The sequence below is a fragment of the Staurois parvus genome, unplaced genomic scaffold (genome assembly GCF_062004578.1).
Source record: "Staurois parvus isolate SC_StPar_1 unplaced genomic scaffold, SC_StPar_1.0 ptg000162l, whole genome shotgun sequence".
Lineage (NCBI taxonomy): Eukaryota > Metazoa > Chordata > Amphibia > Anura > Ranidae > Staurois > Staurois parvus.
Genome location: NW_028317958.1, coordinates 3,128 through 109,679, shown reverse-complemented (window position 1 = coordinate 109,679; position 106,552 = coordinate 3,128). Strand labels below are relative to the sequence as shown.

Here is a 106,552-nt window from a genome sequence, read left to right as displayed (position 1 = left end):
GTAAACTTAGAGATAGGGCGGGCTGCACCTCCCCTTACAGGAACACCCATAAATTGGGCTTCAGACTGGGGTGTAGATAATGCCAGTAAAAGGTGCTTTTAATCTGCAATGGAATCATTGATTACAACAGGGCCAACCATTTGGTCCCATAGGGGATGAAATAAAAGTTTAAAGTTTTTTTGCAGGTTCTTCTTTAAATGGCAGCTTTGTCATAAAGAATAAGCCGGTATATGGTTCTTTTATTAGGTAATCTCTTTTTCTGTTCTCCAACAATGAACTGTCAAACAGATGGTTGGCAGGTCTAAGTGTTTCCAGAACAAAGCTGGCTGGCACTGGTGGGTATTAATGAACAGGGAGGATTACCTTCTCACATCTTCTCCTTTAATTTGCCATCTGACAGTGTCATTACGCGGATAATTGAGAAGCATTACTAGATGTTTAAACTGTACATTTTCCATCCTTGCTTCAGCAGAACGCTAAATTACATGCTATTTTAGAGACAAGACAAACACGTACATATTACTGGTGTCCATCAGAAGGAAGACCTTAATTACTGATGAAACAAAGCATTGTTATTTTCTTAAGCACTCATCTGACAGGACAAAATAGATCCTTTTCTTTTTGGTTAAAAATATTTACTGTGTCTGTTTCACATCCAGCCTGTAGAGTGGTCAGGATAATGCCACAGATAGGCAAGATGGAAAATAGTTGGTGCTATTGGGTTTATGGGCTAAATTAGCTCAGAGTTTAGGGAAATCATAAGGCAAGGTGCAGTTTTTGGTTCAGGTGGATCCTTAGAGGGCCTTCTTCACACAATGTGCTCAATTTACCTCGATCTCTCAGATGTACCATGTTCTGACTGTATTGACAGTTTGTAAGTAACACAAAACTGTCAACATTCGAAAATAATGAACTGTAAAATGTTTCTGTGAGGTTAGTGTAACCTAATACATACCATATAGTCTTTGAGGACCATGGAAGGCTACATAAGAAATTATGTCTTTCTTAAAGTAGAACTTCACCCAAAAGGTGCTATTGTCTACTCTGATATCTACTGTAAGTATGTGAACCCCTTGGGATTACGTGGAGTTTTGCATGAATTGGGCATAAAATGTGCTCTGAACGTCATCTAAGTCACAACAATAGAAGAACACAGTCTGCTGAACATAATACTACACAAACATTAGATGTTGCCATGGTTTAATTGCACATAACATGTAAACATTCACAGTGCAGGGAGGAAAAAGTATGTGAGGCCCTAGCTTAATGACTTCTCCCAGAGCTAATTGGAGCCAGGAGTGAGCCAACCTTGACTCCAATCAGTGTGATGATATTGGATGTGTTGCTGACAGCTGTCCTGCCCTTAAAAAACACACACCTGTTTTGGGTTTACTGGTTTCAAGAAGCACTGTCTGATGTGAACCATGCCTCGCAGAAAAGAGCTCTCAGAAGACCTACGATCAAGAACTGTTGACTTGCATGAAGCTGGAAAGGGTTACAAAAGTATCTCCAAAAGCCTTAATGTTCATGTGTCCACGGTAAGACAGACTGTCTACAAATGGAGAAAGTTTAGCACTGTTGCTACTCTCCCTAGGCGTGGTCGTCCTGTAAAAATGACTGCAAGAGCACAGCGCAGAATGCTGCATGAGGTAAAGGAGAATCCCAGAGTGTCAGCTAAAGACCTACAGAAATCTCTGGCACATGCTAACATTTTTGTTGACACATCTACAATAAGGAAAACATTAAACAAGAATGGAGTACATGGGAGGACACCACGGAGGAAGCCATTGCTGTCCAAAAAGAATATTGCAGCACGTTTGAAGTTTGCAAAAGAGCACCTGGATGTTCCACAGCACTACTGGCAAAATATACTGCGGACAGATGAAACCAAGATTGAGTTGTTTGGGAAGAACACAACACTATGTGTGGAGAAAAAAAGGCACAGTACACCAACATCAAAACCTCATCCCCACTGTAAAACATGGCGGAGGAAGCATCATGGTTTGGGGCTGCTTTGCTGCCTCAGGGCCTGGACGGATTGTTGTCATTGATGGGAAAATGAATTCCAGAGTTTATCAAGACATTTGGCAGGAAAACCATCTGTCCGCCAACTGAAGCTCCGCAGAGGATGGGTGATGCAACAGGCCAATGACCCAAAGCATACAAGTAATTCAACAAAACAATGGCTGCAACAGCACAGAATACGCCTTCTGGAGTGGCCCAGTCAGAGTCCTGACCTCAACCTGATTGAAATGCTGTGGCATGACCTTAAGAGAGCGATTCACACCAGACATCCCAAGACTATTGCTACACTGAAACAGTTTTGTGAAGAGGAGTGGTCCAAAATTACTCCAGATCGTTGTGCAGGTCTGATCTGCAACTATAGGAAACGTTTGGTTGAGGTTATTGCTGCCAAAGGAGGGTCAACCAGTTATTAAGTCCAAAGGTTCACATACTTTTCCCTCCCTGCACTGTGAATGTTTACATGTTATGTGCAATTAAACCATGGCAACATCCAATGTTTGTGTAGTATTATGTTCATCAGACTGTGTTATTCTATTGTTGTGACTTAGATGACGTTCAGAGCACATTTTATGCCCAATTCATGCAAAACTCCACGTAATCCCAAGGGGTTCACATACTTTTTCTTGCAACTGTAATATTAGAGTCATGCCAGAGCTTACTGATCTTCAAAGATGGCATATACAGTTTCTGGGAAAATGTCGTCTGATAAGCATAAGCACGGTCGACATGGTCAACTGACCTAAAGAGACAAAAGGACATTGCTCAGGATTGTGACTCAGAATAAGAGAACAACTGTTGCAAAAGTGACTACAGAGCTCAATCTCAATCTTCACGGAACTTGTATATCTGAACCTGTAGCTCTCCTACAACTCATGTCTTTTTGCCCCACATTGGCTCTATATCCATTGAGGTATGCTGTAAACAAGTAAGTATTTTGCAGAGTACTGTAGGGTCTGGCCAGACAGGGATTACGTTGACATAGTTAGACAGCTTAAACATGTTTTGCAGTGTAGGGAAATAAAAATTCCTGTTATTGCACAAAGTTTGTTAGAAAGGGTGTATAGCAGCCTGCAGAGGGTTCATTCAGAAATTTTAGTGTTAACATGTGATCACACCCCTATAGCAACTGATGGGTATATATACAGTATGTATAAGCTATTTAGATTTGAACACAGGTATATCTTAATTCTACTTAATATATAGGGTACCAAAGTTTGTCACCATTTCACAGGCACACACAATTTTAAGGCTTGACATGTTGGGTATTCATTTATCATCACAAAGGGTGATTTATTGAATGTGTGTGCCCTGAAATTAACTTGAATTTATTAACTTTAGTTATTAACTGAAATTTTGCATTTCTTAAACAGTTGCACTAATATTGTGTGACATATCACCATTTTTTTCTAAAGTGTGTCTACTCTAAGAAAATATATTATATTCATAACAGTGTGTGTGTGTGTGTGGGGTGGGGGTTAAGTAATTTTCAGGTTTTTATTCAATTCTCAACTAAAAAATATGGTGTGGCTGAAAAACTCCCAGAGCTGGCATTCTCCCATCCTGCCTTGTTGCTAGGATGTTGCTAGGTAATCCCTGGCGTTACTGATTTTTTCCACCATAACAGAAGTGAAGTCTGTCTGATTCAAATTTCTGCACATTTGCACTCCCTCTTCCCTGTCACCTTAGCTCTGACCTCAGTGCTCCTGTGATTGAGGAGACAGCAAATCATGTATACACAGGGATAATCTTAGCAACATCCTAGCAATGAGGCAGGATCTGCCAGGCTTCAAGAGGTTTGTAAATGGCCTACATCAAGGGCATTATTCAACTTTAATCACTGTACACAGTTGGTTAGGTTTATAGGTGCCCCTCACCTACCGTACATAGGTAGATTTTGGGAAAAGTGAACTAACCCGTTAAAGTATAACTAAACATAATTTGTTTTCAGTTTTGGATAGAGTGGAGAAGGATTATAACACCTGTCAGGGTTTTATTACCATCTGTGCCCCTTGTTAGGGAGATTCACCCTCTCTCTTTATTTGACCTGATGACCTTTATCACTGACAGTAAAAGAAAATCTCCATGTTTAAGTTGTCATAAGAACAGGAATAGAGGGGAAATCTTCCACTGGGGACTCTAGTTTTGGTGACAATCAGAGATTTTCGCACTTTGGAGGGATTTCCTCTCATTTCCTGTTTTGGCTGTGAGGCAGGAAACAACGGGAAATCTCCACAATAGGACACAGAGGGCAAAAATCCTGAAAGAGATTATAACCCTCACTAAAGTCTAGACTTCTAAACTGCCGTACCTCATATGGAAGGCAAATGATCTTGCCTTAAGCAATATTTGCTAGCCAGCAGCCTTTATTTACTGTAAGGTTAAACTGATGTTTTTGGGATGTAGGATTTTTTACGTTTACAAGGACTTTTTTACGTTTGGGGTGCTCAAAACAGAGCTGACCATCCATTCTTGGAGCAGCTTTTTGTTTGCAGCATGCCACTGTATCACTTGAAAAAAAAAATAATAATCACAATAATCCCTCCCTATTCCCATAGATAAAATAAAAGTTAGACACATACCAGTTAGGTCTACTATCCTTAACTAAATTGTCCTAATGTTGGCCAGTTTTACACTGCTGTATCTCCTGCAGAATTTAGAACCTCTATAAGGTTTTTATTGCTGTCTGTGGCCCTGCTGTGGAGAGTTACCTTAACTTATTGATCTTTGTTGCCATTGTCTCAGAGTATGAAGATTTGTTTAAAAACTAATTTTAATTAATTAATTTTGATTAATATGAAATGTTTTAATTATTACAGCAATAGGAGGAGAAGGAGTGAAGGGACTGTTCCAATAGAACAGTAAATACATAACTTTGAAAAGATCTCTTATTTCCTGCTTTGTCTCTGAAAGAGAAACTTAAGTAAAATCTCCTTAAAGCAGCAAATAAGGATTAAAAAAGCTGACAAAGATCTTTCTCTATTCAAAACTATTTAAACATTTTTGGCTTAGTCAGTGCAGACAGCACTGCTCTGCGGATTTGTTTGGAACCATCAAGGTAATCCGGGAAGCTCTACATTTGCATTGTGTAATTTTTGCAGATATACTGTACACCTGATTTCTATGGTAATGGACTAGAGGTCTTTAGTTGTGTGGGACCATAATTAATGATCTGTGGTGGGTGCATGCAGTACTACCATTGCTATGGAGCCATTGTGATCTTCCATGTGATCCCTAGAGTTATATTTTATGACATCTAGTTTGATTTTGTCTCTGGGACCATGCTTATTGAGCTATTTGGGTGTATACAGTACTGGGATTGGTACATATTTATTGTGACCATTTGTGTGATCCCTAAAGTTATAATTCATCACACTCCAATTCTGGCTTGTTGTCTCTATCTTCTATGCCAATTGACTGGGTCTATCCTCTTTGTACTTCCCCTGACTCCACTGAAGGCCTGCTATACAGGACATGCATCTTTCTATGTGTTTGTTAACTCTCTTTTTGTTCCATTTTTCTTTTTCCTGATGAAGGCTTGTTAAGAGCTGAAATTCAATGAGGTTCAAGGTCTCTAAGTCCTTCTGAAGACATTTTTCCCGATGGAACATAATTGACCTATCCATGAAGCTGTAATTTAGTACAGATTGGTCTATTATGATTGTTATGTATAATTTTTAATTTTGTTTAGTAAAAATTTGTACTTTTTTTTATCTTAATGGTGTTGTTGTTTGGTACCTAGAGAGTTCCACCCTTCTCCTCTTTTCCTTTTCTCAAATAATAAAATTTTCTTCATCCCATTTAACCCCCCCTTCCCTTTTTCTCCAACCCACTTCTCTCCTGTATTCCCTTCTTCTTCATCCCCATCACAATCAAATCATACTACCTTCCCATACAACAATTGTAGTCTTCCCCCTAGGCCACTTGTATAGAAAAGGGCATCTAATGACATTGTGACACATGATGGTGAAGCTCTTTGGCCCACCCTTTCATTTTGTACTACCTGGATGTCAAAAGCACTTGTAGATACTATTGCTGTTATGTGCATATCATATTCCTTACAGAATTGCATCCATATCAGCTCAATACAGTTCACAGTAACCACAGGCAGTGCATGATGGTAAATATAAAGAAAGTTCAACCCTTCCTATATAACATTATTGAAACTTGCCAGAAGCTAAAATGATGAAAGAGTTCTTTTTTAAATAAGGTATATCAAATTTAAATTGTATTTTATTACTTACTTAGCTGTAAAAGTGGAGCTCCACTTGTAAGATTTTCTATGTCATAGGGAACCTCTAGAAATGGTAATTGTATTCTGAAATATATACCTTTTGCATGAAATTCCTCATGACAAATAGCAGTGCGCTTCATGTGTGTAGATCCTTCTGTGTTTTCCGTCTTATAGCTGTATATGTGCATTGTTAAAACTGCTAGTGTCATGAAGTTTACAGTGAGGTTTGGTTGATGTCATTACTGTGTTGCTCACTGTTCTCCTTGCTGGAGGGGAAGCTGTACCTGAGGACCTGCATTTTGTGGATCTGTGCTTTTCACACCTATCCTGCTTCTTCTTGAATATTACCCCACCAGTCAGTGGGGTTCAGACCTAACATGAAGAATCAAAGGCACCTCCACACAGAGGCACAGTACAGAACAAGATATGGTAAGTCAATAATGGTAAGGAGATCAGCTGTACAGAGACCATAGAGAATAAAGGTGTCTAGGAGCTTTTCCCACTGCGTGTCTTTTTATGAGCAGAGCTTCCACAGCCTAGGTCTTCTTAAATAAACAGACCAAGCAAACCTTTTGTGTACATTTTATGCAACAACTTTATTTGGGTCAAAATGCAATTACAATATAGATTGTCCACTTAGATCAATACATTGTTTACATAATATGCATTTAATAGTAACTACACCATTTGTGCTTGGATTCAGTCAAAAGTACAGCAAAATGTACAACAAATCAATGGACTAGGCAGATCACATCATCTATGATGCCCTGGGTTAGTATTAAGGACTAGTAGTTTCATTACCTATTTATAAATTCTTCATTATTGATATGTTTTCATTTTTGTTTAAAAAGATCAAAAACCAGAAACATGGACCACCAGATCATTGGCAGCCAGTTGCCATAAGGCCAGATTAAAAACCATATTGTTGATGAAAATATAACAGAACCTCTTTATTTCTGTATAAATACCTCACGTGGTCTCTGGACATGGCAAATTCATTATTCGGTGATCTAGACACTAAAAAACTGAGATGCGGCAATAAGGTTGTCTTGCACTAGCTTACAGTAAAAAAGACAGCTAATGTTTAATGAGAGCACAGTTCAAAAGATGAAGAAGCTAAACCAGCGGAGACAGCCATTTTGGAAGCTGGCTATAAAGTTGTGAGAATGCAGCCTATTAATTATATTAGGTGCAGCTGCAAGAACATACCTCCTAACCTTCTCAGAAGGGTTAGAGGTACATAACTTTTAGTTCAAATTACATGTAGGCAAAGCACACTCCACTACTACAACCCTAGTTAATGAGAATTCATATGCAGAAAAAGATTGTTTTAAAGCCCAAATCCATGTTTACTAAGCCCCTCACCCTCCCATCTCCTTTAGGGATTTTCCACACATGTTTTTTTAAATCTCATTTTATGCATACCTTAAATCCTGCAGTCTTTTGGTGATGTTGCGGGTTCCTCTAATGGTGGTTGGGTGGTCTTTACTCCTGGACAGTGTGGCTCTCGTATAATGATGTGAGAACTGTGCTGTCCTGAAGTGCTTTGAACCCAGGCCAGGGTAATGTCCATGACGGGTTTGGTCCACAGGATGGGTTGAATCATGCTGGGTGTTAATACATCATGAAATGTAGTTTTTAAAGAAAGGAGAGTAAGTACCTGAAATAGACTTGGTTTCAGTTTCTTGCACTTCCCTGTACACAGAGAGAAGACGCAGCACAAGGAACTGGTCAGCTGTGCTTCAGTATTAATTATTATCATTATACCGGATTTATGTATCACCAACAGTTAGCACGGCACTTTCTCAACGTGCTAACAAGGAACATGCTGCTAGGTGGAAAGAGCAGAGTGAAAAAGATGAGCTCATCAGTCTGCTGCTTCTCTTTTAGTGGCCAGTCACAGGCTGGGGTAAGGACAAGACCTTACAGTGTTACTTATCTGCTGCAGAGAAAAATCAGGTCTGTGCTGTGTGGAAGAGCTGTGTAAATCACAAGAAATACAAATTAAAACAGCTTCCATGTATGTATTTATCTCCATTTAGCTGTTTGCCTGGGGTTCAGCTCCAAACCCACTGATTATTTATTTCACCTATACTGATGTTTATATGAGATCCAATAGAGCAACCATTCTCAATGAAGGTTCCATGGAACTCTAGGCTTCCTCCAGAGGTTGCTAGGGATTCCTTGAGCAGAGGTCCATCTGATGGTGCCGGCATAGTTCCTGAGTCAGTGCCACTTAGCAGAGCCAAAAGCATGAGCTTTTTAACTGCCTGTACGGGTGGCATTCTGACCATTACTGTATGGGGCATTTTCCCCACTGACTTCCAATAAATTGTCCTTTTTTAAGGGTTTCCAGAGGCCTTAAAAATATTTCAAAAGTTCCTCTGGGGTAAAAACGTGAGAAAAGCTGTATTAGAGGGACATTAGAGAAGAAAGGGATGCAGGGATTTGGTACCAAAGCAGGGACATTTGGAAGCCATAGGACAATCCTTTTCAGTTGAAATTGTAACCACAGGGAATAAAGAAGGGTTCAATTGTCCAATGGGCTATGAGATATTGGGCCTGAGTGTAAGTGGGATGGCCATTTATTACCCGGTTGTTAATTAGTATCCTAATATTAATATTAATATGTTGGGGCTTGTCAGGTGATATGGGATAAGACTTAATGAAGTGAACCTGGGTCTGATTTACCACAGTGTGGAGGACAAGTGTACCTGTTTGCACTCAAACATCTAATCGTGTGCAGAGGAATATAAAAATTGAGCTTCTTTTTCACAAGATGTTTGAAGTGCGCATAGGTTTAGTCCACCTCACACCAAATTTAACCATTCTTGTTCTGTGTATAATAAATCAGCCTATCACTATCTCACAATAGCTGCCAATAAGGACACTTAATGTTCAAGCTCATTGGGCATGTTACACTTTTTGCTGAGTTTTCAATAAAGGAAAAATACATGGACAATAAATCACATCATTTAATGTAGGCCAACACATTTAATGGGCTTGTAAATGCCCCCTTCATCAGGACTAAAACAACAATCCATATTACCAGTAAATGAAACAATCATTTTTTAGCCCTTATTGTTGTTCTAGCCCTGATGAAAGGGGCATTTGCCTGGAGTTTGCATGTTTTCCAAGTGCCTGTGTGGGTTTCCTCCAGGTACTCTGGTTTCCTCCCACACTCCAAAGACATGCTGGGAGGTTAATTGGCTCCTGTCTAAATTGGCCCTAGTATGTATATGTATGAATGTAAGTTAGGGACCTTAGACTGTACACCCCTTGAGGGTTAGGGACTGATGTGAATGTACAATATATGTATGTAAAGCGCTGCGTAAATTGACAGCGCCATATAAGTACCTGAAATAAATTTGAAGGCTCTTGAAGCACCTTGACAGTCATATAGGGAAATAAATGTCTTGTTTTGTACTTAGAACAAACACTCTGACCTACAGCTCTGTGGCCTTTTTTCTTGCTTTCGGTGCTGTTTTGCTTCCTTTCATAGACATTCACTAATAAAAAGGAACCTAACATAGCACATGCCATCTTCAGGTCCACAATTATTGTAAATACAGGCCTTGGTAAGAATGCCCTGTGTTAAGTTCTAGGTCTTTGGAAGGGTCATGTAGGTTATGGCTTTGGTAATCAGATGAAGACTCTCCCCTATAGTATTACATTTTGCCCCTGACTCTTTCACAACTAAAGGTCAGTGATGCCTAGCGGCCCTGGCCAAATTCTGCAGTGTCAGCATGCCTTGGTTAAGTTGAAAATAACTTTATGACACACTTATATACCTCAATAATTTTATATATATTTTGAAGGCAATATGTAGCCTCTATCTGGTACACTGTTTTATTAAACAGGAAATCGTGCATCCTTCTTATCAGTGCTGCACAGTATTGTGCCTTTCTGATCCCCTGCAAGTCTATTTCTCTTACCTATGCAAGTCTATCAGAATAGGTCTGTCGGGCTGAACACAATAGACCATTTGACATGAAACATCTAACCAGAGTAACCAGAGACCATTTGATATCTACCTTGACTTTATTTGAATTGTGTGAGCTCTGGAACAGCAGTTTTTCTACTCATGTACAAAAGAAATTTATCTATTTAGTATATTAATTTAATTGTTATTTGGTAATGTTGATATGTGGCTTCCAGATTCATGTTTAATGTCAGTTTTAAGAAAAGGCCAGCTTTAACATATCATAGTGTACAGATGCCAGCAGTGGCACTCATAGCTGTCAAAGGCCCCCTGTGAATAAAGAATTTTTTTTGGGACTCCCATTCAATTATTGCTCAAGTGCAAACACTTATTTATTCTGTTTAGATAGATACACACATGCAGGCAAAGAGCATCCTTTTTGATTCCCCGAACTCTCATGATCTAACATGCAGCTGGGATCAGACAGAGCACCACTCAGAACCCAGCACCCACCTGGCCCACATCTGTTATAAATGGACCCCTATCTCCTAGGGTTTCCTCACGCAGATGCAGTTTGCACCAATGGTATGTCCTCCTTAGGTAACAGTAATATACCTGGGCCTGTCCACAGCCACAAATATCAAAATCCCTAATTCCAAGGGCCTATTTAATATCTGAATCCTAGCCCTCAAAAATAGGCCGCACACTCTGCCAAGAACATTGTGCTGCCAAACAAGCTGCTGATAAGGTCTGTGCTTGTAATTCACGCTGGAAAAAATATAATTGTAGGTCCAGTCCACTTCTGGTTTGTTCACATTGTTGCCAGTCAAGCCCTGATGAAGGGGGTGCTTGGACCCTTGAAACACGTTGACTACGTTTTTGGATTGCACCCCTTACTTTCAATGGAATAAAGTTGTATCTGAACCTCGTAGCAGTGGTGTGGTGTTTCAATTTCAATTCTTGTTACAAGAACATTGGCTTGTCTTCTTCCTCCTCTGCTTAGCACTTTTTTGTGCTTTAGTTTAACACATAAATATTTTTTGTGCTCTTAACGTATACATATATTAATATATATATATTTATATTCCCTGGAGATTAGCTACAGTATACCATAGACTGTAAACATATACCACAGTAACTTGGTCCTCGATTCACACATACAGTGGAAATCACAACTCATCAGATATACATTGGGCGATGCTGATGTCTGCTTCTGAAAGATTGGTAAAAGTACAAAGACTTCACAAGTGTTCCTAACCTACCAGAAAAAGATCCATATTGACATGGGTGTTATTGGGTTCACATGCACAAATTTCAATGCGGTGGACTAAAATTTGAGTCTGGAAAGGCTCTTAATGTCCCAAGGTAAGTAGTTCCATATACACAGGTCCCCATTTACGCTGGGTGAAAAACATTGTGAGTTTCGCATATAGAAATACCCAAAACTACAACGAATAGTTCAACTCTGCACAATGATACGGCATATATGGTTACAGTACAGCATCTGTTTCATGTAACTGTTAAAAAGTTATAGTATGGAGCAATAGTAACAGTGTCCAATCATACTGTACAGAATCATGCAAAAAAAAAATGCAGGCAAAAGAGGAGTAACATCAAACACGCAACTTCTGAGAATAATGTAGCATGCAGGAGTCCAGGGAAACGGTACTAATAATAGCACAATAAAATTAGCATTTTTTGTCACATATTAGGGTGTCTAGGTAAAACACAATGAACTGGTATTTTCTACATTAATGATCTTCACCGTTTCCTATACGTACTAGAATACCATGATCCACCATCTGTACTGTGGCAGGTTCAAGAAACCGCACTGAATTTGAAAAACACTGTATCATTCCTCCCGGAATTAGACCTTGTCAAGGTGTCTGTGGTCAGCATAGAGGAACACATTAAATCTGGTTGGCAAAAGATGTTGGGCCGGTTTGGTTATACCGTGACTGGTTATAGTTTTGTTGTCCAAGTCCACCGGGCTGTCCAAAGTTTGGCTGCTGGCCAAAGCCTCCTTGTGGTTGATTGAATGGTGGAGTTGGTCCATAGGGGTCTTGATTGTATCCACCCTGGTTTAAAGATTGGCTACCAGACTGTTTCTCAACTGGTTCTTGGGGATATCTATTCCCAGAAGCATGCCAGCCTGTCTCCTTGAAGACAAACCATATGTTTCCAGCCCACAGAATAAAATTCAGGAATCCAAACACCTGAAAGTAAAAAAATGAAACTGTATAAGGCAATGTATACACATGTAAGGGAAGACAATGTATACACATATAAGGGTGATTTAAACTAGAAATTCAGAACCATGATTAATATTTCAAAGCATCTCATACTTTTTGAAAACATTGCCTGTATTTTTTTACTATTGTAAAGAAATAAAAGATACAATGAGGTTTGTTGAAAATCTTCCTAATGACAAGCTGATGTCCCCTAGTGAATTTTTTGCAAGTTTTGTGGAATGTATATTGGTTGTTATGCCAGGGGATGCCCGGGCAATTCATTTAGTCAGCTAAAAGTGCCTCCAAATATAAAAATAATTTAACTGACCTAATTAATTATTTTTAAAAACATAAACACGATCTGTATCAGTATGGACTGGGCTATCGGAAATAAATTAATATTTACTATAATATGTCACATACAAGCACACATAGAAATAAAGTTTTTCCTGTCCACAATCCCATGTTTGTGATTTATGAAGTTCTCATAAACCTAGACCAGGGGTTTTATTTAACTTTTTATCCTTACACTCTATGTATCTTGCCATAGGATATTGGCCTGTGTTTACTAGGTTTCAAGTTTGTCAAACAGATACCATTTGGAAAACAATAAGAAAAGATTCTTTTACACTTCAGGTATGTAGATAACAGCAACACCATTGTCCATAGGATTTGTTCTGCAAGCAAGCTTGTTTACAGACCCTCAGCAGTTTCAGTTGAGAAAAAAAGAGAGTCTCTGATGGGAAAGTTAACCTAAAATGAAGGCATTTCTCTGATATGTTTGAAATCTATCTCATACAGTCCAAAAATAAAAAAATGATAACATTTCTGACAGGGTATTGTTATATCTTATGAATCACAGTAATACTAGATTCACTCTGCAGCTCTATACATGTGAACAATTATATAATCCATGAATACAACTTCAATAAATCTAATATCTAAAAAAATACTCAGTGCAAAAATAATGCAATTCATACATAAATCCAATTAAAGTGCTCTGTGCAAGTGTAAAGTACTCCAATTCATAACTAAAAAATAAGTCTAAGAAAGTCCAATTCACAAAGTGCTCCATGCGCTTTGCATTTTTTTTCTTCTTTATCCAAATATGTGATCACTCCACCATGACTTACTCCCAATTGAAATTTGGGAATGTATTTATACTGGCATTGTATATTATTTTCTATTTACTGTCAGGAGTACAAAAAAGAACATTTTTAGAAAGATAAATAAGAAAACAACAGCAGTGAGCGCTAATCCTGATAGCGGCTGAGCACTCTAAGCAACCGATAAAACTTAAAAGCAATAACATAAAATAGTGCAGCGCTGAAATAGTGACAATATGACAAAAAATTGTCCACTAAAAGTCTTGTTCATATGAACGTATCCAGTGTCAGATGTGAATTCAGAATTGGTGATCCGTGTGGAAATGGCTGGAAAACGCACTCACCAGAAGTAAGACACATAAACGCAGTGTGCATTTAAAGCTCATGGGTCATCAATCCAGAGGGAAGTAAAGCTGGTCCGGTTACAGGAATGGTGGGTCCCTCCTCCGCAAATGCAGCAACAGATCTTCCTTCTCACGATTAGAAGTAGAATTCCAAGATCCAGGTTCTGCAAGCAAAAGCTGATGGAGGTGAGTATTCCCAGCTGTTACATGTCCATTCAGAAGATCTCAGCAATGTCAGGATAAAGATACTGACCCAACACATATTCACACTGTCCTAAAACCAGAATCTTTCAACCAGCCTTCTCCAAAAATGTGCTTCTTCTCTTCAACATGCCCCAGTACAAGACAGGCAGCTTGTCATTTGGAAGACACCCTCTTCCAAATGACAAGCTGCCTGTCTTGTACTGGGGCATGTTGAAGAGAAGAAGCACATTTTTGGAGAAGGCTGGTTGAAAGATTCTGGTTTTAGGACAGTGTGAATATGTGTTGGGTCAGTATCTTTATCCTGACATTGCTGAGATCTTCTGAATGGACATGTAACAGCTGGGAATACTCACCTCCATCAGCTTTTGCTTGCAGAACCTGGATCTTGGAATTCTACTTCTAATCGTGAGAAGGAAGATCTGTTGCTGCATTTGCGGAGGAGGGACCCACCATTCCTGTAACCGGACCAGCTTTACTTCCCTCTGGATTGATGACCCATGAGCTTTAAATGCACACTGCGTTTATGTGTCTTACTTCTGGTGAGTGCGTTTTCCAGCCATTTCCACACGGATCACCAATTCTGAATTCACATCTGACACTGGATACGTTCATATGAACAAGACTTTTAGTGGACAATTTTTTGTCATATTGTCACTATTTCAGCGCTGCACTATTTTATGTTATTTTTAGAAAGATGTTTTCTTTTATTTTTAGCCCAGTAATTATGATATATTACATATTAATATTTAGCATTCTGCTTTTTTCACTAGCAGGTAGAGCTAGGTAGCCTGCGTAACACATTTTCCAGTCTCTCTTTTGCTTCTTTGATGTGAAGCATGTTGCTTAAGCTGGTCACATCCTCAGGTAGAAGACTCACTGAAAAGTATATTAAATGGGTCAGTCTGCAACTTAACTTACACAGCCAAAGTCTCAAATCAGGTAGCTTCTGCTATACTGCCACCTTATCTAACCCACAGTACCCTTGCAACCTATTTTTTTTTATGTATGAAAGGGCACATGACAGATTCCTTTTAAAGTAAACCTCTATTGGACAGCAAAAGTAGTGACTGATAGACTGTATGGGCAGGTGTTTGTGGACACCTGACCATCGTAACTTACATGAGCTTTTTAAACATCTCATTCCAAAACCATGGCCTATGTGGTTATAACAGCACCCACTTTTCTGGGGTGGTTTTCAGCAACATTTTTTTCCAATTCATTCCATAGGTGTTCCTCCTCCTCCTCACCAAACTGTGTCCTTATGGGGCTGATTTGGTACACCGCGGCACAGTCATGCTGAAACAGAAAAGGGCCTTCCCCAAACTGTTGTCACAAAGTCAAAATCATACAATTGTATGTTGTAGCATTACCTCTACCATTCACTGGAAACCCCGGAACTCAATAAATTAGAGGAATGTCTACATACTTTTGGTCATATAGTATGTGTGATGATCAAGTTTCCACAAACCTTTGGCCATAGAGTAGAAACCATAATGTGCTATACCTTACATCTGAAACACAATAGGGGGAGATTTACTAAAACTGGAAAGTGCAAAATTTGGTGCAGCTGTGCATGGTAGCCAATCAGCTTCTAAATTCAGCTTGTTGAATTAAGCTTTCACAAAAAAAAAAACTGGGGGCTGATTGGTTTCAGTGCAGAGCTGCACCAGATTTTACACTCTCCAGTTTTAGTAAATCAACCCTAATGTCTCTAGCACACGACCTAAATTCGACTGATGTTTTATATGTAGGACCTTGCTTGCAGAAAGATCCTGAGTAAAAAACACAAGTTATGTTCAGTGAAGACCTTACACCTGATATGTACAGGCATGTAAGCGTGCATATGGACATACGTAAAATATCTATTCATCCTCTTCTAGCTGCCAGCATTACAATTTATGTGTATCTGCCTGTATATACTTGTGTATACATGCATATGTGTGTAAATTATTTCACTCAAATGTAAAAACATATATTTTTTTACAGATCTGAATGCATCGGTGCATTATAGATTTTTACGCAGCTGTGTGCATTGTCATATATACAACAATGCAGCCGTGTCAGATCCGTATATAATAAAAAACTACTAAGTGCCCCATTTTTTCATGCCGTGTGCAGGGGGCCTAATCCTGCAGTTTATATTAAGGCTTCGTTCACACATTGGCAAACTGTTGCAGCAGGGTCCCAGCAACTTCAATTGACACGCTTGGAAAGCAACACCAGCTGCCAGATGCACCGTGTTGTATAAAATTTACTGCACTGCAATGCAGCTGTGACAATGTGTGTAAACCTGAGCATGCTCAGACCATGCAAGATTGTAGGTAGGTGGTCAGAAAAAATGGATAAACCACCTGTTATTACTGCCCGTTTGCTGCCCATGTCAGCAAGGCCCTAAAGAATATGTCAACCCAACATTTCAAGTTCCTGATATGTGCCCAGTGGTGTATTTAGCTCTTGTATTGCCCTAGGCAACACTAAAATTGGGCACCCCCTACCACCACCAGCACCTCTGGCTCCCACCACCACTAAAATTGGGCTCCACCATCACCATCAGCACAACCCCCACCCCACCCCTTGGTCCCCGCCACTAAAATTGGGCACCCCCCACCATCACCAGCACCCTCAACCCCCCCCTTCCCTGAACTTGCCACCACCACTCTCTGCCAAACAAACCCTCTCCCCTGGCCCCCGCCCGCAGAGAGAGTTAGTCAAGCACTAACCATAACCTCTCTGGAGCTAAGCCCAGTGTCTTCCTTCCTTGTGCGGGAAGCTTACACCCTCCAGTAGCGAGCAGCCTCCTCGGATTCTATGGAAAAGCCTCACAGCCTCACCAGGTCCCCGGGCCATCAGGCGGACCCGCCCCCCCGTTGCTGAAAATTGCCACCCTGGGCAAACGCCTTGTTAGCCTTACAGTAAATAAGCCGTTGTATGTGCCTGCTGTACCATGTACTTGTAGGAAAAGGTATCCCGTTCTCTTTGTATTGTTTCCTTTGTGTGAAATATCTGGTGTTCCTATCAGTCCTTCAGCTTTCCTATTAAAAACTGACCACAGTAGACATTAGAGCATACCATAGTTAGTTTGCTGGCAGTGCTGTGAACTTAGCCTGCTCTCCTCCAATGATTAGATTTCTGCTGACACGCCCCTTTCCTGCACAGCCATTCACTGGGAAGACAAGTATGCTGCTGTTTCTCCTCCCCCACCTCTCTATGCAGCTGAGAACAGAGTGTATGTAATCACTTATAAAAAAGGGGAAAAAAGGTATGTATATTTTTTTTTTATTTCTATACACAAATGTTTTGCCTTTCATTTCTATTTACAAAGTGAGGGTTCACATATACCTTAAAGGTAACCTCTGCTCATCAAATGTTGGGCTTGGTTTGTGGCAGAGATCCTTTAAATTGGACTGGAATCCTTTCTTTTACAACTAACAGTATTTCCAGCTTTAATTAGAAGAATGCATCAGCTCACTAATGGGAATTATTCTGACTGCTGTTGACGGAGTTAAGGAACATTTTTCCCTCTGGGAGGATAAACTGTCAGCAGTAATGTAGTTTTTTTTATTTTGCTTTTTTTCTGGATCAACAATATCCAACTAAGAATTGTAACAACTTAAGGAACCTTCAATTTCTGTCAACTATTTTATCATATTATAAATTAATATAGTACAATATACTGTATATGTACAACATTATATTACATTATAAAGAACCAGCTGACCTTTTTCTGTCCGTTCTAAATCATTGAACAGCTTTATAAAAATGGTACATTTGGTGACTTTTTTTTTGTATGGCTCTTTGAGAAAAAAAATGGAATCTGATTGGTTGACAATAAAGGCAATTCATTCTTCCACTAATGATTTTAAGCTCAGAGGAGATGTTCCTAATGACCCTTCAATAAATAATAATAATAATCTTACACAGAGAATACCTGGGATCGGCACTCCTATGGAGAGAGAATGTTTTATCTCCGCCAGAGAACACCCCAATAAAATAAAGCGTTTAACGGCTTTGTGCCGTCCTGCGGAGATGGTGTATAGTGTCACCTTTCAAGTTCAAATTGAATTTGGTGATGAATGAAGATGTGAGTGACTCCCTCATCTATTATTCATCTCCCTGGTACATCTGTCACATGCCTGGCATTTATATTCAAATTATTGAGTGTCACAGGAAAATGTAATCTTAAATGCTTTTTAGATTAAATTTCTAGACTGTATGTGTTCTAGGGGGGATTATAATTAGTTAACCTTGACACCGCCTGATTTATTGTGCCTAACCCAATTCAGCATCTCCAGAAGTGTAAAATGTTCCTATATCTGGGTAAAATATTAGCACCTTGTTTAAAGGTGCTGAAATATTTGTGTAGTAACCAGGGGTGGACTGACCATTTGGAAACTCGGACACTGCCCGAGGGCCCGGGGTCAGTAGGGGGCCCCATGAGATGCCCCTGGTACCTTTTTCATAGGATTTTTTGAGTTTGGGCAAAGACAAAGGGGCCCCATGATCCCCTATTGCCCAGGGGCCCCATGAGTTGTCAGTCCGCCCCTGGTAGTAATGATGTTCGGGACTCAGTAAATAAACTGACCATATAGAGAGGGCTCCCCTCTCCCAGCCGGACCGTATAAGATAGAAATAAGGAGCGACCCCAGCCTATGCTTCTCCACAAACCATGCCTCTGAAGGATTTCACTCTGACCATCAGGACGAAACACGTCAGGAGGGCATGGTTTGTGGAGAAGCATAGGCTGAAGCAGCTCCTTAATTCTGCCTTATACAGACTGGCATTGTTCTCTGTATGATACGCTTGCAATTCTTGTAGGCGTGCATCTGGACGCTGGCACCCCCATTCCTAATGACCAAGGGAGAAATCTCCTCTCTAACTTAGAATGGCACTCCAAGTTCTTCTTTCTCAGTAAATAAATTCCTGGCAAACATCTAAAAAGTTTTTGTGAGCAGTCAACCCTAGGCTAGGTTCACATCTGTGCGGGCCGCACCACCTGCACAGAGAAATGCGGATCTGTGGGCAGGTGCCATTAGTTCTAATGGCACGCCGCCCGCACTGGAAAATCCGTACTGGGAACCGAGGCTGCGTGTCACGGGGCACTGGAGTCCATCCAAATGAATGGGCTCTCGTGCCCGCGCAAAACGCGGCCTGCATGGCCGCATATATGTGAACCAGGGCTTATGCCTGTCAAAGTCTATGGCAGGCTGAAATATGTTGCGACTGGACCAAGTGGTACCTAGATTTAGGGTAATATGCATTCAGAGATGTATACCGGGAACACAGGTGATGTGCATTCGAGGCATGTCCTGGCACATGTAGGACCCTAAGGGCCCATTCTCACCAGAATACAATGCGAGAAACCAGCATTCTGTGCATGTTTCCTGCACCGCGTTCAAAATGCACTGCAGTTCCGATCTGCAGTGCATGTCTATGTCAATGTTAAGTTAGAGACATCCCTAATACTGGTTGAAAATACAGTGTGTTTGCCTGCAATGGATAGCATGGTACAGAAATACCAGTGTTGGTGTAATAAAGCAGCACTAAAAAGCACTAAACTCTTTCAATTAGCTATTTTTATTCCTTATGCTGCTAGTATTAGTAAATAGATAGGAAGGTATATTATTCTTACTTGCTTAACCCCTTCATGCCTAAGGGTAAAACAAATCTTAACGCCTAAGCACAATTTTGCAACTTTGACATGTGTTAGCAAAACCGCACATACAGTATCATCACATCTACTTTGTACATCCAGGTGAATTATACCTTGTTTTTTTTCAGGACAAATTGGGCTTTCATTTGGTGGTAAATGGTAATGGATATCTTCTAATTTTTTTTTTATTAGAAAAGGAAAACTGGCCCAAAAATAGTAAGTAGTTGTTGTTTGTACCCATACTACGGCCCAGAAACAATAGCACACATTTTGCTTTTTTTTATTCCTGACACTGATACTAATTTAAATATTAAAAAAAAATACTGACCCTGACCCTAGACCCTGACCTTGACCCAAGCACAAGCCCTGGCAGTGATCTACATCAAACTTTGATCTAGGTATTTTTTTAATACCAGAGGACAGAGAGAGATACAATGTTTCTCTCTCCTCCATTTAGAGAGAGAAAACACGGAGGCAGGCTTCACAGTGACTGATCACTGTGATAACCAATCAGAGGCTATACAGCAAGTAGATGACCTGAAATCGGGGGTTCCGGGTCCCGATCGTCAGTACAGGACCCAGGACTCTCAGTGAGACAGCGGTCTCTGTGCTGGAAGCTGCAGCACAAAGACAGGTACGCAAATGAGCAGCCCTACGGCATAAAGCCCAGTGCAGGGGTTAAACTTTTCTATACATTTCTTCAATTGCTTCCTAGTTTCTGTCCTACACCATATATCCTTGGAGTCTTCACAGACGTTTTTTTTCTTGCATTTGGAAGAGAGACTTTCTGAGCCTTCTTGTCTGCATGCCTGAGCTAATGGCAGATGGATTCACTACTTGAATCATCTGCCCTTACTCAAGATGGCCATGGCTAGAAATGCTAGGGGAATGTTTTCCAGCATAATTTCTCATTCCAGTAAATCATGGAGACACAGATGAATGGGTGAGTTTGGTTTGGATATTAAAAATGGATTAAACAGTGTTTTCAGTTTAGGGTGCTTAGATTCAGTTTATTTCCACCTTAAAGACAAGAGAAGAGAAATTCAGCAGCAAATGCTAGCCAGAGCTCATGGAATGGGGAAAGAAAGCCAATATACTTTCTACCAATGTAATATTTATCTCATGTCAATTGCAATATTCATCTTCTGTGCATGTCTAACATTTAGACGCTTGCTGCTGCTGTAGTCATCTGTGCGATCAAAAAACACAGACAGATCAGTATAAAATGATAGGTTGGGAGTTGTATGTATTGTGCGGTATAAACGTGCAGCACTACTGTATTTACTCTGTGCTTCCAACTAAACATATAATATTTTGTATTTGAACCTGAATTTGACCTGGCAACAGCCTCTTGCAGCCCCTGTGCAGCAGGGCTACAGTGTGAGAGGGAGAAGCAGCACAAGGAGCCAATCAGTTCATATACTGACAAAATGCATGCTTATAGTCAGAGAAAGCAGAGAGATGAGCTCATCACTGTGCTGCTTCCACTGGGCTTTATAGGTAGGTCTCAAAGTTGCTCAATGGTGGGGTTTAAGGGGGTTTTTGCACAACATTCTTAATGGTAGTCCCAGCGTGGCTTACAGAGGATTTTTCTTCTTCCTTCTAACTAATCCTTGTTTTGCCAAGACCAGAACATAAGAGTGTAATATTTACCTACTAGTTGGCCAATATGATTAAAGTCATGACCATGAGCATAGGCAGCCCTGAAGATTTTCGCTCTGCTTTTGTGTGCTTGTTACCAACCCTTTTTCACAGGTTTGTCTAAGGCTTGGAAGTTGAAAGGCAACTTACAGATACTCCAGTTATAGGAGGGTCAGGAACTCAGGTTGTGTTTGCAGCACACTACTTCCCAGTTCCATTCTGTTAGGGGAACCCCTTATCTTGAGAGGCTCCTCTATTCTTTAGCTCCAGGCACTGTACAACCACCCAAATCTACACCGAAACCAGTGGGAAGCTGGAGATTTGAGTGGTCAGTTTCAGTTAATGGGAAACCAAGCACTTAGCTCCGACACGGTGCCCACCTTGTACAGGCCAACTACCCATTCCCCATATTACCCTTCAACACCTTCTTCACCCAGGTAATGGCTATATCATTGCCTTCTTATAAATAATGGGAAACTAGTCCAGCATACTTGGCTGCAGCGAATGTTTCCTTTCCAACTTGCTGATTGTGTACATCTGCAATGGCTTCTCATAGCAGCCATGTATACAACATCATTAACTACACTGGGCACAACAATTCCAATAGCAAAGTTCAGGGAACATCAGATTTATCTTACTCCTCAGAGAGCATTGTCAGTAGCAGTAGGTGAGTCACAATACCCATATGTAGCTCATAAGGCATCCATTCCCAACTTGGGTAATTTTGACCTTTCTACCAGGGAAGAAAGCAATTCAGCAATAGTAGTAGTTTTGCAGTAGTAGTGCATGAGCTACCGTGTTTCCCCGAAAATAAGACATCCTCCGAAAATAAGACCTACTTACAGGTTTCCTTCTGGGTGAAATATAAGGCATCCCCCCGAAAATAAGGCCCCCCTATAGCTCTGTCTCGTAATGAAAATTAATTTACCGTAAACTGGTTGCTAGGGCCGCCCCGACTGGTGTCTAGCAACCAGTGATGTCACTGCAGTGTGGAGGCGGAGCAGAGGTCGGAGTGAGCGGGAGAGAGATGCGTGTAGAAGAACAGGAGGATCAGAGCGGACGGGACGCGGTGAAGGTGGTGAGTGCTGGTCTGTCTCTGGTGACACCGCCCTCATGATGACTGAAGGTTCTCAGTCAGTGGCAGACCCTGCTCCAGCCCAGGTCCAGGCCCCAGCCAGCCCAGTGACAGTCCCCAGGCAGGCCCCAGGGGGGAAATGTCTGATAAAGGGGTGGGGGGGATGTCTGGTGAAGTTGTTCAGTGGCACAGGGGTGGGGGGAGGGGGATCACTTAAAATGACACAGGAGGATCAGAGGGGGCAATCAGAATTACACAGGAGGATCAGAGGGGGCAATCAAAATGACACAGGAGGATCAGAGGGGGCAATCAAAATGACACAGGAGGATCAGAGGGGGCAATCAAAATGACACATGAGGATCAGAGGGGACAATCAAAATGACACAGGAGGATCAAAAGGGGTTACTAAAATGGTAATTTCCTTTATTTTCATTTAACAATAAATGTGTACCGTATTCTTCTTCATGGAAAAACAAGACATCCCCTGAAAATAAGACCTAGCGCATCTTTGGGAGCAAAAATTGTCTTATTTTCGGGGAAACAGGGTAGTCATCTTTCCCAAGAACATGGGCCTTTTATGTTTTTGACAGTAGTTCTCTTCCTGACCCCTCTCAGAAAAAACTTTATACCCCCCCCCCCCAGTGAGCATGGGTAATTGACAGGAGGGTACCCTAGCACCCCTAAGTGGGACTACACCATAAAGGGTACTTACATCCTATTACACGCTACATGCCGGAGCAGCCAATTATCAAGCCTCAACATTATGGAATGAAAGGGAGTGAGTCATGTGCTCATTTAAAAGTAAACCCATTGCTCTGCCTTGCATGGGCATACCATAGATACACCATAAATGAAACCCCCTACCCCTAACACCAATTTAACCTAATTCTTAACACAAGATTAGCCCACAGCAATACTTACCTTGTTCTATGCTTGAAGAAGCAGTTCTACAAGCAACCAGGCTTATGCCAGACACAACACTAAGATGACAGCACTAAAAACCACTGATCTACTTTGTCTTCCTTTTGCAATGCTTAAAGACCAACTCCAACCAAGCGTATGATGATATATTTGGTCACCACATGACCTCCTTTATTTTCCATTTCTAACAGTTATGGCAGGGGAGTTCCTACTTCCCATACATGGGTTCATTAATTGCAATCAAAGTCCAAAGCAATGTCACTTGCCCCATAACTGGCAGATAAATAGGGTCTTAAAGCAGAGGTCCATCTTTAATTCAAAGTTGGCAAAACCTACTCCAAAGGATGTATGCCTCCAGCAGTGTCAGTATAACATTTCCTGGTAGCCAAGATGAGGGTGCCACTTTTCCAATGAAATCTGTAGGACTAGGATGTCAGTCTGGCTGCTCAGTGCTACAAATTCACGAGGCAGTCAGGGTAATGCAGAAACTGCTGCAACCCCCTGGAAGAGAGCACCCAGGGGTGCAAATCTGTGATTTTTTACAGCTGTCAGTAAATGTATGTTAGAAAAATTGTATGTCAGTAAAAGCCAGTCCTTTTTGTCAGGCAGGTCAGTGTTGGCATGGCAAGTGTAAGAAAGAACCCCTTGACATCTTGATGCAGAACCACTTACTAAGGCAGAGTTTGTTGGCATTATTTTTAAATAGAAGCAGGCTGGAGCAGGTGGCGGAAGTAGCATGCGACCACATATGCTAGTCCTGCTCCTCTAGTTCCAGGTGGGGAGTAATCTCAACTGTGCTCTGCCTGCCACCTCTCTGCATAGATTGGTATTTGGAATCCAGTATGAAGCACACCCCTAAAACCTGCACTTTGCATGTAGCACACACTTGAACACTGCACTCTGTATGCAGTACACACCTGAACCCTGCACTCTGTACGTAGCACACACCTGAACCCTGATCTCTGTACGTAGCACACACCTGAACCCTGCACTTTGTACATAGTACACACTTGAATACTGCACTCTGTATGCAGTACACACCTGAACCCTGCACTCTGTACGTAGCACACACCTCAACCCTGCACTCTGTACGTAGCACACACCTGAACCCTGCACTCTGTACGTAGCACACACCTGAACCCTGCACTCTGTACGTAGCACACACCTGAACCCTGCACTTTGTACATAGCACACACCTGAACCCTGCACTCTGTATGTAGCACATACCTGAACCCTGCACTCTGTACGTAGCACACATTTGAACCCTGCACTTTGTATGTAGCACATACCTGAACCCTGCACTTTGTACGTAGCACACACCTGAACCCTGCACTCTGTATGTAGCACACCCCTGAACCCTGCTCTCCATTGCTAGTGTAGGAGGTGATACTGCTGCCTCTTGAATGTGTTTTTCATTCCAGCCAAATGGTAATTTTGCATTTAAATACTGTGTCATAACCACAAGCCAAGCAGTTGACAGGTGGCTTTGCCTGTGAAACGTCACATGTTGCGTGAAAATGAACGCACTATGTAGCTAAGCACTGAGGCCATGGCAATATGTACTCACCTAAGCAGGTACTTTGTTCATTTAGAGGTAGGTGGTCAGGGAGCTGTTCTGTTTAATCATCCTCTTTTAGTTTTTCAACTATATCCCAGCAGGGTGGCTGATAATTTGTCATGCTGTGTTGACTTTTTACATGTAAACCAGGCCATTTACCTGTTGGGGGCATTATCAGTGTTTACAGATTTAGTTTATACTGTTTAAATATGTTTTAGTTTCTAATAGGAGTTCTGCAATTGATTCAGGCTGTCTGTAAAAATTGTGCTCTGTCAGTAACTTTTCCATGTTCTGTCAGTAAAAAATTTGCGGGCCATTGTCAACCCTGAAAGAACCCAAGTGGAAGCATCTTCTGCCTTCTCTCAGTCTGGGTCTACAGGCTCTAGTTGAGTAAAATTAACCCACTTAGCTATCGAGAAAGAAATGAAATGCCAAATTATTTCATTCTTTGGTATAAAAAACAAAACATTTGTTTTTCCTACTGACTTCTACTTAGTTCTGGTTCTCTTATGCAAAACCTAATCTTTGCAGATAACTTTGGGATGTGCTTCCCCGTGGCCCTCCATGTGTGGTGTGGTGGGGGTATCCGGTGCGGTGTGGCGTGGCGTGTTCTGTTTCCTTCTGACAGGGGACGCCTATATAGATCTAGTAGGTGCAGACCTACTGCGGTGTCATGCATGCATGCCATATTAAGGCAACATTTTTCAGGTGATTACTAGTTTCATTGGCCAATTAGTCTGCCATTTCATTTGGCTTTTCAAATATATGGGAATATCTGGGATTCTGGTTGGGGTGAGATTATATATGTGATCAGGTCACTACTTTACTCTTGCCGGTCAGATATGCAGGCCCAGCGAAATAAAAACGAGAAGCGCACAAACCTTGCGCATTACCTCAGTAAACAGAAATTTATTAAAAATCAGAGCTCTGATGAAGAAGGTCTGGCCTTCGAAACGCGTCAGCTGAACTGAGTGCTTACCCCCACGATGGGACTCGCGCTGGCCCTCTATCTCTGAAGTCCCTGTGAGGACTTACATGCCTGATTTTATTCGCTGTTTGTGAGTACCTTTCTTTTTAATAAATTTCTGTTTACTGAGGTAATGCGCAAGGTTTGTGCGCTTCTCGTTTTTATTTCGCTTTGCAGTGTTGGTTGGGTTTCCCCAGCCTTGTTTGGAGCTGTACAACCTTTGAAGCACTGGTGGCCGCTGTTTTTTTAGTTCTGGTTCCATCTATTTGCCACCTGCCTGGGTCCTAGAGCGCAGAAGAATTCGTGTTTAGATATGCAGGCCCACCAGTGTCCTAGCCATCCGCTTTCCTCCTTATGTTCTTGTGGAGATAAGCTTGCTCTGTCTGTACTGGAAACCAAAAATCTATATATTTTCTGGATGGCTCGCCTCCAGCCCTGGTCCCCTATGTCCGCCCTCCAGACATCTATGCCATTGACTTACTGTCTCCACTAGCATTACTCTCCCTCATATTCAAACTACAGTCCTGAAGAAGCCAAATGCACAGGAGAAATGTGTTGACCGTATTTTGAAATATATGTATGTTGTCACTATGTTCTGAGTGGTTATCCTTTACTATACAGTGGGGCAAAAAAGTATTTAGTCATCCACCAATTGTGCAAGTTCTCCCACTTAAAAAGATGAGAGAGGCCTGTAATTGGCATCATAGGTAGAACTCAACTATGAGAGACAAAATGAGAAAAAAGAGAAAATGAGAAAAAAGAGAAAAAATGAGATTTGGAAAGAATTTATTTGCAAATTATGGTGGAAAATAAGTATTTGGTCACCAACAAACAAGCAAGATTTCTGGCTCTCACAGACCTGTACCTTCTTCTTTAAGAGGCTCCTCTGTCCTGCACTCATTACCTGTATCAATGGCACCTGTTTGAACTTGTTATCAGTATAAAAGACACCTGTCCACAGCCTCAAACAGTCACACTCCAAACTCCACTATGGTGAAGACCAAAAAGCTGTCGAAGGACACCAGAAACAAAATTGTAGACCTGCACCAGGCTGGGAAGATTGAATCTGCAATAGGCAAGCAGCTTGGTGTGAACAAATCAACTGTGGGAGCAATAATTAGAAAATGACCACTGATAATCTCCCTCGATCTGGGGTTCCACGCAAGATCTCACCCCGTGGGGTCAAAATGATCACAAGAACGGTGAGCAAAAATCCCAGGACCACACGAGGGGACCTAGTGAATGACCTGCAGAGAGCTGGGACCAACGTAACAAAGGCTACCATCAGTAACACACTACAAGGACTCAGATCCTGCAGTGCCAGACGTGTCCCCCTGCTTAAGCCAGTACATGTTCAGGCCCATCTGAAGTTTGCTAGAGAGCATTTGGATGATCCAGAAGAGGATTGGGAGAATGTCATATGGTCAGATGAAACCAAAATAGAACTGTTTGGTAGAAACACAACTCGTCGTGTTAGGAGGAGAGAGAATGCTGAGTTGCATCCAAAGAACACCACACCTACTGTGAAGCATGGGGGTGGCAACATCATGCTTTGGGGCTGTTTCTCCGTAAAGGGACCAGGACGACTGATCCATGTACAGGACAGAATTAATGGGGCCATGTATCGTGAGATTTTGAGTGCAAACCTCCTTCCATCAGCAAGGGGATTGAAGATGAAACGTGGCTGGGTCTTCCAACATGACAATGATCCCAAACATACCGTCCGGGCAACGAAGGAGTGGCTTCGTAAGAAGCATTTCAAGGTCCTGGAGTGGCCTAGCCAGTCTCCAGATCTCAACCCCATAGAAAACCTTTGGAGGGAGTTGAAAGTCCGTGTTGCCCAGTTCCAGCGCCAAAACATCACTGCTCTAGAGGAGATCTGCATGGAGGAATGGGCCAACATACCAGCAACAGTGTGTGCCAACCTTGTGAAGACTTACAGGAAACGTTTGACCTTTGTCATTGCCAACAAAGGATATATAACAAAGTATTGAACAAAGTTGAACTTTTGATATTGACCAAATACTTATTTTCCACCATAATTTGCAAATAAATTCTTTCCAAATCAGCCAATGTGATTGTCTGGATTTTTTCCCCATTTTTTCTCTCATAGTTGAGGTCTACCTATGATGCCAATTACAGGCCTCTCTCATCTTTTTAAGTGGGAGAACTTGCACAATTGGTGGCTGACTAAATACTTTTTTGCCCCACTGTACATGAGGGGCGCATTGTGCTCAACTTGATGTGCTTTGTTCTTATTTTCTCTTTTGAAGAGTATCTTTTGTAATACGGGTCCTATTATGGATATATGATTCTTTTATGTCAATAAATGGCTATATATATTTTACTGTGTCGTCTCTTACTGTGCCCAAAGAATCCAATGCCTTACCATACTTCAGTTATTTTTCATTTCAATATCTACAGGATTTGGCACTAGGAAGCTTGTTTTGATCATTTTTATATTTGTCTATATTTCATTATGAGTTAACTTGACCTTTAACCACCTCCCCCCCATATAAGGAAATGACGGGTGCAAGGCAGTTCTCTTGTTCTGGGTGGACGTCACATGATGTCCTTCCACTCTAACCGCGTGTGCGCAGCTCTGGGGGTGCACAGCACGGCAATTGGTGGTGCGCTGTGTCCCTTGGACACAGCGGATCACCGATCAATGGAAAGAGCCAAAAACATCAACTCTGTCATGTGATCCGCTGTGTCCAATCACAGCTGACCGCATGTAAATAAGGAAATGCCGGTTATCGGCATTTCTCTCCTCACGAGCTGTCACGCTGACAGAGGAGAGGAGAGCCGGTAATCGGCATTCCTCAGAGGGGACATGTACACTTATCATCTGGGCACTGATGATCAGTGTAGCCCCATCAGTACCACTTGTCAGTGTCCATCAATGCCAGCTGTCAGTGCTCATCAATGCCACCTGCCAGTGCCCATCAGTGCCACATCAATGCCACATATCAGTGCTTACCAGTGCACATCAATGCCACATATCAGTACCCATCTGCTCTGCCTTTCAGTGCCACCTATCAGTGCCAGTCAGTGCCACCTATCAATGCCCGTCAGTACCACCTATCAGTGCTGCCAATCAGTGCCACCAATCAGTGCGAGTCAGTGCCGCCTATCAGTGTCAGTCAGTGCCACCTATCAGTGCGCATCAGTGCCGCCTATCAGTGCCCGTCAGTGCTGCCTATCAGTGTCACCTAACAGTGCCAGTCAGTGCCACCTAACAGTGCTAGTCAGTGCCGCCTATCAGCGTCAGTCAGTGCCGCCTATCAGTGCCGCCTATCAGTGCCATATATGAGTGCTGCCTTACAGTGCCCATCAGTGATGCCTGTCAATGCCCATCGGTGCCACTTACCAGTGCCTCCTCATCAGTTTCATCAGTGCTGCCTATCAGTGCCCATCACAGCAGCCTCATTAGCACACATCAGTGAAGGAGAAAAATCACTTGTTTGTAAAATTTTATAACAGAAACTAAGAAAAACTTTTTTTTTTCAAAATTTTCAGTAGTTTTTGGTTTGTTTAGCAAAAAATAAAAAACCCAGAGGTGATTAAATACCACCAAAAGAAAGCTCTATCTGTCTCAAAAAAATTATAAAAATTTCATATGGGTACAGTGTTGCATGACCGCGCAATTGTCATTCAAAGTCCGACAGCGCTGAAAGCTGAAAATTGGCCTGGGCAGGACGGAGGTATAAGTTCCCTGTAGGCTAGTGGTTAAAGTCATAAAAGCCATTTCTATGATCCATGGCATGACAAGGTGGTAATACAATGCTTACAGTTTCCCCCCTCACCCTCCTGTCATCTGAAACCAACTTACCACTGAAGTATTCAGGCTTGACATGACAGGACTCCGCACTGACGTACACTTGTTTGATGGCTGTTTACAAGCTGATATCAATAACAGAACCTCATCGGGATCTGTGGCCACTTTTACATCAGAAAGTCCTTTAGCCCAGGCCGACGAGCTCACCAGCCACATGAAGGAGAAGACCACAGTTACGATAAAATCCTAGGACAACATAAGCATGTTAGGTTTATTCCAATATACAACAGTAAGCTCATAGTACCCCATATAATTGATAAAAAGACACAACAAAACAACAAGTTTCTAGAACTTGCAGTGAGAAAGTATTATGGTGCACAAGCCATTTGATGTTTGCATATATCCTTTGTTCTATATTAGAAAAAAAGATAGAAGTATTCTGCTTGGTTATTAGATCCCAATTAAAGAAGAATTCCAGGCATTGGTATTTTATGCATAGTTACATTGGTCCAGTTTGTGATGTCCTGAATAAGCGCTAGCAGCAGGAAACACGTTGACTGTGCTTCCTTGCTCCCATGGTGTCCATGTTTGCTGTATATGTCATTTCGAAGAATATTAATAAAAAGGATGCAGTTTTTGAGTGTGCAGCCCTTTGAATCCTATTGCACTTTTTCCATGTGGCTGAATGAGCAGTGCCTGCACCTGAATACATAGGAGGTGAAAGGGACTGTGTGGCAGAACCTGCAGCAGCATCATACATATTTTACCGTTTGCTATTTATTATTGTTTATTTGCTCCAAAGTCTTTTATTACTACAAGTTTCAAAAAGAAATCAAGCCCCAGAAGACGTCATCTATGACGAAATGTGTCGGAAGAGCTTGCTGTGACGTCATCACGCAAACCAGAAGTCAACCATTTTCTGTGTCCCATGTGGAATTTGATGCAGCGATGCATTACTATTTTACATTTGTAAGTGCACTATTAGTGACATCTGAGGAGCACCGGTGGCCCATATGGATTATGATTAGATGTGCATTCTGACTCTTATGTTTTTGAAAGTCATTAAAGTCTGGTAAGCAGATTTTAAGTCTCAGCTTGGTGATGGAGCACTGTGAAGAGGTGTTATTTTTTGAAAAATTTCACAAGAGACTTTATGCCTTTCTGAATATTGTATTTTTTGATCTGCACAAAATTTTGTTCTATTTTTTTTTCTGCTATACACTTTTTATTCATTTGTAATAGCACAGCACATTTCATTTGGGGCTGTGAAGAATATCTCAAAGCGTCGTAGAAGCTTCTTTATTCACTTTGGTTTTTTCCCACTTTATTGGACACTTAGGATCCATGTACACAGGACACTTCGGAACGATGGAAACTGACTGCTGGAAAACGAAGGTTAAAAAATGTCTATTTAGCCGCGTTTGCATACCGCATTTATGCGCGTTTATGAGTGTTTACGTTTAGAAGCATTTTTTAAAGATAACCTCAGGTGACCTTCCAAAATGCCCAGAATGCACTGAAAAATAGTAAAAAATTAACTATTTCAGACATTTGGAGAGAAACAGAGAGAGCAGAAGCAGAGAGAGCAGAAGCAGAGAGAGCAGTATTTGTTGAGATTAGCTGTCTTTTTTTTTTGTGGTGTTTGGATGTGTTCCAGCTCATTTCTGTGGAGAAATTATTGCAACGGTGTCTAGCATATTTTCTTTCATGTGAAACCTCAAAGTATGGTGTACCAGGTCCATTTGAGTACTGAGAAAACGCTTTGCATGCATTTTTCATGATGAAAAAAGGCTCTGGACAGCATCTGGAAATGGAAGAGTTAAAAAAATGTACAAACGCAAACGCTTATAAACACGGTTAGCCGCGTTTACACGCATTTACAAGTGTTTGGCATTTGAAACGCTGATAAAATCTACTCCTGAATGCAAGTTTGGTGCGTTCAAAAAAACGACTGTAAACTCAACTGCCTGTAAATGACATAGTGTACATGGACACATAGGAAAACATTAGGGAGAGTTCAGGGGCTGCTGAAAAAAATTCAGAAAAGCTCCTAAACGTGGGTTTATCAGCTGCAGTGTACATGGAGCCTTATAGGAAAACAGGAAATGCCAGCCAACACGTTTCACTGCCACAAATCCTTCTTCCTCAGGGCTACAAAAAGTACAAAGTGTGCAATACTAAACATAAGAAACAATACTTTTTTCCTATGTTTCCTATATTTATTATTACAGTTTACTATTTCTTCTCCCTGTTGAATTGACTTTGTGACGTCACAGAAAAAAATGTAACTTTCTGAAGTGACATCTGCAGGCTGCATCAGAGATTTCCTGCTTGCTTTGATCTATAGTGTGGTGCAAAGCAAGTACATAAGTCAAGTCATGATAGCAGAAAATAGCAATGAAAAAAAGGTATTTAGCAAAAATATTTTTATCTGACCTATAGACTATTGCTTTGAGTGTTGTTACCAGGCAGGGGCGGACTGACAACTCATGGGGCCCCTGGGCAACAGGGGATCATAGGGCCCCTGTGTCCTTGCCCAAACTCAAAAAAGCCTATGAAAAAGGTACCAGGGGCATCTCATGGGGCCCCCTACTGACCTCGGGCCCTCGGGCAGTGCCCGAGTTTCCAAATGGTCAGTCCGCCCCTGTTACCAGGTGAACAGTATGAAATAGTTTAAACACGTTTATTGATGCTTTAAGAAAAAAAAAGATGAGAATAGAATCAACATAATCAGTTGCTATGTATAATGTGTGTGCTTTCTTCTAATTTTGTACAAAATCAAGCTTAAGGGTTTATTTATAAATGATCACAAGATCCATAAGGACCTTTTCTTAGGATTTGCACATTTTTCCAATGGAATCCATTTACAGTTGTGACCAAAATTATTCAACCCCCAATGCTGTAAAGGGGTTTAGGGACTATAGTGTACATTTGGAATTGTATTCAGAATCAAATCCTACAAGGACGTTGTAACTACCCAAATGCAACTAAAATGACATCAATTGTTTATGTAATACAGTAGTAAATGGTTCTTATGTGGTTTCTTCATTGCCACAATTATTCAACCCCTTAAAGACTACCACTCTGAAGAACAGAGGTTCATACAGGTGCTTTCCATCAGGTATTGAAAACACCTGTGGATGTCACCGAGCAGCAATCAAGCATAATAAGCACCAATTAGGCAGCTTTAAAATGACTGTGATACTCAGCTCCTTCTAGACATTTACTGGTGTGGTTACAAACATGGTGAAGGCAAGAGAATGGTCCAGGAAGACAAGAGAAGAGGTGATTTCTCTTCACAGGAAGGGCAATGGCTATAAGAAGATTGCAAAGATGTTAAACATACCAAGAGACACCTTAGGAAGCATCATTCGCAAATTCAAGGCAAAGGGCACTGTTGAAACGCTACCTGGTCGTGGCAGAAAGAAGATGCTGACTTCGACTGCTGTGCGCTACCTGAAGCGTAGAGTGGAGAGAAGTCCCCGTGTGACTGCTGAGGAACTGAGAAAAGATTTGTCAGATGTGGGTACAGAAGTTTCAGCCCAGACAATAAGACGCACACTGCGTAATGAAGGCCTCCGTGCCAGAACTCCCAGGCGTACCCCCTTGCTGTCTCCAAAGAATAAGAAGAGTCGACTGCAGTATGCCAAAAGCCATGTGGACAAACCACAAAAGTTGTGGGATAGTGTTCTGTGGACTGATGAAACAAAATTAGAACTGTTTGGGCCCATGGATCAACGCTATGTTTGGAGGAGGAAGAACAAGGCCTATGATGAAAAGAACACCTTGCCTACTGTGAAGCATGGTGGAGGGTCAATCATGCTTTGGGGCTGTTTTGCTTCTGCAGGTACAGGGAAGCTTCAGCGTGTGCAAGGTACCATGAATTCTCTTCAGTACCAGGAGATATTGGATGGAAACGTGATGCAGTCCGTCACACACCTGAGGCTTGGGAGACGTTGGACCTTTCAACAGGACAATGATCCCAAGCATACCTCCAAGTCCACTAGAGCATGGTTGCAGAGGAAAGGCTGGAACATTTTGGAGTGGCCATCGCAGTCACCAGACTTAAATCCGATTGAGAACCTCTGGTGGGACTTAAAGAAAGCAGTTGCAGTGCGCAAGCCTAAGAATGTGACTGAACTGGAGGCCTTTGCCCATGAAGAATGGGCGAAGATACCCGTAGATCGCTGCAAGACACTTGTGTCAAGCTATGCTTCACGTTTAAAAGCTGTTATAACTGTAAAAGGATGCTGTACTAAGTACTAAGATTGAATGTCACTTGGGGGTTGAATAAAACTGATAATGCTGTGAGCACAGAAAAGACATTTGTGGTTATTTCATTATAACTGTTATGTTATATTTGTCTGACCTACAAGTGCCTCTTTAATGTAAATGTAAGCAAGATGACTGAATGATCAAAAGCAATGTCAAACTGGCCAAAACACTCAATTTCAGTGGGGGTTGAATAATTTTGGTCACAACTGTAAAAAAAATGTGTGAATCTTGTGTGAAAACATATATAAGTAGATCCCTTAGTGTTTATATTCTCAGCATTCCCTACCAGTGATGACAACCAGTCATCTGTGCTGCACAGAGTGCCAGATGAACACATGCAAAGCCACTTGGCGTAATGATGTTGTGCAAAGCCTCCAGCACTTTGCAAGCTTCACTGATAGATGTCTTGCGCTGTCTTCTTGCCGTGTCTGATGTTCGTTATCTGTGCTGGGGGGCTCCCATTTACCTTCCTGGCACAGCTGGGCAGCGGTGAAAATCCGAAGACATGACTATTTTTAGGTTTGCAGATGTCACTATAGAAATACAGGTATGGCAATTCGAATCTCAAAAGTTCCAAACACTAGAAGGAAAAGCAATATATAATTCTGGCTTTTCTGTAATGCTGTTACATTTATTAATATGGTCACCTGCAGATTTCTTCTGAATTCATTACGGAGTATTTATAACTAGCATTAAAAATAGTGGTGTTGTGATGCCAAACAGTTAAGGATGTATTTTTAAAAAAATCACAGTGATTCGCATAGTGAAAGTGCATGTACATCCTGTGCAAATAGGGAAAAAGAATAATAATGATGAATGATAAATAAATGGTATTAGTCTATTTCTTGTGCTGGACGAATGTTTTTAATTGAAAATGTAAATATACAGCAATCAGCCATTAGATGGCACTAAGTATCACAGGAATATACCGCATTTGACCACTTGATTCTGCTATATTAGGTGCCATCTAATGGCCAAATGTGGTATTTTCACTTTTAAATCAATGAAAAACATTTGACCAGCACAGGAAATAGTCTAACGCTGTTTTTTGCCCCTTTCACACAGAACAAATGTACACGCACTGGGTGCATTGCAATGAAAATCTTATTTATTTATAACAGGCACATTCAATTTACGCATTCATGTGTAATATTGTACATTCGCATCACTCCCTGTCCTCAAGGAGCTTACAATCTAAGGCCCTAACTCACATTCATACAGTATATACAATATATATATATATACTAGGACTAGTTTATACAGGAGCCAATTAACCTACCATTGTGTCTTTGGAGTGTGGGAGGAAACCCACGCAGGCACAGGGAGAACATGCAAACACCATGCAGGTATTGCCGTGATTGGGATTCGAACCGACGACCCTAGTTCTGCTAGGCAGAGGTGCTAACCACTTAGCCTCTAAACATTTGTTTTTGTTCCTTTTTTTAGTCAAATCATTTCACCTTGTTTTATCTCTTGTACTCAGAGCTACTAGTCCATGCCAGATTCATAGCAGCCACTTCCTATCTAAACGGTAGCTCCCCAAATACTTTGGTCCCTTCTTCCTTCTTTGTTGTCCTCTTTTTTGGTCTGGTGTATAAACCTCTATACTTGTACTATTTAGCCACCAACAGTTTCCATCTAACCTCTAAATTATTGCATTAATTTTTTTAAAAAGACAGTAAAAAAAACAAAACAAAATTCAAATTGATGGTTTAATCTATTGTTTTATTGATTGGGTAATGTTAAAGTTGAATTCCAGTTACATTGGTCTAGCTTGGATCAATGTACTGTAAGCAGGGGCGTGCTGACCATTTGGAAAGTAGGGCACTGCCCGGGGGGCCCGGGGTCAGTAGGGGGCCCCATGAGATGTCCCTGGTACCTTTTTCATAGGCTTTTTTGAGTTTGGGCAAGAACACAGGGGCCCCATGATCCCCAATTGCCCGGAGGCCCCATGAGTTGTCAGTCCACCCCTGACTGTAAGTATGCATATTCCATACCTGGCCAATCCCTATGGAAGAGGAAAATCATTGTAGTAGCAGTTGCTACTATAGTGATCCTTGCTGTCTTCTAGGTTCTATGCCGTGGGCTGCCCTGCTGCATAGGAACCACGCGGGGTCAAAATGGTTTTTCAATGACCTTTGTTTTAATGGATGAGCAGGTGAGGCAGAACAGTGATATCAGAGAACACCTTTTTTTTTTGCTATTAAAGCTGAACTCCAGAAATTATCTGTATTGCATGCTTACATTGGTTCAGCTTGCATCATTGTATGCATTTTATATACCTGATGGGCTGCATATCACAGATCTGATGGGCTGCTGGCAAAGTTGAAAATCATTGTAATAGTGGGTGCGACCTTCTGGGTCCTGCTGGGGTTCGGTGTGAGCAGTTTCCCGACGGTGGGGGGTTATTTGTTTGGCTTTGCTTCCATTCATACAATGCCTTGTGAATAAAATGCATTCTCTTATTGGAATCATAACAAAAAATTGACTTGGGGAATCCCCAAAAAGTGATCCAGTGAATCCACTTCTGACAAATCTTCCTGACACCAATAGAAAAATGGTGACGGGGAGGGACCTCCAGCCGATTGACAGCCTTAGCTCTGTTGCTGTGAGCAGTATGAAGGGGTGTGTCTCTTCCCTCCAATCAGCTCTCAGAGCTCTCCTCACTGAGCTCTGCAGAGTGTAATACGGCTCTCCCCCCTTTTTCGGAACTCTCAGACAAACTTTATAATTTCAGCACTTTGAATGTCTGTAGAGAAGAAAAGACTGCAGATAAAAAGGGACAACTTATGTAGGAGGATTTGTTTAATCTCTGTGTTTCACCTGAGGATAGTCACTTCACTGGGTATATATAAGGGTTTACAACCACTTTAAGGTCACCTAGACCTTTATTAGAAAAATACAAAAGACCATTAAATAACAACACAATTAGCTCTTGACTACAAATATCTTTGTAGTCAAGGGCTAATTGTGTTATTATGTAATAGTCTTTTGTATTTTCTAATAAAATTCTAGCTAGCCTAAAGTTGGTGTCATTGTTCACAAATTTCTTATATAATATTCTCTGATAGGACCGATGTGGAGAGAAGAAGCTGTGATGTCGCAAAAAAAAACATTATTTATATGTATAGTTTGGAATGGAGGAGGAGGCCACATTTGCACATTACATAGTTCCTGCCAAGCGATGGAACCCTGGATGACCAACTGGCTAACGCGTTTCGAGGACACAACCTCTTCCTCAGAGCCAACCAAGCGGTTGTGTCCTCGAAACGCGTTAGCCAGTTGGTCATCCAGGGTTCCATCGTATGGACTCAGATGTTGTTTGGATCATACATCATGTTCAGTTTGACATGCCTGTGTTATTATGTCCATTGTGAGTATGATACCTATTTTTGTTTCTTTAATAAATTATTTTAAACGATAATGCACTACGTCGGTGCGCCCTTTTTTCTGTTTCTCCATTTGTATCCAGTGTATTCGGACCACCCCGGTCTGTTGAGGGCAGCAAGCAGTGCATATTCCAGAACATTCCTATTGGGTCTACTGAGTCCTTTCCTAGCGCAGGAGTAAAGTGTTTGTTGTGTTGGATAGTTCCTGCCCTCATAGGTCAACTGTCCTTAGAGGTCTATGGATATATGACATTACTTTAATTTAAAGGCCACTTATTTTACTTATATATAGAGTTAGCCCCAAGCTTCTTATATGTGAAGTCTCCGTTTCTCCTTATCTGTGTATTTCTTTGTTTGTAGTGTTTTTATATAGGAGAGTCCACCTAATATTTGGGTTTTGTATTCTGATGCAAGGTGCATTTAAATTACCTGGAGACACAAGGAAAATTGTTGCTCGATCCAGCTAACTACATTTGAATTGGGAAACTACTGAATATCTCTGGGCATTCTGTCCTATTTGGAGAGAGTATTTTTTTATACATCAAGATTTATAATTAAGTCATAGAACTGAATATACTGATGGGAGCATCCAAAGCCTGACGCTTCCTCCGCCACCTAAAAGCGTGCAACATAAGACTGTTCAATTATCCAATAACGGTATCACTTTAGTTCTTGTATTCTTCCTCTCCCGTTATTAGCATAGATGTTTAGCTCCTCCACTTCCCTATCAGTCCCTTAACCTGATAAAACAAATTAAATATTTATTCACGTGTGCAAGCATTCGCTGTTGTTCACACCACCGACGGAGGACTTTAATTACGATGCTGGGCTTATTCCAATCCTCTGACATCAGAATGAAATCAGACTCTTTGGAGTGCCGCGTGAGGCTACCATTAATGAATTAATGAATTCTGTACTGCAGCTCTGCTGAGACCGAGATAAGATATGAAATACAGCTTAATACTTAAAGATACTCTACTGATTATTTCATCATAACCTTTTTGCAGCGTGGGCTCTGGTGCAAAACAACAGCCTTTTGAGTAAATTGTGTTGTGTACTTTTAGTCTGCATTGTTTTTTTCTTCTTGGCATTCCATTTTTTAATGTAGATGTTTCCCAACTATGAAGTGACGGAGGAAAATGTCAGCTGAATTTTAAGTTGTGGAATTTTTGTTGGCTTGGGCTATTTCCAGAAGTAAATCTAAACCCCAACTAGATGACTTTTAGATTGTTAAAACCCCATGTCTATACTATTTTCACTTTTTTATATCCTTTTATACATCTAGGTACTGCTGATATCTGTCAGTCTCTTTCAGTCAATCCCTGTTGAAACCACTCACTTCAGCATTGGCTGCACCTCATTGCTCGGGACTGGCTTCTTTCTAGCGGTAGACAATACCCATAAAATATGTCTCACCGCCATGGCCATCTCTTGTAGTCAGTGGTGCAGGAGCACAACTCAGAGATAGTTGTTCTCCAATAATAGGAAGGGTCTTAAGAAGGACCCTCATTACAACATCAATAGGTAGTTTTCTAATCTGTCTGGAGTGTGTCTTTAAAGAGAGCATGTCGGGTCTCCAAAGGTTTTACGCAAAGCAGTTCACTAGAAAGCAGCAAATACTACCAAACAACCAGTTTCTTGCAGCTCTCCTCCATTCCAGCACTGCAGCCTTGAAAAGACATTTTAACATTCTACTCTTCCAGTAGTGTTGAGTGCCGCTGACCCCCCTTCCTTTGCTGGTTCCTTCCTCTGACCCTCATTTTACTGCTGAGTCCTGGGCAGGGGCGGACTGACCATTTGGAAACTCGGGCACTGCCCGAGGGCCCGGGGTCAGTAGGGGGCCCCATGAGATGCCCCTGGTACCTTTTTCATAGACTTTTTGGAGTTTGGGCAAGGACACAGGGGTCCCATGATCCCCTATTGTCCGGGGACCCCATGAGTTGTCAGTCCGCCCCTGGTCCTGGGTTTCCAAAGAAGGAACCATCATGCAGTGGGGTACACAGGCATCCAACATTTCCAGAAGTGTCAAATGCAGGGCCAGTGCTAGACTATTTTGTGCCCTAGGCAAGACCAGCTACCTTGGCAAGACTTGCACACCTTCCTCCCAAAAAATAAAACTTCATCTGTAGTTCTACTTCACCCCTCCTAGCACACATCCTCTTTCCCCTCAAATTTTCCACCCTAGCACAAATCCTCTCCCCTAAATCCCCCCTCCTAGCACAACCCCCTTCAAATTACCCTTCCCAGCACAAATAGCCCCCATCCCCCCTCCTGCACAAACCTCTCTTCTCAGCAAAAATGATGGTTACCCCTCCCCCCCTTTAAATCTGTACAGTTCCCCCGACCTGTAACCCCAACCACCAAACTTACAGGTGGGAAACGAGGTAGAGGTGTGGGTTGTGCTGTGCTCTCACTCCTGTCAGTGGAGTGATCCTCCATACAGCAGATGACACAGGATCGCTCTTGGATCGGGCTTTGTACAGTTTGATTACCTCACCCCCTATCTCTAATGACCGCTTATCTCTTGGCAGCAAGAAGCCAGGGAATGAATCAAACACTGAACATGCCAATGTATGACTGATCCTGAGTTATCTGCTTTACGGAGGATCGCTTTACTGACAGGAGAGCACAGACCACAGCTCCTGGCTCACTCCTGTCATTCTTGATTTGCAGGCTTCACTGCTCCAGGTTGCTCTCCCCTTGTCCCAGCCGTAAATGAGGGGATGGGGGAAAGCACTCAGCGACCAGGCACACCGTTCATGGAAAGGCCAGCCTGGGGGAGCACAACTGAATTCTGGGGGAGGCGTAGCCCACCCTATCACCCCCCTAGATCTAGCCATGGTGGAGAGTAGGGGAACCAGTGGCTGTGACTGCACCCTAAGACGGCAGTGCGCCCTAGGCGGCTGCCTAGTTTGCCTAGTGGTAGCACCAGCCCTGGTGAAATGCCAATGAGGCTTTTTCGAGGCTGCAGCTTTGGAATGGAGGAGAAGTAGGAAAAATGGGCCACTGGGTAGGTGAATGTAACTTGTCTTCATATGCAGGGACCTTCTGGCTTAAAACATTTAGGGCCCATTTACACTAAAATGATTAATGCACATTATGGCATGATTTAACATGTGTTGCATTAAGGCAGCCTATTATTTATGAATGGGCTTGCAATGAACCATAATCGATGAAAATAATATGCATAACTCTTTTTTTTCTTCAAAATACAGCACACTACAATGTAGGTTGTGTATTGCACTCTACTTTAGAGTGTGTTGGGGTGCCAGTTACAATGAACACGCACATACAGCAGGTACAGTATGTAGCCACAAGGCACAGGTGCGATCGGGATCTTAGACACCTGACATGGTTTCTTTAAAGCCTGTATCAAGAAGGAACATTTCATTGCAAGCTCAAGGTTGACCCTGAGACTTTAACCTTGGTCCTCCATTCCCCCAGCCCATGGCCAGTACTCTTAATAGGTATGAGACACAAGAAACATACCCTTGTATTTTCCTCAAAATTCAATGCCAATCAGATCTGTCATATGGGGGTTGTACCCAGCCCAATACAAAAGGCTGGGTTTGAATAAGTCATGACTTGCATAGTTCAGGGGACGTCAGCCGTGGACTGTGGTAGTTAACTTCAATACACCCTCACTCTCATTTTGCAATTTTCCTCCTTAACACAAGTTAAATTTCAGTACAAACTGGAAATTATACATTGTGGCTACAGAGCAGTATCCTGCAATGACACATGATAGCCCATTAATAAAACGCTATAACATCTGCAGCACAAGAAATATGATTGCAGTTAGCATCTGCGTCTGCAAGTATCAGACAACAGAGAACAACGCTGAAGACAAACCAGTTATTCCAGGACGTCTCACTGGTAATTAAAGGCTGTGTTTCTAAATGCTAAAATAGAACTTCCCTTTGAACATTTAATATATCCTTAGCACTGTTTTTTTTGCTTGAATAAGGACATTCTGCTTGCATGTTACTAGATAATAGAGAGCGATAATTACAGTTTAGGCAACCAGATGAGTGCATGCATGACTGTCACACTGCAGAAGGCCATTAAATAGCAAACAAAGCAGAAACTTTGGTCCTGAAGAAAAGTATAGATACCACTCAAACTGATATTTTAAAACTCCAATCAAAAGTTTTTAGTTTTAGATTTGTACAGAAGAGTTTGAACCTCTTTCATCTTTTTTATTGCCACCTGTGTCTTCATAGAATCAATTTCTCTTCACTTCCTGTTGTTCCAGAGATGAATTGAGGGGAAGTCTTCCTTATGGGAACACAGACAGCAATTAAATCCAGACAGGAGTCCGAAACCTCCCTAGAGAATACTCTAGAGCAGCAATGGGCAAACTACGGCCCGCGGGCCGTATATGGCCCGGCGGACCTTTTAATCCGGCCCGCGGAGCTAGGCTCCCGCTAGGCTCCTCTCACAGTCCGCCCTGAAGACAGGTGTAGCATGAAAATCTGTCTCCTATGAGGATCTGTCCCCCTCGACGTATGTGCGCATGTGCCGGAGATCGCCGATCGGCTGCTAATGCCTGAAACTGACACATGCGCAGATACGTCGAGGGGGACAGATCCTCATAGGAGACAGATTTTCATGCTACACCGGAACGGCGAGAGGAACGCGCGGAGCAAAGGTAAGTGAATTGACACAGGGGGGACTTAATATGGGGGATGAATTAATATGGGGAATGAATTACTATAGGGGGGATGAATTTCTATAGGGGGGATGAATTACTATATGGGGGATGAATTACTATGGGGGATGAATTACTATATGGGGGATGAATTACTATGGGGGATGAATTACTATGGGGGATGAATTACTATAGGGGTGATGAATTACTATGGGGGATGAATTACTATATGGGGGATGAATTACTATATGGGGGATTAATTACTATGGGGGATGAATTAATATGGGGAATGAATTACTATAGGGGGGATGAATTACTATGGGGGATGAATTACTATGGGGGATGAATTACTATATGGGGGATGAATTACTATGGGGGATGAACTACTATATGGGGGATGAATTACTATATGGGGGATGAATTACTATGGGGAATGAATTACTATAGGGGTGATGAATTACTATATGGGGGATGAATTACTATATGGGGGATGAATTACTATGGGGGATGAATTACTATATGGGGGATGAATTACTATGGGGGATGAATTACTATGGGGGATGAATTACTATATGGGGGATGAATTACTATGGGGGATGAATTACTATATGGGGGATGAATTACTATGGGGGATGAATTACTATATGGGGGATGAATTACTATGGGGGATTAATTACTATGGGGGATGAATTACTATATGGGGGATGAATTACTATATGGGGGATGAATTACTATGGGGGATGAATTACTATATGGGGGATGAATTAGTATATGGGGGATTAATTACTATGGGGGATTAATTACTATATGGGGGATGAATTACTATATGGCGGATGAATTACTATGGGGGATGAATTACTATGGGGGATGAATTACTATATGGGGGATGAATTACTATGGGGGATGAATTACTATGGGGGATGAATTACTATATGGGGGATGAATTACTATTGGGGGATGAATTACTATGGGGGATGAATTACTATATGGGGGATGAATTACTATGGGGGATGAATTACTATATGGGGGATTAATTACTATGCTTACTATGGGGGAATATTACTATACTTACTATGGATGACACATACACATCATTCATCTACTCTTGGTCCCGCCCCCGGGTCCAATATATGAACCCATTTCGGCCCTCAAGTCAAAAAGTTTGCCCACCCCTGCTCTAGAGACTACTAGTGAAGGAAATTAATTTGCTTTAATAGACAGGAAGTGGGGAAATTTAGCCTCACTCTCCTTTCTGTCTGACACCATCAAATAGCCAGGAAGTCTCCCAAATAGAGACATAGGCAGCAATAACTGCTATCCCACTCTATCCAAAAGTAACAAAACAGCAAAATGTGGACTTTGGATGTTTAGGCCTTTAGAAAAAAAGTGCACCCAAAGTAATTAATAAAAAAAGTGTGCATTTATTATTTTTTTTGAAAAAAGGGGAGAGCAAAAAAAAGATAAATCTCACGTGTAATGGTTGCATATATTTTTTTGTTCCATGTAGAGCAGCTATATATCTCATTCCATAAGAAGGCTGTGCTTCTTGCACAATAGTGCTACAAAGCGATAGTACACATCTATCAATCTGTAGCCATGCTGTTGTCTGAGCTGAGGTGTCTTGTAAATTTAGCTTTCCTGGGTAGTAATTTGCCTAGGCCACAATGTAATTATTATCAATTGGTTAGTCCCCAAGGTTGAGGTTTACTGTTGGTCCCTACTGCTGCTACTTGGCTTCACTGGCACTCAGGACAATTGTTATGGTGGTGGTGAAAATCATGTGGTATTCAGTATTTATGTGCCTTCTGGCAACCACTAGGTGGTTCATGACCAGTGGGGCATGTTGGGAAGGCTATAAATCAGCCTTCACAAAATGGCAGACCAAAGTCTGGATCCGGACCTATTGAAAGCCCACTCCGGACCATCAGCTCACCATTCTGCTCTGCTGGATCCTCACTAAGCAGCAGCCATTGGTTGTTAGGATTGCTGGCATCATAGCAACCAATGATGTCATGTATTTGTCTGGCCCCCTGCAGCACGGTTCTCCTTGCAGCTCCCACCCCTGCTGAGCTCTAATGGATCTATGGTGAGACTCTGATGGAGGAAACTGATGTATGAGGGCACTCTGGTGGGGACACCTGATGTAAGGGGGCACTGTGATTTTGACAGCTGATATATGAGAGCACTATGGTGGGGGAATTTGATATATGGGGGCATGCTGATGGGGACACCTGATGTCAGAGGGCACCCTAATGGGGACACCTAATATGAGGGTACACTGATGGGGGAACCTCATATATAGTGACACCTGATGTAAGGGGGCACTCTGATGGGGACATCTGATTTAAAGGGGTAGTCTAATGGGAGCAACTGAACTAAGAGGTACTCTGATGTGGATACTTTATGGAAGGTGGTTCTATTTTTCTTTTACTTGAATGGAGAGATTCAGGCCTCGGCTGGAAGAAAATTTTAGTGATCAGACCTCCTTGAATTTAATTAATTACCCCTGCTTTAAATGTTTGGGGTGTGGCTTGGTGAGCTCTCTTCTCCCTGGGCTGCAGCTTTGGGAGGTATGTGCAGAAGAGCTGGTGCTGAGTAGGCTTGAGACATTCCTCAAGCTGCCCTGTCTAGTTGAGAAGGATACCGTTTCCAAGGTGGAAAAGTTAGAGGATTGAAGTTCTGCTAGAGAGAAATTGGTGTGTGCCCTCAGAGGATCCTGGCACTCCTTTGGGCAGAGGTCTGGCGGAGTCTGGAGCCCTGTTGCTAATGGAGACCTATACCCTAACCGTCTCTCCCTGTGAGTTGGAGCAATAAAACTGAGAAAAAGGACTAAACTTACTAGAGCCCTTCTTTGTCATGTTTATCTTCACTGTGGCTATGGATCGAGCCTGGGGTAATTGTGAGCCCTCTCCCTATGCTGGAGGCAAATCATCCTCAGGTGAGGTGCCACAAATCTATTTATAGAGATTAAAAACATTGGGGTTGATTTACTAAAAGATTTTAAGTTGTTCACTTAGCAAAGTGGAATTTCACCTTGCAAGGGAATTTTCATTTAGCTTCGTGAATACGGTGTAAATTCACTTTGCAAAGCATACCCAATCATATGCAAAGAAATTGAAAAAAACAGACATTTTACTTGCACAGGGCTAGATGAATGAAGACAGCAGAACTTCATCTCATTCACTAAGCTAAGTGTAAATTCCTTTGCAAAGTGAATTTTTACTTTGCAATGTGAACAGCCTATATTTTCCATTATTTGGTGTTTCATTTCTCCATCATTCCACAGGAACATGCAGGGAGCCACTAGTTGGAAAATGTACAAACCTCAACATAAAAATACTTCATAAAACTTAGAGCAAGCATGAAATTCTAATAAAAATTACCTTTTAGGTAAACTTTACAATATTTCAATTATACAACAGTTTCCTCTTTGGCTAAGATGGTACCTTGAGATTTATTTTATTTATTTATTTCAGGTACTTAGTGCTGTCAGTTTACGCAGCGCTTTACATATATATATATTGTACATTTACATCAGTCCCTAACCCTCAAGGGGTGTACAATCTAAGGTTCCTAACTCACATTCATACATACACATACTAGGGCCAATTTAGACAGGAGCTAATTAACCTACCTGTATGTCTTTGGAGTGTGGGAGGAAACTGGAGTACCTGGAGGAAACCCATGAAGGCACAGGGAGAACATGCAAACTCCAAGGAGGGGGTGCCATGGTTGGGATTCAAACCAATGACCCTAGTACTGCCAGGCGGAAGTGCTAACCACTTAGTCATTGAGCTGCTATATTGCAGGCAGCAGTGATGTACTATATTTTAATTAAAGTAGAACTTCACTCTCTTAATCATCATTGACTATTTTAATCCTTATGCTGCTAGCATTAGTAAATTGATAGGAAAGTATATCACATTTACTTGTTTGAAACTTTTTTACATTTCTTCAGCTACTTTCTGGTTTCCATGCCTAGGCAAATGATGTCATACATCCCAGGAGTCTTCGGAAGGGGAGGGAGGGTTCTCAGCTCAGCCAGTGCCTGAGCTAAGGGCACACGGATTCCAAAAAGTAAGTTTGCATGAATCATCTGCCCTTACTCAAGATGGCCACTGCCAGAAATGCTAGGGGGTGTTTTTCAAAATGATTTCTCAGCAAAATAAAGAATGGAGGAGGTTGCTTTGAATCTTAACAATGAATTAAAGAGCATTTTTGGTTTGTGGAACTCAACTTCAACCACATTATAAACATTAAACAAAATTGTCTACTAGGACAGATGTAACCAATGAAAAATGCTTTTTATGGTTGAAGTATATTATTGGACAATACTCCCCTAAAGTAGTTTTTATAGTTGTGCCCTCTGAAATTGTTATTCCCAAGAAATCATTAATAATCCAGTAGATTTATACTTGATCTTCACTACTGACCATTCCATATGTTGCACTTTCTAAACTAAGACTATTTGAAATTAATAACCCAGCAGGGTTTTCTAATCCTTTCCCACTCCATCCAACGCAAAGAAAAAGTTTTAGTTAGGCATACACTTTAACGTCCACATCTATTTTGTGTCTCCTTTGCCTGGCCTTTCTCAGAAAATGACTTCTATCATCTCCTTTTTGTTGTGTTCTACGATTAAAGATAGAGCGCAGGAAAAGGTATGTTTGAAAAGGTTACTTCTGATGAGGACATTTTTCCAAAATGCTTCTTCAGCTAACTGTTTCCTTGGAAACTTGCTTTCTGCCTTGCCCAAAGGCTCCTCCTGTCCAAACCTTTTAATCCTGTCCATAATCCTTGTCACCGACTGTTCGGAGAAGTGCTCTTTGAGCTGAACTTGACGAACATCAAATATTAAGTGATCATCGCACAGGCAAGCTTGAAACATAATGACATTTCTACTCTCTGCTGGTGGCTCTTACATGGTCGCCTCAATAAAAGAGGAGAAGTTTGAATTGTAGGATTATTTCTGTATGGATGTGTCTGCAACCCTACCCATCTTTAAAGTGTAGCTGTACAAAATGATGGAAAACCCTACTTCAGCCTTAGACAGCCCTGGGCTGCCTTGTAGCAGCTAGATGAAAAGTGCACCTTGACACTGGCCATTATTCGGATCATTGACAGGCTCCCTCTACTTTGCTCTTATTAATTTATTGCCGGTATTTATATCATGTTACAAACAGGGGTGGACTGACAACTCATGGGGCCCCTGGGCAATAGGGAATCATGGGGCCCCTGTGTCCTTGCCCAAACTCAAAAAAGCCTATGAAAAAGGTACCAGGGGCATCTCATGGGGCCCCTACTGACCCCGGGCCCTCGGGCAGTCCCCGAGTTTCCAAATGGTCAGTCAGCCCCTGGTTACAAATTATGCAGTACTTTACATAATAAGCATTGACACCAGTCCCTGGCCTCATGGAGCTTACCATGTATGGTCCCTATCTCACATATACTATGGCCAATTCAGATAGGAATCAACCTACCAGCATGTCTTTGAGCATGGGAGGAAACTGGAGTACCCAGAGGAAACCCACTCAAGGACAGGGAGAACATGCATACACCATGCAGATGGTGTCCTGGTTGGGATTTAAATTGAGTACTCTAGTGCTGCAAGGCAGGAATACTAATACCTAAGCTAAAGTGCTGAGCAGTACAAAACCATATTTGCATACTGCAGACAAGCGAGTGGGGTTTGCCTTGCGGAACTATTACTCTCTATGAACACACAGTTTGGGCTCTTCTAGCCAGGTTCACCCTATCCCTTTATGAGCACCCCTTCAAATGATGTTTCCAGCAAAGGGTACAATTAACGCTTCAACATACAAAGATATTTAAGTCAACTGTGCACTTCCAACTTTGCAGCAACTGTTTTAAGAAGGGTATTTTCTGTTCCAGCATGACTGTGCCCTATGGACAAATCCAGCTCCATGATACTCTAACATTTTGGAAGATCTTACCAAAAGAATAGAGGTTGTTAAAGGTGAAAGGGGTGGGGGGCAACTACATAAAATTTCCCATGGTTTTGGAATGGTATGTCCAGCTTTCAAGATCTTCTAGACAAAATGTTGTAACTGAGCCCCTTCCAAGTGCTTGCATTTTTTTAAATGTTGGTGAGTGAGCTTCCCAAGCAGAGCAGCCTAGTCTCTCATTTTTTTTTGCTGTCATTTAGCAGTGGAAACACTGTAATTATTATGGAGGGAGAAGAAAAGACACCGCTCTCACCTCCCATACAATCCCATGTGTAGAGGATCGCCTCAGCCGTCCCGCCAGCCACGCCCGCTGACGCGTTTCGCCCCGACCACCGGGACTTGATCACAGAGGAGTGCAGCACAACAGGTGCTCTGACCTTTTATGTGCATCATAAATAAGAACAGGTGTATGGTATAGGGGTGTGATAATGGAAATGGAAAGAGAGAGAAAAAACAGATGAAAAAGAAAAACGAAAAGAAAAAAGGGGAAAAAAAGAAAAGGAAACAAATAAAATAAATAATAAAGAAAAAAATTAGGAAAAAAGGAAATAAATAAAAAATATGAAGATAATACAAAAAGTAGTATATCTAAAGGGAAAAACTAAAACATGAAAAAGCAAGAAAAGACAATAACATGATTTATGGAGAAAAGCAAAAATAAGGAAAAAAGAGAAGAAAAAAGAAGAAATAGGGATAAAATGAAACTTTATTAAATCCATATAAAAAAGAAAAAGAGAAAAAAAGGGGGAAAAATTAAAAAGATGAAAAAAATAATAATAAAATAAAAGTACCGTATATGTGAAAGTGTGAAAGTATTTAAAATATGTGAAACGCGAATGCTTGCAAATGTGAAAAAATACTAATGTAAAAAAGTGAGAAAAAAATAAAAAATGGAAAGTAAAAAATGAAAAGTGAAATTATTATGGTTAGTGATAAATTTGAGTCCACCAAACATGGAACCTGGGAATAAGTAAGCCAATCAGCTGCAGACATTCCCTACCCTACAGCTGCATGTACACGAAGGGGTGGGGATGCTTATGACATGCTTAACCCAATATAGCCACATGGCCTTATTAGGTTGAAGATGTCACAAACATCCTAGGCCCCTTGTTTACACACATCTGTGAGGCAGGGAACATCCCAGTCACAGGTGTTTGTCCCAGGATTGACAATTTGTTTCTGGGATTGGCCAAACCAAAGTTCATCACTAATCGTAAGGTTATGTCCAAACTACCAATAATTCCAGACACAACTGGCAATAGCCTTTTTTCATGGTACCAACAGTAAGCATCTGAGAACATATTTTTTTTCCCTTTAAAATCAGCTGGCCAGGCTAACTCTACAAAGAAAAGTATAGATGTTTATGTAAAAAAAGTCTTTTGTAAGAAATGAATTAAACCCATAATTAAGAGCAGGTCAGGGTCAGGTATAAATGTAAAAAAAAAATTAGGAATGTAATACATTTGTATCATGTTGCATCTCACTGATCCTGTTTAGTATTGATTTTCCATGGGACATAATTGATAATTATCCCCTAGTATGACTTTTTGAAGAAGGTATGGGTGCAGGTATGAAAAAGGCAAAGTGCAATTAACCAAATACTATGTATGTTTATTGGTATGATGTATCCTAGTGATCTTCTCATTTTATGGGAAATTCAAACTTTGCTTGTATAAATTGAAATGCTTTTGATCAAATCTGATTACAAGTTCTTTTCTGCTTCTGCTCTGTAGATACTGAAAAAGGCCTAATATCTCAAACTGAAGTGGGAGCATCCCAAGAACCCCTGTCAATATATGGTTATATTATGACCAGTGATGATCGTTCTGCTGTAAACCTTGGCACAGTGTAAGGGATGTCTGAAATTTTACCTCAAGCTCTTTGTACACTTTTAGGAAAGCAAGAAGCCAATCATGAAATCAGGAAATGAGAAGTCTGTCTGTACAGAAACTTTGCACAGAATTCCCCCATTACTGTCATGGTTCAGTGGAACAAAACTCAGAATTCACAGAATTTTAGGTTACAGCTATGGGAAGATTGACATGGAAATATCATATATGTTTTTTTTGAGGTTGTGGAACTGCTATAAACAGATTTCCATGGCATTGTGTTACTATTTCGGGAACAATAGAGTGGCATTTGCACACACATTATACTCTGTTAATAACCAATAAAGTGACTGCAAGACTTACAATTAGGGGCCCCCTGTTGTTCTCCCGATACTTGTTCTGGAAGAAGATGTAGACTACTGTGGCGGCCAGAGAGTAGAGGAAGGCAAACACAGCAATTGTGACAAAGAACTCAGCAGAAGATGAAAAGTCTCCACTCAGCGAGAGATTTTCCCTTCGTTTCCCCTCACATGTGGGTGCATCAAAATTCACCTGATACAACCTAGAATAAACACACAAAATATAACATGTGAGGAAAACAAACTGGTCTCATGAAATTTATGGCTTTTTTAATCAGACTTTAATGTACCCAACTGTCAGGTTGTGGCAAAATCTTGTTTCACATACAGAATATGTTGCGGTAGAAGTAATGGGTTTTCTTTTTGTAGACAGCTCTTAAAAAGTAAAGACCAAGGAACGGAACTAGTCCCGCGTGGATTGGTGTTTCAATAGAAAAGCACCAGGCATGTTTGTGTAGTCCAGAACGTAATGTTATTAAATGTTGAGCTTAAAGAGCCAACAAGTTTGAGGCATTTTAAAGGTCCACCTTTATCAGGGCTTAACTTAGGCAGAAAGCAGAAGCAGGATTTTGTAACAGTGAAGTAATTCCAAGGAAGAGTTCAAAGTCTACTAGAAGTGGTGGTGCTCCAAACTCTACTGCTCCTCCATCCCTTCACAGCCCCATTCTCCAGACGCAGGTGCCGATCCCACTCTGGGCTGTATCACCTACCGATAGTGGTCAAAATAATGATGTCAGGCTGCATGCCAATTACCTTCTATATTCACATAGCTTTAATAAAACATGTAGCAGAGACACTAAATCCTGCTCTTAAATTTTGAGTCGTAGAGTGAGTGGTGTGTGACCTCACATGATTACTTTGACTAGTCTAGCCAGGGGTGGACTGACCATTTGGAAACTCGGACACTGCCCGAGGGCCCGGGGTCAGCAGGGGGCTCCATGAGATGCCCCTGTTACCTTTTTCATAGGCTTTTTTGAGTTTGGGCAAGGACACAGGGGCCCCATGATCCCCTATTGCCCGGGGAGCCATGAGTTGCCAGTCCGCCTCTGGTCTAGCGCTGATTAAAGGGGGCCTTCAGAACCCACAAAATGCTCTGAATTTTTATAATCAACATATGAATTTTACAAACATGTCTGGTGCTTTCCTCACTAAACAGGTACAACCAGATGCCTCATCGTATGTGCCATTAGGAGGGAACAAGAGACAGTTTCTTCTACAACCCTCAATAGAGTAGTCCTGATTGGCCAATACCTAGACCCAGGAACTGTCACATGGGAGAGAATGCAGAGTCTGAGCAAGGTTCGACTTCCAGAAAATTAAAGCATTTCGTAAGTTCTATTCCATTAAGTTGTGAAAATGTAATATCAGGAACCTTAGACTGGCAGTTCTGAGTATGGATAAGAAATATGAGAAAACGTTTAACATATTTTAAAACATTGTACCTACTTACTGTACAGTATATGCCACAAAACAAGTATCTGCATCATGAGCTGCAGTTGTATGGACTAAAATACATTGTTGATGTCAGAGGTCAGAGGAGAATGGACAGACTGGTTTGAGATGATAGAAAGGAAACAGTAACTCAAAAAACCACTCATTACAACCAAGGTATGCAGAATACCATCTGTGCCACAAGGAATTAAGGCAGTTCTGAAGGCATAAGGGAGTCCAACCCAGTACTAGCAATGTGTACCTAATAAAGTGGCCAGTAAGTGTAGATTGTGCACTGTCTGTTAGGTAGGGCAGTTATAGTAGGGCTATATACAGAATCTCTAAGAGACTCCTATGGGGGTAGCACCACAAATGTATCATCAGATGCAAAGTTAAAACCTGGAACTGGACAAAACAGCATGAAATATAGCTGATCTGTATTCCACAGTACATACTGATGTGCTTGAAACAGAGGAGCAAAACTAGTGCGCCGTCGGAAGATCTCTGTTTTATTGTTCTAATATTTGACACATTACCTTTACTTCTCTGTTTCAAACACATCAATAACAACAGTGGAATACAGATTAGCTATATTTCATGCTGTTTCCAAGTTTTAGCTTTGTTTTAGCATTGTTTTTGCTGCTACACTGATTTATAAGGATACCAGCTGCCTAATACAGTGTTCTACTTCATCAATATGTTCACAAAATCCTACCTATTCACGATATATCAGTGGAATATTGTTACATATGTTTTACATATGTTTACTCACATATCAATATCCTTGTACTTTATCACTTTCATTCAGTGCAACAAGTTTCAAAACATAGATTTTAACGGAAAATTAATATACAGTATTTATTCTATTGATTTTATTTTAGCATTTTGTTATCATCCATACCTACGCCCAGTTTTTATATTTTATATTTTTACATCCTATTGTATTTGTTATTATGTACATACTAATCATTTATATCCTATTTATATATAGGTGAAACTCAAAAAATTAGAATATTGTGCAAAAGTTAATTTATTTCAGTAATGCAACTTAAAAGGTGAAACTAATATATGAGATAGACTCATTACATGCAAAGCAAGATAGTTCAAGCCGTGATTTGTTATAACTGTGAGGATTATGGTTTACAGCTCATGAAAACCCCAAATCCACAATCTCAGAAAATTAGAATATTACATGCAATCAATAAAACAAGGATTGTACATAGAACAATATCGGACCCCTGAAAAGTATAAGCATGCATATGTACTCAGTACTTGGTTTGGGCCCCTTTTGCAGCAATTACTGTCTCAATGCAGTGTGGCATGGAAGCTATCAGCCTGTGGCACTGCTGAGGTGTTATGGAAGACCAGGATGCTTCAATAGCGGCCTTCAGCTCTTCTGCATTGTTCGGTCTCATGTCTCTCATCTTTCTCTTGGCAATGCCCCATAGATTCCCTATGGGGTTCAGGTCAGGCGAGTTTGCTGGCCAATCAAGCAGAGTAATCCCACGGTCATTGAACCAGGTTTTGGTGCTTTTGGCAGTGTGGGCAGGTGCCAAGTCCTGCTGGAAAATGAAGTCAGCAGCCCCATAAAGCTCGTCTGCGGAAGGAAACATGAAGTGCTCCAAAATCTCCTGGTAGATGGCTGCGTTGACCCTGGACTTAATGAAGCACAGTGGACCAACACCAGCAGATGACATGGCTCCACAAATCAACACAGACTGTGGAAACTTCACACTGGACTTCAAGCATCTTGCAGTGTGTGCCTCTCCATTCTTCCTCCATACTCTGGGTCCTTGGTTTCCAAATGAGATGCAAAAGTTGCTGTCATCAGAAAACTGAGCAGGTCTGTTTTTCTTTAGCCCAGGTAAGACGCTTTTGATGTTGTTTGTTGTTCAGGAGCGGCTTGACAAGAGGAATACGTCATTTGGAGCCCATGTCCAGGATCCATCTGTGTGTGGTGGCTCTTGATGCACTGACTCCAGCCTCAGTCCACTCCCTGTGAAAGTCCCCAACACTTTTGAATGGCCTTTTCCTGACAATCTTCTCCAGGCTGCGGTCATCCCTGCTGCTTGTGCACCTTTTTCTTCCACACTTTTCCCTTCCACATAACTTTCTATTAATGTGCTTTGATACAGTACTTTGGGAACATCAAGCTTCTTTTGCATTTACCTTTTGAGGCTTTCCCTCCTTATGGAGGGTGTCAATGATGGTTTTCTGCACAACTGTCAGGTCAGCAGTCTTTCCCATGATTGTGATTCATACTGAACCAGACTGAGTGACCATTTAAAGGCTCAGGAACCCTTTGCAGGTGTTATGGCTTAATTAGCTGATTAGAGTGGGACACTTTGAGCCTAGAATATTGCACTTTTTCACAATATTCTAATTTTCTGAGATTGTGGATTTGGGGTTTTCATGAGCTGTAAGCCATAATCATCACAATTATGACAAATCACGGCTTGAACTATCTTGCTTTGCATGTAATGAGTCTATCTCATATATTAGTTTCACCTTTTAAGTTGCATTACTGAAATAAATGAACTTTTGCACAATATTCTAATTTTTCGAATTTCACCTGTATGTTGTGACCTCTGTACTGAAAAGTTTGGAGACCTCTGTCCTTTGGATTGGTATCATTGTGTTCCCTTATACTTTTCTATATTAATCCAAGGCACTCTTAAGGCCCTTCAATGTCAGAGAGTTGCCTATCCTGAGTATTGGGACTCTACACATCTTCACACTGAGAAACAAAGCCAAATTTGTATCCATCACCTCCTATCCACACCTTTGAGAATTACATTTTTGAGTGAACTGGTTCTGGTTCCTTGCTAAAGTTAGTGTACCTTTGCAAGTACTGCACTCATATTCCACCTTTGGGATTACACCAGTGCTCTGCCACCTTCATCCCCCAAACTCCCCAAACACTTTAAAGTAATAGTAAACACAGACCATATAATGCACATTATACCTTCTCATAATGTACTTTTTTGATGGCAGTGTAGTTATTTTGTAAAAATAAAACCTCTAAGCTTCTATTTTATTTGGCAGTGGACAGCGGTCATATGACTTTTTCTCATCTCTTGCCCAAGTGCAAGGAAACATCTGGGATGATCTTCCAGACTCTGATGCTGTGTACATCAGTAGAGGAATCCTCAACTATAACCCAGTGTCCAGCGTCCACACAGCGTTGACTGGTGTGTGTTGGTCACATGACCATAAAAAAACCTGTAATATTGAATAAAATTACACAACAAATAGTAAATGTACTGTAAATCATCATACACATCATACACTCACCAGACACTTTATTAGGTACACCTTGCTAGTATCGGGTTGGACCCCCTTTTGCCTTCAGAACTGCTTTAATTCTTCATGGTATAGATTCAACAAGGCGTTGGAAACATTCCTCAGAGATTTTGGTCCATATTGACATGATAGCATCATGCAGTTGCTGCAGATTTGTTAGCTGCACATCCATGATGCGAATCTCCCGTTCCTCCACATCCCAAAGATGTTCTATTGGGCTGCGATCTTTTCTTTTCAAGAAACCAGTTTGAGATGATTTGAGCTTTGTGACATGCTGCATTATCCTGCTGGAAGGAGCCATCAGAAGATGGGTATACTGTAGTCATAAAGGGATGGACATGGCCAGCAACAATACTCAGGTAGCCCGTGGCGTTTAAATGATGCTCTGTTGGTACTAAGGGGCCCAAAATGTGGCAAGAAAGTATTCCCCACACCATTACACCTCTACCACAAGCCTGAACCGTTGATACAAGGCAGGATGGATCCATGCTTTCATGTTGTTTAACCCCAATTTTGAACCCAACTATCAGTCACAGCTGAAATTGAGACTCATCAGACCAGGGAACATTTTTCCATTCTTCTATTGTCCAATTATGGTGAGCCTGTGTGAATTGTATCATATGTTTCTTGTTCTTTTCTGACAGGAGTGGCACCCGGTGTGGTCTTCTGCTGCTGTAGCCCATCTGCTTCAAGGTTCAATGTGCTGTGTGTTCAGAGATGGTATTCTGCATACCTTGGTTGTAACGAGTAGTTATTTGAGTTACTGTTGCCTTTCTATCTTCTTGAACCAGTCTGCCCATTCACCTCTGACCTCTGACATCAACTAGGCATTTTCATCCACACAACTGCCACTCACTGGATATTTTTTCTTTTTTGGACCATTCTTTCTCTGTAAACCCTAGAGATGGTTGTGCGTGAAAATCCCAGTAGATCAGCAGTTTACGAAATACTCAGACCAGCACATCTGGCACCAACAACCATGCCATATTCAAAGTCACCTAAATCCCCTTTCTTCCCCATTCTGATGCTCGGTTTGAACTTCAGCAAGTTGTCTTCACCACATCTAGATGCCTAAATGTATTGAGTTGCTGCCATGTGATTGGCTGATTAGCAATTTGTGTTACCAAGCAATTGAACAGGTGTACCTAATGTAGAGGCCGATGAGTGTATACATTGAATCCTAACTTTATTATTCTGCGGCAATAACATGGTTTGTGGTGGAGTGGGAAGGGGGCTTTGTACTGACTGCAAAACATACAAGCACGCTGAGCTCTTGCCTGCCTTCCTGTCTGCACAGATAGTGGGATGACATAAGACGTAAACTGACCATGCTATCATAGATCGATAGCCATGCTATCATGGCCAGTTTACTCTCAGAAGAAGGGGCACAGGCAGAGTCAAGCAGGTATTGTAGAGCACCAGCAGGACAAAGTAAAATAGCAACATTACAAAGCAGATTATTATACATTAAAGAGTCAGTAACATTTTTTTTTTAGGTTTACAAACACTTTACTGTTTTTCAAATATCAGTACACATACATCTTTTGGGATTTTTGATGCGGTGGTCCACAGAGGCCCAAGGGGTTTGACCACAAAAGGCCCAATAAAGACCCATTGGCCAATTTGTAATGTCTTCCAGAAAAGAAAAGAGGGAGGCAGGAGAGATCTTATCATGTAGAAAGTGATTCAGATATAATGATTACTTAAAAAAAGTTTATCAATAGGATAAACAAGAAAATGACTTACATCTGCTGAGGTTGCAGGCACCTTGTAGGGTAGAAACACGCAACCTTCCTTAGACACAGGTGGCAGAAACCCTGTCCCCACCCAGGTTAAAATAAGTCGCTCTTGATGCCATGGGGGTCCCAATGTTGGATCCTCTGTAGGGTTCTCAGGAGGGTGCTGAACTAGGTGAAGTTGAAGTGGTCTAAAAAAGCTCATTGGTGTTCCAAGCGGCAGAGGCCCCCATTGTCATATGTCTAAGGATGGGCTGTAGTCATCTGGTTTATCAAACTTCGAATTGCTTTATTTTAAAGAAATTTGCTGTACAGTAAACCAGTTGACTCTGACCAATCTTTAGACAGATGACAACATGTGCCTCTGCAGCTTGGACCACCAACAGGCTTTTTTAGACCTCTTCTAACTCACTTTTTGGCAGTCCTAAACCGTGAAAATGACAAAGCTCAAGTAGCTTTGTGGTTGCTGTTCTCTATATCGTTCTTTTGGGAGCTCAAGCTAGTATGACAAAGCACCCTAGGGGGTGTGCCCATGACAGCCTGGACTGACAGCAAGTGGGTTATTTATCAGTGGGTGTTGAGTTCATTACCCATCATTACATTACTGCTGAGTCATGGAGCCGGAGAATGGGACCATGGAATAGGGAAACTGGCATCCGATACTTCCACAAGTGTCAACGGCTGAAGAAACTAATAGAGGACGCAGCACTGGAACTGAGTAAAATGAGACAAGGTGTGTAAAAGAGCTCTTCTATTGTAGGGAGCTTTAAGATTGATTTTTTTCATCACCTGACAGAGTTACAGAGTGTAAAGTATAATGACGTGTTGTCAACTAAATTCCAATTTTCTTGTAATAGTTTACAAATGTAAATATTCTTTTTTCTTTTATAATAAAGTCATTTTTTAAAGAGAATTTTAATTTTACAAATAAACACTTAATGCAGCATACATCCATGATACTTTGTTTAATGCAAAAAATTGTAGCAGCACTAGCTCTGATTATTAACTGAGATCAAGTCATAAACAATATGCAAACATTTTTTTGTGCAAAACAAACAATAAATAAAAATAAAAAAAATCATTAAATCATACACATTAAATCACAATAAAGCTGAGTCATGTAGCCGGAGAATGGGACCATGGAATAGGGAATCTGGCATCCGATACTTCCACAAGTGTCAACGGCTGAAGAAACTAATAGAGGACGCAGCACTGGAACTGAGTAAAATGAGACAAGGTGTGTAAAAGAGCTCTTCTATTGTAGGGAGCTTTAATATTGATTTTTTTCATCACCTGACAGAGTTACTCTGAGTGTAAAGTATAATGACGTGTGGTCAACTAAATTCCAATTTTCTTGTAATAGTTTACAAATGTAAATATTCTTTTTTCTTATATAATAAAGTCATTTTTTAAAGAGAATTTTAATTTTACAAATAAACACTTAATGCAGAATACATCCATGATACTTTGTTTAATGCACAAAATTGTAGCAGCACTAGCTCTGATTATAAACTGAGATCAAGTCATAAACAATATGTAAACATTTTTTTGTGCAAAAGAAACAATAAATAAAAATAAAAAACAATCATTAAATCATACACATTAAATCAAAAAGTGACATGTGCTATTCAAATAAAGTGACAGTGCTCTTTATATCATTGATATAATTAATCATTGAATTTATTTAAATTCTGTGTTTGCAATATTTATCCTTAAGTGTATATGTGCAACAAACACCTCAAACTTCATAAGTGCTAATGGTCTTCAATAAAGTGCCTTGAGCAATAAAACTGTGCATGAAGAAGACATATCCAAAATCCTGCATTCAATCTCTTGGTTTGATTCATCACCAACAGGTGATCCCCACTACCATATGGTCCAAACCATTTACTAAACAGAGTTGCTGGTATCTTTCAAAAACCAATACACTCGCATAAAGGCACAAACCTTCCATGGATCCTCAGGAAGTTTTCACAACACCACATGGCTACAATCTCACTTGTATAGAATCAACATGTCAACAGGCATCAAAAAGGAAGAAAGAGGAAGATCTTCACACTGCAAACTGTATGTTTATTCATAAAAAGGCAAGGTTGCACCAACCACTTACATTAAAAGTGTCAAACCCGACACTGGCATATAGAGCATTCCACTGATTTCTTTTTACACTAATTGGTAATGAAGAATAAAGCCTTTTTGAAAAGATAGTGGAAAGCTGATAAATATATTAAGAACCAAAACATGCAGTGAAGATAGTTTTCTTGCAACAGTAGATGTAAATTCTCTGTACACTAATAAAGATCAGAAATATGCTCTAGAGGCAGTAAAATGGGCATTATAGAAGAAATCCAAGATGAAAGAGAAGCAAATTGGTTTTATTTTGGAATTATTAGAATTTGCTATGCAAAACAACTATTTCTGGCATAAAAATTATTTTTTTTCTGCAGCTGAAAGGAGTCGCAATGGGAGCAAAGTATGCTCCCAGTGTCGCCAATTTGATGATGGCAAAATTGGAGTTAATTTAGCTGCAGACGGCGCTACAGAGACAATGTTATAATGTTGTGGGAAGGGCCACATGATAGTTTGAAAAAAAAAATCAATAACAATAAATCTGGATTGAATTTTATAGGAGAAGGAGATACAAATCAGATTAATGATTTGGATTTAACTTTGCTCAAACAGGATAAGAGTATTTGTACAAAAAGATTTTTTAAAGACACTGATTGTAACAGGTATATTTCTGTGAAAAGTTGTCATCATCCTTGGTGGATTTACAATGCACCAAGTAGTCAATTCACCAGGATATGAAGAAACTGTGATTTAGATGAGGATTGTTTCCATCAGATTACTATTTTGATGGAAAGATTCTTGGATTATGACAGATTTCATGTGTTAAATATGAAAGAGAAAGTTTTTGAAAAAAACAGAAATTCCCTTTTAGATGAACATGGAAAAAAGAAAGAAGAGAGCAACAGAGGTTGTGACGTTATCACAAATTTTAATATGCAGTACATGGTTGTTAACAGTGTTATTTAAAAATATTGGTCCATGCTATTAAAAAAAATGATGTTTTGGAAAGATTAATTCCGCAAAAATCCAAGATTTATACACTGTATAGGAAAAATAATTTTTTACGAACACGTTTATTCCACCATGTTATTGATCCTCCTAAAATACCAGTAAAAACACAGTAGGTTTCTATAAACGCAACAGGGGTAAAGCAGGTAAAGAAACTAAAAAAACAGAATAAAAAGAAAAGTAATTTTATCTCCACAAAAACTGGGGAAGAACATGAAATAAAGGAATTTGCTTCCTGTGATACTTCCCACGTGGTATACATCTTGGAATGTCCTTGTGGAATGCAATACGTGGAAAGGACCACTAGAAAGACAAAAACTAGGATAAATGAACATGTAAATAATATAAAAAAGGGTTTCAAACAACACAGTGTATTTCAACACTTTAGGAAGAAACATAAAAGGGATCCCAGTGGCCTATTTTTTTATGGAATCAATAAAATTTTAAGTCACCAGAGAGGAAATGATTTATTAAAGAAGCTCTCCAAAAAAGAAACCAGATACATTTTTTAATTAAGAATGTTGCAACCAGATGAAATGAATATAGATATTGATTTAAAGTGGTTGTAAACCTCAGACATGAAATATGAACAAAGCATATCCCACTATCGTGTGTACTTGTCTCAATTAAAAGCACCAAGTCTCATTTATGTCTGCTGCTTTGTTCCACTGCTATCTGCAAGAATCACTTCTGACAAGTTTTCCTGACACCAAAAGCAAAATGGTGACTGGGGAAGGAGCTCCAGGAAATTGACAGCCTCAGCTCTGTTCCTGTGAGCTGTGTGGAGAGGGGTGTGTCCCTTCCCTCCAATCAGCAATCAGAACTCTCCTCACTGAGCTCTGCAGAGTGTAATTTCAACTCTCAGTTCCCTTGTTTCTGAACTATCAGACAAGCTTTAAAATTCAGCACTTTTAACGACTGCAGATACACAAGTGCAACTTACAGTATGCAGGGGAATTTGTTTCGTCTCTGTGTATCACCTGAGGTCACTCACTTCACGGGGTTTACAACTACTTTAAATAGTTTTTTAACCAATTTCATCGTAGTAGTTTCGTTTGTATATAAAGAGTTTTTAATTTTTGTAAATGGCTTTCAGATATTTTTTTGTAATTTTTGGTAGGGTGGTGTAGAATTGTTGGTTGATAAGATTATAAATTGCCTGCAATATTATGTATTACAATAAACAATGAACTTTGAGGTGTTTGTTGCACATATGGACTTATGAGGATAAATAATACAAACACGGAATTTAAGTTTATTGATTAAATATAAAGAGCACATGTTGCTTTATTTGAATAGCACACCACTTTTGGAGTGTTTCCGTATTGTTTATGAATTGATTACAGCTTATAATCAGAGCTAGTGCTGCTAAAATCTGTTGTGTGAGATAGCGGCTGCACTGATTACAGATCCTGTGGCGCAGTTCACTGACGTTTTGTTATGAAACTTAGTTTGCAAGGCATGCTTGGCTATTTAAAGAAGAAACCCCAGCACTGTCTGCATGTATGAAAGCACTCTGTGTGTAGCTAGGTCAGAGTTATATTTTTATTAGAATAGACTTTGTATGTTTCTTATGCCAGAAAACTCCTTTCCCCTTCTCCTGCAATGTTGTTTTTGCACACGGTGTTTGTAGCACATGCACAGTGCAATGTACACTCTTGGCCCACTCTGGCCACCTACAACATGCAGAGAATGCAGTTGGGTGTGCTGGGATCATGTAACTCCAGCACACATGTGCAGATGTTACACAATCAGTTGCTGAAGTGAGAAGAGTTGGTCAGAAGTTACATAGTTTGGCTGCAAAAAGACAAAAGTCCATCCATTTCAACCATTAAAAAAAAGAAAAAGTTATAATCCTATACTCACATTTGATCCAGAGGAAGGCATAAAAACCCAGCAAAGCATGATCCAATTTGCTCCTGCAGGGGAAAAAAATGCTTCCTGATCCCCTGAGAGGCAATTGGATATTCCCTGGATCAACTTTACCTATACATGCTAGTATCCAGTTATATTCTGTGTATCTAAGAAAGAATCCAGGCCTTTTTTAAAGCAATCCACTGAGCTGGCCAGAACCAACTCTTGAGGGAGTCTATTCCACATTTTCACAGCTCTCACTGTGAAGAAACCTTTCCATGTTTGGAGATTACATTTCCTTTCCTCCAGACATAAGGGGGTTTATTTACTAAAGCTGGAGAGTGCAAAATCAGACTCACTTCTGAATAGAAACCAATCAGCTTCCAGGTTTCATTGCCAAAGCTTCATTGAACAAGCTGAGGTTAGAAGCTGATTGGTTTCTATGCAGAAGGGAGTCTGATTTTGGACTCTCCAGCTTTAGTAAATAAACCCCAAAGAGTGCCCCCTGATGACCTCAGGGTGAATAACTCTACACCGAGTTCACTATATGAACCACTGATGTATTTATACATGGAGATCATATCCCTCCTTAATCTCCTCATCTCAAGAGCGAATAAATTCTAGTGAAGTGAAGTAGAACATGGCATGGAGCCTGCAGCTGTCAGCACTAGAGGAGGGCAGACTACAAAATACGTGTCATAATGCCTCCCATGGATCCACTCTGCCAGCAGATAGGAGGAGTGGGTTCCGAAGCAGTGAGCAATTCTGCAGGGTGTGTAATCTGATCTTCCTGCTCTACAGGTCTATTTCACAGTAGAAGCTGTCATATGAGAGCTCAGAAAGCTACTACTCTTACTTGGAGCTCGCCATCTAATGGTGAAAAGTGGTAAATATAAAAAAAAAATCATATACTTTATTTCAGATTTACCAGATTTAAAAAGAAATAAAATAATTTAACCATTTTAGTCCACAAATAACAGATAAACTATCCTACCCGTACCCTTCACTCCTCACAGGACCTCCTTCTATCTTGCTTTCTGGTCTCCTCCTCCCACGCAGGACTGCAAGACCTCTCCAGGTCCTCCCCCATCCTCTGGAACTCACTGCCCCAATCCATCAGACTGTCACCTTCCCTCCTCACCTTCAGGCGCTCCCTGAAAACCCACCTCTTCAGGGAAGCGTACCCCTCCATCACCTAACAGCCGTTTTACTTCATTCCTCTTACCACTCCATCCCCCACAGCCACTTCCTCCTGTGCCACTATCCCCTCCCTCCTAGATTGTAAGCTCGAAAGAGTAGGGCCCTCTAACCCCTCGTGTACTGTTGTTGTTGCTGTTCTGTTTCTTGTATTGTCCCCCCCCTCTATTGTACAGCGCTGAGTAAGCCCTTTGGAGCTATATAAACTCAATGTAATAATAATAATAATAAAATATAAAAAATCCAATAGATTCCTTGTGAAATATTCAGCAAGTACAGTTTAGGTAAGGTCAGTTAGGAAAAGCCCAGTACTGTGAAAACATGAAAACTAAAATTTCCTCCCTCCACCTTGACAGAGCTTAACAAAGGAGTGTGCCTGTAATAACAACTTCAGAGTGCAAGCTCAGGAAACATGTCGCTATGACGCCCGGTGACGTCATCGTGCACACATTGCGCCCCACGTGCGGTCCAGACCTCGGTACCAGGTCTCTTCCATCTTGCCGGCTTGCCTGGAATGCAGAGAGAAGGTCTGTCACCACCAGCAGCTGCACAGTTGGTTTCTCACCGTTCTCGCTTCTCGGCTTTTTGGCTAAGATCAAGTGTAGTATCTGTTCTTATCAGTGTCCAGTGGGGGTGCTCCCGGCCATTCTAGCTTTGCGGGGATGGCTGTTGTATAGTACCCTCACTGGTATGATGGGGGTCCGGAAGGCTAGTACCGAGGGGACAGAAACCGGGGAGCGCCAAGATGCGTTCTGGGGCCCTGGGAGTAATTCCTCTGGGAAGACTGGAAAGACCCAGTACCTCCTGATTTGGACGGATCTACCTTGGTCTGGCCAGGGGCTCAGGAGGCAGAAAGTCCACAAACTCAGTGCCCCCTGAGTAGACGCTCTCAGGGGTGCCACTAGTAACACCTGGGTGTGGGACCCCACAGTGTGAAGATGGCACATGGTCACTGTTTTTACACTCTTTTTGCACAGCGCCCTAAGGACCAGGCCTTTTGGCTAAGTCCAGGGCAATTTTTGCTACGGGCCTCAGGGCCTGGTCTGTGCACAATTTGGCACGGTACCACTTTTTTATTTTCTATTTATTTATTTAATTTATTTCACCTCCCACGTTTGTCACTTTTTCTTTCCCTTATGTGTGTGTTTTCACGGATGGAGGGTGTGGGTCCTCGGGCCTACCCTGAAGTCTAGGGGGAGGATGTGTGGCCTTTTGGTTCCTTCCTCCCCTGATCCCTAGGGGGCTTTTCTTCGGGAGAGCCCCCTGACCAAGTACTGTGTGTCTGGCTTCGGCTGGACACAAGGAACGGTGGTCCACCAGGCCTTTTGGCCAGGAGGACCAATTGGGAACCTTGTCCCCGTCAGGAGCTTCGTGCCCCGGGGGATCAGGGTAAGCGGTCCAAGCCCCTTTAGGGGTAGGACACAGCACACCCCTAAGTGCACTTTTTCGCGTGGTGTTTTGCACTTACGGGTTTTTACGTTTATAGTTGCACGTTTGCGGACTTAAAAAAAAAAAAAGTTGGTTTCTCACCGTGGCGATCTCTCCCTTGACGGATTTTGATATACCTGATATATCTCCCCTTTCTGTAAGTTGCTCTTCATTGTGTGTAATTAAACCTGTCTATAGTCTACACTTAGAGGCACCTTTCTTCTTTCTGTTTTACATCCTCCCTTCACCTTGTCTACCAAAACCTGCTGCAGTCTCAGCTGCTACACTTGCTGAGACTTGTAGTTGTAAGGCTGTTAGCAGCCTAGCATGTATAGCTGAGACTTGTAACAGAGCTGCCCAGAGGTTTAGTATGTTTGTTTAAATGCAACACTTCATGTTTATTTAATGAAATGTATAAATCAGCTCAAAAATGCTATTGGTTTTTATAAATGTTATGTAAATTGTACATGGAGCTTGCTTGAGCATGTTTAAATAATAAATGGGATTTCAGAAGTTTGCACAAAAATTACCAGAAATGCAGATTAAGTGTGAAAACATCAGAATGAAATGCTAATGTCGATATGAATATATAATTCAAAGATAAATCCACTTTTTTCAGCTATGTGCCCATTATGTAATATTGGATAAACAGGGATCTACATCTTGTACTACTTTATTATTTATTTTTAGGTTAAAAAAGTGGACCTGGATTAAAGAAGTTTAGTCAAAAAAAGTAAAACCAAATTTAAAGAAGCTATAAAACGTATTAGCTGACAGAAGAGATTCTGTACTGAGAATTAAAATCTAAAAGCCCAATTATTTTTTAGTTTTGGATGCAGTAGAGAAGGTTGAGAACCCGTCATTACTTTTTTTTTTTTCCTTTTTTTTTAATTTCTCATTGGCCGTATTGCTCTTCAGTTCCTGCCCCAGAGACACAATGGGGTTGATTTACAACTCCAGGCAAAAAGTACAGAATCACCACTCTTGAAAAATGTTCATTCAATTGTTTAATTGCGTAGAAAAAAAAACTAATCACAGATATGCTTCAAAACTATTTTAATTTAACATTCCAACCTTCTGGCTTTAAGAAACACTTAAAAAATAACAAAGAAAGAAAACTGTAGTCAGTTGCAACTGTTTTTGCAGATCAAGCAGAGGAAAAAAATATGGAATCACTCAATTCTGAGGAAAATATTGTGGAATCATAAAAAAAACACTAGAGTACACCACTTGTACTTTGTTGCACCACCTCTGGCTTTTATAACAGCTTGAATTCTCTGAGGCATGGATTTAACTATGCCTCATCAATCCAGCTCCAACTTTCTCTTATTGCAGTTGCCAGATCAGCTTTGCAGGTTGGAGCCTTGCCATGGACCTTTTCTTTCATTTCCACCATAGATTTTCAATTGTATTGAGGTCCAGACTATTTGCAGGCCAAGCCATTGACATATGTCTTTCTTGAAGGAAAGTTTTCACAACTTTTGCCCTATGGCAAGATGCATCATCCTGAAAAATGATGTCACCATCACCAAACATCCTTTCAATTGATGGAATAAGAAAAGTGTCCAAAACCTCAATATGAATTTGTGCATTTAGTGGAGATTTAATGACTGTCATCTCTACATGAGAAGCAACCCCATATCATCAATGATAGTGGAAATTTGCATGTTCTCTTCAGGCAGTCGTCTTTATACATTTCTTTGGAAAGGCACCAAACAAAAGTTCCATCATCATCACCCTGCCCAATGCAGATTTGTGATTTATCACTGAATATCACTTTCATCCAGTCATCCACAGTCCATTGCTTTTCTTTACCCCACTGTAACGGTGTTTTTTTTGTGTTTAGGTGTTAATGATGGTTTTCATTTCGCTTTTCTGTATGTAAATCCCATTTCCTTTAGGCAATTATTATCATACAGGATTTATATAGTGCCAACAGTTTGCTCAGCACTTTACAATATAAAGGGAGACAGCACAGCAACCAAATGGTTCAATACAAAAGGGTTAGGAGGGCCCTGCTCCTTGGAGCTTACAATCTAAGAGGGAGGGGCTGTGGGTACAAAAGGTAATAACTGCGGGGGATGGACTGATAGGAGGAATAGAAGATTCCATTATTGGCTGAAGGCGGGATAGGCGATGTCTTAGGCTTGGTTTACATATGTGCGTGTGGTGCCGCTGCAAATCCCCACAAAAACCATCAACACAGAAGAATGCGGACCCACAGGCAGGTGCCATTAATTCTAATGACATGCCGCCCGCACTGGAAATCGCAACCGCACTGGGAACCGAGGTTCCCATGCAGGCTGCAGTTTCCAAAGAAGTGCAGGGACTTCTTCCCTGCATGTCACGGGGCACTGGAGTCCATTCAAATGAATGGGCTCTCATGCATGCTCAAAACGCGGCCCGCACGGCCACATATATATGTGGACCACAGCTTACAGTTCGGTCACAGGCATTGGGGTTTATTTACTAAAGCTGGTTCACTCAGAATCTTTCTCACTTGTAGATAGAAACCAATCAGCTTCCAGGTTTTATTGCTAAAGCTCAAGTTGAGGTTAGTAGCTGATTGGCTACCATGAAAAGGTGACCGAGATTCTGAGTGAACCAGCTTTAGTAAATAAACCCCATTGACTCCAGTTTCTGCCCATTTGTTCCTCATTTGTTTTGTTGTGCATTTTCTGTTTTCCAGGCATATTGCTTTAAGTTTTCAATCTTGATGCTTTGATGTCTTCCTTGGTCTACCAGTATTCTTCCCTTTTACAACCTCCCCATTTGATGTGTACTTGGTCCAGATTTTAGGCACAGCTGACTGGGAACAGCCAACATCTTTTGCAACATTCCGTGATGATTTACCTTCTTGAAGAAGTTTTATAATCCTCTCATTTGTTTCAACTGACATCTCTTGGGTTGGAGCCATGAATCAAGGCAATCAGCTTGGTGCAACATCTCACCAAGGTGTTCAAGCACTCTTTTTTAACTGAAGAGTAAGTAGCAGATGTAATCTGATGCAGATGTTTGTTTTAGAACTGCAAAGTACATGGTGATTCTATAATATTTTCCTCAGAATTGAGTGATTCTATATTTTATTCCTCTGCTTGATCTGCAAAAACAGTTGCAATGGACAACAGTTTTCTTTCTTTTTTCTTTTTTTAAGTGTTTATTAACCGCCTCCCACCCGCCATATAAGGAAATGATGGGCGGGCGGCGTCCCTCTCGTTCTGGGAGGACGTCATATGAGGTCCTCTACTCTAACTGCGCATGCGTGCCCCTGTAGGCAAGTAGCGCAGTGAACGGTGGTGAGCTGTGTCCCTGGGACTCAGCAGATCAGCAATCACAGTAAAAGGTCGATGACACAGGCTCTGTCATGTGATCAGCTGTGTAAACAGGAAATGTCAGTTATCGGCAGTCCTCTCCTCATGCTGAGAGCGCGTGAGTAGAGTACAGATGGTAAGTGGCATTCCTTAGAGGGGACATCTACACTGATGATCAGTGCCCTGATTATCAGTGTAGGCTCATCAATGCCACCTGTCAGTGCCCATCAATGCCACATACCAGAGCCCATCAGTGCACCTCAATGCCACATATCAGTGCCTACCAGTGCACATCAATGCCACAGTGCACATATCAGTGCCCATTAGAGCTGCCTTTCAGTGCCAACTATCAGTGCTAGTCAGTGCCGCCTATCAGTGCCAGTCAGTGATGCCTATCAGTGCCGCTAATCAGTGCCACCTGCCAGTGCCAGTCAGTGCTGCCTATCAGTGTCAGTCAGCACTGCCTATCAGTGCCCATTAGTGCCGCCTATCAGTGCCATATATGAGTGCTGCCTTTCAGTGCCCATCAGCGATGCCTGTCAATGCCCTCCAGTGATGCCTGTCAATGCCCATCAATGACATCTATCAGTGCCCATCCGTGCAGCCTATCAGTGCTCATCACTGCAGCCTCATTAGCGCACATCAGTGAAGGAAAAAAATTACTTATTTACAAAATTTTATTACAGAAACTAAGAAAAAGATTTTTTTTTCAAAATTTTTAGTCTTTTTTAATTTGTTTAGCAAAAAATAAAAACCCCAGTGGTGATTAAATGCCACCAAAAAAGCTCTCTATGTCTCAAAAAAAGGATAATAATTTTGTTTGGGTACAGTGTTGCATGACCGCGCAATTGTCATTCAAAGTGCGACAGTGCTGAAAGCTGAAAATTGGCCTGGGCAGGAAGGGGGTAAAAGTGATTATAGCCAGAAGGTTGGAATGTTAAATGAAAATAGTTTTGAGCCATGTCTGGGATTGTTTTTTTCTCTACACAATTAAACAATTGAATGAACATTTTCCAAGAGTGGTGATTCCATACGTTTTGCCAGGGGTTGTATTAGCGGAGGATTAGAGGATTCATTTTCCTAAGTGAATTTTCACTTTGCAAGAGAATTGTCAGCTATGTGAATGCGATGAAAACTCAGTTTGTAAAGAATACCCAATCAGGTGCAAGGTAAATTATTAAAAAAAAACAACACCAACAAAACTTATTTTTACTTGCACATGATTGGATGATGAAAGTCAGCAGAACTGTTTACATCATTCATTAAGCAAGGCGAAAGTTCCCTTATGCAGTGAAAATTCACTTTGAACAGCCTATAGCAAATCAACAGTGACCAAGATGGGAGTATGTTATCCTTCCCTGCTTTATCCAAAATTGACAAAGTTTTAATGGAGATACACTTTGGGGTTGATTTCCTACACTGGAAAATGCAACATTTGGTGCAGCTTTGTATAGCAACCAATCAGCTTCCAGTTTTTTTTGTCAAAGCTTAATTGAACAAGCTGAAGTTAGAAGCTGATTGGCTACCATGTACAGCTGCACCAGATTTTGCACTCTCCAGTTTTAGTAAATCAACCCCTATATGTCTTGCTTGTGTCAGACCCAGATCCCACTAAACCAGTGATTTGTGGTTAATTGTATGTTAACATTGTAACACTTTATAGGTTTGTAAATGTTTTATATTCCACTTTGAAATTATCAAAAAAAACATAAAACAATACAAAATGCATTCATAACGCTCAGTTTGCAAAGCACACAGCAACCCTTCATATAACCAAGTCTGCCAGATGGTGTGGTCTCTTCTACAAAAGAGGGAATGGTGCTGTCTTTTCAGAGTGATTCACTCATCAGTGTGTGTAATCTGATCTTTCCTGCTCTCCAGGTCCGTTTCACAACAGAGATATAAAATGAGCTTGATGAAGTTGTTGCTACTACAAGTTGTACATTTGAAACAATCATATCTAATATTTGTAATTTATCAGTTAAAAAAAAGATAAAATGTTTTACTATTAACATAATAAAAATGCAAAATCCAAAACCTTAAATTAATTTGTAAGATTTAGTAAATGAATTGTTGCAGGTCTATGACAGAAATAAATTGTTAACTTTAGCTAACCTGACTATATTTAAAGCAAATATATATCCCCTACTACTGGCTCATCACTGTACCGAACAATCAATAACTACAGGCATCAGCCAGGGGCCAGAATGGCAGCCACTGATGCTGGTTGGTGATAGCATTTCAGAGCCCACAGGCACTCTATGGGGATACAAAGCCTGCATGCAGACACCTTGACTGCCTGCTACTCAGAATAACTAAGAACTTCTTTTTATTCCCAGGGACTTAAAAGCCTAACACTGGGCAGTGAAAAACAATAGCAGCAAATGAAGAATTTATTGCTTATTTTCTTGAGCAGGGGTCTCCAAACTTTCAAAACGAAGGACCAATTTACTTTCCTTCAGACTTTAGGGGGCCAGACTGTGGCCAGTGGGAGTAGAAAATGTCCTTAATGGAAGTAAACAATGCTTCAGGTTTGGTGGTCAGTGTGAGTAAAACAGTTACATAGCACAGGTCAGTAGGAGGAGGAATAATGTCTCATTATTGATATAAGTTGAAGGATTAGTGCATAATCATAGGTATTAGTTGAAGGAATAGCGCCCATAATTGGTGTTAGTTGGAGGAATAGTGCCCCATCATTCATATTAGTTAAAGGAATAGTGCCTATCATTCATATTAGGTGAAGGAATCATGTCCCATCATTGGTATAAATTGAAGAAATAGTGCCCCATTATTGATATTAGTTGAAGACATAGTGACCCATCATTGGTATTTATTGGAGGAATAGTGACCCATTATTCATACTAGGTAAAGAAATAGTGCCCCATAGTTGGTATTAGTTGAAGGAATAGTGTCCCATCGTTGGTATTAGTTGAAGGAAAAGTGTCCCATCATTTGTATTCAATGAAGAACTAGTGACCGATCATTGGCATTAGTTGGAGGAATAGTGTCCCATCATTGGTATTAGGTGAAAGAATAGTGCCCCATCATCGGTATTAGTTGAAGAAATAGTGCCCCATCATAGGTATTAGTTGAAGGAATAATGCCCCATCATTGGTATTAGTTGGAGGAAAAGTGCCCCATCATTGGTATTAGGTGAAGGAATACTGCTCCATCTTTGGTATTAGTTGGAGAACTAGTGCCCCATTATTGGTATTAGTTGGAGGAATACTGCCCCATCATTGGTATTAGTTAGAGGAATAGTGTCCCATCATTTGTATTAGTTAGAGGAATAGTGCCCCATTATTGGTATTAGTTGGAGGAATAGCGCCCCATAATTTGCATTAGTTAGTGGAAAAGTGCCCCATCATTGGTATTAGCTGAAGGAATAGTGCCCCATCATTGGAATTAGTCGCAGAAATAGTGCCCAATCATTGGTATTAGTTGGAGGAATAGTGCCCCATCATTCGTATTAGTTAGAGGAACAGTGCCCCATTATCTGTATGAGATGAATAATGCCCCATCCTTGGTATTAGTTGGAGGAATAGTGCCCCATCATTGGTATTAGTTAGAGGAATAGTGCCCCATTCATTTGTATTAGTTAGAGGAACAGTGCCCCATTATCTGTATGAGATGAATAATGCCCCATCATTGGTAATAGTTGGAGGAATACTGCCCCATCATTGGTATTAGTTGGAGGAATAGTGCCCCATCATTGGTATTAGTTGGAGGAATACTGCTCCATCATTGCTATTAGTTGGAGGAATAGTGCCCCATCATTTGTATTAGTTAGAGGAAAAGTGTCCCATCATTGTTATTAGTTGGAGGAATAGTGCCGTATCATTTGTATCAATGGGTTGGAAAGTGGGATGGAATGGAAAGTGCAGCATGGTTGGTGTCAGTGGCAGGAATTATGCTATGCATCCAGCCCACAGCCCGTCGTTTGGAGACCGATGTTCTAGAGGATTATCCAACATATAGCAATACGTAACCTAAAGAGTAAGTTCACCTTTTTAAAAAATTCTTTAATCAGTCATTATATACAATTGCATCACCATATACAAATAAGATTTCAAAACTATAGCTGGTCTTACACTAGTAGAATTTCTGTAGTTTTCAGGACATTTATTATATTTTCTAAACATTAGTGAGGTCAAATCAACGTTCACTTTTAACTGCAATGATGAGAAAATTCTAAGGCAAGATGGGCAATTTTCTTGAACAAATACATTTCTACCAGTGTATGTGGTTTTTGTTCAGTAAAGTCTATTGGTTCCAAAATTGAAAGTTAAAAGTAAATACAAATTTTAAATGCTTTTGAATTACATTCATTAAGTCATTGAATGTACTGATCAGAATTTTCATATAAGTGTTTGTATGAACATTTATTCGGAAGTCTTCTAATGTATTGCCAGCTTTAACCTCTGTTCTGCTAACCAAACTGTAGTCCACTTTCACAGAAAATTACTGGTAAAATCGTGAATGGTTTTCATGGTTCTATTGTGTCTTATTACTATGACAGAGCAGCTATTAGGACAATTGCCCCCTAGCCATACAGGAGTTAGCATTGTCCTTTTCGAAAGGGCAGCACTTGCAGTGTTCCCTTTCTTTACTGTTGCAGCTGCGGAGCTCATCCAAGCTGGCAGGAGCTCAATATCAGCCTCTGTGTACAGTAGGGTTGGAGTGTGAGAGGAAGAAACAGCACAAGGAACCAAGGAGCTTGTGTGCTGATAAGGAGCATTCTGATAGGAGGAAAAAGCAGAGTGACATATAAATGAGCTCATGACTGTACTGGTTCTTCTTTCATTGTCCAATCACAGACTGGGGCAGGTTCAGGATGACCTAAGCTCAGAGAAAATGGGTTCAATGATGGTGGCCATCAGACTGAAGACATCTAGCGGCAGAAAAAGGTTTTGCAGGGGACGTCTCTGGATTCAAGGTGAATATTGCATCAAATATTGCTTTTTTTTATTTTATTTTTTATAGAGTTATCCACTTTTATCTTATTTTTGGCTGGAGTTCTACTGATGCTTTATCTTTGGCGTTCCTTTTTAACTTATGTAAAGTTGTAGATGTTAGACTACTGTGTCAACTCTAAATGTGAAAGAATTGCCCACCAAATGCAATGAGAACTCCAATTCGTAGTATAATTGTGCCTCATAAATCTATTGCTATTTTTACTGAGGTTGTGGCCTTTCGTTATAGCTGGAAAAGTATGATAAATAATTCTCTTGTTGTGACAGAACACGGCAACCTGAGCTCATTTACCAAACAACAGAAAACACTGTGCAAATTCCGAGCTCCTATTCCTGGACTCATTTGCTGAGCTAGAAAGGATCTTTTCTCTTCATCGCGATTTGAGATGTATGGCCCTGCTCAGTATTCAGAAAATAAAAGCCTGAAATATGTCACCTCACCGCCATAAATCCTGCCTGCATTGGGAGGGCTGACAAGGAGAACAATGCGCAATTTGTGCATCGCTTTCAGGCAAATGACTTTTATTGTGGGCAAAACCGTGAGCGCTAGAAGAGGCAATTGGTTTGCCTGTAAAATATAAGCATGTGAGGATAAAACATTACTTATTGCAGCAATACATCACGAGGAAGGTGCTTTGCATTCAATGCATCTTAAGGTGTAAGGTATCTTTGCAATATGTGCATTTTTTTGTCATTTTGTAATTAGGATTAAATAAAAATCATATAAAAAATTGACCAAACTAACAATGCTGCTAAAATGCAAATCTAGAAATGTCCACCCTGTGCTGTGCTGAAATGTTATTGTGACAAATTGTTTAAAGCTGAACTCCAGGCAGATATAAAATAGAAATTCATGCTGCTCTGTATTCAGTAATACACCATTAAATGTATGTTTGTAATGCAAGCCATGTGTACCTGAATCTGATTTAGTATCAGCTTACAGCAGTCCATGTACAACGTGCTGGAATGTGAGCAGAAGAAGCAGTTCAAGTTCAATTCATGTACTGACAACAAGCATGCTGATAGGGAGACAGCTCAGAGTGATTACCCTCCCTGGCGGTATTCCCGAGTGTAGCTCGGGGTAAAGTTTCAGTACCACAAGCGGTAACCCCAAGCTACACTCGGGCTTACCATGCGGTGTTGCTCCGTGATCCCTCGATCCCGCGCTCCCGCGATATCCCCCCTGCAGTGTCTCCGGCAATGTAACCCGGCGGATGCCAGCATCTGTCATCTGGGTTCCGTCCCCTGCGAGTGTCGGGACGTACAGGGGACGGAACTGGCGGGAAATTTGAAAATGACAAAAAGTGACATTCACTAAAATCACTAAAATAACATAGTAAAACATTACTGTATCAAACCATTTCACATACATTTTGTCCCTACTGCTTTGTCCTGTGCCCTGCCTGCATTTTTACTGTTCTTTCTGGAAACTGAGAAAAGTCCATGGCGTCCAAAAACCTTGAGGTCAAAAGTGATTTTAGACCAGCTAGAGAACAGCGATAGTAAATTAGAACCACTTGCAGAATTGAGTGATAATGATTCGTGGGGAAATTCGTCATCAGACACTGAAAACGATTTTGCGACTTTGCTCAGTGATGTGCGAACTTGGCGCTATATTTCAAATTTCAGTGTTTTTGGTTTGATTATATTATTGAATTAAATTTATTATTATTATTATATTATTATTTTTTATGATTATTTATTAGATTATAATTTATGATTTCGTATTTCAAGTTTTATTCTACCCGGGATGTTTACTAGACTCTTGTTCGGACAGATTTCAGTGAGTTATTCCTAAAAATGACAGGCCTACAATAAAAAAAATAAATATTTCCATGCAAAAAAATGTACCGCTTTGAGCACAGAAATATGGACATAATCAGACCGCTAGGGAGGTTAAGAGATGAGCTCATCAATGTGCTGCTTCTCCTTTCACTGTCCAGTCACAGGCAGAGGGTGGAAACACAAGAACAAATAGGGTCTCTGCTCACCTGAGTCCATTTAAGCACAGTCAAAATTCTTAAGCCTTGATGAAGGGGAGTGTGTTTGGCCCCTGATACCCGTTGGCTTTATCCTGCGATGAATCAATCATTAAATTACCTTGAATTCTTTGTTTGGTGCTCTCATTAGATTTTATGTGTGTGGATTCTCAATAGGCTGGGGTTCAGGATGACCTGGCCTCAGAGAGAGGGCGTGGGGGAGAAGCAGAAGTACAAGAAGCCAATTAGGTGTGTTGCAGTGCAAGAAGAATGCTGAGGGTAGGAGAGGAGTGACAAGGAAATGAGCTCATCAGTGTGCTGCTGCTTCTTTCACTGTCCAGTCATGGGGTAGGGAAGTAACAAGTCCTATAAGTGTTACATAACTGCAGCAAAGAAAAATCCAGTCTCTAGTACTCTCAGAAAGGGATGCGCTCTAAGGAACAACTGTATAAATCTCAGGACTGGATGGACAAAAGTACAAATTCTTCAGCAAGTAACAAGTCTCATATATCTATTTCATCTATGTATTTAGTTCACACTTTAGTTCAGTGTGGTTCACATTGATGGGAATCTGATATTGATCTTATGCTTTCTAGGATGGGAACATTAAAACACTACTGTGTTCATATATACCAAATAAGAACAGACACTCTAAGCTCATATAATGCACCCCCATGTCATATAATTCTTCCCCCATGTCATCATATATTGCTCCCAAATATATTTTCATTATGTAACCATATACATCTCCTAGATTACCTATAATACGTGAAAAACACAAGGCCCACAGGCCGAATTCGACCCTCCGGGCCATTTCATGTGGCCCTCGCACCACTCCTGTAGCTGCAGCACCCTCTTAGTCTCCACACCCAACTTATCTCAGCAGTTCACAGTAGAAAGGACAGAATTCCTCCATCAGATTCTGCACTTTTCCGTGCACCTGCAGACCTTGCACTTCCTGCCCCCAGCTTCACAAGGTAAGGGAAGTGCACTGTAAGGGAGGGTGGGGGACTTGACTTCTGATGATGGGAGGGATCTTGACATTGATACAAGGGGGGGGGTGCTCTGCACATCTAGTCTTAAAGATACAACCTGCTCCTTGAGGACAACCATAAGGCTGATGCGGGCTACTATGAAGTTGAGTTTGACACCTATGCCCTATAACATACTCCTTTATATTTCCCTAATGTCACCACTCATTGTACTCCCTTATACTCCCGGCCTGTAGAAGAAGACGCTGTATACCTACCTTTCCAGAAGCCCGCGTTAATACTCTGCCACATTGCTGATCCTGGCTGATGAAGGCATCCAACCAGGGGCTGACTGACAACTCATGGTGCCCCCAGGCAATAGGGGATCATGGGGCCCCTGTGACCTTGCCCACACTCAAAGCACACCCAAAAAAGCCTATAAAATGGTACCAGGGGCATTTCATGGGGCCCCCTACTGACCCTGGGCCCTCGGGCAGTGCCTGAGTGCTTGAATGGTCAGTCCGCCCCTGCATCCAACACTTCCTAGTATGTGGATACCTGTTCCCTCTGCCACTTTCTGTGGTTTCTCCCACTGGTTCATAGGTTACTACAGTACTTATGAGCTGGTGGGACGAACCTTAGTGCATAATCGGGTAGAAGTTATTCAACACACCCAAACTGCTGAAAACCTGTAGTGGCCTTAAATCAGCAACATATGGAGTTTCAATACGTGGGCGTTGAATAAGTATAGGTACAGATAATCTTATACAGGATGGGGTTATTTTACTTTTGGGTCACTTTAAACAAACCTGCTACTTTGTCTTGTATGGAGAAAGTACAGGTTTATTTTTACTCACAAACATTGGTCTTGTGAAAGAGAACTTCAATCATCTCAGCAAGATATTTCTTGATCTCACGACTGAGACAATGAGAAATACCTTTAAGCCAGGCCTCCTGATTTGTCGATGGTTTAACACATTTGGACTGTGACTAACAAAGCCACTACTGCAAGATACAAAATTAGTGCCCATTTTATTCAGACCTGGAAAAACTTTACTCAGGAAGCCATCAAATATCTTTTTGATCCTATGCCTAATTGCATATAGTACCTATTTATGTAGTGGACACTTATTATGCATTACACCAGCTCCCTGTGCAACCCCACTCTCCCTTCCTTGCAGCAGTGAGGATTATCTATTGATGTTTATTGTCTGTCCTGTGATGGTGTTCATTAACAGATGAGTTAATGTGTAAAACTGTTTGACAGGAACTTTAGGATATCTGACCCTACTTCCCCTGGTGTCCAAATCTCCTATGACTAGCAGTTAGAGGAAGTGGTGCCTTAGAGCTTGAGAGTTTGGGATTCTTTTGTGAGGTTTAAAGGTTTTTCATTTAATTCTACATAGAGCTTGAGATTCTGGGTTTCTTTTGTGAGATTTAAAGGTTTTTCATTTAGATTCTCCAGTAAGTGCCAGCCTGATCTATCCTGCCATCTTCAATTGCAATAATGAGGTTCACTAGAGGAAGAACAGTGAGGCTGTGTATTCAGGGCCAGTGCTAGACTATTTTGTGCCCTACGCAAGATCAAATACTGGAGGAAGTGATGTTCTACAAGAAGCAAGAAAAATACAAATGCGGCTTGTGTCGTGTGGTGTGGCAAAAAGTGGGTGTGGTTTAAATTACACTAAATATTGGGCTTCCCTTAACCTCCCTGGCGGTATGATTATTTCAGATTTTTGGTGCTGAAAGCGGTACCATTATTTTGCATGGAAATATGTATTTTTTTATTGTAGGCCTGTAATTTTTAGGAATAACTCACTGAATTCTGTCCGAACAAGAGTCTAGTAAATATCCTGGGTATGATAAAATTTGAAACACGAAATCATAAATTATAATTTAATAAATAATCATAAAAAATAATAATATAATAATAATACATTTATTTCAATAATATAATCAAACCAAAAACACTGAAATTTGAAATATAGCGCCAAGTTCGCACATCGCTGAGCAAAGTCACAAAATCATTTTCAGTGTCTGATGACGAATTTCCCCACGAATCATTATCACTCAATTCTGCAAGTAGGTCTGATTTACTATCGCTGTTCTCTAGCTGGTCTAAAACCGATTTTGACCTAAAGGGACACTTTTTGGACGACATGGACTTTTCTCAGTTTCCAGGCAGAAAGAACAGTCAAAATGCAGGCAGGACACAGGACAAAGCACTAGGGACAAAATGTATGTGAAATGGATTGAAACAGCAATGTTTTACTATGTAAAATCAAATTTCCTACCGGCGGTGGCCCCCGTACGTCCCGACGTCACAGGGACCGGAACACAGAAGCCGGATGCCGGCATCGGCTGGAGGAGGTGGCCGGGGACGCTGCAGGGGACACATTGCGGGAGCGCAGGACAAGGTAAGCTCTGCAGGGAATCCCTATGCAGCGCCGCATGGTAACCCTGAGTGTAGCTCGGGGTTACCGCTTTTGGTACTGACATTTTACCCCGAGCTACACTCGGGAATACCGCTAGGGAGGTTAAAGCCGTGTGGTTAAATAGAGTCTGAGATGAGTGTCCACTACATAAATAGGTGCAGAATGTGGTGTGCAGGATGGAGATGGCTGTGTGCAGGATGAAGATGACATGGTAGAGGACTGTGTCAGGTCAGCAAATTATTTACCTCTGGCTCTGGCTGGGTTTTTTTGCCCACTCAGGCTGGCTCTGCTGGCCTCTATTGATTGCTCCAGGTGATGCTTGATATGTCTCTGGCCAGCACAGTCTGCTCCAGGTAACCACTTAGACTCAGACTCGCTCTGGCCTCCAGCACACTAGCTCCAGATCTCTCTCCTCTGACTGGGTTCTCTCCACTTGGCTCTGTGTCTCCATGACAGTCTGTCCCTGCTCCTCTTTGCTTCGGTTGAGTCTACAACAGCCACTCTTCACACTCCAGGCTGTGTGGTCCTTGTGACGGGTCCGCTGTTCAGACAACAAAGCTGCACCCACATCTACCTCTCCACATGCTCCCACAACTGATTGGCTCAAGATGGACTGGCATCCCTTGGGTAGTCATGCCCTCTCACTCAGTATTCACCAATCAGCAAATAGGCAGGCAGCACCTGACTTCCTGGAGGCAGAGGAGGTAGGGGGAGGGATCTCTCTGACTTTGTGTCTCTGTTTTGATTCACCCGGGCACTAATTCTAATTTCTGATCTTATATCATAGAAATACAAAGGGTCCCCCTTCATCAGGGCTGGTACCATTGAATAAAGAGTGTACCTGACTGATAAAGGAGGGATCCTGAAGGGTACCTAGCACTGTTTAAAGTGGTCCTACAGACATAAGGCTGTTTACCTTAATGCATACTCATGCAACACCTTCCACCTTCCAGTATCAACTTCCCCGGGGCATCCCCTCAAATACTTGCCTGGTTCCTCTTTCAATCTAGCGCTGTACCCAAAAGCAGTTTCACTGGTCTCTCTCTCTCCTCACAGGACACAGTGGCAGCCATTGGCTCCTGCTTCTGTCAATCAAATCCTGCGATGAGGGAGCTGGGGATGGGGCCAAGCCACATTTTGTGTGTATACGGACACACATAGCTCGGCTAGGGAGTGAGCTTGCAAGTCTGCCCCCAAAGCAATTGGCTTGCTATGGGGGCAGACTCAGAAGAGGAGGAGCCAAGAGCACCTGCAAGGGACCCCAGAAGTGAAGATCAGGACCGCTCTATGCAATATCTTTGCACAGAGCAGGTAAGTATGACAAGTTTATTATTTTCATTTTAAAAGATCTGAGCCTTTACAATCACTTTAATGGCATCTGGAGCGATCATACAAATTATCCCCCAGGATCCCTCCAGTTTTATGGGTCTAACACAAGCTTTGTTCAACAGTAGCAAGCCCTGCTGAAGGAAGACCTCCTGAACCCACAAAACATGTTGGATTTATACAATAGGAGTCTAAATAAAATTAAAAGAGAAGTATGGTCAAAGATATTTTGGCCATACTTGCTTGTGCTCTCCTGTGACTCAGAATCAGATGACAGCAGGCTAAAGTCTGCTGTCATCTGACGTCACAGATCAGCTCCATGCTTCAGAAGGATCTCAACAATAATGTCAGGAGCCAACCATAGCTAAGTTCTCAGCCTGCTACTGAGAGCCTGAGACAACTGTTCCTGTTCCTTCACTCCAGTGAGCGCAGGAAGGGGAGAGCACAGAGCACTGATTGACAGTTACTGCTGTCTGCTCAGAGTCATACACATGTGATTACTCAGTTCTCAAGGTTAGAGCTGGTGGGGAACAGCTGCAACATCAGACCAATGCTGCAGCAGGGAGGGAGGGAAGTATTTATGTTTTTTTGTTTTAAATTAAATTAAATTCAAATATCTCCTTTAAATCTGGACTTCTGGTCTGCTTTTGGCATTTTCCTCTATTTGCCTCCTTGCACACCCAGTCCCTACTCAAGCCAAGAGCTGACCTTAGTCCACCACTCCTGGGAGAGTTGCCTAAGGATAAAGATCCTAGGAGAGTTGCCTAAGGATAATCATTTCATCTACACTGCTAAAGACATGATGGAGAACACCTACTCCTTTAAGAGATCCAGTTCCCCTTCTACATGAGGTAGTATCAAAACGTTTCGAGATTAGTTTTGTAACATGCCAACAGATGGCAGCACAAGGCTGCACGCAGTCACAGGAAGCACCAACCTTCATAAGTTAGCGTGCCAAAAGACATTATCTTGTGTACATCGGGAGCTGTGCAACTGTGGAATTCTGACCACGTGCGTTATCACGCCTGCTATTTCATCATGGACAGAAAGCTAGAACAAAGAGCAAATGAGAAATTTTGCGTGAAACTGAGCAAATTTGCCACAGAGATGTTTGACATGATTCAGCAACTTTATGGCGATGCTGCAATGAATCATTGGAGATCTTTTGAGTGGCACATATGCTTCAAGAGCAGAAGAACATCACTGGAAGATGATGTATATTTTGATATGTTGAAACCATTTGGCAACTTGTGCGTGATGATCGTCGAAGAACAGTCCACAACATTGCTGCCATTGATTTTAACATGCGCAGTGTTGCTGCCAAGTTTGTCCCCAGGCTGCAATGATTTCACTTCCACACACACCCTATTCCCCATATTTGGCTCCTGCGGACTTCTCCCTCTTCCTGAAGATGAAGATCCAGCTCAAAGGTCGCTGTTTTGAAAATATTGTGGAGATCCAGGGCAAATAGCAAAAGGTGCTTCACACGCTTTGAAAAGAAGACTTATAGGACGCATTCCAATAGTGAGAGGAATGCTTAGAGCACTGTAGTGCGTGCAAGGGGACTATTTTGAAGGTGATAGTGTGTAAATAAATAAATAATAAGTAAATAAAGTTCTTTAGCTAGTCTCTAAACATTTTGATACCACCTCGTACTGAGCAATAAAAAACTGACAGAAGTTTCCCACTCAATTACAAAACATATACACTACTCAAAAAAATTAAAGAAACACTTTGAAAACACGTCAGATCTCAATGGGGAAAATATCATGCTGGATATCTATACTGATATGGACTGAGTAATGTGTTAGGAACGTAAGGATGCCCCATCGTTTGATGGAAATAAAAGTTATCAACCTACAGAGGACTAAATTCAAAGACACCCCGAAAATCAAATGGGTCCAAGGATTTCATCCCAATACCTAATGGCAGTTAGGGTGCCATTGTCTAGCCTATAGAGGTCTGTGCGTCCCTCCATGGATATGCCTCCCCAGACCATCACTGACCCATCACCAAAACAGTGAACATTGTTACAGGCAGCATAATGTTCTCCATGACTTCTCAAGACCCTTTCATGTCTTGTCACACGTGCAAAGGGTAAACCTGCTCTCATCTGTGAAAAGCACAGGGCACCAGTGGTGGACCTCTGGTGTTCAATGGCAGTCGAGCTCTATGGTGCCGGGCAGTGAACACAGGGCCCACTAGAGGACGTCGGGCCCTCAGGCCACCCTCGTGATGTCTGTTTCTGATTGTTTGGTCAGAGACATTCACACCAGTGGCCTGCTGGAGGTCATTTTGTAGGGGTCTGGCAATGCTCATCCTGTTCCTCCTTGCACAAAGGAGCAGATAGCGGTCCTGCTGATGGGCAAGGACTTTCTAAGGCCCTGTCCAGCTCTCCTAGAATAACTGCCTGTTTCCCGGAATCTCCTCCGTGCTCTTGAGACTGTGCTGGGAGACACAGCAAACCTTTTGGCAATGGCAAGTTATGATGTGCCATCCTGGAGGAGTTGAACTGCCTGTTCAATCTCTGTATGGTCCAGGTATCGCCTCATGCTACCAGTAGTGACACTGACCCTAGACAAAAGCAAAACTAGTAAAAGACTGTCAGAAAAGATGAGTAAGGAAAAAATGTCAGTGGCCTCCACCTGTAAAATCATTCCTGTTTTGGGGTTGTCTCATTGTTGCCCATCTAGTGCACCTGTTAATTTCATTAACACCAAAGTAGCTTAAACTGATTAACAAATTAACAACCCCCTCTGCTACTTAACTGACCAGATCAATATCCCAGGAGTTTAATTGACTTGATACTATACTCCTTTAATTTAATTTTTTTGATCAGTGTATATTACTATTTGTCTTCACCCTTTGGTGACCACGCATGAAATGAGGGGAAATATTCCCATTGGCTAGTCAAACTCCCCATTGGCTACTGGAGTTATGCTCTAATCTGGAAGTAATTTCTTTCGCTCTCACTAGCGTCCCATTTACATTAAAAGATAATTATTTCACAAAGTTTAATTAAAATCCATAAACTTTTTAAAGATATCATTGCAGATTTTATTTCTGCAAGTACCAACCAATACTCTGTGTATTGTCAAGTTTCCAGCTGCAGATGGCTGTGATCTCCCCTATCATCAGTCACCAATAAGCCTCACAATTAACCGAGGACAGAAGATAAACTGAATCTCACAGTCCTCGCTGAGATCCTTCAGAAATAATATGAGCTGATCGGAGTCCTGCAAGTCAGTTCCAACCTGTTGTGGAGATATTAATTATAGCCCAAGCTTAATCAACGCATGATTCTAATGTGAACCATTCATCAAACAGGGAAAGTTCAGGACTCATGTTTAGCAGAGGTTGGGGAGTGTTTGCGGGACATGAATACATCACTGACCTCTTAAAGAACCATGGTCTAATTAAAAAGTAGAAGATGGCTTTAAAATGAGGAGCTGGTGAAATCACAAAATGTATCCTATTAAAACCCTGACTTGTTATATAGTTATCAGGTATATACAGGGGCGGACTGACAACTCATGGGGCCCCCGGGCAATAGGGGATCATGGGGCCCCTGTGTCCTTCCCCAAACTCCAAAAAGCCTATGAAAAAGGTACCAGGGACATCTCATGGGGCCCCCTACTGACCCCGGGCCCTAGGGCAGTGCCCGAGTTTCCAAATGGTCAGTCCGCCCCTGGGTATATAAGTATCCAGCAATCTCATAAAGCATGTGTTTATGCTCACCCCTTTTAAATATATATATATACAGTCATGGCCGAAATTGTTGGCACCCTTGATATTTCTCCAGGAAATCATGTATTTCTCACGAAACGTATTGCATTAACACATGTTTTGCTATACACATGTTTATTCCCTTTGTGTGTATTGGGACAAAACAAAAAAAGGGAGGAAAGAAAGCAAATTCGACATAATGTCACACAAACCTCCAAAAATGGGCTGGACAAAAGTATTGGCACCCTTTCACAACTGCGGATAAATAAGAATGTTACAAGCATGTGATGCTCCTGTAAACTCACCTGGGGCAAGTAACAGGTGTGGGCAATATAGAAATCACACCTGAAAGCAGATAAAAAGGAGAGACGTTCACTTAACCTTTGCATTGTGTGTCTGTCTGTGCCACACTAAGCATGGACAACAGAAAGAGGAGACGAGAACTGTCTGAGGACCTGAGAACCAAAATTGTGGCAAAATATCAACAATCTCAAGGTTACAAGTCCATCTCCAGAGAACTAGATTTGCCTTTGTCCACAGTGCGCAACATTATCAAGAAGTTTGCAACCCATGGCACTGTAGCTAATCTCCCTGGTCGTGGACGGATGAGGAAAATTGATGAAAGATTGCAACGCAGAATAGTCCGGATGGTGGATAAGCAGCCCCAAACATGTTCCAAAGACATTCAAGCTGTCCTGCAGGCTCAGGGAGCATCAGTGTCAGCGCGAACTATCCGTCGACATTTAAATGAAATGAAACGCTATGGCAGGAGACCCAGGAGGACCCCACTGCTGACACAGAGACATAAAAAAGCAAGACTACAGTTTGCCAAAATGTACTTGAGTAAGCCAAAAGCCTTCTGGGAAAACGTCTTGTGGACAGATGAGACCAAGATAGAGCTTTTCGGTAAAGCACATCATTCTACTGTTTACCGAAAACGGAATGAGGCCTACAAAGAACAAAACACAGTACCTACGGTAAAATATGGTGGAGGTTCAATGATGTTTTGGGGTTGTTTTGCTGCCTCTGGCACTGGGTGCCTTGACTGTGTGCAAGGCATCATGAAATCTGAGGATTACCAAAGGATTTTGGGTCGCACTGTAGGGCCCAGTGTCAGAAAGCTGGGTTTGCGTCCAAGATCCTGGGTCTTCCAGCAGGACAATGACCCCAAACATACGTCAAAAAGCACTCAGAAATGGATGGCAAAGAAGCGCTGGAGAGTTCTGAAGTGGCCAGCAATGAGCCCAGATCTAAATCCCATTGAACACCTGTGGAGAGATCTTAAAATTGCTGTTGGGAAAAGGTGTCCTTCCAATAAGAGAGACCTGGAGCTGTTTGCAAAGGAAGAGTGGTCCAAAATTCCGGGTGAGAGGTGTCAGAAGCTTATTGATGGTTATAGGAAGCGACTGATTTCAGTTATGTTTTCCAAAGGGTGTGCAACCAAATATTAAGTTAAGGGTGCCAATACTTTTGTCCAGCCCATTTTTGGGGTTTTGTGTGACATTATGTCATATTTGCTTTTCTGCCTCTGTTTTATATTTGTTCCAATACATACAAAGGGAATAAACATGTGTATAGCAAAACATGTGTTAATGCAATACCTTTTTTGTGTGAAATACTTGATTTTCAGGAAAAATATCAAGGGTGCCAACAATTTCGGCCATGACTGTATATATATATATATTGTACATCAAGCCAAGTCACTACTTTTGAACACCCAAAACCTGGCACAGGAATTTGGGGTTTGAACATTTCATTATTGAGAACAAATGTACATTTCAGAATTTCTTTTTATTACCCAAAACTATCACTTATCCATAATGCTTTTCTATCAATTTAAGATTTAACAATGTTTTTGTGTTTGGATTGGTAATTGCATATGGAGGCTCCTGGTGGCATTTCCAGCAGAATATGACGATGCATGGATACTGTCCTTTTGATGATGTCATCCTGCCTCTCACCATAGTAGGTATACCATTGTTTTAATTTCACCTTCCTTTATCAATAGTTGTCTCCACATTTAAAATCAGGCCACGCTGTCCAGTGACAGTTACAGCGGTTGGGACAAACACATCTACAATGGTCAACATTTATTTATATAGGTTAAACTTTGGTTTCAAATTAAAAAAAATGTGATGCTGTAACTGCTTAAAAAAACAGTTAGGCTTTGTTTTTTGAATAACATAAAGCAGAACATGGGCAGAACACGGGCCATTTAAAAATACATTTAAAGCAGTATTAAACCCCAAAACAGAAATGTTATATATTGCAGTTTACAAATCCTTAAATGTGGTGCATTGATTTTCTTTTTTAGTCTTTTTTATCCCCTTAAAAATCACCTGGTGCTCCTGCCTGTAAGTCTATCATTTTTTTAACTTCCTTTAACAAAAAAAGCTGTCCAAAATTGGCAGTTAGAGGGGTGAGACAAACCATTTACCACTGATGGGGGAGCTTACAATAAACTGTTTTTATTTATTCATGTAAAACCTTTATGCCAAAAAGGGGAATTAAATTGTTTTTGTAACTGCTTTGGCAAGGATTCAGCTTTAATTTGTTAGTCAAGTCCTTCTAAATCTGCTAGTACATCTAATACTACTCTCACCTCAGATTCACAGTGCTGCTGTCAATAGATGTTTCTATTGCTCCTCCAGTGGAATGGAGACACCCTAATGGCAGGAATACATGGTAATAAAATTGACCAATAGGTCATCCAACGACCGATTGGAGTTCATTAGTTTGTCAAAATCATGGCCCATATTAACCAATCGAATAAAATTAAATAAATATAAACTTGCGCCACAGAAAAATATATATAAACTTTCAGAAATGTAAATGCCGCTTTTCTAAAAAAAACAATCCAATAAAGTTTTAAACACTCCACAGCGCAAATAAATTATATATTAAAATTAAAATACTATAAATAAAAAGTCCCCCCCAAAAAAATGTATATATAAAGTCGAAAAAAATAGTTCGTCGAGCAATATGTAGTGTTGATGTCTTCCATACAAGTGGAAGTGATACAGTGTGTGTGACCTTGTAGCCATGCCCTTCCACCCAGAATGAGCGCTCAATGCCCTGCCGACTAAAATGAGCGATTGGACATAAATCCTTGGAATAAATTAGATTTATGGATCCTTGGACATTTGAACATAATTGGAATAAATTGGATTTCTGGATCCTTGGACATAAACATCCGGGTCATCTTCTGTTTCCGCTCATGTGTGATAGCGCTTGATAGATTTTTTTTCAGACAACCGTCATACCACCACATAGAAAATCGGTCGTTCGCATGTGAAACGACAACATTTTTCACTGTTGTTCAACCGTATTTTTTCGTTCACAATATCATTATCGGTTATAACATCCTGCTCATCAACAAGAAAATCGGTCGATCAATTGATCAACAAAATTTTTTCGTACAATTTTCTTATCATGTATTCCTGCCATTAGTGTGTTACTGGCCAGATCACGAGGTAAAAATAAAGGACAAAATGCCTAGAATAAGAAAACAAGTGCAGCCCACACATTAAAAACTTAGTGAACTGCAAGAAATTACATTTTCATTTCTGGGTTTAATACCGATTTAATGATGAATTATTGATTTCAGAGCTGCATTAATGTGTGTCTTTCAGCATATAGTTTAGATTTTAATGTATTAATTCTATTTAATCATCAGGCCATAGCAGGTAATAGGGGACTCAGGAAAAAAGAGATATGTTAATACTCATGACAAACTGCATATCATACTGTATACTGTATGTAATTTTTTTTACCCATGATTTCACTTAATAAGACGTATTTAAATTTCTTTATAGAAGTCAAATAGATTCAAGCTTTCTTCCCCCAACTATCATTTATCATTGCAACTTTAATACAGATTGGTTACTACTGGGCAGCTTAGAAGACACTTTTGTGAATGGGAATGGCTTATGGTGCTTTGGATTTTGTGATAACTAAGGAAATAATTGGTGGGAGAGAAGGAAAAAGATAAGTAGACACAAAATATTGCGAGTCGGTGATTTCTAGTCATACCCCTGCCTAAAACACTATCTTTACATATAAGTTAGTAAGGTACAGCAAGAAGTGTTGATTTAATTTATTCTTGCAACGTCTCCATTGTCATTGGCCTCACTGAGTTTATCTTTAGCAGTGAGCCTACAGGTCATCTATTAACAATAAATGGCTGTAAAGTGTTACCTGAATGGGTAAGCGACTTGGATGTCAATGCGGCGGTCGCTCTGGGTTCTGTTGGCACAGTCCACGCTGACTCTTAGTTCTCCGGAGTAACCACCACATGTTGCAAATGCAAAGATTGCAAAAAGCTGAGGAAGGAAGGAACGATTTCATTAATCATGCTTTGCAAAAGAAATAACCAACAAAAATTGATTTAGCCTTAGATGAACTTAAAGCTGAACTCCAGGCAAATTTTTTTTTGTCCCATGCAGTGCATGGGTCCACTGCTTGTGTTGTCTATGGGTGAGCAGAAAGCATATACTCACCTGATCCTTTAATCCTCTGGTAAACAGCACTCCCCCCATTTTCTAGTGGTGGACTGTTCCTGGTCCATGGAGCCTGCTCTGGAAGTGATGTCAGCAACTTTGGGATATATAAATATATTCCAAAGTAAAGTTGCACCCAGGCAACTGACATTTAACTATTCACATATTCCACATATTCATATTGGTAAAAGAGCTTTAAAACAGGGCCTTCACTGACCTCTGTAACAGTGGGCACTGAGGTGCAATTTATCCTCAAAGTTCACAACAGAAGCAATAATGCGGTTCAAGTCATTCTTTGAACTGCTTAGCTAACCCTGCACGTCATCTCAGCACTGACTCAGGAACTCGGCTCACCTTGCCTCCCCCTCCCAGCAGTGACTTAGCAGATCAGTTCTCCCTGTTATCTGTCAGTGTAGCTCAGCAGCACAGGTACCCTTTTTCCTCCTCCCAGCAGTGACTCAGCAGGACAGCTCCCCCTGTTATCCCTCTCAGTAGTGGTTCAGCAGCTCAGCTCCCCATGTCATCCCTCCCAGTGTGGCTCAGATACCCTTGTTCCCCCTCCCAGCAGTGACCTATCAGCTCGCACTTCTCCCAGCAGTGATTAAGCAGCCCAGCTCACCCTGTTCATCCCTCCAGCAGTAACTAAGCAGCTCAGTTCTCCACTGCCTCTTCCTTTCTTCCTGCCTTTTAATGTAAACTCAGAGCAGGCACTGTGGAATATTAGGCAGGGTGAGAGGCAGAGGCGGACTGACAACTCATGGGGCCCCCGGGCAATAGGGGATCATGGGGCCCCTTGTGCCCTTGCCCACACTCAAAAAAGCCTATAAAAAAGGTACCAGGGGCATTTCATGGGGCCTCCTACTGACCCCGGGCCCTCGGGCAGTGCCCAATTGCTCGAATGGTCAGTCCGCCCCTGGTGAGAGGAGCTCCTGAGAGAAAGACTCTGAAGACTTCAGTGCTTCTGAGAGTAAGCAGAATTAATTTGGCTTTTAACTTTATTTTTCTAAAGCCCTAATACACTTAGCAACTGTTTTCCTTTCTTTTGATTTCTCTTTGGCATAAATATGGATCTCAGGAAACTGCAGGCTATATGCCTTGTTGACCATACAGAAGGTCCTATGACTGTCTCTTGCCACCCAGAACATCATCATAGGTAACTGCCAGAGAAATATAGTATTGGAGTGTGACTATAGATCGACAACTCTATCAGGACCATTATACCAGAATAGTGTCTAAAATCAGCCATGGAATATTGTTTACAAAGGGACCACAAAAGGTAAACCCCCCTATACAACTATGAGAATAATATAAACAAATAAGCAATTCTAGGAAGGTAAGGCGTTCTATTTAAAATGCAAACGCAAAAGTAGATACCCACCACTGTAATCCTACTAAAGACACCTTCAGGCAGCTTTCACTTTTTTTAGTAGCACCCTGAAAGCCTTTGTGCTATCTTACTCAAACAGCAACGTCAGCAGGAAAGTTCTTTTGCACCCTACTGTTGGTCAGTAAGGCTACTTATCATGGCCTTCCTTTGGATCATCTGTGATCTTCAGGTTCTGAGTAGAGATGAGGTTCAGGTTCGAAGTCAATCCAGGGGATTTTCTCAATGTTTATTCATAATTTTTGATTTTCTACTAGGTTTAAGAGGTTGGGGTTTAGTGCTTTAGGGTTCATTTTTGGGGGAGGTAATATTATTTTCTGTTGCTATGGTCTTTTTTTATTCTGTGGTGCGCAGCAAACATGTGTTGCTTACAAAGGAAAAGCTGCTCTTTGTTGGCAGCACACCATCGCATACTTGTGTAGTAAAGCTCTGTGCATCAAAGATCCACATATTTATCCAGCTTATTGCCATAGCTGACAGTAAATGTAGGCAATCCCCTTTATCTAAAAAGTGTCAAGTAGGACTAAAGTGAGGCTGAAGTTATCCATGCGGGGCGACTAGAGGGTGAGCAGGTTCTTCAGGACAAAGCAGTAGTCAGGCAGCACCATCTTGCACGGGTGTCAAACTGGCGGCCCTCCAGCTGTTGCCAAACTTCAAGTCCCATGAGGCATTGCAAAATTGACAGTTACAAGCGTGACTCCCAAAGACAGAGGCATGATGGGAGTTGTAGTTTCGCAACAGCCGGAGAGCTGCCAGTTTGACACCCTTATGAGGCATGGCATATCTGCATTTTCTTTAATAGAGTAGCTGTGGTTTCCAGGTGTGCAGAGAGCAGTTGAGTGGCTGATGAAGCCTGCCCCATCTTCATCCTCCCAGACGTACAGCGGACAGTTGTCTGCAAGTGCTGCTAATGCACCCAATTCTTCCTCCTCCTGTTCTGCTATTCCTGCCATAACCCTGCAAATTGGATATGAGTGGAATTATTTGATCACACGGTCACCGACTTGCTGTAGAAGGATCATCTTAGTCATGTACAATCATTCCTCCTTTCACATATTGAGGATAAGGGAGATAGCACCATGGCCACATAGGGAGGGATTATCAGGCAGGGAAAGTACAGGAGAGAGAGGGGCGCCAGACTAAGTGCAGTATTTGACAATCATTTATTGCACACAATGGTATGTAACTCACAAGAGGTAAGTAGTTAGCAGGCATGGATACATAGAGATGTCATCCAGATGTATCCATGCCTGCTAACTACTTACCTCTAGTGAGTTAAATAGCATTGTGTGCAATAAATGATTGTCAAATACTGCACTTAGTCTGGCGCCCCTCTCTCTCCTCTTATATTCCACTACAGAGTCCAGCTTATCTCTATAGGGTGCTGCCTCATGACTGTGCTATCCAAATAGCTGAATACCTCCCTACTACCTATGGGACTGTAATATTTAACCCCACCTCTCCAGCGCCAATATATTACCTATTATCAGACAGGGAGCAGCAAGAGGCAGTAATGTTTCAGCGGCTGGAGATTACTGCAAAGTGGGCTGTAGTGTTGCGGAGAGGGTGGATGATGAGGTGGCAGACTTTGAGGGAGAGGTGGAACAGCAGCAACAGAGGATTTAGCCAAGAGACAGGCAGCGCTTGCAAAGAAATGGAGGGAAAAGCAATCCTAATTGTTTGGTATCGTGGCCAGGGCTGTGGATAAGGGGGTACCACCAGTCCTCCTGTCTGGGGCCCAGACCAGCAGGGGGGCCCAGACAGCTGGGTGAATCAGATGTGGGCAGGGAGGGTGATCGGCACAGCAGGGGGAAATTCCTGGAACCGATCCCCTGTATGACTCTCTGCAGCAGCTGAAAGTTGGCTTCTTCTCCTCTCCCTCCTGCTGACTTTCAGCTGCTGCAGAGACAGAGCTGTACAGGGGATCGGTTCCAGTAACTGCTTCCCTGTCACACCTTATTACCCTCCCTGTGCACCATACATTTCCCTATGCTTCTCAGGCCCCCTCTGTGCCCCCACCCCCGCAGTGCTGTCAGCTATCCCCCCCTCCTTCCTACCAGCAGTTTCAAGCACACAATAGGATCCTTCAGGATGTAGAGCGGGGCAAGAGTCCAGGAAATATGTCACATTTACCAGCCGTTTCTTTCCTGAATGAACGCAATGAGCGATTGGTACCAAACATTCATTTATAGCCAAAGCATAGCAAACTGTGTCCATTTTTTTGGGGGGGCCCTGTTAGGTTTTTCTGTATGGGGCCCCGTGGTTTCTAACAGCAGCCCTGATCATGGCCTTACAGGTACAGGCCACTGCTATCTCCTGGGCTGGAGTGCATTCTTCCTTCTCCTTGTTCCTCACTGTGAGACAAAGGCAGCAGTAAGCCAAGAAGTAATATCAGAAAAAAGAGGGTTAGAGTTCTGACCATGAGGAGAAAGCAACGGGAAGATTTCAAGAGGGACATTTCCCAAACAGTGGGTGTTCTACATGGGTGGGGTAAGATTACTGAGGACAGCGCTGTCTCAGGGACTTCTACTGCAAGTCATTTGTTGCAAGAGGGGCCTTTTACACTCAAATGGCTGCAAAAGGAATTCAAGATTCAGGTTCTTAAAGAAAGAAACCACAAATGCGTTGCTATCCTTTTAGACCCTAAAATGTAGCACTTTGAGGAAGTGCTGCATAAAAACCTATTTGCAGTATTCCTGATAGAGGCAGAATCCCCTCTGATGACCCCTTGAATGGAGGAGTAGCGGTGGCTACCTCAGTGCTGATTTTCAGAGTTATTTTAAACTACATCAGCCAGTCCCAGCTGCGGGCACCATTCACAGGCAGTGCCTGAATCATGATTCCTGACCACATCTGGCCCATGGCTGATGTAGACATTCTCAGAAATGAGGACCCCATGGATTCTTGAGTGTCCAGGCTGTACCACTGGCTGAAGCTTGCACAGCTGGAACTTTTGGATTTCCTTGCAGACAGGGTCCTACCTGAGAGGGCCTTCAATGTAGTCGGAGGTTTTGTTATAGAGAGATGAATATGTCTGTCTCCTGACGATGTGGATTGTCTTGTTAAAATGAACCAGTCTTGTTTTACCAATAACTACGAAACCCCAGCTGCTGATGCTATAGACCAAACGTTTTAGTGTCACCCAGCCCCCAAAAATTGATGCCTTCCACATCTCCTGGCCTATTCTGGTGATCCAGGACAGCAAAGGTTCCACAATTCACAGCTGCAAAATCTCTAATGTTTTTAGCAGGATAAAGCCTATTGTGCCTCACAGTTTGTGGACTAGTCCAGCAAAGGTGCCACACAATGTTTCTGCTGCTCAAATGCAATTGCAAAATTTTGATAGTTATAGTAGAATACATTCTGTGTTATGCCTCAGAGTTTGCAGCCTATTCCAGTGCTTCAGTATTTGTGGCTATTGTCTCTCAGAAGATTCACTCTTATATTTTTTTCAAGGTTAACCCTGTCTTGTTGATCCCATTTAAACTGCAGCTTAACCAAGCTGCATACATACTGTCCAGCCACTGTACAATATTTGTAGCTATTGTCTCTCAGATTATACAATTTAATATCGAGTTTAAGAAAAGCCGTGCCTTGTTGATCCCCCTTAAATTGTGACCTAACCAAGCTACTTACATACTGTTCAGCCCCTGTGGAATATCTGTGGCTATTGTCTCTCATGTAATACATTCTAATGTTTATTTCAAGATAAAACTTATGTTGTCTTAGTCTATTTGTGTCCTCAAGGCCACTTTTAAAGGACCCTCTCTTGGCTGTATGGTATTATTAAAAATTATTTTCCCTTTTTAAAGTGTTCCCATAACAGTGTCCAGCTCCCCATGTCCTTTTCTGATGACAACATTTTGCTTATTAGCTACAAATGGCCAGAATTTAACCACAGGAGTCACACTCCAATTCAAAGGAATTAGCTGCAAAGTTTGAATTCACCAAATATTTGAATGCTTGGTGAATCCAGCCCTATGCAAATTAGCACCTTCACTAGGTCTGAGGACACTTGTTTTCAATTTTACAACCGATGTAACTATATAACTATAGTGATGGGCCAAAATGGAGACATAGGAGCTGGGCCAAAGTGAAGACTTCCTCGGTAAAAGTGTAAAATCTATCTATCTATCTATCTATCTATCTATCTATCTATCTATGTTTCTATCTATCTATCTATCTATCTATCTATCTATCTATCTATCTATCTATCCATCTCTCTTATCTGACTAATCTATCTTTCTATCTATCTATCTATCTTATCTATCTAATCTATCTTATCTATCTCTCTTATCTATCTATCTATCTATCTATCTATCTATCTATCTATCTATCTATCTATCTATCTATCTATCTATCTATCTCTCTTATCTATCTATCTATCTATCTATCTATCTATCTATCTATCTATCTATCTATCTATCTATCTGTCTGTCTGTCTGTCTGTCTGTCTGTCTGTCTGTCTGTCTGTCTATCTATCTATCTATCTATCTCTCTTATCTGACTAATCTATCTTTCTATCTCTCTTATCTATCTATCTATCTATCTATCTATCTATCTATCTATCTATCTATCTATCTATCTATCTATCTATCTCTCTTATCTATCTATCTATCTATCTATCTATCTATCTATCTATCTATCTATCTATCTATCTATCTATCTATCTATCTGTCTGTCTGTCTGTCTGTCTGTCTGTCTGTCTGTCTGTCTGTCTGTCTGTCTATCTATCTATCTCTCTTATCTGACTAATCTATCTTTCTATCTAATCTATCTCTCTTATCTATCTATCTCTCTTATCTATCTCTCTTATCTATCTATCTATCTATCTATCTATCTATCTATCTATCTATCTATCCATCTCTCTTATCTGACTAATCTATCTTTCTATCTATCTATCTATCTATCTATCTATCTTATCTATCTAATCTATCTTATCTATCTCTCTTATCTATCTATCTATCTATCTATCTATCTATCTATCTATCTATCTATCTATCTCTCTTATCTATCTATCTATCTATCTATCTATCTATCTATCTATCTATCTATCTATCTGTCTGTCTGTCTGTCTGTCTGTCTGTCTGTCTATCTATCTATCTATCTATCTCTCTTATCTGACTAATCTATCTTTCTATCTCTCTTATCTATCTATCTATCTATCTATCTATCTATCTATCTATCTATCTATCTATCTATCTATCTATCTCTCTTATCTATCTATCTATCTATCTATCTATCTATCTATCTATCTATCTATCTATCTATCTATCTATCTGTCTGTCTGTCTGTCTGTCTGTCTGTCTGTCTGTCTGTCTGTCTATCTATCTATCTCTCTTATCTGACTAATCTATCTTTCTATCTAATCTATCTCTCTTATCTATCTATCTCTCTTATCTATCTCTCTTATCTATCTATCTATCTATCTATCTATCTATCTATCTATCTATCTATCTATCTATGTTTCTATCTATCTATCTATCTATCTATCTATCTATCTATCTATCTATCTATCTATCCATCTCTCTTATCTGACTAATCTATCTATCTATCTATCTATCTATCTATCTATCTATCTATCTATCTATCTATCTATCTATCTATCTATCTATCTTATCTATCTAATCTATCTTATCTATCTCTCTTATCTATCTATCTATCTATCTATCTATCTATCTATCTATCTATCTCTCTTATCTATCTCTCTTATCTATCTGTCTTATCTTATCTTATCTATCTACCTCTCTTATCTATCTATCTCTCTTATCTATCTCTCTTATCTATCTATCTATCTATCTATCTATCTATCTATCTATCTATCTATCTATCTATCTATCTATCTATCTATCTCTCTCTCTCTCTATCTATCTATCTATCTATCTATCTATCTATCTATCTATCTATCTATCTATCTATCTATCTATCTATCTCTCTTATCTATCTATCTATCTTTACACATAATGGAAAAACATGATTACAAACAGGTCACTGGCAGAGAAAATATCTCTAATCAACACCCATCAGCATCGTTGACCGCAGTTTACCCTGTCTAATTGCAGGTATAATTCTGGGTAGTTTTTCTCTTCACACAGCGGTAAAACTGTTAACACCAGAAACTATCTCAGCCTGTGTAACATAAGCTGCTAACACACTTCCTTTTCATGATCTTAGTGACAAACATCAATGAAAATACCAATATTCTGAGTGAGTGATATTACCAGAGATGTCACACTCGTCTCCAGGCCATGCAATGGCAGAGATCTTTAAAAGGACAAGACCGCAGAAGTAATATACAATCGTTAATTGCAGAAAAAAGATATGGGATTTATGAGGTAGTAAATCCGATTCTGATGTATGCTTGGAACTAGAGATGAGCGAAGAAATGAAAAATTCGATTCGACTGATTCGGCGAATTCGTGGACAATATTCGATTCGAGTCGAATAAATTCGCTGTGAATTTAACTTAAAAAAGGGTGTTTCTAGGCTTCAGAGAGACTTAATATTAGTGCAGAACACTGTACCTTTAATTTAAATGCCCTTGGAGTCTGCTGGGGAAGAGAAATAATACTGTCTGTCAGTATGACATGCAGATGAGTGCCGTCGATCTTAGAATCACTGCACACTTCACTCCTTTGGCCAGTCACGGGGCCAAAACCAGTGTTTGGAGCCACAGTGTGGCGGTGGAGGCAGCAGCAATGGGAGGCCATACAGCAACCTATGACAAAATGGAAACCAGCAGGAGCGTGAGGAGACCTGAAAGTGGCACATGGCAGAGTGGGAGCAATGGGAGGCGGTACAGGGACCCAGGTCACACTATGGGCCCAGCAGCAGCGTGACCAGGCGGTACGGGGGCCCATGGCCGATATGGGGCTTGGTGGCACCTATGGAAGGCCTGTAATCTGCCAGCAACCTATGACAAAATGGACAACCGCAGGAGTGTGAGGAGATTTCAAAGTGGCACATGGCAGAGTGGAAGCAATGGAAGGCCGTACAGGGACCCAGGTCACACTGTGGGACCAGCATCAGCGTGAACAGGCGGTACGGGGGCCCATGGCCGATTTGACCTCATTCATCCCATAGTCCTGCCGACTCACGAATAGCGTGGCCTCCTCAAAGGGCCTGAGCAAGCGCAGGTGTCACACATGAGCTGCCAATGGCTGACATCTAAGTTACACAGGGAGTACCTTTATCCGCTTTTAACATCAGGAAATCTGTGATGGCCTTTAGCTGTTCGTAAAGGCGGTCTAACATATGTAGGGTTGAATTCCACCTTGTTGCAACGTCACAGCATGAGGAGTCGGTACGGGGGCCCATGGCAGATTACATGTCTGGCAGCAGCTATGTGAGGCCCGTAATCTGCCTGCACCCTATGTCAAAAAATTTAACACACCAGCAGTGTGAAGAGACCTGAAAGTGGCACATGGCAGCAGAGTGTGGCGATGGAGACAGCAGCAATGGGAGGCCGTACAGGGACCCATGAGAGACTCTGGACTTGGCAGCAGCATGAGGAGGCGGTATATAGGGGCCCATGGCAGATTAGGGGCCTGGCAGCAGCTATGTGAGGCCCGTAATCTGCCTGCACCCTATGTCAAAAAATTTAACACACCAGCAGTGTGAAGAGACCTGAAAGTGGCACATGGCAGCAGAGTGTGGCGATGGAGACAGCAGCAATGGGAGGCCATACAGGGACCCATGACAGACTCTGGACTTGGCAGCAGCATGAGGAGGCGGTATATAGGGGCCCATGGCAGATTAGGGGCCTGGCAGCAGCTATGTGAGGCCCGTAATCTGCCTGCACCCTATGTCAAAAAATGTAACACACCAGCAGTGTGTGAGGAGACCTGAAAGTGGCACATGGCAGAGTGGGAGCAATGGGAGGCGGTACAGGGACCCAGGTCACACTATGGGCCCAGCAGCAGCGTGACCAGGCGGTACGGGGGCCCATGGCCGATATGGGGCTTGGTGGCACCTATGGAAGGCCTGTAATCTGCCAGCAACCTATGACAAAATGGACAACCGCAGGAGTGTGAGGAGATTTCAAAGTGGCACATGGCAGAGTGGAAGCAATGGAAGGCCGTACAGGGACCCAGGTCACACTGTGGGACCAGCATCAGCGTGAACAGGCGGTACGGGGGCCCATGGCCGATTTGACCTCATTCATCCCATAGTCCTGCCGACTCACGAATAGCGTGGCCTCCTCAAAGGGCCTGAGCAAGCGCAGGTGTCACACATGAGCTGCCAATGGCTGACATCTAAGTTACACAGGGAGTACCTTTATCCGCTTTTAACATCAGGAAATCTGTGATGGCCTTTAGCTGTTCGTAAAGGCGGTCTAACATATGTAGGGTTGAATTCCACCTTGTTGCAACGTCACAGCATGAGGAGTCGGTACGGGGGCCCATGGCAGATTACATGTCTGGCAGCAGCTATGTGAGGCCCGTAATCTGCCTGCACCCTATGTCAAAAAATTTAACACACCAGCAGTGTGAAGAGACCTGAAAGTGGCACATGGCAGCAGAGTGTGGCGATGGAGACAGCAGCAATGGGAGGCCGTACAGGGACCCATGAGAGACTCTGGACTTGGCAGCAGCATGAGGAGGCGGTATATAGGGGCCCATGGCAGATTAGGGGCCTGGCAGCAGCTATGTGAGGCCCGTAATCTGCCTGCACCCTATGTCAAAAAATTTAACACACCAGCAGTGTGAAGAGACCTGAAAGTGGCACATGGCAGCAGAGTGTGGCGATGGAGACAGCAGCAATGGGAGGCCATACAGGGACCCATGACAGACTCTGGACTTGGCAGCAGCATGAGGAGGCGGTATATAGGGGCCCATGGCAGATTAGGGGCCTGGCAGCAGCTATGTGAGGCCCGTAATCTGCCTGCACCCTATGTCAAAAAATGTAACACACCAGCAGTGTGTGAGGAGACCTGAAAGTGGCACATGGCAGAGTGTGGCGATGGAGACAGCAGCAATGGGAGGCCGTACAGGGACCCATGAGAGACTCTGGACCTGGCAGCAGCATGAGGAAGCGGTATATAGGGGCCTATGGCAGATTAGGGGCCTGGCAGCAGCTATAGGAGGCCCATAATCTGCCAGCACCCTATGTCAAAAAATTCTACACACCAGCAGTGTGTGAGGAGACCTGAAAGTGGCACATGGCAGAGTGTGGCGATGGAGACAGCAGCAATGGGAGGCCGTACAGGGACCCATGAGAGACTCTGGACCTGGCAGCAGCATGAGGAGGCGGTATATAGGGGCCTATGGCAGATTAGGGGCCTGGCAGCAGCTATAGGAGGCCCATAATCTGCCAGCACCCTATGTCAAAAAATTCTACACACCAGCAGTGTGAGGAGACCTGAAAGTGGCACATGGCAGCAGAGTGTGGCGATGGAGACAGCAGCAATGGGAGGCCGTACAGGGACCCATGACAGACTCTAGACTTGGCAGCAGCATGAGGAGGCGGTATATAGGGGCCCATGGCAGATTAGGGGCCTGGCAGCAGCTATGTGAGGCCCGTAATCTGCCTGCACCCTATGTCAAAAAATTTAACACACCAGCAGTGTGAAGAGACCTGAAAGTGGCACATGGCAGCAGAGTGTGGCGATGGAGACAGCAGCAATGGGAGGCCATACAGGGACCCATGACAGACTCTGGACTTGGCAGCAGCATGAGGAGGCGGTATATAGGGGCCCATGGCAGATTAGGGGCCTGGCAGCAGCTATGTGAGGCCCGTAATCTGCCTGCACCCTATGTCAAAAAATTTAACACACCAGCAGTGTGAAGAGACCTGAAAGTGGCACATGGCAGCAGAGTGTGGCGATGGAGACAGCAGCAATGGGAGGCCGTACAGGGACCCATGAGAGACTCTGGACTTGGCAGCAGCATGAGGAGGCGGTATATAGGGGCCCATGGCAGATTAGGGGCCTGGCAGCAGCTATGTGAGGCCCGTAATCTGCCTGCACCCTATGTCAAAAAATTTAACACACCAGCAGTGTGAAGAGACCTGAAAGTGGCACATGGCAGCAGAGTGTGGCGATGGAGACAGCAGCAATGGGAGGCCATACAGGGACCCATGACAGACTCTGGACTTGGCAGCAGCATGAGGAGGCGGTATATAGGGGCCCATGGCAGATTAGGGGCCTGGCAGCAGCTATGTGAGGCCCGTAATCTGCCTGCACCCTATGTCAAAAAATTTAACACACCAGCAGTGTGAAGAGACCTGAAAGTGGCACATGGCAGCAGAGTGTGGCGATGGAGACAGCAGCAATGGGAGGCCGTACAGGGACCCATGAGAGACTCTGGACTTGGCAGCAGCATGAGGAGGCGGTATATAGGGGCCCATGGCAGATTAGGGGCCTGGCAGCAGCTATGTGAGGCCCGTAATCTGCCTGCACCCTATGTCAAAAAATGTAACACACCAGCAGTGTGTGAGGAGACCTGAAAGTGGCACATGGCAGAGTGTGGCGATGGAGACAGCAGCAATGGGAGGCCGTACAGGGACCCATGAGAGACTCTGGACCTGGCAGCAGCATGAGGAGGCGGTATATAGGGGCCTATGGCAGATTAGGGGCCTGGCAGCAGCTATAGGAGGCCCATAATCTGCCAGCACCCTATGTCAAAAAATTCTACACACCAGCAGTGTGAGGAGACCTGAAAGTGGCACATGGCAGCAGAGTGTGGCGATGGAGACAGCAGCAATGGGAGGCCGTACAGGGACCCATGACAGACTCTAGACTTGGCAGCAGCATGAGGAGGCGGTATATAGGGGCCCATGGCAGATTAGGGGCCTGGCAGCAGCTATGTGAGGCCCGTAATCTGCCTGCACCCTATGTCAAAAAATTTAACACACCAGCAGTGTGAAGAGACCTGAAAGTGGCACATGGCAGCAGAGTGTGGCGATGGAGACAGCAGCAATGGGAGGCCATACAGGGACCCATGACAGACTCTGGACTTGGCAGCAGCATGAGGAGGCGGTATATAGGGGCCCATGGCAGATTAGGGGCCTGGCAGCAGCTATGTGAGGCCCGTAATCTGCCTGCACCCTATGTCAAAAAATTTAACACACCAGCAGTGTGAAGAGACCTGAAAGTGGCACATGGCAGCAGAGTGTGGCGATGGAGACAGCAGCAATGGGAGGCCGTACAGGGACCCATGAGAGACTCTGGACTTGGCAGCAGCATGAGGAGGCGGTATATAGGGGCCCATGGCAGATTAGGGGCCTGGCAGCAGCTATGTGAGGCCCGTAATCTGCCTGCACCCTATGTCAAAAAATTTAACACACCAGCAGTGTGAAGAGACCTGAAAGTGGCACATGGCAGCAGAGTGTGGCGATGGAGACAGCAGCAATGGGAGGCCATACAGGGACCCATGACAGACTCTGGACTTGGCAGCAGCATGAGGAGGCGGTATATAGGGGCCCATGGCAGATTAGGGGCCTGGCAGCAGCTATGTGAGGCCCGTAATCTGCCTGCACCCTATGTCAAAAAATGTAACACACCAGCAGTGTGTGAGGAGACCTGAAAGTGGCACATGGCAGAGTGTGGCGATGGAGACAGCAGCAATGGGAGGCCGTACAGGGACCCATGAGAGACTCTGGACCTGGCAGCAGCATGAGGAAGCGGTATATAGGGGCCTATGGCAGATTAGGGGCCTGGCAGCAGCTATAGGAGGCCCATAATCTGCCAGCACCCTATGTCAAAAAATTCTACACACCAGCAGTGTGTGAGGAGACCTGAAAGTGGCACATGGCAGAGTGTGGCGATGGAGACAGCAGCAATGGGAGGCCGTACAGGGACCCATGAGAGACTCTGGACCTGGCAGCAGCATGAGGAGGCGGTATATAGGGGCCTATGGCAGATTAGGGGCCTGGCAGCAGCTATAGGAGGCCCATAATCTGCCAGCACCCTATGTCAAAAAATTCTACACACCAGCAGTGTGAGGAGACCTGAAAGTGGCACATGGCAGCAGAGTGTGGCGATGGAGACAGCAGCAATGGGAGGCCGTACAGGGACCCATGACAGACTCTAGACTTGGCAGCAGCATGAGGAGGCGGTATATAGGGGCCCATGGCAGATTAGGGGCCTGGCAGCAGCTATGTGAGGCCCGTAATCTGCCTGCACCCTATGTCAAAAAATTTAACACACCAGCAGTGTGAAGAGACCTGAAAGTGGCACATGGCAGCAGAGTGTGGCGATGGAGACAGCAGCAATGGGAGGCCATACAGGGACCCATGACAGACTCTGGACTTGGCAGCAGCATGAGGAGGCGGTATATAGGGGCCCATGGCAGATTAGGGGCCTGGCAGCAGCTATGTGAGGCCCGTAATCTGCCTGCACCCTATGTCAAAAAATTTAACACACCAGCAGTGTGAAGAGACCTGAAAGTGGCACATGGCAGCAGAGTGTGGCGATGGAGACAGCAGCAATGGGAGGCCGTACAGGGACCCATGAGAGACTCTGGACTTGGCAGCAGCATGAGGAGGCGGTATATAGGGGCCCATGGCAGATTAGGGGCCTGGCAGCAGCTATGTGAGGCCCGTAATCTGCCTGCACCCTATGTCAAAAAATTTAACACACCAGCAGTGTGAAGAGACCTGAAAGTGGCACATGGCAGCAGAGTGTGGCGATGGAGACAGCAGCAATGGGAGGCCATACAGGGACCCATGACAGACTCTGGACTTGGCAGCAGCATGAGGAGGCGGTATATAGGGGCCCATGGCAGATTAGGGGCCTGGCAGCAGCTATGTGAGGCCCGTAATCTGCCTGCACCCTATGTCAAAAAATTTAACACACCAGCAGTGTGAAGAGACCTGAAAGTGGCACATGGCAGCAGAGTGTGGCGATGGAGACAGCAGCAATGGGAGGCCGTACAGGGACCCATGAGAGACTCTGGACTTGGCAGCAGCATGAGGAGGCGGTATATAGGGGCCCATGGCAGATTAGGGGCCTGGCAGCAGCTATGTGAGGCCCGTAATCTGCCTGCACCCTATGTCAAAAAATTTAACACACCAGCAGTGTGAAGAGACCTGAAAGTGGCACATGGCAGCAGAGTGTGGCGATGGAGACAGCAGCAATGGGAGGCCATACAGGGACCCATGACAGACTCTGGACTTGGCAGCAGCATGAGGAGGCGGTATATAGGGGCCCATGGCAGATTAGGGGCCTGGCAGCAGCTATGTGAGGCCCATAATCTGCCAGCACCCTATGTCAAAAAATTCTACACACCAGCAGTGTGTGAGGAGACCTGAAAGTGGCACATGGCAGAGTGTGGCGATGGAGACAGCAGCAATGGGAGGCCGTACAGGGACCCATGAGAGACTCTGGACCTGGCAGCAGCATGAGGAGGCGGTATATAGGGGCCTATGGCAGATTAGGGGCCTGGCAGCAGCTATAGGAGGCCCATAATCTGCCAGCACCCTATGTCAAAAAATTCTACACACCAGCAGTGTGAGGAGACCTGAAAGTGGCACATGGCAGCAGAGTGTGGCGATGGAGACAGCAGCAATGGGAGGCCGTACAGGGACCCATGACAGACTCTAGACTTGGCAGCAGCATGAGGAGGCGGTATATAGGGGCCCATGGCAGATTAGGGGCCTGGCAGCAGCTATGTGAGGCCCGTAATCTGCCTGCACCCTATGTCAAAAAATTTAACACACCAGCAGTGTGAAGAGACCTGAAAGTGGCACATGGCAGCAGAGTGTGGCGATGGAGACAGCAGCAATGGGAGGCCATACAGGGACCCATGACAGACTCTGGACTTGGCAGCAGCATGAGGAGGCGGTATATAGGGGCCTATGGCAGATTAGGGGCCTGGCAGCAGCTATAGGAGGCCCGTAATCTGCCAGCACCCTATGTCAAAAAATTAAACACACCAGCAGTGTGAGGAGACCTGAAAGTGGCACATGTTTGAGGCATGATTCATGGCGGATTTAGTCAGTTGTGTCAGGAACTGGTGGTTTGAAATCCAGACTAATCCACGCCTGATTCATTTTCACAAACGTGAGTCTCTCCACACTTTGGGTGGACAGTCGTGTCCTCCGCGGAGTTACAATACCTCCTGCCGCACTAAACACGCGCTCCGATGCCACGCTACTGGCCGGGCATGACAGCCTTTCAAGGGCAAATTCAGCTAGTTGGGGCCAAAGGTCAAGTTTCGTTGCCCAGTAGTCAAGGGGATTGTCTACCTCGGTTGGCAGGGTGCTGTCCAAGTAGGCCCAAGCCTGTTGTTTGAGCTCCTGCTCCAGGTCCACCTGATGCTGCTGCTGCTGCTGCGGCTGGTTAGTAGTTTCCTCACTGCGCTGGTGAAGAAAGCTACTCATCATCGACTGCAGACTGAGGCAGCCGCTGCTGGTGGAGCTGCCACTGCTCCTACCACCCCACCCCTCCCCTGCTGCCATGCCAGCGGAACGCGAGCGCACAGGGCCCACAGTGTCTGAGGATGGACGTTGGCGCACAAAGGCAGAGACCAACTGACTACATAGGTGGTTTTTATAGTACGTAATTTTGGCCTCCCTCTCAGCAGGTGTGAAAAAGGCCACCATTTTGGACCGGTAGCGAGGGTCCAACAAGGTGGACAGCCAAAAGTCATCCCTCTGTCTGATGGTTATTATTCGGCTGTCGCTACGCAAGCAACCGAGCATGCTATGGGCCATTTGTGCCAAGGAATGCGAGGGACTCCCTGCCTCCATCTCCACAGCATACTGCCACGGTGCGTCTGGGTCCTCTGTCTCCTCCTCCTCCTCTACCAGATGCTCCTGCTCCTCCACTCCTGTCCGCTGAGTGGAAAAACCACCCATTTCACTCAATAATTCCTGAGCACAAATGTCCTCCTCTACCTCCTCCTCTTCTTCCTGTCCTGCCCCCACAGGGGTCATGTGGCGTTGAGATCTGTGCGCCACGTCTACCGCACCCTGACCAGCCATTGTTAACAGCATTTGTTCCAGGACGTGCAACAGAGGAATGACGTCGTTCATCCCATAGTCCTGCCGACTCACGAATAGCGTGGCCTCCTCAAAGGGCCTGAGCAAGCGGCAGGTGTCACGCATGAGCTGCCAATGGCTGACATCTAAGTTACACAGGGGAGTACCTTTATCCGCTTGTAACATCAGGAAATCGGTGATGGCCTTTCGCTGCTCGTAAAGGCGGTCTAACATGTGTAGGGTTGAATTCCACCTTGTTGCAACGTCGCAGATCAGGCGATGCTGTGGAATTCCGTTCTGCCGCTGCAGCTCAATGAGGGTGTTCTTTGCGGTGTAGGAATGGCTGAAATGCATGCACAGTTTACGTGACATTTTAAGGATGTCTTGCAGTGGGATGGTGGATTTTAGGAACCGCTTGACAACCAGATTGAACACGTGAGCCATGCATGGCGCATGGCACAACCTTCCTTGACGCAGAGCAGACACCATGTTCTTTCCGTTGTCAGTCAACATGGTTCCGATTTTTAGTTTGCGCGGAGACAGCCATCTGTCGATTTCTCTGTTCATTACACTCAGCAGTTCCTCCCCTGTGTGACTACGTTCGCCAAGGCATACCAGGTGCAGCACAGCGTGACACCGTTGCGCCCTGCACATGTGATATGCCGGTCGGGTAATGGGACTTGGCACGGGGGTGGCGGCTGAGGACACGGCGGAAAAAGAGGTGGTAGAGGCGGACATGCTTGCTGGACCAAGGACGTGCAAACGTGGAGGCAAAAGCGTCGTGACCTGTCCAAGTTGCTGGTGCGGCTGTGCCGGCACCACGTTCACCCAGTGGGCCGTAAATGACATGTACTGTCCCTGACCGTAGTTACAGCTCCACACGTCGGCGCTGCCGTGCACTTTGGCAGAGACCGACATGCTCAAAGACTGGCCCACCATCTCTTCTACATGTGAATGCAGGGCTGGCACTGCCTTTTGGGCAAAGAAATGACGGCTTGGCACTCTCCACCGCGGCGCGGCACAAGCCATCATTTCTCGGAAAGGTGCTGAGTCCACCAGTTGGAAAGGGAGGGACTGCAGCACCAGCAACTTGGACAGGAGGACGTTCAGCTTTTGCACCGTCGGGTGCGTGCTCGCAAACTGTTGTCTCTTGGATACGGATTCCAAGAAAGACTGTTGACGGAATCCGAGAAGAGGAGTAGCAGGAGAAGGAGCATCTGAACGAGCGGAAGATGCCAATGAGCGACAACTCCCCTCAGCAGAGGTGTTGGAGCCTTGACTGGCTGATAGAGGGCGATTGACGACGTCGGGTGACGGAGCAAGTAACGGAGCGGGTGATGGAGCGGGGGCTGGGGCAGGCAGAACCGCCGTATGTTTATCACGGTTTTCCCAGGCCACCGAATGGTGACGCTGCATATGCTGACGCAACGCTGTAGTCCCAACATGGGCCCCCTGGCCACGCTTGCATTTCTGGCCACATAGTCGACATACGGCTACGTTTACTTCCTCGGGCGGCTTGAGGAAAAATTGCCACACCACCGAGTAGGAAACTTTGCCCCCGCTACTCTTCACTGGCTGACTGCTACTTCCTCCGTGCGCAACGGCACCACTACTGGCCGTGGTGGTAGGCTGCAGTGGAGCTGGTGCTCTACTCCGTGGACGTTTGGCTCCACTGACACTGATGCGACCCTGCTGCTGTCTCCTGGGCAACCCACCGACTGTTTTGCTCGCTGCCAAGCTGCCACCCTCTTCTCCTGATGATGCGGAAGAAATTGCCTGATGACGACGAGGCTGCCAAGTGCGATCAACCTCCTCATCATCAAGTAGGGTCTCCGCCTCACTACTAGCCCCCTCGGCTGCGTCTGGGTCAGGAGACAGACCTGTCTCTAGACCGGCTACCGAGCCACTCTCCTCGCCAGTACTTGTTCGCTTGGCTGCTGAAAAGGCCGATGTCTCCCCCCGTTCCTGACCGCCCTCTGTTAGCTCTTCCTCACTGTACAGTGGGGCTGAGCCCACAGCATGCGATACTTCGCTTGGTGAGGGAACAGCAAAGGACAGGGGCAGGTAGAGGACACGTGATTTCAGTGGGCTTGGTCCCGGGCCATGCCAACTAACGGTTGTGTCTGACGTACCCACCGACCGTTGGCTGTAGGTGTCAGAGGTGACCTGGGAAGAGGAAGACGACCGAGCCAACCAATCAATGACGGCAGGGTTGTCGGTGGAGACACGACCGCTGGATGACACCGGGAGCACTGGCCTCTGGCTGCGAATACTGCTGCCTCGACCCCTTCCTCTGCTGCCACGTCTGCTCGCTCCTAAAACATTGCCTCCTCTGCCACTCCTCTGCATGTTGTCTGACATACTATTTAATTCAACGATTAGGTGTCCCTGAGTAACAATTCTCTGGCACTCAGTAACAATTCTGTCTGTCCCTGAGTATGAATTCTGTGGCCCTGAGTAACAATTCTGTGTCTGTGCGAGTAACAATTCTGTGTCTGTGCAAGTAACAATTTTGTGTCTGTGCGAGTAACAAATCTCTGGCACTCAGTAACAATTCTGTCTGTCCCTGAGTAACAATTCTCTGGCACTCAGTAACAATTCTGTCTGTCCCTGAGTAACAATTCTCTGGCACTCAGTAACAATTCTGTCTGTCCCTGAGTATGAATTCTGTGGCCCTGAGTAACAATTCTGTGTCTGTGCGAGTAACAATTCTGTGTCTGTGCAAGTAACAATTTTGTGTCTGTGCGAGTAACAATTCTCTGGCACTCAGTAACAATTCTGTCTGTCCCTGAGTAACAATTCTCTGGCACTCAGTAACAATTCTGTCTGTCCCTGAGTATGAATTCTGTGGCCCTGAGTAACAATTCTGTGTCTGTG

At 42.6% G+C, this 106,552-nt stretch overlaps 1 protein-coding gene and 1 pseudogene across 1 annotated transcript; one reads left to right on the top strand and one right to left on the bottom strand.

The window, feature by feature from the left end:
• Nucleotides 1-6,826: 6,826 nt before the first annotated feature.
• Nucleotides 6,827-91,925, bottom strand: SYNPR (synaptoporin). The gene is made up of 5 exons (XM_089676032.1): nucleotides 91,735-91,925; nucleotides 87,068-87,196; nucleotides 50,127-50,325; nucleotides 29,708-29,899; nucleotides 6,827-12,394 (listed from the first exon to the last, which is right to left on the bottom strand). The coding sequence occupies exons 1-5, from the start codon at nucleotides 91,923-91,925 to the stop codon at nucleotides 12,089-12,091; spliced, it is 1,017 nt and encodes a 338-aa protein (XP_089532158.1). The 3' UTR covers nucleotides 6,827-12,088.
• On the top strand, nucleotides 63,291-63,406 carry LOC149463012 (U2 spliceosomal RNA; annotated as a pseudogene).
• Nucleotides 91,926-106,552: the final 14,627 nt, after the last annotated feature.

What these genes read in the sequence shown, in the direction of transcription:
- SYNPR (XM_089676032.1), bottom strand. Translation starts at nt 91,925, where the DNA reads ATGTGGAAGGCATCAATTTTTGGGGGCTGGGTGACACTAAAACGTTTG. An exon ending in TACATTGAAGGCCCTCTCAG is followed by an intron (nt 87,197 to 91,734) that starts GTAGGACCCTGT and finishes TTCCTTCCTTCC; the next exon opens with TCAGCTTTTTGCAATCTTTG. An exon ending in ACAACAGGGGGCCCCTAATT is followed by an intron (nt 29,900 to 50,126) that starts GTAAGTCTTGCA and finishes ATGTTGTCCTAG; the next exon opens with GATTTTATCGTAACTGTGGT.